This window comes from Diadema setosum, chromosome 9 (assembly GCF_964275005.1).
Source record: "Diadema setosum chromosome 9, eeDiaSeto1, whole genome shotgun sequence".
NCBI lineage: Eukaryota > Metazoa > Echinodermata > Echinoidea > Diadematoida > Diadematidae > Diadema > Diadema setosum.
Window position 1 is genome coordinate 12,625,316 of NC_092693.1, and position 144,179 is coordinate 12,769,494.

Here is a 144,179-nt window from a genome sequence, read left to right on the forward strand (position 1 = left end):
CATCCCAACCCTCCGATCAGGGCTTCAAGATCGACTACGATGGGCTGCGCTCCCTGGCCGACGAGGGCATCGATATATCATTCCTGAATGACATGGGTATGTAGATGGCCTAAGCATCACTCAACCCAAAATAGCTAAGGTTAAAGATCTGGTAGCGTTGGGGAATCATGGGTGGTTCGATTGAATTGACCTTCATTTGCTGCCCACCAGGGTACATTTGAAAGCCATAACTAGTGCTCGTCAGTGAATAAGTGCATTAAAGTGTACGCTCATTGCTAAGGGTCAACTCCAGTAGAGATTTGTGGGCTGTATGTGTACTTTTATAGAGGTCAGTGATAAAGCTGTACATAATTTATAATAAGCATTCTCGAATATACAATGTATCTGAGCCGGGGCCAACCTTCACACTAAATGGCATCCCCACGCTACCAGGTCTTTAAGCAGATGGTGCATGATTGAACTATCTAAAGGACGAATTAAGTTGATATCTGGCAGGAGTACATTTGGCTTTGATTTTCCTGAATATTTTTGAATAGAAAGACTTTTTTGTCACCTTTCTCACCCAGCTATTATTTCAATTTCAGCAAATGATTTTATGCGCTTGTGTATTTTCTTGTTGGGTGTTTGAAATAAATTCATGAGCACAAAGTCACATCGGATTCCACTATTGTCAGGAATATGCTCGCTCATTTATTAACTCTTTTGGGTTAATTTAGATAGTCCATGACATTGAAGAGGAGCTAGAAATGATCTTTGAAATAATTGTGTGATATACTGTCTTTCATGAATTTGTGTAAAGAGAGAATAAAGTAGTACCATGCAGCCTTGTAATGTCAAGTTAATCCTTTACTAGCTATGTAAATGGCTTAACGCAGAGAGTAGTGGTAATTCACAGCACCCACTTATGTTTGTTTGTTCTGTTTTTATATGTCTTCATTTTCATTGTGTTTTTTTTTTTTATTACTCTGCAGTGTGTCTATGAGTGGCATATGTGATGTCTCTGTACCAGTTTGATGAGAAATGGAGCAGCATAATTCCCTGATGCCTTGATTAGTAAAGCATTCACAGCAATCTATACCAGTCTGAAGAAAAATGGGGTTGTTATTCTTTAAAGCAGCAATTACAAAGTTCATAGGATCTTGGGAACATGGAATCCTCCTCTGATCTTCGTGATCTCCTCCCTCCTAACCCCCGCTTCATCCCTCCATCTTCCTACCCTCCTTTCTCCTCTCTTCCAGAGAAGGAACTGACCAGCCAGGAGAAAATCCATAGCGAGACCAAGAAGGAGGTGGACAAGAAGCTGGGCAAGACGGCCGAGCTGATTTATGAGCTGGAGCGCACCCAGAACGAGCGGCTGGGCCGCAAGCCGCCCCCGCACCTCCAGTACGTCTCGGGTCCCTCGGAGCAGGAGTTTGCCATCGCTGAACAGCTGACCCAGCACCTCAAGGAGCTCACAGCCAAGGTGAGTTTGGTTGTTTCTCGGGTCTCTCATGGGTCGTCTTCTTTCTAAATTGATGTTCACTCTGAAGCAGAGGAATAGATAATTGTAATGTACCATATGTCCCCAAAAAAAATTACAACGGAACCCTCCGCAATGATATCTTTAAAAACATTGAATCAATCTAAATACAAATTCAGGGTGTGAAACTATAACCCATTGCCCACATCTTACAGAAAACCCCATTCCATTTGCTTCAGTGGTCAAAGAGAAATGAGGAATTTTGTAGAGGATGTTGGGAATCTCTTCCCTCCAAGTTCTATTGTATTCACACACAAGATCATCAAAGTGCTAAACTTGGAAGAATCAGACTCATGACATGCTTTACAACAGTACACATTTCTCTGTGACCACTTAACCAAATTGAATGGGGTTTTCTGCAAAATAGGGCAAAAATGTTACATTTTAAGACCCTGAAGTAGCATTTAGACAATTTAATCACATTGGGCATTATCAATGCGAAAATCTGATTGTATTTTTTTCTGGGACATACTGTATTGTTCTTTGCACTTATCAATGTACAGAAACTTGAATATAGGGATGTGCTATGTTCTAAAATTGCATATGATTTTGGAGGAAAAACAACAAATCTTGAAGCAGCTCAGTTATGAAATCGTAGGCCTACTAGATTACTTAAAGTACACTTATGAAATGTAATAAAGTGAGAAGCCTTTCTTATTTTTGTACAATCAAAATTCCAAATACATTCCAAATGTAGCTTTCATGACAGTCCAATGTCCAAATACAAATTTAAGATTTTCTGTTTAATATCAAGGAGTCCTGTCTATTATATCTTTTTAATTTAATTTGTACGTGTACTGGTGATTTCTGTAGACAAGAAAATGCATATATTTCAGGGAAAATTAGTATAGCAAGGGGACAGTGGTCTTGGTCAAATCAAATGCTGATGAATGCAAATAATATTTCCATGCGTTTTGCTTTTCATCACTTTTAATGAAATTCTTATCTTTCCAGACAATGCCGGCGAACCTCACTACTGCGGAGTCCGTGCGGCGTGCCATGGGAGTCACCATGGAGCCCGTCCTCGACTCACCATCATCCCCCTCCGTAACCTCACACCCAGCTCCCAGCGAGACGACGGAGAGCAGCGCGATGCCAGACGACAACGCCCTCCCTGACGACATCGCCAAGGAGCTGGAGGCGGAGGATGACGTGGGGACCGCAGGCGAGTTGGACGGCAAGGGGGACGACGATGACGTAGTGGACGACGACGTCGGGGAGGAGCTACTGGAGTTGTTGAGGGATAAAGGAGATGGCGATGCTGTGGTGGATACAGCATAGATGGACACTGGTTTTGGAGAAATACCAGCAAAGGATGCACAGATGTTAACAGTTGCTTTTTATGCCTCCGCAACGAAGTGGCCGGAGGCATTATGTTTTCGGGTCGTCCGTCCGTCCGTACGTCCGTACGTCCGTCCGTCCCGTTTTGTTTTTGTCGATATCTCAAGAGCCGTGTGGTGGTTTTACATCAAACTTGGTATGAGGGTATATCCTTGGGGGATAATACTTTGTGTGGATTTTAGGGTCACAGGGTCAAAGGTCAAAGGTCACAGGTTATTTTGTGAAAAAAACATTGAAATTTCATGTTTTTCTCCATATCTTGCAAATGGTTCAAGGTATTCTCATGGAACTTAGTATATATGCTTGTACCGATGGGCAGTGATTATCTAGGGAAGTTGGGGGTCATGGGTCAAAGGTCAGGGGGTCAAAGGTCAAGGTCAACTCAAAATATCACTACTTTCCTTAAAATGCAATATGCCTGAAGGTTTTATGTTTTTGTTTTTTAACTTGATGTATGGCATGTATTACCCAATATATATTTTTGGGGAAGTTTCTTGCCAAAAGGTCAAAGGTCAAAAGGTAAAAGGTCAAGTGAAAGTGCTAAATTGCACTTTTTCCTCCATATCTCGAAAGTAACTCAAGGTATCATCATGAAACTTACATATTTATGCATGTTTAACTTAACAGTGATTCTCTTTGGAACTGTGAGGTCAAAGGTCAAAGGCCAGGTTTAGATAATGCTATTTTCCCATTTGATACTGAAATTATACTTTTTCTCAATACCTTGAAAATTACTCAATGCATAAACTTATAAAAGGGTCAATAGTCAAGTAAAAATCATCAGTTCCCCAAAAATCTGCACTCTGACATTTTAATCATTCATCCAATTGAACCTAGTTCTAGGAAAGTGAACATTCAGCACATTTGTGTCAAACCTGTCATTTTAATATTTTGCCAATTATGTGAAACTGTCATTACACATTGTCAAGACATTGTACTATAGACCTATTAGGAGAACCATGCATTATGGCGGAGGCATATCAGTAGCCGTAGCGATATATCTAGTCTTAAAAGTAATTTTTGCTGGGTTTTTTTGCCCAAAAATACTGCAGGTTTTATGGAAAATATTTTTTTTTTTCCAAATTGTATCATCCACTCTGGACGTCTATTGCAGAAAAGGTACAAATATGTTTCTTCCACCCAAAATATGCCATATCAGCCCTGAGGATACTGCAGTGCTGTTTACAAAGTTAGCATCCCTTCTGCGAGTTCTCGCTTCACAGCAGTTCTCTGAAATGTGGAGGAAAGTTTGTATGAAGCCCCAATGAAGATGGAAAATTGGATCTCTGCGTGTACCCATTGCAATGGAATAGGTTGCTCCCTTTCCAAGAAATGACCATGGTTTCGTGTATGCAGCATGGACTGAAACTATTAACCCTTTGAGGACCGGCTGATTTGGTACAACACGCATTTCCCATGGACCCTTGCTCGTGTATGCTCGGGACTTGTCCTCAACGGGTTAAGTAGTGATTTTAGTAACTGGACCACTAGATTGTCATTTACTTGCTGGGACAGTGCTGCTTTTGACAAAAAGTGATACAGGTGCTATGTAGTACTTGGGGTGTTTCTTGCCTTGCAGATTTAACATCACAGGATGATATGGTATATTATGTATTTATTTTCCACGTGAGGGTTGGAATCCCGTTCAGCAGATGCTGATTATTCAAGGGATCCAATACTTATTATAAATATACAATTCATTTACATAATACAAATACAGAATTAAACAGATCACAGTCATTTACAAAGCCAGTTATGTTGCATTAATGCAAATGAACCAAGTACTATGTTGTCCTTTTTAGTGGAGAGTCACTTAAGTGCATCTTAGAATGAAATTTTAGATAAATCTTGAAACATGCCATGAAATAATTCTATAGCAGTTTGGTAGCAGTGTCTCATATAGACCCTCAGAGTTAGTCGATGATGTTCTCTTGATGGTAACGATGGTAACGCATATTATTCCTCTTCCACCATGCTGTTCGATAAGGACGCAGTACTTTGCAACACTTTACCTCATGGCGCCGCTACCACTCTAATGAGGCTGAATCTCTTTGGAGTTTGTGTTTAAAGATAATAAAAAGTTTTGTTACCTCAAAAATTTCCTTGTCTTAGTTTGTGTTTCAGGTTAAAGTACCTTTCATATAACTAACACTGTGAGACTTACTCGCCCCAAAGTGCTCTCATGTCTTAGTAATCATGCAATTAACTGCGACCAGCAGCCCCATACGCATAGCGACCAGCAGTCCCATACGCATAGCGTAATCGGGCTTCGCATTGTAGCATTCAGGATCATGACAGATTTAGTATCGCGGGATAAATGTTAACTTAAAATCCCAAAAATTCTTCACTTTGAAGACTTACCAATTACGGTGAAGTGTTGAAAACAGGCTTCGGGCAACGTTTGGTTCTGCCTATAGTCCCTTTCTGTTCGAATTGATGACTGAATGTGACTCGGCCGAGAGGACCTTGGGAGAGCTACATACACCATGTACACTGAATACTACAGCCAGTGCATGCGAACACATCACATGTGCACAAATTTCAAATCCCATATCAACGGATAAGATGTTTGTGTGCGCATGCGCTGGCCGTAGTAGTCAGTGTATGCATCGGTCCATGGTGTATGTAGCTCTCCCAAGGTCCTCTCGACCGAGTCACATTCAGTCATCAATTCGAAAAGAAAGGGACTATTGGCAGAACCAAACGTTGTTCGAAGCCTGTTTTCAATACTTCAACTTAATTGGTAAGTCTTCAAATCGAAGAAATTTTGGGATTTTAAATTGACATTTACCCGCGATACTAATTCTGTCATGATCCTGAATGTTACAATGCGCAGCCCCATTACGCTATGCGTATGGGGCTGCACAATGGGCTGCACGCTGCTGGTCGCAGTCAGTGGTTTCGTACAATATTTATCGACGCTGTACGGCGACGGCTCTGGTACGAAACCATTATTGCATGATTACTAAGACATGAGAGCACTTTGGGGCGAGTAATTCTCACAGACAACGTACTTTAACGTGAAACACAAACCAAGACAAGGAAATTCAGGGAAACTTTTGAGGTACCAAAACGTTTTATTATCTTTAAGCCAGAAGAGGGGGAGGGAAAGTGAGATGTGGGGTGTTAGCAGTGGAGATAAAACCTGTAAAAGCCTTAACATAATTTCAGACCCTACAAGGCTCATCACCATTCCTTTTTAGAAATACTTTTTCATTTCCAAACATGACAGAATCAATCTCTGCTGCGTTTGTAATGACTTGCCCGCATTTTCATCATCGCCAGCTAGGGGTGGGACTGTTTGGGCTGAAAGTGCAAGTGAGGAATTTGATTAGTGGAACAAAAAGGAAAAGGTATATGCCAAGGCACAGTAGAAGGTGGGCCATATATATCCTTTCAACATCAGAGAAGTACATTTTCACCCTTTTCATCATTATCAATACAGACCAAGTTCTACATGGAGCACTTACAGCTCTTTGAAATGGCTTGCATGTATAGTAGCTGCCAGTCTATCTGCCTTGAATGTGAAAGTAAGGGTCCGTGTAGAAACCTGTGACGCATGTCTATTTGTGAATATATTTATGGCGTCGTTTGAGTGCTGCAACAGTGTTGAAGCAGAGGCAAAACAAAGTAAATGCAGTTATGCGTGGGTCAGTTTTCATTACGCTACAAGGATTAGAAAGCTAATTATGTCCTCATTTTCCGAGAACATGTGCAAACAATACTGTACCTTGGCAGCAGCTTGGCAGCAGCATTGTGATAGACTTGCTGTGGATAGTTGGAAATTCAACCCAACTCTGAATACTGTCATGTAGCAGTTTACCCTTGTTAATATACAGACCTGGCAGTCATGCTTTAATGTCAAGACCACAATACTGCTTTTACTCCCAGAAGTTCCTCATGTCAGAAGTCCTCTGAAAAGCTGCTACATACATTGCTAGGAAAAGTGTCAGATGTAAGCTACGTACCCCTTTCCATTTCACATATGACCCAACTTTGGCATAAATGTCTTGAGTTTGTTGAATCCTTGACGATGGTGTTCACGTATGTGTGGATACCCTTATGTGATGAATGGCATCATTCATACACATGTGTGCATTTGGGTAATACTTTTTTTGTAATGTATTGTAGCTGGGGTTTTTTTTTTCCCATTCTTGACCTTATTATGTATTGTGTCTCATCTTTCTTGCAGGAGATGATGGGTTCAGTATTGAGCTTGATGGGCCAAATCTGTTCTTGTGAATCAAAAAAACAAGAAATGTGTCTAATTGTTTGTATGAAAATGTTACCTTCATTTGTCAGTCAGTGGCATACAAAGGGCTGGGTGTTAGTGAAATAAATTGTCTTGATTATTTTGTGCAAATGTGTTAGATGCTATCTTTTGATCTGGTGTGATGTTCTTAGTGTGCGAACTCAAGAGAGACGTCCATTCTGTTGCATTAACCACCATGGCAGTGTTGTGTTTTGAATGTCTGATGTCATGATGTAATGGATGTAACATGGATATCTCACTTCATGATGCAACATGTAACTTGGGCAATACACTCAACCACTTACACACACACACACACACACACACACACACACGAAGAAATGATTGTTTTATCCAAGTTTACTCGTGTAAAATGAGATATACATACAGCCTAACATGTCCATCAAACAGTCATGTACATGTACCAAAAAATGAATATGTGTGTGTGTGTGCATGTGTATGTCTATATTGTATATAAGCACATATGGACAGATTTATGTATACATATTTTATATGTGTACGTATGAATGCATGTGTGTGTGTGTGTATAGACATATATATACATATATATATATATATATATATATATATATATATATATATATATATATATATATATATATATATATATACACGTATGTATGTATGTATGTATATATGTACGTACATATAGATGTATGTTTGTCAGTTTTCCGTGCTCCATTGGTCACACACTGGCCAAAATATTGCTCATCCCAGAAAAGGTCAGACACTGCTCAGTAGTAGGTCATAATCCTTGTGGGAGCAATCAATATTATGTTTTACATAGGTGTCTTGCGACACATTTTTTTTTTTTTATGTGTTCACATTCCTGAAACACAAATGCAGATCTTTGTCATCCACCCCACCCCACCCCCTCACCTTATACCAGACAGGGCAACTGAACCTCATGGGCAAATTGACTATACTTGTTATAAATGTTATGAAATGAAGATTTAAATAAATCTGTAAGGGTCACTATATTTGAATAGACGGAACTTCTTTTCCTGATACTATTGCTTGTTTTTCTACAAACACGCCATATAAATAATCTCTGGCGGCTTCATTGATATCGAGGGATGTTACCTGATACAAAAATCACGTAATTCGACGAAGCGTTCAAACTACCCTATGCTAAACCTATTTCCTTTTTTTTGTGGAGAGCTGTACCGCTGTGTAGACATGAAACTTGCTTTAAGGCGCGTATGTATAAATATTCCACATAGCGGATACATGATGATATAGTTCATAGTTACTGTGAAATTACTGATAGTAGTCACTTTTTTTTTCTTTTTTTTTTCTTTTTTTTTTGACGAGACTTACCATTTCACTGTGGTGTAGAGGTTGGATGATTTCGTGTGTTTGCTTTCACGAAGTAGCGTAGGTGTTGGCCACGGCTGTGTGACTGCACTCTTTATAACCTCGCTGAGTTTGAACGGCGGAGAAGATGCAACGGCAAAAACTTGTCATCACTATGGAATGTTGCAGCACGGCCGCTCGGCGACTTTGCAAACAACCAGTATAACATGACACATGCATACTTAGTTATCATGTTTGAATTCACTGAGATTGACAATGATTACATAATACTATTGAATCAGTCGTCAGTCGTGACGTGAGGTTGTCGCCGATGACAATATCAAACATACTCAAACTCGTCAAAAAGAAGAGGGCGAAATGACTGCTTGGACAAGACGCACGTCACATACATAATGTACAATGCACTTCCTATAAATGAAACGATTCATTTCATTCATAGAACACATTATATGACTGAAATGTAAAATACTGTAGGATTCTACGAAAATATTATGTCACTTAATACAGATTAAACATGTAGTACCTGCATCATGTTTGATTTTTTTTTAAGTGAAATTGTAACCATTTAGAGGGAATGGGCCAATAAACTAACTACGTTTGCCCCGATACAGAAAAAGTAGCCTGCTCACCACCCAGCTGTTTTTGCCGGATCACTAATGGAGCTTAGATATGCATATGCGCATGGCAAACATATTTTATATCAAAAGAGCTCTTGTTTCCACTCTACCGAGACAACGAGCGCGGGGGGCTCTGCATCACTGTCCCTGCTTTGTGTTCGAATGTATGGACGGAGGGTGATGCTGAAACGTATGAATAAACGACAATTAAGGTTTAATGGCAACATGCAAATGACGGCTTGCAGATATATACACGTATCATCATCTTCATGCAGCTATGTAAGCTATGTTTTCCACAATATTGCTCGCCTATCATCTTCTCTCTTTCAGGTGTCTTGTCTCCTCTAATCTGGTCTTCTCTTCTCTTACCTTTCAATCTCATTTTCTCTCTTCTTTTCATTTATTATTTTTGCCCATCTCTCTCTTTATTTTCTTGTTTCTCATTATTTCTTCCTCCCCTTTTCAAAGTCATTTCCTTCCTAAAGTTACTTGGTGTGCTTATTTTCTTTGTCTAACATTGGTATGTGAGATAGGCCTGTGGGATTTTTATGGTCAACCAACTCCCCAAGAATGTGGACACTGCGACTGGCTGATGGGATGAGGTTGGGCTGTCGCCCCAAGTTGTCACCGTATTCGATTTGCCCGACGAGTTAAGGAGCTAGTCTCCAGTCTTGATTACGTTATATAGTCAATAAAGGAGGTCGAATGAGCTAATGTACAGTGGACTCCCGCTATAACGAAGTCATCAGGACCTGAAGATTTCTCTCGTTATACCGAGCGTTCGTTATAACCGAACATATGAACAACAGAAAAAAAAAAGAAAAAAACATAGAGCGGATAATGTTGCGGCCTGAATTTTTACTTCGTTGTAACCGTAATTTCGTTAAGACCGTGTTCGTCATAACGGGAGTGCATTGTATGCGCTGACAGTCAATGAAACGTCTTGCCTTGAAAAGATTTCTTAGTTGGCGTTGACATTCATGAAATAGGGTGTCTTTCTCTAAGTCTTGATGCACTTTCTCAATTTTTTCCAAAGTGGATCAGTCAACAACTTTGACTGATTCCATATATCTTGTCATGTTGGTATACCAAACGTAATTTGTAGAAATAAGGCAGACATGACAAATTCCAGAAAGATTTAAATTAAATGATTGCATTTTATGGTTAATCTTGAGTGACTTGACAAACTCTTTCCCTATCAATTCTTCTTCATTACTCCTCTTCTCATAATTTGTATTGCGTGGATAGCACTCAACAATACGCACTATACGCTTGCTGTGGGAATCACGGTTCCAACAACTGAGAATATTATCAACATACTGCCGTGATTTTCCTGGACGTCACCAATGTTTTCGGTACTGTCAATCATTACATCCTCTTTGATAATCATCCCACGCGTTATGAGACTGAAAACCTTGACTTAGATCAGGAATTGTTTTGTTGTTTGTTATGGGTGCGTGAAACCAGCACAACAAGGCAAATATACCACACTTACCGTTGCTATATGACCATTTTCATTCATCTTGTGTATATTCAAATGAGCTAAACTCTAAAAGGCTCATCAAATCCTCAATACAGTTATACTGATATCGAAAGGCAATAATATAATTTTCAAACATGTTTTCAAGCATCTAACCTATGTTATAATTTCAGGGAACAAACGTTAAACCTGTGTGATACAAATAATTATATTCCAGTAGGTCTTATAAATAAACAAGATAGTAATAATGACATAAAATATATTTCTAAGTGGTCTTTGATTCCATAGAAAAATATGAACAGGGAGATGAACCATCTTCCTGGTATGAGGGTATGTTCTGCAGGGTTCCATGAAGTGAGTCAGAATCTTGGAATGTTTAAGTCTTGCACCCCTCTCCTACCCCTCCATCCTAACTCTTACTATCCTTCACTCTATATTTTTACCCTTTTTTAAGGCTCTGAGTTCTTGTACGTGTAGTGATATTATCTTCTACTAAAACATTTTCCAATAGAATTAATAACTATGCATTCTGGAAAAGTAATTGAAATCTCTTGTTTACAAGATCTAGTTGTCATTATATATTAACTTTATGGAGAGTTATGATATCTTGGAAGCAAGCGTGGGTAAGATTATATATTTTTGTTACACGCCAGGAGTTATCTTTATTATTATGTAAAGTGTTGAGCGTTTTTTTTTTCACTTCACTGTTTGTCAATCAGACTTTCAGTTAAATCCATTTCACTCTACTTCTGAAATCAAGCTTGCGCTGCCTTTACTCTACGACTACGAATTAAGCTGACGCATACCTAGGGGCATTAACCCAGCAGAAAGACAGCACATTCTCGGCAAACATGCGTACAACGGGTGACCTCAGATTGCAAGCCGCAAAAGTGGAAATATTTTAATCCTTCTTCGCAACAATTCAACAACACTTATGCATTTCCTGACACGTTTAGGGGCATTTCTTCAAAATCCTCAAATTACCGTTCTATGTTTAAGTGGACTTAATCGGAACGTAATCTGACGAACACTAAGCGGTTTCATTGCAAACGGACTTTGCGTTTACTTTAATTGTTGCCTGATTAATATGCATGCATTGATGACTTTATCCTCAACATCAATACATTACATATCTATATCTATATATATATATATATATATATATATATATATATGTGTGTGTGTGTGTGTGTGTGTGTGTGTGTGTGTGTGTGTGTGTGTGTGTGTGTGTGTGTGTGTAGGCCTATATATATATATATATATATATATATATATATATATATATATATATATATATATATATAATATACATAATATTATGTCATTATATTATACATATTAAGCTGTCTGTTTGGACACATGTGTGTATGTATATCGTGTGTGTCTTGTATAACTCACCCCCATTTTGATCGACCTTACTTATTATCTCGGAAGAGAGGTGATTGGTCATACCCACGAGCCTTTAGATTACTCTAACGCCTTCCCCCTCATTCACACCCCTCACTCGTTCTCCAAAAACAGTCGATCATCAATCACCAATCATAATAGGGTATAAGGATCTGTATGCATGTGGCTTGCGTATAAAATCCGTCGTTACACGCGGTATAGTCGCGAAGCCGTGGCTAACTTTAACCCATTGTGCCCCGTGAAAAGGAGTGGTCGATTGAGGGCCGTGTATAGTAACCACCTTTTCCCATCGGCAGTCGATGATCTGTCAGTCAGGTCGGCTCGGCGTAATTACTTCTAACGACTCGGAGGAGAGCAGCTGCCAATAGTCCTGCTGTTAAATACACGTCGCGTCTTCCCAGTGTCTTACATTGTGAGTCATCTGTCATCAATTCGAGCTCCCAAACAACCTTAAACAGCACACACGGCTCTCTCTCTCTATCTCTATTTCATTGCTTATTCTATGCTCCAACTGTAATCATGCAGATATGTAAGGAGATGGCACTTATAGTACTGCTTATATTACCATGTTGACAATACATCACTCAAAAAAACTTCGCATTTCGAAATATTAATATCCCAAGCAGTAATAATTTAACAGGCAGAAGTACTGCAAAAAGGCAGTAGCGAAATAAATTGACTATAGAATATACAGTCTTTGTCTCTAATGAGTAGGCCTCAATGGATAATCCATTATTCATCGTAATGACAAATCGCAATGGTGATTTCAGATATTGCTCAATTTTCCTGTCAACATGCTTCAGTTATTACTGAATTGATAAAATTGGTGTGATAAACCTCATGTAGAATGAAATTTTCTGATCTAAAACATTTATAAGAGCTAAATATCATTATATCATCTTATAATGATAAAGCAGTTATGAATTTGAATTGTTCTCTAAGAATTGATAACATATAGGTAAGAAAAATGTTAAAAGATCGTCAACCAATTAAGGATCTTATCGATGTCATCACAATGATCAAAGGAACGACGAGGAAGTTACCAAAGGAGATGCCAAATTTAAGAAAGCATTAGTCCTGACATGATAATGCAAATATATGTACACACACACACACACACACACACACACACATAAATTCGGATATTGTGCCAGAAAGTTTAGTTAAAGACGTTGAAATTTGTCAGAACCTCGAAAATTGTGTATGTTTGAATATACCCTATATCCCTAAAAAAAAAAAAAAAACAAACAAACAAACGGGAACGGGAACCTTCGCAACGATTACTTTAAAAATAGTACATCAATCTAAATACAATTTCAGGGTATGAAACTATAACTTATTACCCACATCTTACTGAAAATCCCATCCGATTTGCTTCAGTGGTCAAAGAGAAATGAGGATTTTTGTGGAGCATGTCAGGAATCCCTTCCCTCCAAACTGTCCATTGTGTTCACACATTAATATGCAGTTCCAAGAGCATGCAAGTGCTAAACTTGGAAGAATCAGACCCTGTCATGCTTTACAATGATCCACATTTCTCTGTGACCACTTGACCGAATTGAATGGGGTTTTCTGCAAAATATAGCTAAGATGTTATATTCTAAGACCCTGAAATAGCATTCAGACAGTTTAATTATATTGGAAGTTATCAATGCGAAAATCCGATTGTATTTTTTTTTTTTTGGGGGGGGGGATGATGTGATTATTAATGAATACTGTGCTCATCAATGAAGTCAATTCGAAGACGGAGTGATATAGTACATGTTTCTCTCACTGGCGAAGTGTGTCGTTAATGATTTTCCAGATTTCATCATGCCATAACACCTGCCAGGCTCATGCTCAAATTGACTGATGTTATTATCGAGTAATTAGAACAATGAATGTTTTATTCAATTAACAGAACAAGAAAGTTGCGGAACAGTTATCGCGGTTTGAATTATAATCTTTTGAAAAGTCGATAGGATTATCACCTTATGCTATTTTCCCATTGGTTTTGGCACAAAAACATAAGAATCAATTACGTTTTGGTCAATAAATTGACATCCATATCCCATCTTCCTTAAAGGTCAATGTATCTCTTATCAACGACGCTTCAATGAATTTGACAGAACTGATAAAATTCTTTGTTCTTTTTGTAAAAGGAAAATCTAATAATGGCTTGTGACGTCATCAAAATGCATGAGTGATTTTGCCCAACATCAGTGTCATAATATGAATGGATGAGAAATACTATTTGTAATATTCCACAACTTTCTCTTCCATTTTTTAATTACATGAAAGCTGGATACATCGACCTAAACATCACATGGCTGTGTACTTTAAAGAGTGAAAGTTAAGGCGCAGAACTTATATCAAAGCTTTCACCAAAAACTTAAATTGCACACTGTCATAAGCACAATACGAATCGAAACATCCAATACTTATTGGAACATAACATAACATTTATTGACGATATCTCCCACTCATATAAAACTGACAATAGCTTGGAATGGAAGTGACCTTCTCTTTTATGTTTAGACATTGCAATGGAAATTAGATATTCCACATGTGACATGTCGCAAGGTTAACGGCTAAAAAAAATCGTGTAGTATTACCATATCAAAGATTTTTCGAGATATAAATTTGACTTTATAATTATGCCCCATATTCATCAAAATATTCAACTGCCATTTACTATATGAACCATTGCTCAAATGTTTGTCCTAGAATAACATCTATGCATAAAAATGAAGAAACTATAAAGTTATGCATTGTGTGTCACTGGTAAATATGTCGGATTTTTTTTTTTCGGTCATTTGCAATTAGTTTGTAGACAGTACACTGCAAACACTGAGCTCTAGATGAAGGAATCACTGACAAAATTACGCTTCCACGCGATAAGCACGCAATGATGAAACAGGTACATTGCAGCAACGGATTCAAACGTGACTTGTAATGGCACAGTAGGCTATGTATATTATTCTCTTTGAGGCATGACAAAAACTTTCTTTGAGCAAATCGTTGAGTTAGTATTTGTAAATGACACTACCGGTAACCTTACTTTATGGTTATCAATTATAGATGTCCTGGTATTCTATTTTTGTTTTATGCTATGCTACGAACAACTATAATAGACCTACTATAATACTGCCCTCCTCTTCATTCATTCAGATCACATTGAATCATATCAAAGTTTGATAGCACTTGATAATAATTATGTTTTGTCTCATTCGGCTAAAACATCACAAGAAAGAAATTGTCTGAATTTATTGACTCTCTCCATTTTCACCCCACTTTAGAATTTCACTTGATGGAATGTCAATCAATATTATGACATACCACCCAAAGCAATGATTAGGGAGCTTTAGATTTTCGGACGCGGACGGTCAGAGGAAAAGAAAAAGTTCCCCGCATGCGAAAATTTGCTTATAAAAATCGACCTCGCGTCGTCTGAATCTACCTTGCAACACGACGCACGGAGAGATGAGAACGGCCAGCGTCGTCGAGAACGTCGTCGTCTCAAACGTCCGCATCGTAAATCTAAAACTCCCTAATATATAACCAATAGTTTTCACATTCATGTACAGTCCTCGAAGGAAACAGAAACGTATCTCAGAGTGGGGATGCATCATTGATTCATCAAACTGTTTCACCGCATTCTTCGCAAATGAAGTTTGTGAAAATGCGGTTTGAGTAATGTCTTTCGATTACCATTGTATAGCAGACCTTTAGTAGAAATGACATTTACACACGCGGAGCCACAAAATGAAATAACAGATACAACGAAAGATCGAAATACTACGAAGTAGAGTAAAATTTGATAACTTAAGATAGGAAAAGCATGATAACACTGGGTGAGAGAGAAAGATAGAAAAAGAGAAATAGAGAGAGGTATATAAGGAGAGAGAAAGATATAACACACGCTACCTATTTCGTGACACTAACACGTTACACTCTACACTTTAATCCCTCTTCCCAGTCCCGTAATTAGCTCCTCCTGCTTTGACCACTTCTTCCTTGATCTTGTCGAAAGATAAGTCGTCCTTGTCGTCGATGAGCTTTTCTACGGCAAAGTCCTGGGATGCAGATGAAAGAAGGGAAGAAAAAAAAAAGGGAATCAACAGACCAAAACTATAAGGGTATGCTGCAGATCTTTTGTTTTGTTTTGTCTCTTGTGTGTTTGTTTGTTTGTTTTTGTTTATGATTGACTCAGTGGATAAGAAAGCGGATTTTCTTATTGTAACATACCTGGTTCGAGTTCCCTGGCAGGATCGGTTGTGTACACGTTCTTGCACGAAAATCGCGTTGGGCACATTCAAATTCATAAAGTAATATAAGCCGACGATAATTTGTAAATTTAGACAACTTTGTTCGTTATAACGGTGTATACGCATCTTCCGGTTCCAGTTATTCACTTGTTATCTTTTTGTTTGTTCCAAAGTTAAAGCTTTCATGAAAAAAAAAAAAAATATGATGTGGGGGCATTGATGTTAGAGTGGATGGTACTCTGATTTTGAAACGTAGGTCTTAAGTTCGAGTCCTACCAAGTACTTATACGTCCTTGGACATGATTTTTTTACCCACGATATTCCTCTCGAGTCATGTAGCTATAAATGGGTACCTGGCAAAGCTTGGGTAATAAAAATTTCAGAGCTCTCTTGAAGAACAGTGCTTATACCGAAGAGGCTACTTACCCTGGGTAAATAAGACAATATTATTATCATTCAAATTTCTGGTGTTACATCGGGCTTTTGTCTTTGTAGTACAGGATGAAAAGAGATGTACCATTTTGTGCCTCTGTATCGGTTTTTATCATAAAGACGCAATCATTTTTTTTTTTAAATCCTGTGATGTTGGACAAGAAGTTTTTGATGCCATGCACGAGCTGAGAATTATCAGCATTAAACATAGCCTAAGGCTACAACCGTTATGTTCATAAAAGGACTTCGCTGTCAGCTCTTTCTGTCATTAATTTGTTTAAAATAAAATGGTAACATTTCTGGCAACCTCGCCCAATCTATATCATGACCAGTATACACATAAAGCACTAAATTCTCGCATGTACATCAAGATTGATGAAGTTACAGGGTGAAGTAAATAATTAACCCCCCCGCCATCCCCCTTTCCAAGTGCCCACATCACTTTCTTATATTCGTGTGTGTGTGAGTCGCATGACTCCCCTCCCCCATTGTATTCAGCATCATAATAGGAAGCTTTATATGATATTTTATTAGACGCTGTATAGCTCAGTATTCAGTTGTATAGTACACGCATCATTTCAAGGCCACGACCGTCGCGGACAGATAACAAGCAGCGTTTGATACTCAGCTCAGGGTATGAATCGTGGTAACTTTGGAGACGAGGAAGTACTCATAGATGGTACTTCTCATACTGGCGGGCGGTCAGTATACGGTGTTCAAGTTGTGAAGAACATTTACACAGTGATGGGACATCCATAGTGAAAGGTTATAATGTTAGCAAAACTACCCCTCCCCCCCCCCCAAAAAAAAAAGGGATCAATACACTGTAGTATTCTAGCTTTTACATGAATTTAAGGTATAAAATCAAACCTTTTCGCTTCTCACTGGTGATGGAACATTACCTCACAAGAATTTTCTCTTCAGACCCTCAATTTTCAACAGCCTACTATAGTTACACATTGTTTGATATACAACGTTAATTGATTCCGTACGACTTAGATTCAGTTTTGATCTCTTTCAGATGTAAATGTTTGAACTATTTTGTATTCATATAATAACGCTGTGTGTATCATGATTGTATTTTTTTACAAGAATGACTGAAATGAAATGAATTAAATGATACTGAAAAAAACAGTTTCACTTCATTGATGGTCTATCCATAATCTAGACCTAGAGTGCATGGCAGTCTGTCATATTAATATACTAAGTTATCAACATGGAGCTTGCATAATAGTTTTTGTAAATCAGACATCACCACTACCAACAATAACAACTACAAAAAAGTCAACCAAACCAGCTGGGAGTGGTTAGTAATGACGATGGAATATTGTAATAATATACATACGATACCAAATAAATCACCACTGATTTTTTTTTCGCATGCACGTTAAAATCGCATTGATGCTTCAGTTAAATCTTAGGTCTAATGATGTAGAGAACTAGAAATTGAAGTGCTTTTGGCAAGAGAATGCGTCTCCCCGGCCGGTGTTCTTCGCGTTGCAGTGAGTGGACGAACTGAGACCAGTAAAATGTTCTATTCATGCCGGGGGGCAAAGCACCCTGCAAGTACCCGAGGAGCGTGAATCGTTATGCGCTCGAACTAAATTGACACCTCTTATACCTCATAATCCTATCTACACGGTGGTCGTCGGTGGAGCTCGCAGCGTAGTAAGGCGATGAAATCGCACCTCGGTTCTTGGGCTCACCTAACACATTTTCACTCCACTTGAAAGTGTATGGAGAATATGAAAATAATATGCACGAACCCCGATCAAAGCAAATCCACTTATTCTGCTTCGACGTAGGACCTAAGTACCAAATCTGAGTCGCTAGCGTGCGTATACGACCCTCGAAGGTTGCGTTTCAGCGTTCAGTAACTCCACTATAAAGAATTTGAAATTGCGTTTCCCATTCATCCTTATGACAGAGGGTAATGTAATCGGTAAGAAAATTATACATTCCTCTATTCTCATACTCGCATACACTTTTGATTCGGTTGATTTGGGAAGCATCTGCACATGAAAGTGTTCTGATACTTTGATGAAAATAGCATTATACCATGTTCGATTACCTGCAATGAGTATACAGGAATTGCCATTCTTTTTCCCCCATACATTTTACTACCCTCCCTTCCAAAAATGGCACATTTATTTGTTTGAGTGATGAAAATGGTTTTGAAAATGACTGAGATATTCTAAATCAAAGCAAAACAAAGTGATCTTAATAAAAGGTGAGTCCTACCTTTTATGGTAGGATCACTTTGCTTTTGGATATCTCAGCCATTTCATCACATTTCCATCAAATAAATTTAAAATTCATCGTAGAATGTATAAGCTCTTTAATATTTCAAATAAAATGTGTCTAATTATCTCACAAACAGCTAAAACCTGAATCCCCTTCTAACCCAAACTATACCATCCATTTAATACAGGGAGGCAGGTTATAGTGCAATCATAGTTATGATGTTGTCGCCTTTCAAGAAAGAAGATAGAGTACTCACTCTCTTGGTAATTACAACCGACTCATCACGCACGTCTAGAAAAACGGGGCGAACACCTAGAAAAGACTTCGTGTATCTATGGGCAATATGATACACCCAATTCATCTTATCCAAGGGGTATGCATATGCCATTGATGAGGGGTGATATAGGCCTATTTATCTGGGGCCTATTAAGTTATCCTTGCAGGTGTTAAAATGGTGATGGTATAGGATGGACCATTGATCTTTCTGCCACTTTGTGATTATATGGATTAATCAAGTGACAGGGAATTTTGAATACCTGGCTCAGATTTATTATTTCTCTATAATGTGTTTCATTGTAATTATGTCCACGTGTGTTTACAGATACCCGTGTACGTATTAAGTTTCTTCGATTGTAGATAACGAAGATAGCTTTAAAAAAAAAACAATCTTTTTGTGAGACGATGTTAACTGGGATTGATTGTTAAGAAAAAATAAAGGAAGAAATCAGAGAATTTACTACATAATTTTGTGTTCTGCTATTCTGCATACTACGATTTGCCTCCAGTACTGTGGTGAAATCTTCCTGCATAATTTTTATAGTGTGATCATAAACGTGGGCCTCGTTGTTATTCGAAGGATTGTGTCTAAACAGGTATCGGTTTTCGGATCTACGTTATACTTCTTTTCATTTCATTAACTTAACGTGCATCAAAGCATATACGCATGATCATTTTTAGGACGTGTACGAGTGTGATAGGTCCGGCGGAACAAAGGTTCCCTTCATGACGGGGGGAGGGGGGAGGGGGGGAGGGGGGAGAGGGGGGGAGGGGGGGAGGGGGGAGAGGGGGGGGGGGGAGGGGGGAGAGGGGAGGGGGAGGGGTGAAATAAAGAACATATCCTGCTAGAGAAGAGGGCATCAGCTTTCGTACAACCGGTCGCAGGTGACAGGGGTGTGAAGTTGATAATATGCAGATAATTAACGTCACACTACTGCCCAAGCCGGGACCATCAGTTGCCTAATAATGATTGCAGAATTCACTGCAGTAAGCCGTGTAATACTTTTCCTGTAATGTAGGGACAATTCGCGGAGCAAGATGAAACACATGCGCAATATGCTTTTAGATGAAACCATTTTCCTAATTTTGATAGATCGCGCGATTCATTGACCACACTACAACAATAAAACAATATCTCACTTATCAGCCTACTTCCCTGCTACCCCCCACAAGGTGGAATAATACTAGTATATATGTGTTGTTGTTGTTGTTGTTGTTGTTTTTTTTTGCGGAACAAATAGCTTTTTACGTTTTTCTTAACGGTTACGCTGTTTAGATCATGCTGCCATATACATGTAGCGTTTTGAATATTCTGTGCAGAGCTCGTATGCATTGTCAAATCTTCCGCAAGCTGGGCTGTATCAATCAATTCATTTACTTCATCTATTTTTTTTTTCATATCCAATAGAAACATGTGAATATTTTAGAGAAATTGAGTGCATAAATTACATCTAAACCTCACAAAGCAAACAATAGACTTTATAAGATATAAATATTTTACAGACAGTGAATACATGAATTAGGCCTACATCTTAAACTCATAATGCAAAGCCTACATTCATATAAAAAATAATAGATTTTTGTCTTGATGGTTGACCCTGTCCCTGAAAAAAAAAAAAATCAAAAAAAAAAAATCAACCCGTCAATGTATTACCCTTCATCATTTCTAAAGGAAAGAAGATAAGAAATATGAAGCGAATACGATGTCGATTACAACTAAGTTACGTCACAGTGTTATATTCTCGAATAGATGCAAATGACAGGAGCTATATTGATATTCCTGCAAATCTTTAATTAGAGTGGCTAATGGTGTCTAATCTAAAGTTGTGTACTCGACGAAGAACGACATTACAAAGCATCATGAAAATGCGATTTAATGGTCCTTGAAGCATGCTGCCACCCTTTTCGTTATTATCTCCTCATGATGACAAGACGGGCAATTAATCACCGTTTTAGGTGAAGGAGTGACACTATCAAGGTCTGTCAATCAGAATTTAAGAAAATTTAATGAAGAATAGACTCAGATGAACAGTAAAGCCCTTGTCTGGTCTGGTTTTCATTATTATACATGTAAGTCTAGAAGCAAAAGAAAAAAAAAATAACGATTTTCTTTTTCCTGACTTGGCATCATCTTCGTTACCATTATCACTACTTGGTTAGCATCTGGAAAATTTTTTAATCAATTTATACTACATCAAAATACATTAATGGGCAATCATGGACTTGTACAGTCACGTGAGTCGCGCCTTTCTCCGTCACGGTAATACTTACACTTAAAAGTCGCTTGACGGATCCTTTGTCTGTACTGACTTTGGCCTTCTTCATGGCTGAGACGTTGGCGCCGATCCACGTGATGAGGATGAACTTTGCTCGTTTGCTCATCTCGTCACCAGTCTCCACGCGCACGTATCCGTAAGCCCGGTCGTCATCTATGCAAATCAAGAAGAGAGACATTGATCACCTGACCTTTTAGAAAAGACGCGGGTTAATTTGAAAATACCCTGAGTAATTCATGCGGGTATATTTTCCAATCTGCTTCAGGAGATGGTCAGTGCATGTAAGAAGCAGTGAATAGGTAATAATTCATCTTGTGCTTGGACAAATGAGGCCAAAACAAGTCAACCGTCTTCCGAGCTGTATCTCGCTGATAATCATGTTGTTCATTCAGATTTACTGGAATAACTAATATTCCCTGAGAATATTCCATCATTAAATGATTATATTCTATAATCATCCAGTGAACTCCCAAGATGTTCATCATGTGCAACGTGGATGGCGTGCTTTACGTGAATGTATCATTTTGTAGAGCATTCTCTAAAATCCATGGGCCATGTTCCTGTTCCAAGGTTAACTTGAGTTCTTTTCTAAAGTACTGTCTCATGATAAGTCTGAATGATTATTCAATCTGAAGGAAGTGTGACAAAGATAAAAAAAAACACCAACTGGCAATGAACAACTGAATATCCGCAAGTGATTTAACACGCATGGTGTTCAGTAAGCATCTGTGAAATATCAGCGCAGTCACGTAATAAGGAAGTTGTTTCCGTAATAGATAATACTAGTAATATCTGATTTGCTGCTGCTTGTCGCGAGTTTCACGTTATAGGGATAGTACAGTATTGGTGGAGATGAGAATTGGGCTTTTAAATTTTTGCGAGATACCAAGAAAACACTTATAATATAGTACAGAGCGTACAATTAAAGAGGAATTCAAAGTAATTATTTGATGAAAATCGGGTTTGGAATGACTGAAACATCCAAAAACAAAGTAAAACAAAACGATCATAACAAAGTGTAGGTCCCACACTTTATTAGAATTGCTCTTTATTGGATATCTCAGCCATTTCAAAACCAATTTTCATCAAGTAAACGTTGAATTCCTTATAGAATTACATGCTCTTTCATATTTCATAAAAGGTTTCTCATTATCTCACCAAAAAAAAAATGTTAGAAACCTGAAATTAGGTCTCAACCAAAACTATATGATGCCTTTAAGCTCTAAAGACATGGACAAACCTACACGACTATGCTCATGACATGTCAATAGCAAAGTATTGTAGTACATACATAATCACGCTCCCAGGAGAGAGAAAGTTGAGACGTTTTAACAAGGCTCGAAATAAGTGCAGACTGTTAAAATTCATGGTTATAAGAATGTGTTCTTTATGTACAGTGGCGGATCCAGGCGGGGGCGCACCGGGCGCGCCCCATTCCCCTTTACTTTTTTTTTTTAAACAAGAGAAATAAAAAGAGAAAAGAGGGGGTGGGGGCGTGCGACCCCCTTTACTTTTGCAAAGGCGCCCACTTTTAGCGGAATTTCTGGATCCGCCCCTGTCGGGGTATGTGTGTTCGTACGTGTATGTGTTTGTGCGTGTGTGTATGTGCGTATACTGATTTCACAATTCATTTTATTCGACCATGGTAGGTGTTTTGAGATACCTAGTTTGTCACATTAAATGTCACTATAAAATCTACTGAGATTCACATGATAAATAATTTGTAATATAGTGTAAACCTTTGTTTTTTTCTTTCTTGTCTTTCTCATACATTGTATGGTTAATACAATGTAATGCCGACATCCTATACGGACATAATTTTTGTTTTCATACATACACATGCATTTTGCAAAGACATCGAAAGAAAGAGTAATCTGCATATCATATTATTTCAAAAATTGACACGTGTAATATAACATGACATTAAATATGGCAGAAACACTCATGCGCCGCGCGCCGTCTCGTGTGGAGTGAAACAATAATCCAGTTTCAGGGAATGGCGGGTTGCTGGGTCGATAATGGTCTCGAAAGTGCCGCCATCATGATCGGTAAAGTTTCGGTGCAATAAACGTCTTCACCTAGAACGGAATAATGGCGATAAATTTCAACGACAGACATATACCTGACAAAAGTGTATGAGAGGTTTCCCACCTAATATTCAGGTATACAAAACCACTCACCCTTATAAAGTGTTTCCGTGTGGATAGGATATCATTTTTCACGGAAAGATTTAAAGCGAAGCGCTTGGCTGAAAGCTATAGCATATCCTCCAAAGCCATCTGCACCCAACACGCGATAAAGATTTTTTTTAAAGGAAGTGGTCGCATAACCTTGTGAAATTCGTTAAGTGTTTGTGCAACGTAGATTAAGCGAAAAGATACAGGTTAATGATCCTGTAAATCTTCGTATAAACGCATAATGGGAAATCGCCGCATAAGCCGGGCGTAAGTAAACGTTTTCCTTCCTGTCCTACAGTTGTCTGCCTGTAAAGGGCACTGTCTACTTCCGGGTCATGGGATAAGGTAGCCCTTCCCAGGGTTGGAAGAGGAAGAAGCGGGGATAGCAGTTTGATAATCACGCAGAAAACACGCGACTTATCACTGTGGACTTACTTGCTGTAGGCCGCCGTTTTCCGCGATACTGAGATGTGAGATAGTTTGAGAAGCCCCTTTAATGTAAACAGAAGGTACTCAGGTAACTTTCGAGTATATAACTTCAAGTGTTGTTTCGCTGGACATGTTTTGCGGGAAGGGTTTCATTCTAAGATCTTATATATATATATGAATAGAACGTATGTGCCAAGAAGTAACCAAGGGATGGTATATACATGTATAATAGTATTGCAAGATATTAACTTAAGAAACCACCATGAAATAGTACAGGGCATACCAATCAAAGAGGAATCAGTGAAAGGAAGCAGATTTTAGCTGTGTGTATGGGGGGGGGGGGATGTAAGGAATATGTGCAATATGTGTCATGATTTATGGATTATGATGTTGGGGTTGTCTGTATAAAGTAAGATGTTTACGAATTTGTGGTTATATATACTTTTTGCAGCATATTGACTCTTCCATAGTTTTCTGTGCATGTACACAAATTTCCACGCCATGTTTTTATACATAATTTGGACAATAAAGAAATGAAAAGAAAAGAAAAGAAATGAAATGAAAAGAATTCAAAGTTTATTTGACGAAAATTGGTTTTGGAATGGCCGAGACATCCAAAAACAAAGTAAAAGAAAGCGATCGTAACTAAGTGGGCCCCACCTTTTATTTGGATTGCTCTGTTTTGGAAATCTCAGCCATTTCAAAACAACTTTTCATCAAATAAACGTTGGATTCCTCTTGGAATTGCTTGCTCTTTCATATTTCATGAAAAGTTTCTTATTATTTCTTCAAAAATGTTGAAAACCTGAAGTCAGGTCTCAACCAAAACTACATGATCCCTTTAATGAGTTGCAACCGACCCTTTGGCGTCCATTTAAAGTTGGTAGTTGGAAATATTAATTCAGATGTACACAATATCATCACGAAAGGCTTTGAACATTAACTAGGTGATGAAAGTCAAGTGTATGCATCATTATGAAACAGCTTGAGACAGCACATTAAAAATGTAGGTAAGCCGGGGAAAAAAGAAGATTGGTGGCGGTTTGCATGGCTAAGCCACCGATCACGGACAGTCTTTTTATACAACGAAACTGAAAATGGTAAGCACTTATGAGCAAGTTAATTGAGGATTTCCATTGTCTATGGTTCCTAAAACATTCTATAGAACACCTATGACATTGGTAGGAGAAAACTCGTGCTTTCAGTTACTATAAGACAAAGCATGTGTATAGTCAATATGAAACACACAAAATATTGCAACCGATGGTCAAATTGCATTGACGTGACAAAAAAAAAAAAAAAAAAACAACCAACAACAACAACAACCAATTCGACGCAAGAATTCGTTAAAGGAGACCCAAACCCAAAGAGAAATGTGGATTGAGTGAAAGCAGCAACATTTTAACACATCAGTGAAAGTTTGAGGAAAATCGGCAATTGATGCAAAAGTTATGAGTTTTGAAAGTTTTGGTGTTGGAACCGCTGGATGAGGAGACTACTACAGTTCATGACGTCACGTGTGGGCAACAATATAAGGAAAGTATAAAGAGAATTCCACAAAAATTCATTTTTCACGAAAATTACATACAATTGTATTCCATCAACTTGATACTGACATACGTTAAGGGTAGCAATTATTCCCCCTGATTTCTGAAAGCGGTTAGTCAAGTGCTCTTTCAATATGCAAGAATTTCTTAATTTGAATAAATACATGGATATCGTAGAACTTTAATTACTTTAAATCTATTCATATTCTTTTTTTTTTTTTTTAGTTTTGCTTTTTTATGTCCGCATTACGGCGCATTTAGTTCGGGCAAAAAAACAAACAAACAAAATGGTCTGCATGGAATCGGTAGGTCGTGAACTTTAGGGACTCATGGCGCATTGCTTCACAGAGTTAAAGAGATATCGCCATTTCATGCCAACTCATTTCCTAGCGAAACCCGAGCGTATGAAAGACAACAGCTGCATGGATAGTCCATATTTAGCGATGGCAACAAGACGTCGCTGGTCTTCCGTGTGGTTCAGAACGTCAAGCTTACAAATACAATGATATAAAATACATAGATAGAACGAACAACCACATAGGCCCTATTACAATACTTGGTAGATGCAAGAAAAGAGGTGTATGCATAGGAAAAGAAGCAAGTGAAAAAGAAGGAGGAAAATGTAATAACCCATAGCTTATATAGGCCTTTTGCCTGTTACAATTAAAGTACAATAATATCTTATTGACAAAAAAAAAACTTCGTATCAGCGGGCAGTAACCTTACAAGTACAAGTATACCTATTTTAGATTTGAGTATATCAGTAGTAAGGGAAGTCTGAAGAGATTTCAAAGTATCTATAGAGAACGAGTTAGCATGCATATAGCAGCAACTTTGGCGCATAACAGCACTTACTGCTCTGAACTCCAACGGCACTATATTGCTGGAGGTGACATGTCCCTCGCCTTCATTTCGGGACGTTTATAGCATCTCTGTCAAACTCCGAGGTCGTAACATTCTGTATATTAGCCAGTCATCATCTGTATTATAATAGGCCAAGGTTAGTTAACTATGCTAACCAATATTACATCTCGCTGCTTCCTGATACATCACTTTACCGCACGCGACGCAAAATATCACGGAATACGAGACTCAACTCTGTCCACTGCGTTAAAATCATCATCATTCATCGATTGGTAATGTTTGCGACTTGATTGCGCGAAAAAAAATACTTTACCTTTGGCGAACATCCCATATTATGTTCTGCCCATTAAAGAGCAGCACGTTAATGATGATTGCACCATCACTTAACCGGTATTTGGTTCACATAATAAATTGGCGTGACAAAAAGATTTTTTTTTTTCTCCATTGCACTGTTGTGATTTTATCACGTTACATACGGCACAAAGGCGACTACGTCTAAAGTCCTGCCTTGTTTGTATGGGGCCGAAAATCAGATGCCGTTGCTAGATTCCTCAGCCATACTCTGATACTACACTGTAGTACCTTCAATACAATTAAGGAGCCTGTGTTTGAAGCTCCCGATTGATACAATCTATACTGGTAGGGCCTACAATTCTGCACGCTTGAAAACTCACCGAAGCCTATGAGAAGTACCGCATAGGGCAACATTTTGTAGCAACCTTTTAGAATTAATTAAAATCCCATGATTTGCCCAATTCCAATTAAAGAGATTGTATAGTTTTGGTTGAGACCTAATTTCACGTTTCTAAAATTTTTTGGTGAGATAATGAGAAACCTCTTATGAAATATGATAGAGCATGTAATTCTATGAGGAATTCAACATTTATTTGATGAAAATTGGTTTTGAAATGGCTGAGATATCCAAAATAGCGATTCTAATAAAGTGTGGGACCCACACTTTATTACGATCGCTTTGTTTTACTTTGTTTTTGGATGTTTCAGTCATTCCAAACCTGATTTTCATCAAATCAACTTTGAATTCCTCTTAAAATGGTATGCTCTGTGCTATATCATAAGTGTTTTCTTGGTATCTCGCAAAAAGTTTAGAGCCCAATTCTCATCTCCACCAATACTGTACTATCCCTTTAGACTTTCAATGTTCTTTTTGAGTACTGAGCTTACAACACGGTCCTCATCATGTTTCTTTTTCCTTTTTCATAGATTTATGAGTAAAGATTTTTGTGCAAAGAACATAAGCATTTCTTCAGAGGGACCTCAAGTTGGGAGATGTCCATAATGTCAAAAATTGTCATCTGTTTAGAAATGAAATTCTTGAAAAGCACATAGTGATATTAGTTACGCAACCTTGTTTGGATAGCGCAGTAAGAAACATTTTCTTTATAACAAGTCTTTACAACTCGAACATTCCTAATGCAGACCAATACGAACCTCCACAAAATTTTGAAATGACATGATGTTTGAAAGTTTGATGGCAGTATGGCACAACCACAAAATGTGTTTAGTGGTTATGTGTACATTCCTTGAACCAAGATTCGTTTGACCTATGACCCTTGACCTTTGACCCACGGCTCACATTTTCCCCAAATAATCTCTATCTGATAACATAGGGCCTATATAATGTACGTCGTTTCCATGACAATACTTTGAGCTATTTTGAATAGATTAAAAATGATAAGTTTAAGTATGTCATTTCTAAGTTTCAGCATCAAATAGTATAATTCTAGCATTTAAGCCTGACCTTTTATCCTTGATCTTTGACCCAAAACTTCCCAGAGAATCATATTGTGAGGCAATGTCTCTGTCGGAAGTTAGAAATCTTTCCTTACGAGCTTGTTTTCTTGTAGGACCATATAGGCTGTGGCACCCAAATAATGTTTCAAGTGGAAGAAAAACGAAATTTTACTCCCCGCCCGCAGACACACTCAGGTAAACTTGTAGAACTCACCCCCAAGTTTAGCTAGAAATTCATCATACAACAGACCAGTTCCGGTTAGCGTCACCTTGGTTCCTTCATATTTGAGCAGCATCCTGGAAGAAAGAAGAATAAAAGAACTCCAGAAATTAGAGATCCACAATTAGAAGAGTGTTCTGGATGAAAAGAAAAAAAAAAGAAGAAGAAGAGACCCAAACCAGGTGCGCCGGATCAGAATAAACATAAAACTAACGCAATTTAAGTAGCATCCTGAGGAAAAGATGTAAGCCACACATGCACGAGTGATCACAATAGAAAAACAGCAGCAGGAACAACAACAACAATCTTATCAACATCCTGAGGAAGAGAAGAGAGGTTAGTCGGAAACGAGAAATCAAAGTAAAATTAAAAGGAAACAAACAAACAAACAAATAGAGATTGAAAGCGAAGAATACATTTCACATTGAATGACATGTAGTAGCGAAGATAATTGAACTGAGTGGGCGAGAACATCAGACGGAGAGATGGTTATCGTTTCATCAAAATTGCACTTGAATCAAGAAATTTATGGTACTGTTACTGTTTTATAGACTTTACCGAATACAGTTATTTTGGACGCAACCACTATGAATATTAGCTGAGGTGACGATATCATGATTCATAATTCTCTCATTTCTTTTGCACAAAACATAATTATTACTACTACTATCTAATACTACAACAACAACAACTACTACTACTAATAATAACAATGATAATAATAATAATGATAATAATAATAATAATAATAATAATAATAATAATAATAATAATAATAATAACAATAATAATATTTAGAATTATAATAACTTGGTTTGGGCCAATGATTCGCAGCTGCAACCTTTCCCCTGGAATTTGTAATTGCTTGCGAAATACAGCACAACAAAAATTAATGTAAGGGATTTATTGGGTATTCTTTTATTGGTTTCATGCAAAAATAAGGGAGTTTGGTGAATTTTGAAGGTACTGTTTAATGATAGAATCTATGAAAGTATGATATTAACACATGATATGATTAATAGTTTGTTCTTAGTTCTTATTAATATAACCGTTTCCTGAAAACGTTTTAAGCTTGAAAATAAAATTAATTTCTTCTGTCAATATACTTTTGATGAAACCTGGTCCATTCTGTTTGTTTAATTTTCAAAGTTTGTTCAAGCTGATTTCACTTGGTGGGGCATTGCATTGATTGCATGAATACTTGCAGTTATGTTGTCTTGTTGGTATAACGCTGCATACAAGGACTATACTCTGCAGGTCATTTCGAGTTTAAATCAGTGTTAAAAAAAAAAATCCCAGGCATTGTATTTTGGATTGAATGAAACGCAACAATAAGATTTTGTCATAAACATTTAAAAATATCCGGTCAGTTAGAGCAACTTGATAAGGAATGTGTTGTGATCCCCTGGTAGGCCCCGAATTGAATATAAGGAATTTCACCTTTTTTAATAAGTATTGTGAATGGGTTTTCTCTCAAAATTGCAGGGATAATGTAGAGCTTTTCATTATCTGATTAAATCTGATCTGTAAGACGACAAAAGCTATCAACATAACATTTTACAATATCTCATAAAAACTGTCATTCAACTTGGCAAAGTAATAAGCTAATCAAACATGCTCTTCATGTCTTACTTTGTATCACTGAATCCTAAACGGATTCTGTATTAATGGTTTTACTAAGTAATCTTTTAGGTATCAACTTGATAATGAAGATACTTGCTATGATTTTATCGGTGACATTACATTGTACAACTCATTTCCGCAGACTTATACGTCTTGTGAAAATACAACACTACTTCAAGTTCAAGTCGACTGTGACAGATAGTGCAAAACAACAACAACAAACAAACAAACAAACAACAACAACAACAGACGGACGGATGATCGAAGTTTTTTTCAATTCAATTCAATTCAATTCATTTATTTTCATTCTTCTTCTTTTTTCTTTTTCATCTAAATTTTCATTCTTCTTCTTTTTTCTTTTTCATCTAAATAGAAAAGGTATTGAGGTTTAATACTAAAATTAACATGCTTTTATCACTGGTCGTTCATTTCTCCTTGCATAAGTCAATATTCCTCCGACCACATCCTTTCAAACCTTGTTCTCTTCCCACCTCCCTGCTCCACCCCATCTATCACCCTCTCACGGACTCGCACCCCTATCCCTACCCCGGCCACTCGAAAAGCCACGAACACCCTTTAATTCTTCCATGCAGAGTGCATTTCCTGAACCTTTAATCTACTAACCTGTTGACCGAAGCGTGCGGCGCCGCTTCTAGGTTTAGTTGCAATGCTTGTTGTGGATATAAAAGTGTGTAAAAAAACATTGTTACGTCACCCAGTCATCTAAGTGCAGCAAATGCACTGTCTTTCTACATTTCGTACGGACTGTATACCGATAAAGGTATGTGGCTCGCCATTAAAGTTATCACAGTCCAGCTATTTTAGGCAGACAAATAATCCAAGGTCTCGCTACGAGAGCGTGTGAAATTCGTCGAGTCTGATAGTCACTGATTCGTCAATATAGCTGGTGCCATCTTATAACTCCCTCTGAATTCACCCGTTTTCGTCGATTTAACACTTAATGATGGCGTCAAAGAATAAAAACAAAGCAGACACCATGCACTGTCATAACATTTCGCTGAAAAATAGACAGTAAAGTCGAATTTTGAACACAAGCGGTTTCAGGGGAGCCGAGTGTTCATTATTGAATGATGAAGAAGAATATCGGTGAGGGAAGCTAGAAGCAGGCAAGGTTAGAGTTTCCCCGTGGATTCTGCATCTATTACACACTCGCACAGATTTGAAATGATGGGAGACGTAGAAAAGCGTAGCTTTGAACTTATTTAAGCCACTTGTTGCTAAGGGCAAAAAAACAAACAAACAAAGTGTGGGCATAGTATGTAGGATAGAACTCGTGGCATACATTGCTAAAAAAAACACAAAACAAAACAAAACAAAACAAAACAAAACATCCAGTCCATTCACTGGAATCGAAGTCATGAATTAGCTAATCTCTCGGGAAAGCAGACTTAGAAATGATCAGTTGAATAATACAGATAACGTGACAAGACCTCGTATCTGAAATTTTGGTGAAAATGACTTTTTTTAAATGAATGGTCAGATAATCGGTTAAGTGATGTCCTGTCCAAATCCTAACCGTCTTACCAAAAAAAAAATGAATCCACCACGGCATGTCAAAAGAAAGGCTATCCTATTTGATACAGTGCTTTGGCTGCCATGTTTGTTTGTTTTTTTCTCCTGAACATTTGACAGTTTGTAGATACGAGGTCTTGTCGCCCCAGAGTTAATGACATGCTTACCCATCCTAAGTAAAAAACAAAATAACATTACAACAATTTCGACATCCAGGACTGGATTGATGGATTAACAATACATGACATGACTGTTAACTGTGATGCCTTCATTATTTTGGAAGTGACGACTGATGACTCATGATGACGTCAACAAAAAAGTCATTATTACGAAAATATGAAATAGGGTTCATGTCTCGGCAGAAATGCTTGTTAGACATGCTTTTTAAAGACCTTTTAAGGAACAATATTCCCATGGAACCGAGAGTCCCATTGAGATGTTTCATTATGAATCAGTCGGCTCGTCTGAAAACAGCCAAAATTGTGAATGAAGACCGAGCCGCCACGCTCAACGAAGTCTAAGAAATTCTTTGAAAAACCAGAGGACCGTGTCTTAGCTCCCCCCCCCCCCCATCCCACGGGGCACAGACTCCTCTCATCGACAATGGACATCGATGACCTCGAACAGTCGTGCAACGACCAGGAAGGCGACAGCACATACCTCCTCGAGTGGCATTCGGATATTTTGTTTCATCGTGTCCGATCGATAAGTGTGTTTTGATATGTTTGTATGTATGTAAGCGTGCCATGCAGGGAATGAGATGTTACGAGAGAATGGCGTTTATTAGCTGTTTAGGGAGTGTGCGTGTGTGTGAGAGGGGATGGGGGTCCTGATTTGTTGACGATGTACAGTCATTCATTGGCACATAGCTCGGTTTTTGCGGGGTGAGAGAGATCGTGAGTGACTAAGACATGGTAGAAAGCCCCCCTCGAGCATGAGTCACGCCACGACTATGAGTACACACATGCAGACATCCACAGCATGATGTCATAATGGCAGACGTCACGTGTTGTTAATGAGTGGAGACACCCCGGTGAAAATACACTCGGGGGAGCATGAAATACAGCAACACCAACATTATTTTCATGTCCCTAATTAAACGACACACGACGAAGATAATTAGATAACACTCACAAAGCTCCTAAAATTTACGTCATGGCTCGATAAAATTGAAATCAAAATCGAAAACCAAAACGCAAACAAAGGGTAGTCGACCTTTATTTGCGGGTCATGTTGTGTATTATTATTGTACGAAGGATGATAGGTCTTGTTCCTGAGTACAGCTACAGCACAAAAAAAAAAAAAAAAGAGAAGAAGAAGAAGAAGAAGAAGAAGAGAATGAGGAAACACACACTACACTCAAGTGTCAAGCGCATGCACTTAATATTAATCATTATTATGAGTGGCAAGGGGAATGACCGTGTTCATATATTATCATCATCCACATAATTTAGGAATGTTCTTGCGGCTGAACCCGTGTGAGATAATTCACTAGCATTCAAACGACCATAAGTTACTAAATGCAGGACTCGACACTAACGGTGGCCCGGTGGCCCGGGGCCACCAAAAATGAAAGTCGCGCCACCAAATTTCAAAAAAAAAGTTCAAAATTTTTTGAAATGTAGGGGGCTATGTCAATAAATTCGTAACTTTTTTTGTGCCGGAAATGCATAAATGCATGCAGTGAGTGTGTGACTCATTAAAAAAAAACAAAAAAAAAACAGGACTTTTAATTTTTTTTTCGGGCCACCAAAAATTTGAAATTGATGATTTTGGTGGCCCCATCGGGCCACCAAAAAAAAAGTTAGTGTGGAGCCCTGCTAAATGTATCATTTAGGTTGATTTAACTCATATCAGGTCATCCTATGAACTGCTATTCGTATTCATCCAATTTCATTCAAAACAATTTCAAGGAAAAGTGTCTGTTCCTCTGAATCAATCCCATTCTATTGTTACTTGAATAGACAAATTAGAACAACTATATTTGATTTGATTTGATTTATTTTCTGCATGGCGTGCGTTACAATTACGTCAATTTTCAGCAATTTCAGAACATTGTATAAACATTAATATTGCATTATACAGTAATGTGTATGGTTATTTATATATAACAATTTTTGTTTTATGTAAACACCTGCAATAATGATCACATACGGTACATTTTAATTTCCATATAAAATGATTGTCAAAAATAAGCACAAAGCTTGACTGCCTGGCAACCTGTAGTGTGGAGGACATTAATACAAAAAGAAAGAAAAAAAAAGGTCCGACATAATTTATATCATTTATGATAAATGACTTATATCAACATTTATGGCAGATTATTACCATGGACTCGGTCATTCCTTCTGAGCTGATGCTGAAAAAGTGAAATTTTCCATTGACCAATTTGTTAGCCGTATATAATATACCGTTCAAGTGCTACAAGTGGGCCTCGCACAAGCGTCCGTTTCCTGCAACGCGCTGAGCACTTCATTTACCCTCTGAGTCTTAGTGCTATCGACAATTGGTTTGTGTACAACACCAATGACACTGTAGGGTGGTGGTTCTGTGAGGGTTAATCCCTTGTGTGCCTTGAGTACCAATTGATACAGAAAACCCCGTAGCATTGCACGTAATGTCAAAAAGTCCCTGGCATAAAAAGGATTAAATCACCTTCAGCTTGCTGGTATGTAGCTGTCCCCATTTTAATTTGGAAGGCGGCGAATGACCTGTTGGAAAACAGTCAAGGAGATTTGGAACCACAGATCCAAGTGAATGAGGGGCAACGAAAGAAGATAGGTTTGTTTACACGCTGATTAAGAGGAAGTATACGCTTTCTCATAGAGGCTATTGATGAAATCAGCCAGTTGATAAGAGGTAAGAATTCCTATCGGACCAGGATTTATGAACACATTTTGTCATCATCATTTAATCCCTTGACATCCATTAAAAAAAAAGATTCACAGTTTATCACTCAGCTTTGCAAAAGTTGTTTGATTTGCTTTACCGTGTCTCACTCGATATTTCCTACCTATGGCAACATAACATTTCATCAATTTACACACACACACACTTATATATATATATATATATATATATATATATATATATATATATATACTTATTACATCAATACATCATTTTATATTATATATCATATACATATGATAGAATTATATCAAACATTACGGAATAATTAAAAAATAAAAACATGTCATTGATATAATTCATTGACTATGTAACGTGTTTCTTTGTGTGTGTGGATGAGGATGACTTTTTTTTTTGAACATACATAGATCAATGCTCTCTTTCTTAAAGTACTGCACTGTTTCACTTTATCGTTTTGCCGTTTTGTCCGTACTCAGAGAATGGGAGAGAAAAAGAGATGGAAAGAGAGAATGAGACAAAGAAGGTAAACTGAAAGACGCGTATTAATAAAGACAATAGGGAGCTTTAGATTTTAGACGCGCGGACGTTCAAAGAGAAAAAAACATGATCTGAGTGTGCGCAGTAACTTGATCCGAGCTACTGCGCACGCTCAGATCGTGTTTTTTTCTCTTTGAACGTCCGCGCGTCTAAAATCTAAAGCTCCCTAATAATTCTAGTAGAAAACGCTCAACTCTCTCATAGATCGTTCAAGCGTAACAGGCTGTGCAAAGAATTTTGCCCGCACACACCAGCGCCTACCTATGACACCAACATGTACATACACACACACGCACACACAGAGATGTTCGTATACATCTAACGTATATGCGTAATGTATATATATATATATATATATATGTATATATATGTGTCTGTGTGTGTGTGTGTGTGTGCGTGTGTTTGTGTATGTGTGTGTTTGTGTGGTTGTATTGATGTGTGCTCTAAGAGTGGGGAACCTTTTCCTTCTGTTTACAAAAAAAAAGTTATAAAAAACATATCAGGTCTCATAAAAAGGTTCATGTTTCAAAGGTTATGCCTATCGTGCGCTATACAGTGATAATAGTTGCGAAATTGATGATAAAATAATACCAGTGTCTATTTACTCATAATATATATAAAAAAAAAAAAAAACAGCAGAACAAACATACACACACACATAGGCCTACATACATACACAGAGAGGCTTAGTGCATTTGGCAAGCCTCAGGCTTTCTTGCTATAGACATAAAGTTGTACAAATTGTGAAAACCTTCTTAAATTTAATCAACTTTTCAAGGAGCCAATACTGTAAGGCAGCAGGCTGCAGTCGTCCAGATGGTTCGGTTGCTGATTTTCAAAATTGTGAGACGAAAATATAAGAAGTAACATTCAATTATTGGAAGACATCTTCAATTATCTTACCACGTTTCATCGTTCTCGTCGCTTCTCACACGTGTGTATGCATCGATCACGTCGTTTTCGTTCTCGAACACCTTTTCATTCATGTTGATATTGGCTGTATAGTGATGATCCCCGTCGGAGAAGTGGTTAAGCCAATTAAAAGATCCGCCTCAGACGTCGTCAGCTACGGGGAGACGGCACAGCAGCGGGCAAGTTATGTCCCAAGCGTCCGAGAGCAGAACCTCAGAAGGCCGGTTTTGCGGCAGTAATAGAGTACTAGTCGAATGCGGCAGAACGCTATTTTAAACGCCGGCAATAAAGTCGTAAAATCACGTCACAATCCCCGAACAAAAGATTGACTGATTAGACATCCGATCGATACACTTAATATGCACTAAGGTCCCTTACACGCGCTATTCTTATACGGAAGAACACAAATTTTTGATATCGCCGAGTTTATACTTGCGCACGACATGCGAAAAGGGGCGTCAACTTGCGGATTCGGTTTTTTTAACATGTGCGAGTTGTCTTGCCCGGCAGTGTGTCGAATGCGTGTGTATGATAAGGGACATGAGTCCATATGCGGAAGTCCGTGCATGGACAACCTAAAAGACCGGAATCACTGCTTGGTATATACCATAATGGGAACGGGACGCTATCTTCCGTGATCTGAGTGTTCGAACTCAAAAGTACGTATAGGTCTTTAAACGGCTATCATCTCCATGCGTCTTCTCTTTCATTCGATGGACAATGCTCATTAAATGCTCTGCTGATCCTGAAATAATACACAATATAGCAGCATATGCAATATATTTTCTGTGTAAATGTTGTGATTATTCATGACCGTTTGAGTACGATAACGGTGTGTAGCGAGTGTTGCAAGGTTGTGTAAGATGGCGCCCTATATTGAGCGGAACTACTCTCTTTGAGTAGAAGTTTTGCTATAGCGCAGTGATAATAGGCTGCAGTTTGTTCTCAAGCCGACTTATAAAATCATAAGAAGTGCAATGTTAAACATTGATAAGTTCAGTGTATATGTTTACATGTATATACATATATAATTATAATATATAAAATATATACATGTACATATGAACACACACACAAACACACACGCACTTATACATATAACATTCGCTCACAAAACACTATAAATCATCTCGTATAAAATGCTGTATCATATCTCCCTTATTGGTTTCTAAATGGAGTTATAAAAATAATCTTTCTCAATTACTGGTAACTTACCATTTGATAATCATTACAGCGAATCACTACTCCATAATAGTTTGTTGAGAAGCGTATAATTTCTTCTTCGTATTTCTTATACATAGAAGGAAATCAGGTAATGATAATAACAGTATTTTGTTTGCACTGAGGACATGACACCATCAACTCACCATAAATGCCACTGTTCAAATTTTCATATTCAAATTAGAATTCATTTCTTTCACATTATTCTGATTAAAACAAAGACACAAAAACTGATACAAAAGGTACGACTAACAGGATACAAAGATGTAAACGTACTTGAAACAAAGAGTAACAGAGAAATTATATCAAATGTAGGGGGCAAACAATGGCCAAATCCTTCAAATGGCAAATCTAAAAAAGAATTACAAATTATGCTATTTTCACTAAGCAATTGAAAGTAACATGAAAGACAACTCATAGAAGGACAAATTCGCAAACAGGTGACTAAAGAGCTTTGTGCAACTGAATTGATTTTGCATCTAAAATTCTACTAAAGTACTATCATAGAGCGAGGTATGTTTTTAATACAAACCCAAAACCATTCCACAATTTTGGACCATAACATTGGATTGTAGTCATTCAAAAATGAAATTTGGAGTACAAATATAATCGAACTGCGTGCATGGTAAAAGGTAAAGTATGCAAGTATATCATATTTTATGAGAGCATTACATTTGTAATTAGTGTTTGGGTTGAGTCTAAAGTGGTTAACTCTTTGTATTTTGGGCTCAGTATGTGACAGTGAGATCAATAAAATTGTTTTTGAAATACACATTAGACGTTGAAATGTCACAACTTGGGTAATGAATTGCTCTTGTCAGATACTATTGAAACGTTCACTATTCTGTTTGTTATACTCTTTTTGTTGTAATTTGATTTCTTTCATTGTCACACATCAAATGAGGCGCATTATGCAAGTGACGCCATCATCACGTGACTACATTTTTTTTTTTCGCGACACCCTACTGTGTTACGTTATAGCAGAAAAATAAACGGTCATAGCAGGGATAGCAGGTGCAGTTGCACCCTCCCTAAGAAATTTTCAGAGTATATGCGTTGCTTACGACAGAAATGCAATATTTAGAGATAATAGAGATGTGAAAAAAAAAAAAAAAACCACGTTACCTTATACATATCATAATTCAAATAACAAATATGGAATCGCCAAATCTAGGGCATTTGTAGCATAGGTCTTATTTTCCTCTACAAAAATTCCTCCAGATACAGCTGTGCGGATCTTGTGAAACTTTTTTTTTTTGTGTGTGTGTGTTTTTCAAACATTTTGATTCGACCAAACTTATAATATGTGCTGATTTTTATTTAACAGTCATAATTTAGTTTCTGTTATCGTTTAACGTCAAATAGATTTCAAGCAAATATACAATTTCAATAGGTTAGCAATGATGTTGAATTGATCATAAGCTGTCAAACCATGCACTTGTTTACTGACACGAATTTGAAAAATAATCACTTTCATATTTTTCATTTTTGTTTTTCAATGGCAGAAATCAGTCTTCTGCAATGTAGATGTTCGTAAACAAATCCGTGTACAGAATTTTAAATATGTCAATGGCGTGTCGCATTTTGTAGCTTTGTTTTCCCAGTTTCACTATTTGATTTTTAAGAATTTGTGTACGATTAATTTGTCGATACTTATCAAACTATTTCCTAGTTGTCAAAGTTTGTCAATCTTCAAAAGAGAAATTTCACTTGCGAATCATTATCTAGAGGTGTCCATAGGTACAACTTTCGCTTTTGAGCGAACGGCCGTAATTGGTAAGTCTAATCTTATGATGCAAATCACAGAGCTGATGATATTTCGGCAGTGACTGGATGCTAAAAAACGACTGCTCGTTAGAAGAGTTCGCTGCTGTCGGATTTGCCGTCGCTGGCGTGTTTGAACATATCTCTGACGGCCGCGCGAAATTTCGTGCTCCGTAATGTGTAAATAATGGGATTTACGCAGGAGTTGTAAAAGCCAAGGGTAGTCAAACCCTCATAGATGGGTGTGTTGACGACATCAGTCAACTGTATCTTCTGAAATCCGGTCAGTACGAAATATATGTAGAGCGGACTCCAGCAGAGAACGAAAAAACCCATGACTACAAGCATCATTCTTACAAGACGCGTCTTTGCAACGTGATGGAACGAGGGCAGCGTAGTGCTGGTGCTCGCGATCGTCTTGAAGCGCCGCGACTGCCGGTGGAGGATGTTCACAATGGCCAACTGTGTTGTCACCAGGATCGCGACTGGGATGAAGACACGTGTGGCGCCGAGGAACAAGGGAATAAAGATGACCAATGTCGAGTTCGAGTACGATAAAATACACTCATTCGTCTGTTCGCCGACCATGAAGACGAACCTCGATGGAATTGGAACCAAGAATCCGATGAGCCAGGCAACGCAGACGACCCCGTTGACGCGCCGCTTGGTCACCATGCTGTGGAAGTGTATTGGATGTGCGATGGCAATGTATCTTTCAATGGATATGGCGACGAGGGTGTAGATGGAGGCAGTCACGCAGACCCACATGAAATACATGCTGAAGATCAGCCGACAGTACACCCAACCCCACGGCCCATTTGTAGGCACCGTTCTCGCCAGGGGCACTGGCAGGATGAACAGGGACGTGAGGAAGTCCGCCACAGCGAGAGCATTGATGAGGAGGTCGGTCGAGCGTTTTTTGTGCCGCCGCTTGTGAATGACTACAATGACGAGCAGGTTGCCAACTATTCCCACCACAGCGGACACGGTTTCAACGACGTTCCACACGCTCCATGGAATAGGCGCCCAAGAGAACTTGTTGTCCCCAAAGGTTTCACCCGTCGAAGACACTGAGAATGAAATATATGGCGTTGATGGTTATTAACTCTGGCTACACATATTATGCGCCGAATATAATCTACACTACACGTAGTCAAAATAACCTTTAAATAATTATAGTACCTTTATACGATTTTTTTTATTATGTAACCAATCTCCGTTATGAAAGTCATGTCGTAACTTTGAAGCTTGAACATGCATCACTTTCAGAAGAATTTCATAACTTCAGATTTTTTTCTTCTCTTTTCCATCAAACCGTAATGATGAGGAGGATAATTCCACAAAGCATTCGAGGTCTCTTGCTTTGGCTGGCTGCGTTCAAACTAATAGTACATGACTAGGGTTTCGACTGCAATCGAGGAAATACAAAGCCCCATGGCACCCTGTAACCTTAAAAGATTAGGGGGCACTGGGTCGAAAGCGTCAAAGGTTTAGAGAAAGTTCATTTAATCACTTAAAAACCGAAAAGTACAGTGGTTGTCCAGTTTGGTCGTTCATATTTGAAGATGCATTTTGCACTGGTTATACAAGATATACTCATAATACGAATATATATTCTTGAGAGTGCAAAAACGTTCTAAAGCAATCCTCATAAAAAAAGTCCTAAATGTCAATTTGCTTCTGTTTCCTACCAGTGAAATGAAAAAACAAAATAAGAACTAGTCGCGTTTTGGATGAGTAAATGAAGAGTGGTGCTATGATGTCTAGAAGTATGGAAATCGTTAAAAACAGGAAGGAAACGGCATACTTTGTCAAATTTTGATTTGAAAATGTTCCGAGGCGAAAACAAAAAGAGGAAGAAACAATGATTAATACACAATTTGGATGAAAAAAAAATATCGACCATAGGTATTCAGTGCAGTGGCCTCATAAAGGTCAAGGGTGAGGAGCATTTTTAAGCACGGGGGGGGGGGGGGGGAGGGGGATTAGGGACCGGCACAAGGGGGAGGGATGAGTCTTTCCCTGGCGGGGTCCAACAAGAGTCTAGGGGAAGGGGGGGGGAGTGGTAAACTCCGGAAATCTTTGCTTTGTAAGATCATGGACCACATCGTAATAACAATGATAATATTAATAAGTCTTATTTATCCAGGTAGCCTCTTCAGTGTTGCCGCTGCTCTACCAGAGGACCCTGCCATTATTATTGCCCTATAACGTTGCAAGGTACCCATTTACTGGTTCGAGAAGTGGACATGGTGGGTAAAAACATCTTGTCCAAGGACGTGTGCACTGAGCGGAATTCGAACTCGGGTCATCCGATTGGGAGTCGGGAGTCTTATCCACTATGCCACAGCGCACCCGTATAGGATATAGCGCGTAGGTTCCATGGTAAGATGCAAGTGTTTTATGGGGTTTTATTCGTCTGCGCTTTCTTCTGAATCGGAAAAAAAAAAGAGTGGACGACTGTTCAATGATCACATGTCAGTAAGGAAGCAGGTGAACGTGAACGTGATTTCAGGATATGACGTCATTAAGTCTCCGTCCACAAAGTCCACTAAATATACAATTCTAGGAGGGTGCCCGATTAGCATTTGAGCCAGGAATTAAGTGATGCAGTGAATTTGATATGTTTGGGAATTATTCATATTTCAATTTAATTCCCTGACATAATTCAAATTTCGACGGGTTAATGGCGATAACTGTGAGAGTATTTTAGGTCCCTAATAAAATGTTATCACTACAAAGGTGGCTTTTGTATCACCTCTTCACAAACAGTATTATAAGATCAAGAACAAAGTTCAATAGACAAGCCCTTTGGAGCACAAAGGCCTTACACCGATCATCAGAATTACACTTTCTAATATAACAGGAGGAGAGAAGACTTTACTTCAGTATGTCATCGTAATTTGAAACATTGCAATTAGCATTTTTATTATTTTCATACACGTTATTAGTATTATCATCATCATCTCTCATAGACATTCCTTCATGTTCTGCTTACTGATACCTGATGCTATATGTACTCACTATAAAACAGGATAGATGGATTTTTAGAATTATTTCAAATATAATTTTGACAACACAGTAGCGAGGAGGTGTGACCTATTAACCCTGGTCTTCTTAGCACTGTTGTTGTAATTTTGATTGATGACTTTGCAAACACGTCGTAAAAAAAGGCTAATGCGGTATTCATCGTGCAGGAGAGTGAGGTGAAAGTGCATCGAAGACTCGGAAGAAATATATAAATTGTCTAAATATAGCGGCACTAGACGAAAGTTAATATAAGCTTTCACAATCATCGGCAGGAAGAAAAGGGGCAGTGAAATGCGATAATACAGTGCTAATACATCATAAAACAAGGCAAATGTTTTCACTGGTTGTTATGGACCTCAAACATGACATGCTCTACTGGTAGAGTAAGGGGAAAGAAATTGTCCTCGTCACACACACACAAAAAAAAAAAATATCAGCTCAAAGTTAATTCTGCATGCTATACATGTTTGTAAGGATAACCATGTGTGTGTGTGTGTGTGTGTTTTGTCTCGAGAATTCATCGACGTGTATAAATATATATATATATATATATATATGTATATGTATATATATATATATATATAAAGTGTATGATCACGGTTTTTGCCTGAATATCTAATTTCATCTGAATAACTGACAATGCGTTTGAATCCTCACATACTTTTAGTGATTTGGTGCAATACTTAGTAGATAGAAGAAGACGCGGCTATTATAGAAAACGTTGTAAAGACGACGATAATTGCCGTATCTATTTTGTCGGATATCGGATTCTCGTGTAAAGATGACAATTTGTTTTTTTCTATCATTATTCTATGATGATCTCTAAACTCCTTTATATCGAAAGCTCTTATATCATTTAGATAGTTTGGTCAAAACTAATTGTGAAACATCAACATTGGAAATTGTTGCAGAATTTATGTACGCGTTTTCGAACAAAATGGAATATGAACATAAGTATGTAGATGAAGAGTTTAAATGCAAAACCGATATATACGTTTTATCAACTCGAAGAATTTGAGATTGAAGCAGCTGAAAAAACAAAGAAAATAATCAAAATCATAGTTGTGAAATGAATGCAATATCGAAAATATCTAATTTCACACTTTTAGTCCCTTTATATAGGTATAAACGTTCAGTGATGCACTCAACGCTTCGTATATTTCAGCTATATTGCGTGAGAAAAGCAACACTTGTGAAATGCGTTTCGCATGTAATAATGTTTTCCATATAATGAAGACATTCTATGAAAAAAAATGTTGAAGACAATACAATATGTGTGAAAAAGTGAAGAATAGTTGAAACATATTTGACATCTTACCTATTTTGACTGCGATTAGATGTAAAAAGTGAAATACATGTACATGTTGCACCAATGACGTTTTTCATCTCTTGTATTCGTTATTATGACTTTACGTTTCAACATTTATTATTGTGTGCAACAGTTTCATGCAATATCACTACATTATACGATCATTGTATTCCGTACACTGAGTTTGAATTGAATGTATATGCAGAACTCTCTTCAAGATTAGGTGCTGCTTGATATTTCAGTATCACTTGAGAAAAGTTCTGGAATGTGGATGATCAGGACATTATGTTAGGTGAGGAATATCAAACTGAAGTCCGAAACGTCTAATGCAGGGGCGGATCCAGGAATTCCGTAAAGAGGGGCGCATTTACAAAAATTAAAGGGGGGGGGCGCACGCGCCCCTCCCCATTTTTGTTCTTTTTATTTCTTTTGCTTTGACCAAAAAAATAAATAAATAAATAAATAAGGGGAGGGGGGGGGGGTGCGCCCGGTGCGGCCCCGCCTGGATCCGCCACTGTAATGGATTTTTGCTTCATTGACTACAGTGGATAAGTAAGTAGGTGACTGCACATTACTTTAATGTACTATATACTAGTAGTATAATGCATAAGCACGAGTGAAACTTTGTCGCCCGACTACAGTTGCGCAGTGATATGTAGCAATTCAATTCAACGTGCTTAATTCATCCAACTTGCAGACGGAGATTATATATGACAACACCGCACTCATAATGGCTGGATACGGTGCTCTCGCATCCGGTAATAACAGGCAAAATGGCACGTTTATAAAATGTGACAAAGAACAGACATAATATTCATAACGCATGGCAAATATCATAGTTCGACGTTGAAAAGACACCGATCACGTCTGTACTTCGTTGTACAATGAAAACATGCTTCACGTCTGTACTTCGTCGTAATAAAAAGACGTCACTCCATTTCTGTACTAATTATAGGAGAGCATACGAAAAGAGCCAGTTAATGGATAACACACACACACACACACACACACACACACAATGTTGACAATACAGATAAAAACGCAATAATGTCGTGTAATGAGTTATTAGAAGGGAAAAAAATGACAATGAGAAGACACTTTGGTCAATGATGAACAAAGGACACAGAATGCGACGAAGGCCAACACTATTACTCAAAATAATATTATATGACTTAAATCACGGTTCATAAAAAAAAAAAAAGATGAGATGAAGTTGAATCAGCATCTTGAGTGTGCTGATTTCTAACACAATAACTAAATTGCATGAATTGTATTATATTACATTGTTGGCCCCCTGGAAGAACAGGGATTGTAGCCATTGGTAGCGAAGAAGATACACAGAATAATACTGCACATTGTTGAAAAAGTCGTTAAAGCAGTTTTGATTCCTCCAGCAGCCATGTTCAGAAGACTGTTGAACAATTAAAAAGACTGCTGAATATATATATATATATATATATGCTTGGCTCACAACTTTTAATTGCCTAAGAAATATTTACCTGGAGGGAACAGACTCGTGGAGCTCAACACATCGCTTTCATTGGACGTAAACTGAGTAAGAGTGGACAGGAGAAACGAGCTCTGATTTTCACTCTGGAACACAGTTTGCGACATTACGACTTGGTGATTGGCCGTAGTGGTATCAGTGATGGTAACTACCGTCCTCCCAAAGTCTTCTTCATCAGCGGTGGATGTTGTTGCCCCAACGATGTTTCCAGGAAAACGCCGTGAGTTCACAAGGACCAGCGTCACTAGAGCTCTGGTGAGGAGTCGCACCGACAGACGGTTTACTTCTGTACGCATGATTCGTTGCTAAACTACAACAAAATACAGTAAGTATTATGAGTTATCTGCATATTGGAGGAGAAAAAAACCCCACCCCACCCTCCACACAATGCTTTCAGTCTACACACTCTGTATTGAAAGTTGAGATCAATGCCGCTTATTATGATAAGAGTTGGACCTACTATGATGGGCATGATGTTGACGCAGTATTAGGCAAACCTCTCTCTGAGACATATTTTTTGAAGGAAATTGCATGCAAAGTGATGCAGGATTTACATTGCATGATCGCTCCTGAAAAAGATTGGGAAATTTAAAATCTAAGTTTCAGCGATATACTTGAAGGACCACTTCATGCATTTTTTACAATCCACAATTGCGTTCAATTGCATCTCGAAACGACTGCCTTTATCCAATGGACATGACGTTCCTCCACAATTCTACACTTATTACATTATGCGCGAAATGTTCGTAATTCCACATTCTCATGTGGGAAGAACGTCTTTCGCTACTGTTATTTCAAACCTACCTTATGCCCGCGGAATGATCTTTTCGCAAATGTAAGAAGAACGTCTTTCGCTAATGTTATTTCAAACCTACCTTATGCCCGGGGAATGATCTTTTCGCAAAGTTAGAAAAACCTGCAGGATCTGAGTGTAAACAAAATACTACGGCTGAGATTTTCACATTCACCTAAGATGATTATGATATAATGATATGATATCAATTTATTTTCTCTTTGTCGGTTTGACGCCCTGTCAGTTATAGACGCTGATTTTCAAAGGGTTCAATACATTTATCAAAGACACGTATGCAATTTATCTACGTTATTACATAAGAACATTATTCATTATGAATACAAAGGAAGAAAGTAAGAAACTGGAAAATCCAACTCTATTTTCTGTTAAAATCAAGCAATCACTGCATGCCGAGCGGCTCCTTTTTTTTATCCTTTATCTTCACACCGCGTAATCAGTTTCTTTCTTTCTTTCTTTCTTTCTTTCACACACACACACACACACACGCACACACACACACACACACACACACACATTTTCCTTTCTCTTCCTGCATGACAGCGACTTAGTGTAGGGATTTGTCCAGGGTCTTTGTTTCGACTAAGTTAGGTTCAGTTTCTTTAGTATTTCTGCTTTTTATGTATCATAGTATATCAATCATAAGTTGTACATTCAATTACGCGTAGGGAACTGTACCCTATATGCATTGCTTTTTAGCATTCCTCCCCATTTCCAGCATTTCTGTATACTTGAAATATTCTGTAAACCTATCCTCTATAGGCATCGTGATGAAATTTATATATTCAATTTCTGTAAAATGTTTACATGTTTCTGTTGGAAATGGAAAAATGAATGAATGAATGAAATCACCGATTAAATCAAATCAAACGCAATCGCAATCATTGTTAAAGCCAAACGAAAACGGGAAAAAGAAATCAGTGTAATTTGTGATCCTATTACCTGTCGTCCCTATTATCACAAAAAGACGTAAAGCGTCATGATCTAACTGTCAGACTTTGCAGGATTCACGCAAGTTCAAACAAACAGACATCAGGGCATGGAATTTTTCGTGGTGACATAAAAACACTCATTATAGAAACGCATATAGATGGATAACACAAATTATTCAATACAGACAGTACATACATAAGCACTCACACATACATTCAAACAGTAGTATATATTTACCAAGACGCACAAACAATAATGGAAAACTTAACATTACAACTTACGACCATTTCGTCATCGCAACATCTACATTTCCACAGGTTTGAAAGACTATATCAAAAGATGCATTGTTGAAGTGTATACATACCCGAGACGTCGCCTAAATTTCTCCCAGCCTCCTGCTATTGAAGGATCAAAGACTCTGTCAGAAAGAGCTTAAAATATCTACTGCTTCTTACAACAGACTCCGACGAGAGGTGAAAATGATGTTCTGACCATGACGAGTAGTAAAGAATGCTTTCTACATCCCACCATCACGACGTTAACCGAAGTGTCCTCCATAATTTATATGTTTACTTACTGTCTGTCTTTGCGCGCGCACAGGCTATATGAGGGGAAAGGGGGAAAAGCGTGCTCTTTTGCAAAGAATATCTTATATCTAACAGTGACGTCATCTTTGACAGCCTGTCGGTGAAAAAGATGAAAATATTACAAATATGGACACAGGAAAACACTTTAACCTGTACAAAAGAAAAAACATTAATAAAGATAATTTCTTTGTAATATTTTTCGTCTCTATTTTTCTGTGTTTTTTGTCATTTTTGCCAGCCACGCCCCTCCTATCTTCTCCAATTTGATTTGGTACTGTATGTGGCAGCGACTAGGAAATCTGGTTGCCGATTCATTTCTGCATCTCGAACATCAATATAGTCTTTCTGATCAGAGTGAGACTTAGCGATATATAATGACATAATAGTAATGATGATGATGATGATGATGATGATGATAATATTAATATTAATAATAATAATAATAATAATAATAATAATAATAATAATAATAATAATAATAATAATAATAATAATAATAATAATAATAATAATAATAATAATAATAATAATAATAATAATAATGTGGAATATGAGAACGAAGGTGATCCCTATTGTCGTTGGAGCACTCGGAACAACGCCAAAGCAGCTGCGACGGCACTTGGACGATGTTGGTGTGCCAGATCGAGTGCAAACGCTCCAAAAAGCAGCATTGCTGGGGACGGCACGAATCCTGAGGAAAGTACTGGAAGTCTAAGGTTCCAGGATGGAACTTGACGTGATATTAATCTCCAAGAGATATCTTGTGAAGATAGAGATACCAATAATAATAATAATAATGATAATAATAATAACAATAACAATAATAATAATAATAATAATAATAATAATAATAATAATAATAATAATAATAATAATGATGATAATAAGGGTGTTATTTACCCAGGGTAGCCTCTTCAGTGTTGCCACTGCTCTACCAGAGGGCCCTGCTATTATTATTACCCTAGCATTGCCAGGTACCCATTTATACACCTGGGTCGAGAGGGACATAGTGGGTAAAAATATTTTGTCCAAGGACGTAAGCATTGGGCGGGATTCGAACTCGGGTCCTCCGATCGGGAGTCGGGAGTCTTATCCACTAGGCCACAGAATATATACATTCATTTATTCATAATTCAACAAAGTGCAATTTGTACCCAAAACCCCCCCAAAATATTTCAATAAGTATTGTAAAATGTGGCAAACTGTTCTGACATCCTATTATCAATAAAGACAGGATTGCACAGCATTTATTGTTTAGGAAAGAGAGAGGGGACAACAGTCATGGCCATTAGTTTTGAGAGTAATTAGATTCCGGAAGAACGATTCTCTGAAATCACTAAAACACGTGTTGCTAGGGTAAAAAGGAATCTTGGTATGCGCATTACACGTGGCTATCTCCGTATAGATTATGATGTAATAATATTCTCGTTATATGTTATATTTTTCTTATTTCATTTCTTTCTACCTTCTTGTTCTCGTTTCCCCTATACGTCCCGCTCCTTCCTTCCAACGTCCTCATAGCTGTATGTTATTTGTTTCACAAGACTTTAACGTTCTCATTTAGGGACCTATACGATACAAGCTTTGATTTTTAAAAGGTTCCTCACATTGCATGATTCTAATTATTGTCTTATTTCTTGGGTAGGGCGTTATATCCTGTACTACCCATCGACTGTATGGTTATATTTGGGTTATATGTATGTGTGATATTATGTAGAACAACTTAATCAAATCAAATAATTAAAAAAAAAAGGTCTAAAAAAGGGGTGCATAATTGACTTGAAAATGAAATGCGAGTATAATTTGCGTGTGTGAACAACTCCATCTCCTGACCCATAATAATTTTGCTTTCTTCATCTCACCCCCTTTCTCTAACGAAAGATAACAAGGGGTGTATAGTCTTCCTGGAATACATATTGTGAGTTTATAACAGGCGTGTGAACGACTCCATCTCCTCGTTCATTATTATTTCACTTTCTCCATCTCCCCTACTTTATTTTTCTCCGTCTCTGTCTTTCTCTTTATTAAATTGTTATCTGACTCGTACCTTGTATGGATACTTTCCATTAAAAAAAGATCAACCCGAGATGAATATCACGCCAACCAATATGATTTTAGTATGTAGGCTAATACTGCCCGCGATGATGGTATCAAACAGATAAGGAAGAGGTAGCAATTACATACCTCAGAAAATGCGTGCAATAAATCAAAATAATCAATGAATAAAAATTAGAATAAGTTGGATAACTTGGATAAACCACTACAAGGCTTTTCAATGTACGATGTATGTCGTAATGGAATAATTTCGAGAGAAGTATATCGTGGTTAATCACCCCGAAAATCCCGGAAGATGCCCATGGTATGTAAAAATGTATCGAGTCTCAACAAAGGTAAGTAGCGCACACGTTGTGTTGGGATATTCTCTAAAGCCAAATAGGAAATCTAAACAAATACGTTACTAATTCTAACAAATTTCAGTTTGGGCTATAATATTTTTTTCAAAAATAATTCATTGTAGAAATCGCAATTGAGAAGGATATGAGGTCTGTATTCATTGGGCATTATTCTTCTCCCCTCCTTGTGAATTCATGTTATTTCACACAAGACTCGTTGTAGGCTATAAATGAATAATCCCGAGATCCACTATTTGGAAATTGTATTCGTTTTTAAATCAGGTAATTATCATTTTCATCAACTTTTTTCTTCTTTCGTTGAATTTTTGCGATAAATATTATGCATAGTTTTGGATTTAGGTATGTCTAAAAAAATGGGCAATTTAAACAATTCACTTTTATAGATGGAGGGATTCGTGCGGTAGATTTCATATTTCAATCAAGTAAAAGAAATCATTAAAATTTAAGCCATACCAGCGGGTGTTGCACTACACACATTAGTTCATCGTTTTTATGAAATGTCACAAGTATTGTTGTACGTGCATTCTTATTGTTTTTCCAAGTGCCCGAATGCTAGATTCAACATTGTAGTTATCTGATTCACATACGTAATTTAGTAATTAAGAAAGCACGTTTTTGTAAGACACATACTTTTTTCTTTTTTTTTTTCAGTGGGGTTGCATCTGTACTCATAAAACATGTTAATTCTTCTTGTTATTCGATCGTAAAAGATACTGCCCAGTATTTGGTTATCCATGAAAGTGTTGGAATTTGTTTATATCCATGTTTTGTTTTTTTTGTTTTGTTTTTAATTGCACAATGAATTATGATCGGGCACGTGGGAATGCAGGCCTACAGACCTGGAAGAAGGAAAGGAAGTGAATAAAATGCACATAAACATGAAACACACACACACATAGACAAAATAAAAGTCTTATAAAATTTATCTCAATCAAAGTTGTTTTATTGGTACAGAAATCTCCAAAACTTTCTATTTCTGTAGACCATCACACTGATGCTTCACAATATTCTACAGCAAATATATAAATATATATTCTCTTTTTATCCTCTAGTGAAAGGAACCAATATCCCATAGTTTCATCCATGTGTACAAACTTTATAGCTATGCAGAGCAACTCGGTAAAATGATGGACCTAAAACAAAGCAAATCCATAGCAATCAAGCGAGCTTTACACAAATAAGACAAGAAAACACGTACAATGTCATATTCCATTCGATCAGAATACATTATGGAACATGAAGCAGAGAGCTCTTCAAGAATAAACAGCATCTCGACAAACTCCTCATTCATTCATTCAGAGTTGTGCAAATAACATAAAATCGTACAATGTCAAGAAAATGCCAGTGGCACCTGCATGGTATATATCTTGTGGAAATTAGAATTCTCGTTTGATAGTCATTATAATAGTGCTCTCAATCTCTAGTTCTGCTGTACAAATATCCTGGACTTGTGCCCTATGTATATCACTTCAATAGAGAATAAACACATTTTTTAGCAGGGTAATCTTTATGTGTCTGTGTGTAAAACTCTGTAGGACCTACATTCTAGTACATCACATTCAACTACATTGCTATCTTTTTTTTAAATCTTTCTGCTTTTTCAATGAGGTCACCACCATCATTACATAACCATGGAAATGGATTCAAGAAGAAAGTTGGCCATGAAACGACGTCAGAAGTGTGTCGAAGTTCAGTTCGCCCAATATTTGATATGCAGAAAAGCCCCAGCACCCAACCACTACCAATGGAAACCTGGATTAAGTGGTGATTTAAAAAAAAAAAAAAATGTTAGCATCCAAAACAGTTAGGCAGATTTTGATTACTGAATAACGCTGAGACATGGATTTTAAACAATTATGAATACATGCTATGCTCTCAACTATGCAGCATGATACTGCTGTTTAATCACATATTCAAAATGTCGTACACAAATCTCTATTGCCAACATAATCAATTCTGTGTTAAAAAAAAAAAAAAGAATAAAAAGAACAAAAAGTTTAGCAAAGGCTGCGTCCAAGGGTTGAACAATCTACCAAGGGCAAGAAACACTGCTGAAGACTGAAACATAAGAGTCAAGGAATCCACTGCTCAGTCTCCCTAACACTGACCTGGAAACTTGTTTCAGGTGAATGATTCCATCGAGAAAGTGTCAATGTGTGCATTTGATGTACAGTAGGTTGTGTATATCTTACCCATGAAATGCATACTTGTTCCCAAAGCAATGTTAGTGATGAGCCAATCTCATCATGTGCTCTCACTCATGAATGTTTACCCCAATACCAGGGAATAATATGTCAAATTCTTTGGGAAAAATTGCCACTCTGTAAGGATGGGGTAGACTTGCATAGATCGTAAGTAAGTCACGCAAGCCTCAGAAAGAAACATGAATGAGAGTACAAAGTACAAGCAAGTGTTTCTTCACCTTCATTGTACTCAAACCAAGTGGGCAATTCCACAACTTTACTTTAAAAAATGAGAATGTCAACATCTGAAAATCTGAAAGAAGGATTAAAAAGAATCCATGTTACATGATAATTTAATGAAGAAAAGTAGGTATGTTTTTGATGAGACCAATTCCACATTTGATTCATTAAGAAAACACAATTTTTTTTTGTATTTGTATGTTTTATTGATTTTCTTGATTACAAACAATACAAGGAACACAATTGTGACTTGTATGTCTTGTATATCATAAATGAATAATTACGCTTCAAGCAAAGCCAAAGCCTGTTGGATTAAAAAAAAAAAGAAAACAAAAAGAAAATGCCTGAGCATGGAACCACTTTACACCAAGACATTTTATTCTAAATTAAGTACTGCCAAAGAAATTTGGAGAATGAAAATCACTTTTCTTCTTCTCTGGACAGAATGTATAAAAATAATATGTCATTTCTACCTTTGCCATGAATTGCAAGTATTTTGAAATCACCACCCCACTTACTATTACTGTGTTTATCAATCAATTCTGTGTAAGGAAATACTGTACAAAAAAAAAAAAAGACATTGAAATCTGGCACATGTCAAGACTTCTACTTAATAATCAACCCACTTCACACTCTGATGGCTAGTAGATATTGGGGAGAATTCAGAGGAAAAAATGAGGACATTTTTGAGAGGTAGGATATATTCAGATATATATTATGCTTTGTAATAGAAGTGCATAAAAAAGCAATATCAATACTGAATTTGGGGGAAATAAAAGAAATGGGGAGAAGATGTACTGACATTTGCATGGCCTCCTTGGCATCTGCTGAGTACTTTGACTAGAGTGTTCATAACTCCTATATTCTATCAAAGATAATGACACAAGTGAACAGAACAATATAAATCCATTTCCCCCCTATCATCTGCACAATATGAAATCAGCTATGTACACTATACATGCAAATATATAATAGAATTATGGATGGCTAGTACTGTTGATCACATATGGCTGGGACGTAGCGCGGAGGCCTCTCCATTGGACCTCAAGTATGAAAGTAAACTTCCATGTTTCTTATCACCAGCACCACTTTGGGCACTTTGACACCAAGCAGACAGGAATATTTGTTGTTAAATCCGGACTTCCAATCAATGACCAGGGGTCCCTTTCATGAAGTCATCACGTAAAAGTCTTTACATAAATCTCAGAATGGCCAAGGTTGCTCATATGTAGCTATGAGAGACTTTCAAAGAGAAGTAAAGTCCATCTAATGAAGTCTCTCATATTAGTGTGTCTTATGAACGAAAAGTCTCTCATAAGACTTTCATGAAACAAACCCCAGGATTAGTTTAACATACTCCATGCAAGTTGTCTCCGTGACAAAAATAACACTGCCACATCATGACATTTGCATTAGGAGGATATCAAAAACAAAGTGGTCACCACAAGTTAGGTTCAAGCCAGAAATAGAAAAAGAGGAATCCTATAGATCAGGATGTTGTGTATGCAATTACATCGATGATTAGAGTAAATATACAATGTATGATGTATAGGCAATGTAAACAAAATCTGTAATTTAAGATAGAGGAATCTAATAGGTCACAGCATCACACTTGTAACTGAGAAGATGTACGCGTAATATGAATTATGACTTGAGTACACTTTCTTAGGAGAAGAAGCATGTAAATAAAATTTGAATTTTTATCGGGGGGGGGGATGAAGTGGGGTAATAATATACAATGTGAGCTCTGGTTAGACAGTGTAAAAAGTGTTGTGTTTTTTTCAGTATACGTAACAAGTCATGTTCAATAGTTTAAAAACATATAATATGTAACATAAATTTTGAAAGTGAAGATGACTGTCAAAACCAACATTGCATACTCCTTACAACACTTTTTGCATCAGCTTTTAGACATTAGAAAGGTCGCTGCCAAATGCTTTACAACCTTGAAATGTACAATGAGTGTTCACTGGTGTGTTTTAATCTGAGGCAGCTTTAGTAACACTGCCTAGGACATTGTTCAACAAAAAAGTTAGATGAAAGGACACCTGGGCCCTGTTTCACTATTAATATGGGAACTATACCAAGCCAAGCAATGAACCAAAAGTTGTGATAGATTCGGATCAGATCTAGTTGAGAAGGATACATAGACATTTACGATGTATTCTAGAATGAGGCAAGGTGGGCACAAATAATTGTTCCCAAATGGATTAGTGAAACGGTTCCTAACTTCTGAGGACTGACTGATCCCAAATTTGTCCACAAGATCAGTTGAATTGAACTTAGGATTGATTGTAGGGCTTAGTGAAAGAGCCCCCAGCTGATCCTCTAAGCTCCTCATCCTGTCCTTATCATCACTAGGAAATGCATTCTAGAGGTTGTGGAAGTCACACATATGTTGCAAGAGTACAGTGTTTGAAAATGTGAGTTCTCTTCGATGTTGGAAACATTCCTCCATCATAAAAGCACGATGACCAACACCCCAACCACCCTCCAATAAAAAAATCCTCACGATGTTTCTATACAACTGTAATTCGAGTGCAATCTTTAACACTGCACAAAGCTGTGGAGATACTACATGTAGTGCTGTGTGAGAGAGTCTTAACACTTTTTCCTCCACTAACAAAACAGATAGCCAAGCAATCTGTGTCATCATTTTGTCATATTGACCCCCACCCTTTCCCTCCATTAACATCCCCTCATAGGAAAAATGTAGAAAAAAGGCTTATAATATCAATAAAGCAAAATTCCCTCAAGGCAACATCTCTCACTACTTTATTGCTTAAGAATTCATTGATTGCATTGACATTGACATTGACATCCCCCCTTCTCATTGTACAGTAATAGTACGGAGTCTTAATTCACTCTTCACATATGGAAAGTATCACAATCATTGGCAGAACATGTCTGTAAAAGTGTAACAAACACAATCTACCACTTTTTGTTTCCTTGGAATTCTTCATATAAACGCCCCCTGCAACCCCTCTGCCAGTTGGAAAAGGCACTTTGCAAGCTCTAATCACAACATACCACAACTGCACTGCGCCTCAGGTTGCAGTGTGCACATTCTACCAAAACATACACATGGGGGGGGGGGGGGAAACATTCCCTTAATCCTTGGGGACACTTAGGGTGCCTTCAAGCACTCTAAAGCAAACCAAATCGAACTGAACCAAAGCGTACTGAACTGTTCCAGATTTGGAGTGTTCGAGCACTCTGTTGAGAAAGTGTACCACACGAGTTATTTTTAGGGGTCACGCAATTTGTAACAAGAAGGTTGTTCACCTGGCGTGCTTTAATAAGCTACTTACAGATGTCCCGAACAAAGAGAATGAACTCTTTGCATTATGACTTATGTGCATGTTACGTGCATTCTTCACATGCGAAGTTTTGGTACGCTTTTGGTACCATTTTGGAGCACATCAGAAGTGGTCCATTTATGGCTCAGTTCAGGACAGTACAGTATACTTTAGAAGCGTTCAAGAGCTCCTCTGACTTGGGTACAGTACGGTACAGTTCGCTTTAGGAAAATGCTCAAACGCACCCTTAGAGTTGATGGGTGACAGCGCCTGAGGAATCCACTCTGCACAGCACAGCACAGCCACTGCCGACATCTTACTGATCCACATAAACAGTAAAGATGTACAATCTAAGATCACAGTGCTTCTATCAATCAAGGTGGCAGGAAGGGGGGGGGGGGGGGGGGGAGGCACCTGAGTAACTTTGCTTCACTTTCATGGCTGCCTGACACTTTACTCTGACATCTCTACCTTGCATGATATATCAAGCTCTCTTTACTTCACAGAAGTCATTGCTATACACTGATGACTTCTATGCAAGGCTAAACAAACCAAAGTGATGACAGCAAGTCTACACTCGTTTGTTAAAAAATCATGGATTTATATGTGGGTGTCTTGTTTTCACACTGACAATGCATAAGTACTTCTGGTATGAACTAGATATAAAACAGATCTTATGACAACACTCTCACACGTTTCAAAGTGAGGATTCTGGGTTATGCTTATATTAGAGAGAAATAACAAGTTTGGGACAGCACCTGCAAAAGATTTTACTCCATCATCATAAAGAGCACCAATGCATTCAAAATCCACTGACTTTGATGCTGATTCCACAAAATTTGCTGCTCGGCACTGTTCTCTGGAAGGGTGTTCCATGTTTATTAGTTATGAAAGTCTATGTGAAAGTGCTTGACTTTAAAAGCAGCTGTGGGACATATCACCCTACATAAATACAAAAATTACTTCTGGGTAGAATTAAGATATTACATGTTAAAATATTTGCTGGAAAGTTTCAGACACAAGTGTTGGCAGAAAGTTTCTGCCAGCTGTAAATGATCAACATGGCAATATAATAAGCAAATGGTAGAGTCCCACAGTTTCACTTTGCCATTTTTCCATCGGCTACTTCGATAATGCGCTGCATTTTCTCTGAAGTTTGAGCGAGACATTGCCGCACGATTCCAAGAGGGGACTCGACCACTTTTTTAGTGGCCAGGATACATCAGAGAATACAGCAAGATAAAAATCTCTCTACTGCATAAGAAGGCAACCAGTGGATATGAACCCACCCCACTTGTACAAGCATATAATATAACATTATGACAGTGTCAAATGATTTAACAAACAGATTGATTGTTTTACACCACATATTATGAAGCATTACGCGCTTTCTTGGGCAAAAGAAACAATAATATATATATGGACAGCTTTAGAACACATTCCTCATATCCAAAATGGTACCAAACATACACACATACATAATTTGAAAAGTTTTCTAGTACTCAAGTTAAAATGATATCCTGCTGAAAATGCATACTATGCCGTCATTTAAACTTTATCACAAATAATAATCAGTGTTTTATCCAAAGATATACATAAAAATTTCTCTCACACCAGTGACTCATTGCAGTAAGGCATGTATGCCTCCACTTATGCAAAGGTTTTAAAAAAGACAGATACGTCTAGCTGTGCTGTAAAAATGAACATATCAAAGACATCTCTCCATGTACTCTGTGGTCATCACTCCTTGCCTTTATGGCCTTTTCATTCTTAGGACGAATCATAAATACTCTGCATAGCGAAATGTAGCCTTAGTTCATGTGAGTTTTTACACTTTCTATCTTTCTCTTCTTTTCTTTTTTTTTTTTTTTTTTTTTTGGGGGGGGGGGGGGAGGGGGATGGATGCCTTCTTTTCAAAATCAGCAGAAAACAGACCAAGGAAGACTGGCCACCTTGTGACTTCCCTTAGCATGATGAACGCATGAGAAAGGAAGGAGGGAGATTGGAGATAGGAAAGGGGAGAGATATTGGCTACTAATATATGAAATCTTCCTATATTGCTCATTCTTGGTTGCCGCTAATCTAAACATCACCCCCTCCCCCTCCCCCCCCCCCCCCAAAAAAAAAAAAAGAAGAAGCAGGGGTGGGGTCAGATGTGTATGACAAAACACGTTAGCCTGGAATAACACCAACAAACATCGAAAGCTTTTGACATACATATGTAAGCCTGCCCTATGAACACACTGTTCCACAGTGAGAAAGCACAGAGCCATGCACTTTGACAAAATGACTCCCAATTTTTTTTCAAGACTCTTATTTTCACCAAGGAGTGTGGACAACATGCTTTTCTGGAGTCAATTCCTCTTTGACAAACAGGTCTTCAACTGTTACAGGATGTCTGCACATGTAGAACATGTCCATATGAGTTTCTCTCTGAAGGCTAATCACAAGGCAAAGTTTGGACTATCCGCATGCGTGTAGAAGACAACAAAACAGCAGGATTTGTAAAAAGATGCAGTGAGTATGCTCAGAATGTATGCTGTGAGCGATCCACAAAATTGTGAGTGAAAAAAGATCCAAGTATCAGCAAACTTAATTGACGGGTGGAAAGAAATGCAGAAGAATGTGGACTTATACACATGTTGGATACACACATAATCAATTTGTGAAACTTTTCATGATCCACGTACACTCCTTCCACACTATGAATTATTCTGTACTTGAAAGCACTAGTATATATCTGAAACTATTTGCAAAATGGTTCAATCTTTATGAAAGAATTGTCTCTGTCCTGTATGAAAATAAGTTTGAGATTCATCTCCTTCCCAATTTCACACGACACATTATCCGTGTTCTATGATAGCAGAGCCGCATCATCATCCTCAAAGAGGCCAGAGCCACTATATTCAATGGAGTCTGAGTCTGACAGATTTAGTGGTGCATCGTCCTCACTGCTTGCTCTCGCACGGGTAGCCTGCTCCTCGGACGTGTGGATCATGGCAGCCTCCTCAGCTGCCTGCTCCTCATTGCTACCCAGGACTTGCTGGCTATCGCCACCGCTGCTGCTCACTGGCTCGGTGACCTCACTTGGGGATGGTGATGAAAACACCGCATCTTCGGAGTACTCACGCCCCTCGTTCTCCTCCAGTGAACCCTCGAGTGGCTCATCGTTCTCCTGGTTTGCGACCTCCTGACTGGTGCTGGCATTTGCCTCTGAGGTTGTCTCAGGCTCACCATCCCCTCTGGTCTGGTTCTCTCTGCCACGATTTATCCTCTCCATGATGTTCTGCAAGCCACTACTGGATCGCCTCCTGGTCTCACCCTCCCCATTCCGCTGACTCGCATCCCCCCTCTGCTGCTCCGTTACCCTATCCACAAGGTTCTGCATCCCGCCCGCCAGCCGGATGCGGCGTATATTTGTCGCTGCCCGGATGATGTCCAAGTCCCGCTGCTCCAGCTCTGCCTCAGCATTGGTGTCCGAGTCCGTGTCAGTGGTGCAGCTGCTGGCGGTGTCGCCGACTGGATTTGGCTGGCGCAGCTCCGCGATCTCTGTGTACGGAGATGAGTTGTCTTCACTCTCAGGAGCCACCTGTGTCTCCTGCTGCAAGTCTCTGCCTTGCCCTTGACTGGCCACTGCACTACTATCAGCAGATACCGTGTCTTGTGTGGCATTTCCTTGATTGGCACAGCTTTCATGAGGCTGTGCCTGGCTTTCTGGCAAATGCTGAGTGACATTACTCGAAGGCTGACCTGGAGGATGAGGGTTTGTCCTCCTGGCATCCCTCGCCTGCCTCGCCTGGGCGGCTGCTTGCAAACTCTCTATGAAAGCCCTCTGGGCCTCGTCGAAGTGAGGTGACGACATTGTGGCAGTGTAGGAAGGCGGGGCCTCCCGCCTCATCAGCTCGTCCTCGATCTCCCGCAGGGGCGAGGTGTGGGTCGGAGGATGGGGGTCGCTGTGATAGAGCTGGTAGAGCTTACAGGTGCAGCTCAGGGCAGCCACCAGGAGCAACCCACATACTATGGAACCAACAACGGCTGCAGTGATGACTTTGGTCGACATAGCTACAGAAAGACAAACAAACAAAACAGATATCAGTACAAAGCAATCACACAGAGATCAGATGCACTGTGTATCTCACATACACTGCACTTTGCCCACATGACATGTTACTATGAAAGCCTCTTTGACATGCGGGGTATCACATCCCTGAATGAGATTATGTCATCCATGAATGTACATTATAGTCAAGTATACGACCTACTGCAAGTCAGGACTTACACACAATTGTTGCATTGTTCCTTTATCCATAGTCTAAATCATGGAGGATGGGCTGAATTCAGACATTCCAGGTTTACAAACCTAAAAGTTTTTCCCCAAAGTGAGTTATTGTGAACAGAACTACATCTTAAATTGTGCACGATTCAACCTCTGGCTCACTTAATTTGCATGTGTTGTTGCTACCTGCATCACTATGACATGAAAACACATGCATCTTTGACATTCCACAACTGCCTCATTTCAGGTCCAATATTACTGGAACTCGCACCATTCTGCCACTTCAATTAAACTCTATCTGTAAAGGTATGCTTGAACACGGTGTCGAGTTGCTCTCTTTATTAGTACTTTCAAGACAGGACAGATTCACTACTCACGGCAGCCCTGTTCGTCAGAGCCATCCTCACAGTCAACATTCGTGTCGCAAATCCAGCTCTCATGAATACATCTGCCTCTGCGGCAGAGGAAGAGCCCAACGTGGGAGTTGCACAGAGTCGCTGAGCAGTTCATCTCGTCATAGTTTTCTGCATAGCAATGGGAAAACATGCAGAAAGTGCTGTCAATCAACAAACTTTCTTTCCTTAACCATACACACACAGTGTGTGGTCATTCTCACATTTTAAGGTTACATCTGGCAAGTATTCTTTGATGCGATTAAAATCTTAAATACACACGATCATAATCCCCGGGTAGGCTACGGTTTTTATAAAAGTTGATAAAATGATTATCAAACAGTTTAGACCTTTGTTGCTAGTCAAATTTATATCATATGATTACTAAAAACGTAACTTGAGTTTTACACCATGTTTTACAAGTTTTGATCTTTATAATTTCATGCAGTAAACTAACCTACAATTTGCAATTAAATCACTGGTACTCCTTTAAAAGAAAATCTACTGAAGCATAAGTCAGTGATCATCAACAAGGTGGACTAAATAGAACATTCGCATTTGTTTCAAAGTGTTCATGCACATATGAATGCATATATGTGTGTTATATTAAAAGGCTAACTATTTACCACTGCACTGAGACTGCCCGTTGCACCGGTCATGTTTGGAGTAACACTTGATGACCTGGTCGTGTGGGTTGCACGGTATCTTGTCGGCAGGGCAGTTACCTTGTGAGGAATGTGGCACAGAGGCGATAACCCAATCATGAGAGGTAAACATTGACAGGTGAGAAATAGCAGACTGAGACTAGATACCATGAACGAAGTTACACACTGCACTATGCCTAACTAGAAATCTTAAGACACCTCCTTTAGATCTAATCAAAACCACTGTGGAAGGCCTTCACAAAGAAAGTATTGAATATTTAGCTGTAAGAATACTCGACTTCCTTACACTATGTTGCATGATATCTGACGAGCACACTCACCCACACGAGAGCTATATAATTCATCTGCAATCACTTATTCACAGCATGAGAATTGTTTCTCTTAGCATAAAAAAACAAACTTACTGAACCTTCGCAAGCATTAAGAAAAAACTCTACAAATTACTGAATGAATGAAAAATGAATGATCTCTCTTGTCTACGAGCAAGATTCACAAGAGCTACAAGGCAGATGAAAGAATCAGACATTACTCAGATAACCTCAAAGAAACATTCATACATTAATCCTTTGTTGCTTCAGTATTTCTTCATGCATCATAACATCCTAATACAACTCAGTTGGCAGAGTTTTGACAAGTTCAAGACATAAGTCATGTCAAATTTAAACAGCATCTTTAAGTTGTTACATGAAAACTGAATTCACAAGAAATTGCAAGCACTGTCTTCCAAGCTGATACTTTGACTTAAAAGAGACCTTCAGATTGATTTTAGACTTTTACATTTGAACATCTATAAATTGGTATAAATAAATAAATACTGGGTACAAGAATTTAAGAACTTATAGTGATTGGGATGAGGAATATGAATGTTTTCAAAATTTATAACAAATCACAATGAACAAGGACGATGACATAGCAGCTTCACATAAGAATGCATAAATGGATGCTCAAGGAAACAAACCAAAGCATGTATAAATTCCACACAGGTGAACATAAGCAAGCAGTGCTAGTTACATTAAGACAGTGATCCTTAACCTCGAGGATAGCTATCTTTGAGGGTAAGCTCGTAGTTAAGCACCATGTAGACGCATCTGTTGATAGCTAACTTGGAAGTTAACTCGAAGATAGCTATCAAAAAGATCTCTCAGGGGATTAGTGCTCTGTCAACGAGCCGCGGGGGGTTCCCTCTCATAGTTAAGCATCGTGTGGACAGAACTTGTTGATAAGAAGTTGGACTCACTCAGAGTTGCAGGGAGCAGTGAGCCTATCCTCCAGGGCCCCATTTCATAAAATATGTTAGGATAGCAACTCTTGCTGGAATGGCAACTTCCCATAGCAACAGCCAATCAGGAAGCTGGACTCTTGTCATTACCATGACAACTGCCATTCCAGCTAGAGTTGCTTTCATATCAACTTTTTATGAAATGTAGCCCAGGATAGCTACCTTTTAAGATAAGCTTCGTCACTGTACTCACATGATCATGCGTCGTATTTAGGGGGCCAGAGCTTATCTTCAAAGATAGCTTTCCTTGAGGTTAAGGATCACTGTCTGAATGTAACTATTGTAACGGAATTACACTGCTGCATTTCTGGAATATGTGAGCCTCCTACGTCATTATACTTGTTCAGTGTATAATGTCGTGGGGGTTTCAGAGTACTGGCTTATCTGCTCAAGGACCACAATAAATTTCACCACTCTACACATGGCATTATTGACTTATGTGTACTTCATGATGGGAAATATATAAATTGCCTGGAATGTCCCTTTAAAATTCACAAGGAATTGTGGTTATAGTTGAGTGACCCGCACCCCGTCATAGTTAATGTTTATGCATGTTTAAATCACATTTTATCACTGAAATTCTATGAAATCCCACTTACACACAGGAAAAATGCTGAAAATTCTAGTAGAATCACAAGTTCACTGATTGATGCTGGAAATTTGCAGCTATCATCGTCAAACACGAACGATGCAGTTGTGCACTAAGGAAGGGGCCCACAACCCGTCACCCCGCTCTCCCATAGACAAAGCACGTAAAAGATGTGTGGGGGTGACCGTGATGCTCCCATAGACAAAGCATGTAAAAGAAGCGTGCACGTGCCCGTGAAGATACTTATAACACATTTTCGTAATATAAACTAAGATTTTCATGAAAAATTGTTCGGTTTTCAACTCAGTTTGCTTGGTTGTGGTAACACAGCAAAGTTTTGAGCGTGCTGAACACAGTCCTGGGTGTACATTTTTGTTTGGTGCGCTTATTGCAATTATACGCAGGGTGATGGTATCAGGGCCCCTGACGAGGTGCAGGCACCTCACTATACTCACTGCAGCCCATCTCATCCTCCCCTCGCAAACAGGTCAGAATGCCATCACAGTGCTGGTCAGGAGCATAGCAGTTCAGATCATCCTCTGCACAGAGCCGCTGCTCGCCGATGCAGTGACCTATCGCAAGTCAACAAAACACAACATATTGAGGATGGGAAGAGGCCCAAGGATTCAACTGGCCAAAACCTCTGTTAATGCGGAAGTTTGTAAATTTTCACGCATTTCACTCATACACTGTATGAAGCTAGCGTGAAAATAAAAGCACACAAATATTTTGCTTGTTAGATATGTAATACTATCACACTTTTTGATCCTACGGAATTAAAAAACAGCTGACCAAGCATAAAAAATAATTCATTCCCTATCCACCAACTTACATCATCACAAGACATCCCTAGCCAACAAAATGGCTGGAAATGACAGGTTTCTTGGCAAGAGTACAGTGACCCCTGACCTTATCATTTCCCCATTACCATTTTACAGAAGCGAATGCCTATTCATTTCTACCTTAAATGCCAAATTATACTACCACTGGACATTTCTACATGAAGTGGAAGCTGAAATGCCAATTTAGCCAAAGTTTGTGACCTTTGACCTCTGACCATGAGGGAATTTGCCCTACAAATCAGCCCATCTACATTTCATGTATCTTACAATACCTGGGTGGAGAACTGAGAAAATTTACAACAGTGGTTTCTCCACAATCACAATGATGGGTTGTAAGATGGACAGATGAACAACCTAAAAACATAATGCCTCCTGCATCAGGTAGAGATCTAAAGAAATGACGTGCAGAATTGGAAAGACACAAATACAAAAACCACAGAAGGAAGCAGGGGAACAAAACAAGACATCAACAACTACACTTTTTGTGCATTATAGCATATCTCTCACATTCACTATGTATCTCACCTTTGGTCTGGTAAGTTGCATTAAAGCCTGTGTTTGGGGCAGAACCATCGGTGATGAAGACAACGTGAAGGCGGTTGCGTGTGCCCTCTATGACAGAAGGGGGGTAGTGTGTGCTGGTGCTGTCGGTGCTGGACTTGTAACCGTAGTACGTGCCAATGAGGTCCTGCGGTATCAAAGAGAAGGGACAGTTAGATACTGAGTACTTACGTGTACATTGCAGGGCAGGGATCTCACACACACCCACACATGAATTGAACTGAAATTAATATATGATTTGTGTAACATGGCTACTGAGGAAAAAATGAATGCTTATTTTAAAGCAAGAAACCACATAACCGTGATAGTTGTAGGTCTCTTCCACAGGACTACGCAATGAAGAGAAAGGCCTTGCCTATGGACACAGCCACAGGACTCCAACTAGGAACTTTATGATTGATAACATAAATTTCTGTGAATATGACACTTGTGTACAAGGTTCACCCCAAATTTGAGAGTTCAAACAAACAAACAAAAAGTCACAAACATTTCAGCCAAAATCCTACGTGTTTGCACACAAGAGGTACATGTAAGTATGCCAACTGCATTCATCCCATACAGCACACATTTTTCTAATATTTCCCCTTTCTGTTTATACTTTCATTTTCATTGGTGAGAAGTGGTTACTTTCAAAGTAACCACTTCCGACTGCAACCATGCTCCTACAAATCCTATTTTCCATGATGACAAAGTGTGCCATGATAAATGCAGAAGTTTATATTCATCACGTCTGAATGTCATGAACAGAACAAACTCCATCTTTTCTTTTCTTTTTCAGGGGGGGGGGGTATGTTCAGAAGTGTACTATTTGTAAGGAATTCATATGCCAACAATCTAAAATAGCATTCTTAAAGTGGCCAAAAATCACAAAAATGACAAGTACTGGTATATTTACAGATTTGTAAAGTGTACACATCTGCCTAAGAGTATCTATCACTCGTGATGTACGATAATAGAAACAACCAAAAGATTTACAAGGTGCAAACTGACAAACTGACAGGAATACTACAGTACAGCTTTACAAGTAATGAATAAATTGACCACAATAAATCTAAACAGGATTGAGCAATTCATAAAGTCTTCACAATCCCATAAAAAATGTGCATGATTTTCATATGGTGTATTACAAGGCATGATTTTAAATTGTGAAGAGTTAGACACTCCCATAGCATGTTGTGCAGCTGCCCGATAGGACCTGTCGACATGTGACTGCCTGGGAAGCTACACACCTAATACTGCACATCATTTGAGTGGTCATACACACCCACACACACATACACACACACACACACACTACATAGATGGATGTGCTGGCAGTATGAGAGGAGTCACATTACCAACTTGGAACGATGATAAAATTGAGCGGCAGCTCATATTCTTGAACTGACAAGCCAGCAGTGTGTCGTAAAAATGACCCCCCTAAAAGCTCAGATAGGAACAGTTTTTGCATAATCGGCTATACATCAGAGGAATCAAACTCCTGTCTGCTAAAATGATTTCCTGAAAAATCAAGACACGTAATCAGTCAATCAGGAAACAAAATTTCACATTTTCCACTCACTGCATTGTCGGAGCTGCCATCGTACACCGAGACATAGTCGGTGTGGTAACCCTGCTCCAGGTCAAACCTGACGAAGCGCAGCTGAACGATGTTGCCTTCGGAGACCACGATGGTCCACCTGCACTCCAGGTCGTTGGGATAGGAGTCCGGGAAATTCGGGGAGGTGAAGAAGCCGATGTCGTTGATGAGCTGGTGATCGCACACGGTCTCACAGTCGTGCTCGTCCTTGCCGCTCAGGCAGTCCTGGCTGCCGTCGCACTTCTTGTCCTCGGGCAGGCACAGGGGATGATGAGTTCGGTCAAGGCAGTACATGGTATGTGATGGACAATGAGGCACCGTCGTGGAGCCTGTAGCTGGACTCTGTGACGGCTCTAAAGATTGGAATTAGAAAAAGAAAAAGGAACATCAGCATCTAAAGCTCTCTCAAGGGCACAATATAACATCTACCGGTAGGCATAGAGTGTGTACTTTGATATCCCTTACAAAGTGTTCTACTTCCTAATTACCAATCTAAATATGTGTTAACCAAACATATTCAGTCGTTCTCAATATACATGTACAACTGTTTGTTGTTGTTTTTTCCTCAAAGGCAAAGGGAAGGCAGGGGAACAATCATGCTTTCAAAACATTGTAAAATTTCATCATTTCATGTTGTGTTGCATTAAAAAGAAAAAATAGCAAGTGCTTCTATCTAATAAAGAGCTTTCCTTGGCTCTGGTGAGGTAAGAAATTGCTGCTGCTATGGCAACACAGTTGACACAAAGAAAAAGAGTGTCTTGCATAATTACACATTACATTGATCACATGTGCCCAATTTCAACTAAATTGCATCAAAACTGAGAGAGCCATATAATGCGCACCATATTGGTTAGATTTTGATGAAATTAGCTCTGTTATATAAATCATGGCAATGCATTACTCGAAACCTGACGATAAATGCCCTACCTTGAGGACACACCATGACGGATTCGTCACTTCGATCGCCACATTCATCTTGACCGTTGCACAGCCACTTGCGGGGGATACATTTCTTATTTTGACAGAAGAACTGCGTTTCGGCGTCACAGGATTCCGCAGGAAAGACACCTGTGGAATTACATAGTAGCAGGAAGAAAACAACATAACAGACTTTTACAATGTATGCCTCTATGTACATTGAAAAGAAAGTTTTTTGGTGGTTTTTTTTTTTTTCGACGGGCCTTTGATTTCCACCACTTCATGACACTCATGTGTTCTGAACAATACATCCAAGACTGTAAGTCTACTGCCCTCAATCCACGCATTCAAGCAACGCTGCCATTTTATGGCAAATTCCCAGGCATGCGAAGGCCAACCAAAATACAGTTTGAAATTCCTCCTGATTACACAGAGGTTGCAAGAATGGAAAGACAGTGTGTCCAGGTGCCATAATGGTCATCACAACATCTTTTAATTTGCTTTGTGCCATGCAACACACTGAAAATATACATAAAGAATAGAGAATAAAATGTGTACTATATGTACCTACACGTACAATGTTGAGTTTTGTATCACATACATTGTAACATCTTGTACGAACACATGATTTGCAAACATCAACGGCAGAACATCAATGGTACTGGTACTATGCTAGAGAAAGGTGAAATCGGGGGTTTCCCCTTTCTTTTTTTACATATCACAAACTGCACAAAAGTGAGCACACAAGATTTTTTTTTCTCTTCCTGCTTCCCTGATCTATGCACAGGACTGCAGATTCAATACACATGGGGTAGTTGCCACAGCTTATTGAACTCCTCATTCATAGCACAAGATTTCCAGAATGTGCAATGAAGATACAAATAAGCAGCAATAAAACAATTAAGCACATTCATGAATGAATAGTATAAGCACAAGCACACAAAGATAAAAACATACAATCTGGTATTTCATACATACTTAACATTATACAACATTTTGTAATGTCTATCTCTCCACCGTTCTATTAAAGGACAAGTCCACCTTCATATACATGTGGATTGAGTGAATGCAGCGATATTAGTAGAACAAATTAGTGAGAGTTTGAGGAAAATCGGACAATCCGTTAAAAAGTTATGAATTTTTGAAGTGTCTGCTCAGTCACTGCTGGATGAGAAGACTACTACAGCTGATGATGTCACATGCGTACAACAGTATTAGGAAAATATAAGGAGAATTCCACAAAATGTTACTTAATTTGAAAAAAGTGCACATTTCCTTGACTTGTCACTGACATAGATATGTTAAGGGTAATATTACTCCCCCTGCCTTCTGAAAGGGGGAAGTCAAGCATTCTCTTATTATGTGAGAAAAGTATATCGTTGTACACATGTGACATCATCAGCTGTAGTAGTCTTCTCAGCCAGCAGTGACTGAGCAGAAACTTCAAAAATTCATAACTTTTCAACGGATTGTCCAATTTTCTTCAAACTCTCACTGACGTGTTCTACTCATATTGCTGCATTCACTCAAATCCACATGTCTATGAAGGTGAAATTGTTCTTTAAAGGAGACCTCCACATAATAACTTTTGAATTAAAAAATTAGGGACAAAATTTCAGAACTGATTTGTAAACTTTGTAGAATTTTATTGACTCTTTTGTCTGACCCTTCTTGGGGTTGAGAGTACGAACGGACATGGAATATAAATACAACAACCTTGTGAATACAATTCTTGTAAATCATACATAATGACACCGAGATTTAAAAGATGACATACAAATTGTAGTGTATCAAAGTACAAATATGTGCAAAGTTAAAAAAGAGAATGTTTTCAAAATTCATTACAAATCACAATGATGCTGAAATAGCAGTTCCACATACAAATGCATGATTGGGTGCTCAAGAAAGCAGCACAAAATAAACAAGCATGCATAACTTCTACATGAACTTGTTGAGCAAATTGTATTGTAATGGAATAACATTACTGTAATACTGGAAGGTGCAACCTCCTATGTCATCATCCTCGTTCAGTATTATGTTTTGGTTTTTCAGAGTACAGGTGATTTTTTTTTTTTTTTTTCCTGCACAGGAACCACAATGAATTCCACAAATCTGTACATGGTGCTATTGATTTATTTTTACCTGATGCGAAATATATATTATCAAGAATGCAACTTTAAACAAATGCGCTGTAGTTGTTGCCTGCTCTAACGACTCTCCTTTCATTCAAAACAAGCATTTTCTTCTGATCAAGCCCACCATAAAACAAGAAACCACACTCTCACCTTTGAAGTATGTTAGCTGGAAGCCTTTGCGTGTGTTTGAACTGTCCGACTCGAAACTGATGCGGAGACGCTTGTTCTCTGACAGAGATGAAATGTAGGGGGTGGGCAGAGAACTGCCACAGTACGCCTGGGAGTGCTTGTCCGTTATCGTTAAAACATCGGCCGTGCATCCTGCACCATCTTGCCCTTCAATGTCGAATGACGTGAAGCTGGACAAAACAAAGCAGATACAGATCCTGATGAATCAAGTTATTTTATTCTTTCCATCATATTCATAGATTTAAGAATTTGACAATTTTGACCAATTATGGATCCAATGATGTACACAGTGAGCACTTTGTCATACATGTACATCACAGATTCCTGTGGGATATAGACACAAACGTAAGACAAATTGTGGTACTGTACTTGGCACTCGACAAAAGGGTTTGAAATTTAAAAAAAAAAATGATGAATTTCTTGTGATATCAACATTAGGAGATGTATCACAAACATGTTTTGGGCAGAGTAATATACTGTAAATCTTGCATCAATAGATAATGCAAAATTACCAGGTAATTGCTTGCATGCATGAGAATAAAAAAACTGGATACATTTGCATGTGATATCTCAAGCAATTTGATTTCTTAATCAGTAGGGCAAAGCAGGGCAGAGATTTGCTGGGGGTACTTTCCCTCAGAAGTACGAATGCTGCATTTATACATGCACCACACCACCCAAAATTGCAAGTGTACAGATCATGCCCATGGCAAGATTTTTGTTGCACTGCATAGTACAAGGCTTTGCAGGGAACTACATGTACAATGTATCCTTCAGTGGATTTATTCCACATTCAGTTTTGATGATCCATTTATAGAATATGTTTATTTCTATTGAGGTACATGTATATCCGTAAGCACTGAAGTGTGGTAGAGAGTTGTTAAAAAAAAACATAAAAGCAAAATAAAAAAGAAAAACAAAAAAAGAAACTGGTGGGCGTGAGTTCACATTGAATTAGGAGATCATGTGACTCGTGTGTGATGATAGAGCAGGGTTTGCGATTCATATTTCCCCACATCTACATTGTACATACAAGTTTACTCTTTGCATGCCTAAACATAATGAATAACAAAGCACCAACAGCCCTCTTGTAATTCTGAAACGATACCCTACATGAAGCACTGGGTCATAATTGAGCTCTAATTGCTATGCTACAAATTAGATTCCTGTCTAATAATTCAACTGAGGTATTTGAGACTGGTATATGAGTAGATATAATGTGACATGTTTTGCATTGAACATTGAATTACAAATTCTCTGTAATACTGTTACCGCGCTGGCATCTTTACATACACTCCGTTTTAACAGAGCCTTATTACCGCAACAGGGCAATTCCACGGTATGTAGGACACAGATGCCGAAAATTCAAAATGATATTTGTTTCAAACACCAAATATTTTCAGACAATACATGAGTTGAGCTTTTAAGAATCATTGGCCCGAATTCACGGAGGTGGTACAAATGAAACCATGGTTTAAACCATGGACAAAAAACATGGAGCGCCAAGTGCCGCGCGGAATATTTCGTTACGAAATTGGTCATTTCGTCCACAAAATGACCGTTTAGTTAACGAAATCATCATTTCGTGGACAAAATATTCATTTAGTTACAAAATGTTGTCATTTCGTTACAAAATAATCATTTCATCGACGAAATGACTGATTTCGTAACAAAATATTCCATGCGACACTTGGCGCTCAATGGTTTTTGTCCATAGTTTAAACCATGGTTTCATTTGTACCACCTTCATGAATTCGGGCCATTATGTTTTTCACTAAAATCGGCCATTTTGATTTTCAAAATGGTTGCCAAAATATGCCTATAACTCAATGGTAAAAAAGAGTCTATTGTCACATAACTCAACACAAGTTAAAGGTTAAATCATCTGGAAGTTTAGGTTTACCACATGCAATATATGCACTCAAGTTACTATACAGTACATTCAAAGTCCTATGAGATGATAAAGCTACCAAAGTTTGTAGGCCTAATCAATGATGTGGTTGCATGGTAACCACCTCTTTGTATCAAAAAGCTTGTGTACAGTTGTATACCAACATTTTTATCATCTTTACTAATGATTGCTTTGGCTACATTGTAGCATTTTTCTCTTTTTCTGGAAGCTTCTTAAAGTGAAGTTTCCACCTGAAGGCAAATGCACAGACAGATATATTTCTTCGCTTGCACTTAAAGGGATGGTACAGTATCGGTGGGGATGAGAATTGGGCTTTTAGCTTTTTGCGAGATACCAAGAAAATACTTATGAAAAAGTACAGAGCATACCATTTTAAGAGGAATTCAAAGTTTATTTGATGAAAATCGGGTTTGGCATGACTGAAACATCCAAAAACAAAGTAAAACAAAGCAATCGTAAAAAAGTGTGGGTCCCACACTTTTTAGAATCGCTCTATTTTGGATACCTCAGCCATTTAAAAACCAATTTTCATCAAATAAACGTTGAATTCCTCATAGAATTACATGTTCTTTCATATTTCATAAGAGGTTTCTCATTATCTCACCGAAAAATGTTAGAAATCTGAAATTAGGTCTCAACCAAAACTATACGATCCCTTTAAATGTATGGTTTAGTTAATATGGCACATCTTTTATTGTGGTACATAAGGCATGTACTGTCATTACTGTTTGAAACTGAACACTGATGTTGCTCAAAGTGATAGGTGATTCTAGGGTAAAAAAATTGTTCAGATTTGTTGATTACTTTATCTCATTCATGCTGGGACATTTAGTAATACATGATAATTATGAACAGGAATATTCATTTATATTGATCTTAGAATTCTTTCATTCCAAAGTCCTATTTCTTGGTATCTTGGATGTTTGCAAGCCTTGATATACCAGTGAAAAGGAAAAGAAATATTATATTACTTCAAGCAAGGAATAAACCAATAATGTCCTTTTGACCCCCCCCCCCCCCAAAAAAAAGCATGTTTCTTCTTCACAGAAAAAATATTAGAAGTGTAACACTATTCATTTAAATCAATTGATGGAGATCATTTCTTCTTTTTTTTTTTGTGGCCCTAACAATGCCTTGAAGGAGAAGGAGTAAAATAAAGAAAAGAAGAAGAAATATACCACAGTAGATTTCATACATATTTATGCATATTTATGAGTTGATATTTATATGTGTTTTTTCCCCATGACCTGAAAGACATTTTTTTTTTTCACACACGCAAATATTTGTGTTTTGTGTAGTACTGCAGGGTATTATGGGTGGGGCACTCTAGATGGAAACTTTCCTGTTCATTAAAAAAAAAAAAAAAAAAACCTTAGTTATGTCAATATTTATACTTGCAACTGCTAAATCTAAATGGCTGTGTGTAATCATAACTGTTGAATAAGCATTCAAAGGTAGGGAATCCCATTTGCATGCCTTAAATGAAGAGTTGTGTAAACACAGTGGTATGTTGAAGAGAGTATCATTTTAGAAACTCCCATAAAGTATTGAAAGTGGAAGGTAACATTTAGTACATTTTTATTGACCGTTAGATTTTGAATTTAAAGATAATAAAAAGTTTTGGTACCTCAAAAGTGTCCTTGAATTTCCTTGTCTTAGTTTGTGTTTCAGGTTAAAGTACCTTTCATATAACTAACACTGTGAGACTTACTCGCCCCAAAGTGCTCTCATGTCTTAGTAATCATGCAATTAACTGCGATCAGCAGCCCCATACGCATAGCGAACAGCAGTCCCATACGCATAGCGTAATCGGGCTTCGCATTGTAGCATTCAGGATCATGACAGATTTAGTATCGCAGGGTAAATGTTGACTTAAAATCCCATAAATTCTTCAATTTGAAGACTTACCAATTAAGTTGAAGTATTAAAAACAGGCTTCGGGCAACGTTTGGTTCTGCCTATAGTCCCTTTCTGTTCGAATTGATGACTGAATGTGACTCGGTCGACAGGACCTTAGGAGAGCTACATACAGTACACTGAATACTACAGCCAGTGCATGCGAACACATCACATGCACAGGAATTTCAAATCCATGAACGGATAAGATGTTTGTGTGCGCATGCGCTGGCCATGGTATCCAGTGTATGTAGCTCTCCCAAGGTCCTCTCGACCGAGTCACATTCAGTCATCAATTCGAACAGAAAGGGACTATTGGCAGAACCAAACGTTGTTCGAAGCCTGTTTTCAATACTTCAACTTAATTGGTAAGTCTTCAAATCGAAGAAATTTTTGGATTTTAAGTTGACATTTACCCGCGATACTAATTCTGTCATGATCCTGAATGCTACAATGCGAAGCCCCATTACGCTATGCGTATGGGGCTGCTGGTCGCAGTTAGCTATGCGTACAATGGGCTGCATGCTGCTGGTCGCAGTCAGTGGTTTCGTACAATATTTATCGACGCTGTACAGCGTCGGCTCTGGTACGAAACCATTATTGCATGATTACTAAGACATGAGAGCACTTTGGGGCGAGTAATTCTCACAGACAACGTACTTTAACCTGAAACACAAACCAAGACAAGGAAATTCAGGGAAGCTTTTGAGGTACCAAAACTTTTTATTATCTTTAATTTTTTGGGGGGCTCACCGTAAATTCCAGTACATTACTAGGCTACCTTTGCAGACCCATGCACTGCATGTGTGTCCATCATGTATATTTTGTGAATAAAGTTCATCAAAACTTACAAACATTTCTATATACATTCTTGCCACACACTCTATATGTTATTACATCAGCTCTTATATACTTTAAGATTGGTGTTTATAGATAAAAAATACAGAAGACTGCAACAAAAAGGCTTAAGTGTGGCTGACACACAGAACTACTGAGTAGTTGAGTTTTGTGCATTATTCAAATTGTAGATAACTGTTGACTTCCAAATTTCTAAGCAGTGGCCTAAACAAGTCCCCTGAGGTTCATATTTAATGTTTTGAAATATCCTCTGGTGCATTTACATTATTTTTGCTCAACTGTGCTATGGCATGGGGGGGGGGGGAGCTTGCCCCCTAAGGGCCCCACCCCATTTGTGTCTTTAGATTTTGTTTTAATTTGTTGCTAAGTAAATGCCTGGGATTGTTACTGGATTGTTACTGCAAAGTTGAACATTGCTCGGACATTGTCACGGTAACTTTTGCAAAATTGTCTATTAAAATGGTACCTCTGTGCGCTCTCCTGCACTTTTACTGCCAGAGGCAAAGATACTTGTTCTCTGAACGTTGTCAGGGTAAGGTCTATCAAAACAGAGCATAAGACACTCATGCAGCATCTAATACTTGGCTGCATTTTGCCTTGTCTAGGAGCTGTGGTGCATGTGTAGAAATTAACATCTTTTTAAGATGGCTACTCCTCAGAGTCTCTAATACAGGAAATATTTCAGTTCAAATATAAATCAAATATTTCAGCCAGTTTCTAAGAAGAGCAATTTGAACTCTACAAAAAAAAAAAAAAAAAAAAAAAAAAAAACCTAACCAAATTACTCCATTGTTCATGAAGAAGCAGGCTTATTCAATGTCACTTTCTTAGTCCTGTTCTTCACACATTGTAATTTATGTGAAGCAATCACATTAACAGCAGGAAACTTATGAAATTTTGATGTGTTCTCCTTAAATTCTTGTGTAAATACTGTAACACACAAAAATGATATTATATTTACATAACATCCTCATCTGTCTAATTACTTGTGATGTTTTACAGTACACTAGTCCAAAAAAAAAAATTGGAATGATTGTTGAATAAATATGAAAAATATTAAATCAATGAATAAACATACATAAATGAATAAATAGATACAATCAAACTGAAAAGGGATTTGTGAACTTCCATTTCAGCTATCTCTTCTCTCTTACTCCTATCTCTGACTTATCATGACCTGTAAGTTATGTAATCTTATTCCAATAGTATACAGTACATGTAACCTCTCTGTGTACATGTGCACATGTATTTGGGGTTACAGCTCGTTATTCCGAAGGTCCGTTATTCCGAAGGCTATTCAGTCTGAAGATTCGTTATTCCGAAGGTTCGTTAATCCAAATTTCATTTTCGGATTAACAAATCTTCGGAGTAACGAACCTTCGGAATAACGCCACAAATGTTCGGATTAACGAACCCTTTTTCATTTTCGGATTAACGAACCTCTAGGTATAGGGAATTTGTGTTTTTCGGATTAACAAACCTTCGGAATAACGAACCTTCGGAATAGCGAACCTTCGGAATAATGAACAGCACCTGTATTTGGATATGTCTAGTGTCAAAACTGCAATCTGTTGCATATCCCTGCTCAGTGCTCTTTGTTTATGGGCCTTATCAAAAGCTTTAAAGTGCATCGTAGAAGTCCAGGTCATTCATGTAATGATTCTCATACCTATTCCCAGTTTCTTCTGTATTTTGTTTTGATTTGGTTTCAATTACCTGTCATGTTAACAAATAGACTTAATCACCACTGGGCCTCCTTCGTGCTTAATGCTAATGTTTGTCAAAACTTGGCTCTAGAGATAAGTGAGATCACAAGCCCATACCAATCATATTAAAAGATGCATTTCCACACATCCACAACCCCATTCACATAGAAATGTGCACACACAGACATCATGTGTTTCTTTAAGAAAAAAAAAAATGTGCATGAAACTGACCACTTTTCCAAGTCTAACATTGTCAGATTTATTCTTCTTCCCTATGTAGCTTGTGCAGCATCAACCACACAGAACTGCACGGGCTGTCCATCTGGCCCTCGCCCAGCCGGTCAACGTTCTCTGCCTCTCCAATGAGAGAAAACTGGACCTGCTGGAGCTTTTGGTCCAACATAATATATCAACAATTTGGTATTCTACCAACAGTGTATAGCTGAAACTTCTACACTGTATGGCATCCCTGTGACTATAAACTATGAAACTATGAACTTGAAAATGTGAGAAAACCTTCCAAAATGTACAGCTCAATACAATCTCACGGACTGTATTAGAATAAAATGCACATGAAAAAAGTATATATTTATTTTTGTAGCCTTTGGTCCATGGAAAGGACAGGATTTAACACTATGTACAAAGGATATACAGCACTAAAAGACTACTTTAGTAACTAATACTTAATTTCCCTTAGAGCAACTAGTATACTATACACAAGTAGTCAATCTTTGAAAAGACTGACAAAGAAAAAAAAAACAGTCTGAATGGTATGACATATTCCATTTTTTTACGCCAATCAACTAAGCATGACACAGCCTTTTTTTTTTTTTTCGTTTGTGACAGAGCTTTCAATAGTCTTCATGTTTCATTTGTGTTTTACCAATGCTGGCATGGCACTGGACTTTGATCCATACAGCCCACATACCCGGTAACCTTTACAAATGAAGTTGAATCTGCGGTGTGGCACAACAATGAAATTGCTGGAGTGTTACTTCCCTGACCTGTGAGTCAAGCTTACAAAATCCTGTATTACAATAATACAAAGAATCTATTTCTGGATGAGCAGCCATAAAATGCGAGAAACTGAGAAATAAATTGATAAGACAGCATAATGGACAGGCAGATATGGGGGGGGGGGATGAGGGTTTCCTATTCATGTTCTTTCCTCTGATGGTAGACTGTAAAAAACATTGTACACAAACAGAGTGCATGAATTTGTGCATTCCTGTGCGTGGGGCATTGCCTAATTGTTCACAGAGAAATGGTCCCAAACCAAGCCATTTTGGGCAAGTTCTCTCCAATAGCACCGCACATTATAACAACCACTTGCACACGACACGGGGACAAAATGGCTGCCACCATCTACGTGTACAGCACAAAGTTTTGTGGGGAAGTACCCTGACAAATATACAGTATACTGTTTATGATAGAATAAAACTTCAACTGTTCTACAAACTGAGTACAATTTGTATGGGATCTGCACGGAAGTACATGTATATGGCCCGTTTCACGGTTAGGCGCCACTTTTCATTTTTTTCAGTTTTCAGTCTACTACACAGAATAAGAGTAGATTCATGAAATGTTTTGGTATGCATATGTTAGACCCCCATGGGGTCTACCTCCCATAGCATAACGAAAATGCAACTCCAAAGCATTTGCTCACAGTGAGGCAAGATGTGCCCAAATCAGACCCACTGTGTGTCAACCTGGCAAACATCCCTTTTTTGCAAACTTTGCCATTCTGTATCATATCTAGCTATGAGTTAAGTAAACATATCTATGTTAAGTGTATGAGTAGCCATAATGAATCATATCAGAGTTAAAAAGTTTGAACTCCTTTTTGTTACATTTTTTCCACCCCAAAATTCTCTTGGTGGATGTGACATTGTCCGTTCACATTTAATCATCTGCTTATATGGGTTGTGTAAGTAAGAAAACAAAGGCAAGTCTCAGGAAAATAATGTAAAAGTAAAGTATAGCTTTGTATGAGTAACTGTAGAAAGTTTGTTTGTGCTTCAGTTCCATCTGATGAAATGACAGTAATTTGAAAACAAAATTTAAATGTCCGTTCACATTTTTGTCACATCCACCAAGATTTTATAAATCTATAACTTTTTAATGGTTTAGATTATTTCTAAAATTTTTGCATAAATCAATGATACACAGTTGGGTGGCTATCCCTCTGAAACAATTTAGGATTTGAAATTCAAATGCTTTTTTTATTTCACAAAACATGGTGTCCGTTCACACATGTCACATCCACCAGCCTTTCTTGTCAGAAACACATTTTGGTGTGCATCTCAGTAAATACTGGTCCAATTAACTTTAAATCTCAACACATTTTAGACTCTTTAGTAACCTTATAAATGCCACTGATTTTGAGATTACTATGAAACTAAAAATTTGAAAAACTTAAAAAATATGTGAAATGCCCTGGTGGATGTGACATTTTAAGATGTGAACGGACATTTCCGTGAATATCAAGTAAAATCTAGGGACAGCTTATTTTTTGGGGGACAAAATATGTTTAGATTTAAAAAACATGTCTTTCCCAAGATATCTAGATATCAGACACCCACTTTTATACAACATTCACTATAATTTTACATTAGAATACTTGTTCACAGTGAGGATGAAGTATGATTTTGTCACTGTGACTGTGAAAACTGATGTTCTACATATTCTAATCAATTTTCCAGATAATTAATCTCAAAAAGGCAAAAGAATATAAATGTTATTTAATTACATTGATTAGACCTCTCCTGTATACTGTATTTGATAAGTTTAAAAATGATTGAATATGTGGTGGATGTGACATTTTGGGGTGTGAACGGACACACAGTATATCTCCCCAACGCACAGCATTTTTCAGCGTTAGTTCCCCATGCTTCACGCAGCATCAAAACTTGAACACAGTGTGAAATGATCCACAACCTTTGGAATGGTTAACTTAGATTGAGGGGTGAAAAAAAAAAGTTAAATTGATTTATATATCACTTTACTGCAACTGATTGAAAATTGCCCTTCAACATAAGTAAGCACCGGTTATGTAGTTTTCTAGTATTAGCCATGACAAAAAATAATGGGCATTCAACTTGGGTCAGATTTAAACCAACAGTATCTCCTGATGTTTAGTTTCCAGTGAAGGTACAGTGAAGGTGATTCACAGAGATAATGGTATGGGTCCATGTCACTGAAGGGGTCCGTTTAACCCCACTTTCCAATGCATTTTTAGAAAGAAAGGAATTCTTGCATCAGCGTAGTTATTCAGTGTTTTAGGAGTATAACCAAATGTGTGATGAAAAAATCATGGCCATATGATACTCAAGCTGGATTTAAATCGACCATCTCCTGATTACCAGACTGGCGTCATATCCACTAGACTACCAAGCTTCCGCTACAGAGCCCGTGCTAGTTCTACAATGTACATTATGTGATCCTGTGCAGTAGATACTGTGTATTTACCTGGTATTCAAATAAATGGATTCTTGCATCAAGTTGTTTTTAAGTGGAGCTGATTGACAAATTGCCCCTTGTCGATGTACAATAAGCACCAATTATTCAGTGTTTATAGTTGTAGTCCTAATAAAAAATCATGGGCATACAACTCTGGAACCAACAAGCTCCTGATTATTAGGCAGGCATTGTAATTCATATCCGCTAAACTGCCTCAACCCCAACAGCCAACCAGTGCTCCTTCCAATTCTTTTTAGCAGAGGGTAAGTCAATATTTATGCAAATAAATAAACCCTTGTATCAAGTTGTTTTTGTTGCAACTGACTGACAAATTGCCCGTTGTTGACAAAAATTAGCATTATTCAGTATTTGCCATGATTTAAAAAAAAAAATACACTTGCTGTATGTGCTTCACAAGATTATATGTTATAGCCAGCTATCAAAAGCTCATTAGGGTTGTTCATTATTTCCAATCCAATGTTTGTTATTCTGAAACACACAAATTCCCTTAACTTGCAGGTTCGTTCAGCGAAAAAAATCAGAGAGGGTTTAGTTTTCTGAGGCTTTGTAAATCCAAGAATTAGGTAAAGGTCATTATTCCAAAGGTTCATAAATCCAAATATGAAATAAGGCATGTTATTTTGAAGGTTTGTTCATCTGAAGGTGTAACAAGTTTTGTTAACCCTAAATTATTATTTTTTAATCTGATTACATAATGATACTCATAAAGCAAAAAGGGAAATAAAGTTTGTTATTTCCACCAAAAAAAAAAAAAAAAAATGAAAAATGAATGGTCTTCAATTGACAAAGAATGGCTTATCCTGGTGATGATGTAGGAGAGGTGGAAGGGTGGTATATGGATGAGGAGGAGAAAAATGCTTCTTTTTACAGAACACAAAGTATACAAATAAAGATTTCATTTTGTCAATATGTAGGGCCTATGTATACCCTTTGCATTAACATACTAACAGTGGTGCTTCAATATCAACAAACTATGGCAAATTAGAAATGTGATTTTTAACTGACATGATAAAGTTTATGGGTGGAATCCTGTAGGTGACATATATGCGAGAGTTATTGTAGCTTTTGCCTGTGCTGTAGATTTACAATGACCACATAATCTATATTTTTTGTTATCATTGAGGATTGGTCTTTATACCAGGTTTTCACTTTTAAAGTTTGTCATAGGCAGAAACTATATAGGTAGGACGAAAGGGAAGATTAAGACTCACATTACTTGTACCTTTTCTTTTCGATACCCTGGGAAAACACTTACAGTAACTGCACATTGGGGATTTTGATCACAATAAAAATGTCACATTCACCATGTTGGATATAATTTACTGTGAGAAAAATTGAGTGCATAATTGCTCTATCAGAAACATTATGTATGACTTCATTGGTTAAAGAGTAAGGATGTCATTACTATGTTGATGAATTTATTGTGTTTTTTTTTTTTTATGCAGTTCACATAAATTGAAGGTAAAAAAAAGTTTGTTCACATTTGATTTTGTCACATCTGCACCAAGGAGTTTCAGGCATTCATACATTGAAACTTGAGAATACAACTGTATGTGGACCCTTGTGAGCAGTGATTTGCATTCTAAAATGTGGTTTTTCTATGTGGTTCTTCCAAGTAGGATTACTGTTGCCAGTTTATGATAAAGAAAGATTAAAATTTGGTATTCTGTTCACAATTTTGGCATCACATCCCCTGCGTTGGATCCAATTTACTCTAAGAGAATTAAGTTAACTCTACAATTAACAGTGTACATGTATGTCTGCAAAAAGACCTAGAAAATACTTAAATGGTCATTCATTGCATGTGAGCCAATAGAAATGTTAGTAATGATTTCAACTATTACTATAAGTATAAATTGAAGAAGAGTAAAAATGTCCGTTCACATCTCCAATCCGTCACATCCACCACTTATAAGGAATTTCAAGCATTCATAACTTTTACAGGACATGGAACCTTGTCAGCAGTGACTTGTACTTTGAATACAGCATTCTTGATGGTACTGCATGCATTATAATCATTGGTTGCAATGCAAGGTGTGCAGGAAAACAAAATAAGGATATTGGTGTTCCGTTCACATGTCACATCCACCCTGTTGGATATTACTGATATAATTTATGCTGACAAAAAAAAAAGCTTTCTTGTGAAACATAATTTGTTTCTTACTGTAAACTGACTTGTGCTGACTGTTCATTGGGTAATCACTTGGCTTATTTCTTTTGTTTATTGCTCAAGGTGTAAAATGTCCGTTCACATCTGTTTTTGTCACATCCACCACATCCTCCAGCTGAAATTTTAAATGTAAAAGTTGGACACTCACAATGTTAATATTAGGTGTGTGTATGTTCCCCAACATAAGCATTATCTCCATGAAATATTACACATCCTGAATGAGGAAGTGTAAAACAAGAGAAACTTTTTGAAGTCATTTACTCTATTTCACACCATATTTTTCCTTCAAAGAGGTACAATTTTCCAATAAATCCAAATAAGAACACAAAATCTGGCACGAAGTTTGCTTAAATATCACTTAATCATATTACAGTATCAAATTACTTGTTGGACACATAGTTTGTCAGCTCTGTCCATGGTATCATAGTGTTATCTTTCAGCAAAATTACCTTCATCTCCTATAGAACCATTCATAGTATCAGATATTGTAATAATAATTAAGCTCTGGCATTACATTTTCCATTAAATTCACATTCTTGGGAATAAAAAATCAAGACATTCCATCTCTTAAAGAGAACTTGAAATTTTGACCCCTAGGTTGACAAAAAGTGGCGCCTAACCGTGAAACGGGCCATATCACATATAATACACCTACCGGTAACTTTTCATGGTGTGCAATACAGGCTCATAAAATTGAACACTTAAAAGAAACAAAAGAAGGAGATGATCTGTCACAGGACAATAGGGAGCTTTAGATTTTGACGCGCGGACGTTTGAGCCGACGCTTGCGCTGGAAGTTCTCCTCTCCCTGCGTCGTGTGGAAAAGTAGCTTTAGATTACGCTGGGACGCAACGTATAAAAAATAAAATCACGCCCCCATATGATCAGTGCATGAAGAAGCTCTCTATGTCGCAAACTGTGCGGACGTGAAAATAGCCCAGTACGCGTAGTAAACAACTCAGGCGATGCAAGCTAAAAATAGATTGACTTTATGCATGCTACTGCGCACGCTCAGAACATGTTTTTTTCCTTTGAACGTCTGCGCGTCTAAAATCTAAAGCTCCCTAATATCAAAAGTGTGTATCTGCTGTAGCTGTGTATCATATCTAGACTGATGACAGACAATAGACGCGTGCGCTGTGGCTCTATGTTGACATATCTCTGTCCCATACTCATAACCAATCCTGATCCACTCTGTCATAACACCAACTGCGTATACCGACTACTGATGTCCCTTTATTCAAACGCAGCTTTGATACTGTAATGTCATTTGAGTAGCCTAGGATAGGGGGCGTGAGTCTCGTATCAACTCCAGTGCCACCCAGTGCATAGATGTTTTAAACTGATACTGTTGTCAAAGGACTTGTAAATAAAGTCAACTTCTGGACCCTCTTTCCACCTCATGTGTTTGTTTAGCTCTGATCTGTCAGTCTTAAAATAGCCAAATACTGCTTCCTGCACTATTTACCTTGTTGACTGTTTTAATATCTGAACAACCCACTTAATTTTGTTTGAACAAAAATACTATGAATACATGTTCATTGATACACACTATTTGTAAAGACAAAACAAGACAAAGCAAAACAACAACTACTGAAGACCTACAATGTATGCAAAACAAAAGTAAGATATACACACTCTTAAAACACAACTTAAATGATGGGAAATCTAAAACTATGCAAAACGAAGAGATCCTCAGGTTTAGCATTCACCAGAGCAGTGCACTTTGCCTTCTTGACACTCCATCTACATACAAATGTATTATGTAAGGCAAAGTAATTGCAAAAAATTTAGAGATTTGGAAATTGCTGCATGCCCCTTGAACAACAACTTCTTAACTTCAGACATTTGGGCCCTCACTGCCATTGATACAAAAAAAAAAAAAAACACCAAAAAAAAAAAAAAAACAAAAAAAAAACAACAAATAAACAAACAAAACAAAAACTAACAAACAAAACAAAAAACAAAACAAAACAAAAACAAAAAAACAAAACAAAAACAAAAAACAAAACAAAACAAAAACAAAAAAACAAAACTATAATTCCCTCCTCCCTATTGAAGATCCAGATAAGCTTGGTCAATATCAACCAATTTCTAAGAAGAAGAAATTGTGTAAAAAAAAAAGAAAAAAAAAAAGAAAATTAACTAATTTTGGGTATTTGGGCAAAGCCTTTTGTACAAACTATAATCCCCTTCCCCCATTGATGATTTCTGTCAAAGTTGGTCAAACTCCAGCCACTTTTTTTTTTCCAAGATGAAAATGTTAAAAATCATGAACAAAATTTGATAATTTGGGGTATTTGGTCCGTACCCATGATAATTCCAACCAATCTTAGTCAAAAGCCAGATGTCACTTTTCCAGAGAACGATGAAAGTGAAACATATGTGTAATGCACACAGGAAACGATAAACAATTGCAACAGGTCACCTGAGCCACTTCAGGCTCAGCGAAACAGTGCAATTAACTCTGCAATAAGATGCAAAAGCTTTCAGATTCATAATGGTCATCAGAGCACTGTGCGAAGCAAAGGACAAAACATCTCAACAGTTCACCCCTGCGTATCTCCCTTATTTTACCACCAAATCCCTTGAAACTTTACACATAACCAATATGGATATTTCATCCTCCATATGAATTTTTGGCTAAAATGTTGATGTATCTGCTAGTCAGTATAGCCCAGAATCATGACCTGCGAAGTTTTGTGTTTGCACAATTAGTAGATACGTCATAATCAGAACAGACAGACAACCAAGTTTACTGGATATGCACCACTAGATTTTCCATCTGTACATGCATTCTCTGTTGGTTAGCCCATGCTCAGCCAATCAGTGGTGTCAGGTACAGTGACAGGGTTCTGTCAGGGGGGTGAGAAGAATCCTGCAATGTGCTAACTGTTGCATGCAGCACAGAAATCCACACATCGGACTGCATAACATTTACGCTCTGGATTTTATGTGTGCATGTGCATTCGATAGGTCAAGAATGACCATAATCACAATTTTTTTCCTGACATAACTGTGCAACATAAATTACAGAAAAGATATTTGGAACAGAGAATGCACATACTACAACAAGTGATATACTGAAATTTCATTTTAGGGCAAAGAAGAAAAATGTGAGAAAATAATGCTTCTCTTACCAACCAAATATGTCTTTTTTGTAAGCTAATTTTCAATGTTATTTTCAGATTCATTCCACATAAGATCCAAAATAACTAACATTGCAAGTTAATGAATTGTTTCTCCTTCAATTTGCTGTACAGATTTATCATTTGATGGTTTCTGAGGTGAGATATTGTGATTACCCTGCAACACTTCTTAATTGCAGTTTTGCCTAAACAAGTTGTTTACTCTATTCAAATTAGGCAGTAAAGGCGAAAAGCTTTTGGCGAGTTAATTGCACCGTATCACTGAGCTTGACTTGGCTATTGTGAGCTAAATAACTACTGTAACCTGTAAGTTGCATTGACAAAATCCAAGATCACATGTCCACAAGTTTTGTGCACTGTCCTAAACAATATGAATGTATTCATCCCCCTTTTCTTCTTGCAAAGGTGAGAAACTAATAAACAAAAGACAAACTTTAAAATAAGTAGCATTAAAAGCCTTCCCAGACTACAACAAAGGACTGACATACCATTACTGGAAACATTACCAACCACTGTTTATTTTGTGTGTGATTTTGGTATGTAATATAAGCAACAACTAAATAAACACTAAAAAGAATAAACCAACAAAAACAAAACCAAACCACAAATAGCTTCCGTGTTACACTTACAATGTATGGTGAGTCATGGTGAAATAAACGCATCAGACAGATTTGCGGATAAATTTTACTGGTTTCAAGAGGACAATCACATCAAATAAACTTTTCAGCAGGATGCAAGAAAAGCTGTGAAATTTAGTCTTGAGTCCCAAGTAAAGTTTTTATTGCACATTTCTCAAATTCAACAGTGTTGGATGCAAAGCATCATCAGTTCTGAAATATGAGGGATAGAAATTTGATGACCTTATGGCAAAGTGTTAATTCTGTGCCACAGTATATGTGTGATAAATACTGCAACAAATACTGTAAAACACGATATATTCGCGGCATGAAAATTTTGCGAATTAGAGCCGACAGCTATTCTCGCAGCATGAAATTTTCGCGAATTGCCACTGGCATCCAATGCATATTGGGTACACCGTAGGCAAGAACTTTCACATGCAATTTAATTTCGCGAATGTTGGCGCTCGCAAAATTTGCGAAATTAAAATGCGCGCGAACATTCGTTTTACAGTATACAGGTACAAGTATGCTGGAACAGCAATTAGAAATAGGTGTCATTACAAGTACTGTACATGCTGTTATTTTCGTGTACGGATATTTTCGCGAATGAGGAGGTCACAGACACTTTCGTGAGATGTAGTTTTCGTGAACTGATGCCGACGCTAATGTAAATGCACTATTACCCTTAGAGCATAAAGACATTTTTGTGTGTTGTTAAATTCGCGAAATTCATGAAAATAAAACCCTCGCGAAAATAGCAGCTTATACAGTATGAGGGACCGGCAAAATTCAGTTTGTGATTTTCATATGGTTATTTTTCAGTTCACGCAAACCTTGATTACTCATGAGATACTCAAGTTTCTTCTTTATTTCTTAATTTATGACTCAATATAAAAGTGAAGCGCTGTGTTTGTCTTATTTGTTTGTTTGTTTGTTTATGCACCTCTTAAAGTCAAAGCTGTACTTTTCAGCTGATGGCACTATGGCCAGGAAATGTGAGAGTGGTACAATACCTTATGGTTATTATCTCATTTGACTCATGATAGATATGCCATTTGCAGTTGATATCATTCGGGTAGAAGTCAGGGAAGTTCGGACTGCTGATTTGACCCTCCTCATTGTAGCGGTGATCAGTGGAACACTGGGTTTCAATTGAAGGCTGGCCAGGCACTGAAAAAACAATTAAACAATACAAACAGGTCAGGTGTACAGTGCAAACATCAAGTTATGAACACGATAGATGACCTTCCATTGATCAAGACACACATACTGTAGCCGACTCATGGCAAAATCAACAATACAGTGCACTCCCGTTACAACGAACATGGTTATAACGAAATTTCGTTATAACGAAGTAAAACTTCTGGTCCCAAAATTAACACCATTAAAGTCTACGGTACAAAATTCGCTTATAACGAACACGGTTATAGCGAAATTTTCGTTACAATGAAGTCTTTCCTGAGCGCCAATGACAAAGAAAAACAAAAGAAATGTGCTCCGTTATAACGAAATGCGAATTGCTTTCGAAAATAAGCATTTATAGCGTCTCTGCACGGGCGAACGCTTCACATCACTGTGTGTTCGCTCCTTGTGTCCAGCACAGTTTCTGAGGGGAACTTGCGTTTAATATGGTAATTAATCCAATCCCATTTCACATAGCTTTCAGTGTATGATCAGTATTTAGCAAACAGAATATGATACGTATGTGCGTGGTTTCTTGTTTTTCGTTATATTATTGTATTTGTTCGGTTATAACGAAATTTCGTTATAACGAAAGAAAACTGCCGGTCCCGAGCATTTCGTTGTAACGGGAGTGCACTGTAGTAATAATATTATCAGTATCAACAACAAAAACAATAACAATAATAAAAATAATGATAATAATAATAATAATAACAACAACAATAATAATGATTTCATTAATAGGATGATATGAATCTAAGCAGTAAAACAGACATCTGTCAGCATCAGATACAACATACAATCAAATGTACATCTATTGTTGTGAGAAGGGGGGAAAAAGTGAGAGAGGGAAAAAAAAAAAGACATCACCTACACTGTACACAAGATCTGAACATTGTCAACTTTGTTAATTTCTATTCCCAGGACTACTAGGTTTCCTTTGTGGTCAAAACAATACAAGCACGTGACCGAATGGTGTGCACACTGAAACTTGAACTGATAATCTAGAGAAGGTCAAACTCACCCGACAGGCAGAGAATTGATGTAATAAGGAGCTGGCACACAATCATCTGATACAGTCCTGTTGATATAAGCACAACAATAAAGTTAATCCTGTACATGAATCGAGCATTCTATTTTTCAAGAATGACTAAAAGACAAAGAGTTGTATTGTATTATGCTTGAAACTCACTTCATTGTCTGGTATACCCATCGGTGTCTCAAATGCTAGAAATGCTTCTGATCAACAATTTGCTGCAGTACAATTGTCTAGATGAAAGTATTTATTAAATTAATCAAGGTTCAGGGAGACTCAAGATGCCATAGATGCAGACTGGCTTGCCTTCCTAGGGGACAGAAATAGAATCAAAAGGCAAGCTGGTACAATTGTACGTATGATGGAATCGGCTATTACTAGCAATGGAGCCTGCTTTGGTTCAAGGATTTCATCCCTCTATCCCTCACAAAATTAAGTTCTGGTAACTTGAAAATATTTTCGAGACACTTTCAAATGCCTTTTTTTTTTTTCTTTTTTTTTAATGGAGACATTCATGTAAATATACTGTACATGTATGTATGAAATTTGAAAATTAAGCCAAGGGTAGTTGGTACTGGAGTATTACTAGCAAGAAATAACACTCAAGATTTGCTGGATCAGGAATTCTAGAAAGAAGTTTACATTAAGTACAAGTATAATCTTGTCAGAAGCCACAAGCTCTAAACCTGCAAACATCAATGTTTATACATGGGACAATGCAAAAAGTACAAGTGCAGAATATAATACCGAGTCGTGTGTGTGATTACACTTAATCACACACACCATAAAGTGGAGGTCTGTGATGGCTATGTATTGTAACATCTGTGTTAGTCCACAGCTTACAAAGTATAGATTTTACATCAAAATGATTATGTTTATTCTTGTGGTGGGGTAATTGTTCCATGTACTGTACTTCTTTTTTTCTTCTTCTGTTACTGTACAGTCTCTTATCGCTGTACATGAATTGGCGGGGCCAGAACCACAAGAACAGTCATGACATTGCACTGGGTGCAGTATAGAACAAACTACAGTGCAAGTAAAAAGCATCGCAACTGGAGAGCTAACGAAGGATGAGTGGTACTAGGCAGCTCCAGAAACAGTCAATGGACGGAGCCAAAACCACTACTGCGGGTAGAGAATTCCACTCACAGGCAGATGGTGCTGGGAGAAAATGCTGTAAATAAAATATTTCAATTTTCTCTCTTTTTTAGACTCGACTCAACTATTAGACTCTACTAAACACTATTACTTACGTGTACAACACTGGCCACAACCTCTGACGGAGATGGGTAATCGAAAGCTGTCCATGAAAATGGCCATCATTCTGGAGGGCTTGAGAAGTTAGTACACTGTAGTAACCGTTTGCTGGAAATACAGATAAACTATGACAATGGTGGCACTGCTATCACACCTCTTGGAAGTTCTTGAAGGTATCTATCACTGCAATGTTGTCGCGGGGCAGTGACCTGTAACACTTTGCTTGCAGAAAACCTTTCGTAAGCACTGTACTGAAGCCTCTTCAATTCAGCCAATTCTAATTCTAGTTAATGCCAGTTGATATTCACAAGTGAAACTGCCAATTGTGCATGCAATCCTCACCACCAATGGAGAGCAGTATTGCAGTAGGCCTACCAGTAAAGTAGTTAGAACAGGACATCGACCCACACTTGAGCCGCATGTTCAGAACAGAACTTGACAGAGTCCGTACACCACAGCTATTTCAAACAAGGTCATATCATCATGATCATGCAATCAATTGCCCAATCAACTCCACTCCAGTTCATCTAAAACTAAAGTAAAACCATAATTTAATGCTTTGTTTCTTTTGTGTTTTTACCACCGAAACATTTAATTTGTTGTCTCCTTAATAATTACATGCCTGTAACTAAGTGTAAGGCTTGTGCTAGACTGAGTAGACAAAATTTACTAAATTTACATAAATTTCTCTCCCTAACGTCGTTAGACCAGACAGCAGCTTGTCAAATTATTAACCTGCAATTTTAAGTCAAACTCAAAGAACAACTAAGTTTGCGTTGTTGTGAAGTAATAATTATAATTGAAAGTACGGGATCTGATCAAATGAAGAAGTTCCAACATTCAACAAATGTTATGGTCCCAGTCCGTCATTTGGCTGTTAAAGCTGTTCGCTCGAGGAGATGGGTAGTAAAACGGTCCTTCTTCTTGCTCCTGCGACGCGACGGCGGTAGGTTGCCCGCGACGACATGGATAGTGCATGACTGACGTAGATAATCAAGGGGAGGATGTCCGGATTCTGGTGAAAGACATCAAACTCCGGTAAAAATGTCAGTAATCGCCGAAGAGTAGCTTATGGTAGTTTGCATGAGAAGAAAATTATACTGTTTTTCCTTGTACACAAAAGTTTAGTGAAAAATCAGAACCACACAAACACAAATACAGGCAAAGACGGCTCTTTTCCACACAAATACACGTATCATACTATTTCGCTTGTGTCAGTTGTAACCTATGTGCTTACGCTCGCCGAAAATACACATCGGTAAGTTGTGCATTGTATAACACGTAGGTTACGCTACGCGCTGATGGTAGTGTGATCGTCCTGTATCCACCACACACACACACCACCATATTTCTCCATCAGCCGAACCTTGCCAATATCGTCATTACATAAATGTGACGTCATCCAATTCTTTTCGACTCGGAACACAAGCGCAACCTGCTTCAGCGAGCATCCAACCACGAACTCCTCGGTTCTTTTTGTGAAACACCACTGGAGGAGTTTACATGTATTCCCAAAACTTGGTTCTATCGAAATTTTGAGATCAAAATCAAACTCTTTCTTCTATCTAGGAGAATTTGTTTCAAAGGGCTTTTTTTGTGAAACCCGATGGCGATCCAGGAATTTTGTAAAGGGGAGGCGCCAGGGGAGGGGGGCGCACGAGCCCCCATTTTTTCTCTTGTTCTTGTTCTTCTTGTTTTAACACAAATAACAAAGGGATGCAGGCCCGTAGCCAGGGGGGGGGGGGGGGGGTGCGTCGGGTGCGTACGCACCCCCCCCCCCCTAAAATTCTGAAAGGTCCACTTTTTCATAATAACTGTTTTTAGCAATTCTCAAGATAACAATCCAAATAAATATAAAGACACATTATATGCTACGTAAATGTGGAAGAACACGTTTAACAATGTTAAAAATAATTGTACGAAACCCTTTTGTTGTATGAACCATCGGATCGTCCCCATGCACACAAACACAAATGTTATGTATCAATTTGTGCGAGCTATTATTATATTGGCACTGCATGCCATGGCCCTTGGCGCGTGTGACCGGTGTTTTTTTTTTTCCACTGGCCGCCCGAGTACGTGCGATTCGTGGATGACATTGAGGTTGACACTTGCATTTTTTCACAGGAACAGAGGTAAGTGGATGAAAATCTAATAGCCTCAAGTTTACATATTTGATAAAAATTAAAGAAATTTCCTCGAAATTACTATAATCGAAAACCTGAGACATTTTATATCTACGTCTCACAAAGATATAGTACATGTATATATAAGTACATGTTGGCATGATAATGCCTGGGGATAGATTATTATGTCAACTATTTTCCATCATGAATGCATGCTCCAATCAAATTGTGAAAAGGTGGTCATGAATTAGCATTTCTTACGAACGATCAGGAGAGACAAAACAAAATGAAAGACCTGTCTTACTCCAGTTCTCTTGTAACACTCATTGGGCCATTATGCATGCCTAACGAATTATAATAGCTGCTTTTTCTAGCCCTTTTGCTAGTACCAATATTCGAGAAAAGATCATCTATTAAGTAACTGTACGATCACCGTGCATAATCTAATGCTTTTAAACACACTTGCCTACTCGCCTTCAGTTGGCATTTGCTTACGGTTCCAACAAATTATTAGTTATACATTTTCTCATGTTGTGACAGTTCGATTGGTTCTCATTTTGAAGTGAGCCAAAACCTAAGAACATTCTCACTTATAATTTCCAAAGAGTATTATGCAGGCACGCAAACTAGATTTAGTTGTATTTCATCTAAATGTAATGGGTAAGAGGGTATGAGAGAGAATGCTGAGCTATGAAGTAAAATGGTTAAGTAAAAAGTTTGTCAGATAGTATTACAAAAGCCTGAATATTGCAAGAGCTCCGGAGTAAAAACAGTCAGTGAAAAACCCTATGTATGATAGCATTGTGAGAGCGTTAGACTGCATTCTGACGCGTCGTTATTTAATTTACATTCTTTATTCATATTTTTCATTAAAAAAACACAGGTAATGAGCCGGATTGGGTTAAAATTCTCACTTACAGCTTTGTAGAAGTCTGAGTCAACAGTATCACACAGTACTTCAAGACGTATTAGTACAAACGATTTCTTGAGTCTGCACCGTTTCAGGCTCTGTTCTGGATACGGCGGTAGAAACTCATTCTTTTTTGTTATTTATTTTATCATTATTTACTAATCTCTTTTCTAACTTACAGGTAGCGGATTTCTTTGCAGGCCAAATTCGGAAATGTAGTGTTGATTATTACTTATACATTTTCTCATGTTGTGACAGCTCTATTGGTTCTCATTTTAAAGTGAGCCAAAACCTAAGAACATTTTCACTTATAATTTCCAAAGAGTATTATGCAGGCACGCAAACTCATTTTAGTTGTATTTCATTTAAATGTAATGGGTAAGAGGGTATGAGAGAGAATGGAAAGTGCTGAGCTATGAAGTAAAATGGTAAAGTAAAAAGTTTGTCAGATAGTATTACAAAAGCCTGAATATTGCAAGAGCTCCGGAGTAAAAACAGTCGGTGAAAAACCCTTATATGTATGATAGCATTGTGAGAGCGTTAGACTGCATTGTGACGCATCGTTATTTAATTTACATTCTTTATTGATATATTTTCATAAATATCTCAGGTGGGACCATGAGTCGGATTGGATTACAATTCTCACTTACAGCTTTGTAGAAGTCTGAGTCAACAGTATCACACAGTACTTCAAGACGTATAGTACAAACGATTTCTTGAGCCTGCACCGTTTCAGGCTCTGTTCTGGATACGGCGGTAGAAACTCATTCTTTTTTGTTGTTTATTTTATCATTATTTACTAATCTCTTTTCTAACTTACAGGTAGCGGATTTCTTTGCAGGCCAAATTCGGAAATGTAGTGCTGATTATTACTTATACATTTTCTCATGTTGTGACAGTTCTATTGGTTCTCATTTTAAAGTGAGCCAAAACCTAAGAACATTTTCACTTATAATTTCCAAAGAGTATTATGCAGGCACGCAAGCTCATTTTAGTTGTATTTCATTTAAATGTAATAGGTAAGAGGGTACGAGAGAGAATGGAAAGTGCTGAGCTATGAAGTAAAATGGTAAAGTAAAAAGTTTGTCAGATAGTATTACAAAAGAAACTCATTCTTTTTTGTTTGTTTATTTTATCATTATTTACTTATCTCTCTTCTAACTTAAAGGTAGTGGATCTCTTTGCAGCCCAAATTCGAAAATGCCTAGAGACAGCTAGTAACCAAATATGCAACTATAATTTAATAAATAAGAAATAACCATTCCAGTATGTATCTTGGTGTGCACAGTAAGACAGATCAAATCAAATAGGAAAACATCTGAGCATTAAGCCTGAGGTCTGAATTTGCACTCAACTTCTTCCAATGGCTAACGGATGTTTAATTTTTGAATTTCACTGACCTCCAAATTTCACAAAGAAAACCTTCTTAGCATGATGGTTAATATGACATTTGACTGTTATTGGAGATGTTTGCGAATCGGATCTACTACCTTTAATATTATTAAATCTAAAATGATTATTTGAAAGTTCGGAAATGCTGGAAATATCCTACCACAAGGAGGCAAAATATAAATGGTTCACATTTACAATTCATTTTGTTTTGAGAATTTTCTTATTTATTTTCGTTTTTGACAAACTCGCATACCAGGCTTCAGGCCTGCTAACGCGGGTATACAATAGAAAAAATAAAAGTTAAAACAACACCAGGAAAATCACTATTCTCAATTTTGCGGCGCGCTACGCGCGCAGAGTCTCGAACACAATTAAACTTTGCAACTTCCTGGCAAAATGAGTTTTTACTATTTCCTAGATGAAATTGCATGCAACAGACAAAAATATAAATTTTCTCGAGACTTTAAAACGTCATTAAAACAGTCAAAATTCACAATTTGCGGCGCGCTTCGCGCGCAAATTCTTATACAACTTTTGTAGTTCGGTCGTCCAAAGATATATATATATATATATATATATATAATTGTGTGTGTGTGTGTGTGTGTGTGTGTCATCATTGGTATTGGTACCGAAGGTCCGTTTTTTTTTTAGTGACCGCACCCCCCCCCCCCCCTTGAAAAATCCTGGCTACGGGCCTGGGGATGGGGGCACAGAACTTGAATTTTCAAGTTCAGTTGGGGGGGGGGGGGGGAGCGCGCACGGTTCGCCCGCCTTGAATCCGCCACTAAAATACACTAGAAGGAAACATAACTTTCTTATGAAAAATATTCCTCGCCTATGGCTGGAAGGCTTTATAGTTAAATTATGCGTAACAGTATTGCCTCGGATATCATATACGGGAATATGTTCTGTTGTTTTGGATATAAAGTCTTTCACATTACATTTAGTATTGCTTTATATAATCCTGGTAATGCCTTGTCTCTTTTTGTTCAATAAAAAAAAAATGAAAATCTTCAATTCGGTGCATCCCACAGTGCATGCATCCACTGAACCACTGCAGTAATTGCAGGCTATACCTAATAACTATGTAACCCCATAAATAATTGCAAGGACCAGTAAAAAACAAACCAACAAACAATCAAACAAACAAAAAGAACAGACAAATTGAATAAGTTTGTCATTACAATCAGGCCTTCTGGGGGTGTTTCATCAACGTTTGTCAGCGCTGACAATTTCAGCAAAATCCTTGGTTTTGATCGGCTGAGATGCTCTGGTCACTGACTGTTACTACGGTGATTCAAGTTGTCAGCGCTGACAAACGTTGATGAAACAACCCCTAGATCAGAGGTTTCTAACTCTCCATGAAAGGAAATCCCAATTATATTACTTGCACTGAATGAATGCAGAAATATTAGTAGAATAAGTGAAGTCAAGTTGAGGAATATCGGACTCTCCGTTCTAAAGTTATGAATCTTTGCAGTTTTGGTACCATCATCGCTGGATAAGAAGTCGTCTGTAGGCAAATCGTGATATCACAGTAGGACAATGTTATGCCTATAGAGAAAACTTAAAATCAATCCAACATAATTAGCATATGAAAGAGCACTTACGGGGTCTATATAGGGCAATTACCCCCTGGGCAATTACCCCGCACCCTTCCCCTGGCCCTAATCCTAATCCTAATCCTGAACCTAACCCTAACCCTAACCCAAACTCCTAACCCTAAACCTAACCCTAACCCTAATCTTTACTCTTACCTTACCACTAACCAGTATTTGGCCGGGGGGTAATTGCCCTCCGGGGGTAATTGCCCGGATACGCTTGCTCCCTCTTTCAGAAGACAAGGGGGAAGTCATTATCATTATGTCAGTAACGGGTGAAAGGAATGTTTACTTTTATATGAAAATTAACATCATATGGGAATTATCCACTTTGAATCGTGTTGTCCAACTGTGACATTACATACAAGTTTACTGTTGTAGACTTCTTCTCTGCGGCGGCTGTACACCGAAACTTTGAAAATTCATAACTTTTGAACGGAATTCAATGTTCTATTTTTCTCAAACTTCACTGATAAGTAACTATTTTACTAAGATTATGCAGTCACTCAATCTTAACATGAATTCGGATTTAATTCTCCTTAAAAAAAAAAAACCCAAACAAACAAACACCTTTGATCATAATTATAGTACTTCTTTTTTTTTCTGACTCCACGCGCAGCACGACACCATACTCAACTTAAAATAAATTACCACTGCTATATAGCGAAGAAAAACCTCTGATCCCAAGGCCTCTGATGCAGTATGGTTTTACTTCTGAATGCAGAGCACATCAAATAACTTGGCTCGAACTAAGAAAAGCGTCTGATCGCAAGTTTATCTCTGCACACGCACAACTATAGGCCTATTTTTCTCTGTTCGTATACCAACTCATACAAACCATGTCTTGAATGTGAAGACAGGAAATGGATAATGTGTTATTATTGTCGCCTGATGTGTGGGACTGAGTGACTAGTTATCGACAAATGTGGGCTGATGTGGTTCATGTTGAAGGTTATGGACCATAACAGGTTAGAAGAAATCCTAAACACAAACATGCAGTCGTGCAGGCTGGCCTGTTGATTTGACCACTTTCATCACGTTCATTGACAGATCTCATCTGAAGTCAGTGAGACATTGCTCCTTAACGATAACACTCAAACTTGGAAAAAGTGCAATTTGTCATTGTTGTTTTTAAAGTTCAGGTGCTCAGTCATGCATGACATTTGTCAACATAATTAGGTATCAATGAAAAGACGAAGAGTTTCCCTTTCCTCACAACCAACTTGCGTTCTCCATATACCTGACAACAGCAGTAGCCCTCCAAAGTTGGATTACCTTTTTTTTTTTTAATAATTCGCACTGTATAAACCGCCAAAACCCACTCCGTGTAAAAAGAAAGAAAAAAAAAAAGCCACACGTTATTTGGGCAGCCAAATTCCTTGCAAACAGACGATGCCTGTTATGATGTATAACAGTCTTTATGTGGACGCAGTCTTCAGGCATTTTCTTTTTCGAAACTGCAATAGATCGTGTGTTTTCTCCATTCCAGTGTGACCCCCAGCTTTCTCTTTGTCTTTTCTTGCTGAAATAAAGCGTTATGATGAAACCACCGATTTGAGCTTTGGTGTGCAAGCAGATGAAAGATCAAACATAAAAGATGTCATCTTCATGATAGTTACCGGGGCAAAACAGAATTTGTTCTTCTTCTTTTTTTTTTCTTTTTTTTTTATCGCTAGAAACATGCAGGCCCTACCGTATACGTGGTAGAAGAATACTCGAATCGGAGACCAAATATCTACTGAGCCACGACATGCATGCCTTCGAAATGAGACAGTGGATGAAAATCTTAATTTCCATAACTTTTCAGAAAAGAGAGGAAGAGAGAGAGAAGTTACTTCCCTCCCCCCCCCCCACTCTCTCTCTCTCTCTCTCTCTCTAAAGTGAAAATCTAGCTTTCCTCCCAGAAGCAAACTGGTACTTGCATAATATTGCAGAAGCAAACTGGTACTTGCATAATATTGAAAGACCTAGTCTAATGTGATTGTGCAACATCGCAGCTCTTATTGATGATGTTGTCCCCAGGCTCCCACTAGTAATTTTGGTATATGTTTTAATGGATCATTTTCCCATTCAAGCCTTCGGCAACGTTACGCAAGTTGAATGCTTTGGATATTATATATAAAAAAAAAAAAATAGGTGAAATTGATCTAATCAGTTGCACGTGACAGTCGCCACCTTTCACGCATGGTTATACGATGACTTTATCTCCTCGCAAGTTCTATTCACCCAAGTCTTCACTAAATTTGATACTTCTTGACATCAAATTTAAACAAATTCTACGTAGAATATGTCAAAGATAGGTCATTACAAATCGCTCAGGGAACATTAATTTGCTTTTATTTGTTGTTGTTGATTTAAAGAAAGAAAGGAGAGAGAGAGAGAGAGAGAGAGAGAGAGAGATAAATGGGGCCCTATACAAATAATTTGCCCCAGACAACACTTAACATAAAACAGACATTATAAATCTTATAGAAATATAAACAAGAATATCAAATATAATTATTTTCTATTCATCAATCTGTTTGATAATATATATAAATTGTACACATGTGGATATTACAGTAGGCCTATGTCGAGTTGAGATAACTCGCAGGTTGTAGATGTTTTTTCAATAAATTATTCATCAACCAAAACATCTGAAAAACGATTATTGTTTTTGTGGAAACCATTGGAAAAGATATGATCATCGTCTGCACGTTCTGCAATAAATTGTTGCTATCTTTAATATATTGATCACTGTTCCTTAAATTGAATATGAACGTTTGTAACCACTTTTGCAGCTTTCTTATTTCCATTCTGACTCTGCAATTCTGTTTGATTAGAATTTATCAACTCAGATAGAACATGGAGTGCCATTTCATATCGAATATTTCCACAAGTTCAAAAGTTTGAACGTAGAAAACTATTACACAGATTTATCTGTAAAACATGTTTGTCTTAATGTAGATCAATTCAATGGCCAATGGCCACCTCAAGATGGGGTTCAAGATCATGTGAAGGTCTACATGCATAAAATATCTTCTTTCTACAAAAGTTGCCTGTATATAGGCCTATAGGTCTGGTGGTTTATTATAGGTTACTTCGTAAATCTTCTTACAGCGCAGTTGCAAACTTCGGACTGAAGGTCACCCGTGCATTCAATGATGATGATGATGTCTGCAGCTCCCTAGCTAGCTACAAGAGCGCCAACTGGTGTACTACCTAGTATCGGTTGTGTAGATCTACACCGTGATCTACACTCGCTATCAAGATATCATCTGCACTGCACTGTGGAGAAAAAAAAGACAACTTCCGCGTTTCGTCGGACGGGTAAGTCAGTCAGTATATCACTGATTTGATGACAGAACATTGAGGAATCCGTAATCTCCTATGGCAAATTGTAATGTTAGACTCTACTGATGACATTCTCACCGGACTATAGAATCTAAGTGTTATGTTTTCGTATGTGTCCACTGAGTTGAAACTGTCAGCGAAGATACACACCTAGCTTGGTGCAGTCCCACACGTGTGTATTGATGTTAGTGATGCTCTTTTCGATATGGCCTTCGAGAAAACATTGCAACACCAACAATAAGAAGCCTGCCAAACTTTCGTCAATTTGATACAAATAAAAGCAGATGAAGAATGTTAGTCCGAGATTTCTAGGCGCAAATTTTTGCCAGTTATTATGTCACATTCTATTCGTTTAGATAGCATGCATGATGTTGATGATGTGATGTAAATTTTACTTTTTATTTATTTATTTTTTTTAATTTAAGCTATTGTAAAAGATTCTAGTCGAAAAGGCTATTATTGTTTAGTGCAGTGAGACTTGCCAAAAAATTGAATTGATGATGGGAGGTCTTAAAAGTAAAGTTTAATGCAATTTCGTATCCAAGCATTTAAGCATGTATTTCACAGGGCTCGAGTGAAGCTGGACAAAACTGCATCAACAAAATGACACTAAAAATCTTTTTCAATATGTGTCGGATATCGATAATTAAAGCACATGAATTTGCTGGTAAGTTTTGAATCAAACCGTTGTCATAAGTAGAGTGGGAAGTATTCTTGATTTCTGCTTTGATGTAGGATTGGGGCACCATTGGCTTGCTGAGTATTAATTTCATGTATTTAAAAAAAAATTCACGAATTACGAATAGCACCCAACATCATGAAATATTCGGCGTACATTGTATTTAGTATCTGACAACCACTACTATTAGTACTATCCACTGTCCTAAATTAGCATTATAATGGGCCTCTGCTTATTTTTCCAAGTTAGAAATGTGATGCTTTGCTTAATTGTTGGTTATTTGTTTTATTTTTGACGTACAAGGGGAAACTTGGTATATTACTAGACATGCCAATTCTCATAAGTTTTTCTGTTGTTCTTGTTTTGTGTGACATTATTCATTTGTTTGATCGTTGCAGCTTTGTCCACAGGAGAGGAAATTAGTGTTTAGAAAGACAGAGACGATAGCACAAGAAAATGACCATGCAGGCGCAGCCGGTGACCCTGACTCTGATTGACCCCAACCAGAGGGCCGATCCAAACATCATACGTCTGGCCATTGTCATGGATGGGAAGAGTGGCACGCTGTATTGTTTAGATCAGGTGAGACCATGATGTTAGTTGATCTATAGTGTAGCTGCCCATTGAAGCCAGATAATCACAACTTTCCAGTGTTACCAGAATTCCACTTGATGGTTGCCTACATTACAATGTACTTCTGCACTCCATTACTCCATCCCCTCCCCCCCCCCCCCCCAAAAAAAGAGAAGAATGTAAATGATGAAATACAAATAGATAATGAATAAACTCAGCATGCAGAAATGCATTTCAACATGTAAAGCCTGTAGCTGTTTTGCATGGCAGCAAGAGTGAAGTGTGTACATGAACGCTGCAATGAAATTTCTAAATTTCTCATGCATTTCACTAATTGTATGTTATGTTGATGTAGAAATGATTGGACGAATAGGCCGTTTTCATGATGTATTCAAATTCATGGATGTTTCGTTTCTGGGAACATAGAGACGAATTATTCCATTGACCTGCTCTTCTTATATTAAGAATTAAATGAATTGGAATTTTTAGTGAGGGACTGAAATTTTATTATCATCCCTTTTTGGATCCCACTTTTTATTATGATATACAGTGCTTTTGTGGTACAGGGGGCAAAATTTTTGCTTGTTGTCTATTTCATAAACATGAGCTGACTTGAAAAATATGCAAAATATGCATAAAAATCACCAAATAACAAAACAAAAGAAAACAAAACAAAAAGCATTGGAAAAACACAGAGCATATATGTGTACTGTATACGCCATATATTTTGCGAGTCTGACGATTTCGCGAGTGGTTAAATTCGCAATCATGGAGTCTGTACCGCAGGGAGAGATGTACACATGTACATCACATCCATATCGAGATCAGAGTCAATATTTTTGCGTGTCTCTAATTTCGCGAATAGCACCTGACTCACGAAATTCGCGAAAATAAAAACCTCACAAAACATTTGGCATATACAGTATCTGTTTATACACATATCTATCTCTCTGGCCTTTCAGACCATCAATATGTTGCTGTTCCTCCCTATCCGTCTATCTCCCCTGTGTTGATATTTCACAGTATGTCATCTCATCCTTAGTCATTTATCTGTATCCACCATTTTGTGTTGTGATTTCTACCAGAGCAAGCCCCTAAAGGAGATTATTGAAGAGGTGTGCTCCACGTATAACATCAGCACCGCCATCTCAGACTACGCGCTCCAGGGCGAGGGCGAGAAATACATCACAGAGACGAACCGCAAGGACCTTCAAAATGGAGAAATGCTCAAACTCACAGACTCACCGGTGAGAATATTCTTTTCCTGTCTGTCTTTTCATGCAAATGTTTCCTTGTAATGTCAAGGGCATAGACATGTGCTGTGTTTGTGTTTGATTTGCGTGAAACTACACTTCACTGATGCCCCAGTTGTTTGTGGAATGTCTTGTTGCTGTTTTTTTTTAAATTTCTTATTTAAAAACATTGAACTAAAAAACAGATTTACAAGTAAAAAAAAAAGGCGTACAGGAAACACTAACAACAATGAAACAATGAAGCAATGGAGTAACACAGTCAAACCTGTCTTTAACAACCACCTAAGAGAGATGAAAAAAGAAGTGACTGTTGTAGACAGGTGGCTGCTATAGCTGCTATAGCATATCTATAACATGCCTTTTCTCTGGGGAAGTGTTCATTTAGTGGCTGTATATGGCAGGTAGCCACTGTAGACAGATAGCCACTAAGGCAGATTCGACTGTGCATGATCAGTGCATAGTCCCAGACAAGACGACACAACACAAAACCCAGTACAACAAGATGTTACAACACAATACTTACACACGGTGCCTCCTTGTAATTGCAGTCTTAAGTTTTTGCCTTCAGTAGCACTGTCAGTTAAGCCTTATTTGCTGTTATGAACCATCACCACATAATACCACTGTACCAATGTGTTCAAACTTATGAACACTTTTTGTAGTGAGTGTTGTTCTTGATGGAGAGAAAGCATGCTGGAGGCTTCCTGGACAACGTGCAAAATTGTTCGCCTTTGCAGCAGGCAGATAAAGTCATCAGTAAAAAATTGTTTCAAGTGCATATCACATTGACATATGTCTGAAAAGATACCACTGTACATTAAACGTGTACTGTAAAACCTGTCTATAGCGGCCACCCGAGGGAGAGGAAAAGAGTGGCTGTTATAGATAGGTGGCTGCTATAGACAGGTTATCCAACTTTGTGTGCATTGCCTACGTGTACATGTATCATCATATACGTCTATAAGTATTTACATGTAGTACATTTACAGTATGTGTATACGTATGCACACATGTCTTTCATGCATTGAACAATGCTGGTGTTTATAAAATTGTTGCACAGTAGTATGTGTACAGTCGTGAAGAAAGCTTAACATTAGTGCATTATTATGACTGAATGAGTGACGAATGCAGCGGTGGCAATCACTGAACGTTGCCCATGAATGACAGGCACGGCTACAAAGCAGAAAAACATGCTGAATTACCGGTTCAGCGAAGGCTCCATCGGGTCTGTGGCCGCTATAGACAGGTTAAAATCTAATGTGGGAAACAAAATTTGTGGCCGCTGGCCGCGTTAGACAGGTGGCTGCTATACACAGGGTCTATAGCAGGGCTTTTCTCTCGGGGGGAGGGGGGGATTTTTCAGTGGCTGCTATAGACAGGTAGCCGCTAAGGCAGGTTTGACGTACTACTGGTACATGTATGTGCATACTCTAATGACCAACACTCTGCCCTTTTGGGCAGGTCACGAAGTGTGTCTCACTGTTACCACTTTCTTCTATGTTGTTGTGCTCATATAGAACAAGGCGGCACTCGATATCTACAACAAGCTGCAGTCCAACACCCCAGAGGACATCAAGCCTGCCCTCGTCCGGCTGTCAACAGCCTCCACCGACCTGACGTTCGCCATTGAGTTCATCCAGAATCACGGCATCGACCTCCTGGTCAAGATGGTGGAGGAAGGCTCCCAGTAAGTTTTGTTCGTACGTCGTCTACCTTGGTGAAATTGCTCAATTTGTCACTTCCAACCAACCTTTAAGGGGAACCCCACACTTTGACTGAGTTTTCTTTAACAAGGAAATATAATGTCAAAGAAACAACAGGAAAGGCCTCATAAAAATCAGACCACTATTTTGGAAATTAAGTATAGGAAAATTCATTCAGTTTATCAGCGATTCAGCAAGTATTGCCTCCTTTCCCTTTGAGAAGCCATAATTGTCCATACATTGAAACAATTAATGTGAGGGATGTAATTTGGTGGAAAAGACATAGACAATTTTGTAAGTTACCTAATTCCGATTTTGATCAAACATTTGCAGTTCTGTCTGCCTGCTCGTACTCTATCGATACTAGTCATACATGTGCACTGTGTGGAATAGCACTTCAAAATTTTCTGACTCTGGTGTCAATGTGAGGGTCTTACCTCTAGAATCTCCACACAGATGCCTGAGCACATCGCCAGAGCACATCGCTAGTGATAATGCCCTCTCTTGTCAGAAGCTAATGTAGGAATCTAACTTATTTTCTATTGATGACAACAGGAGCGGGGATCAGCTAGCCCTGACACTCCAGTCATTCATTGAGCTGATGGACCACAACGTCATTTCGTGGGATACACTCTCCCCTAACTTTGTGAAGAAGGTAAGTACCAGCTGTTGTATGAGGTATCTTTAATACAGTGTGCTTGTGATGCTTACAGCAGTTTAAGGTTCTTTTTAAGGCATCATAGCACATTATGTTGTCATGAGCATTTCAATGAAACCTTACAACTGTGATTATTTTTTTCCATCTAATCTTTATTGTAATCATCAATACCAGGTAAATCCAGAACATTAAAATGAATTGTGTTCTTTCTCTTGTATCTTTTCCTACCCCTTGGAAAGAAAAAATACTTGTTTACTAGTTATTGATTAATGTGTTTGTTCACTTTATAAGAATCTTGTCCCTTACCCTGGAAAAGAAAAATACTTGTTTACCAGCTATTGATTAATGTGTTTGTACAGTATATAAGAATGCAAAATATTAATGAGCTATCATATTGTTTAATGAACTGTTATGGTACAGGGATATTTTCTTGCATGCAGTATATGGTATCAGTTCTAAAAGCATTTTATGTGTATTATGGAGTGTACCTAGATGACCTAAATAGTGCAAAGAAACAAATGTACAGACATTCAAGGATAGAGTTTCAGTATCGAGTTTTCATTGTTTGCCTCCTTATGATGCTTCACAATCAGAAAAAACCCCCCACAAAGGCCTGAAAAAACAATACTCAATGATGTGCTTCGTACCTAAATAGTGCAAAGAACCAAATCTACAAACATTCAAGGATAGAGTTTCAGTGTCAAGTTTTCATTGTTCCTCTCCTTAACCCTAACAGGGCCAGGGGGTGGGCAGAATCCGCCCCCTCGATGTTTCGCGCTATAATTCTGTAACACGAGAAGTCCCCGTAGAGAGGCTTCTTGACTTTCTTTGTTCAAGTCTAGCGCAACTTTTGAGACCAAATTTGCAACGTCTGCATGTACTTTTTCGAAGCCACGCCCATTTTTGTAATGGCATGTCACCCCAATATGGGCACAATTTTGTGATTGAATCCGCCCCCCCCCCCCCCCCCCCTCTAGCCCGGCCTGATTAGGGTTAAGATTCTTCACAATCAGAAAAAAAAACCCAAACAAACCTGAAGTAACAATCCTCCATAGTGTGCTTCGTACTTAAAATGTTTCTAATTCAAAACCAAACGAACCCATATATGTTGGACTCTCTCTGTAGAACGCAAATTGACTGTGAATAATTTTGTGTGCTTTCTTGTTCGCCTAGATCGCTTCATTTATGAATAAATCAGGTAGTGCTGATGCTCAGGTGACACAGAGGGCACTAAACATCTTGGAGAGCAGCGTCCTCAACAGGTATGTTATATGACAGAAAGGAGGAATGGCTTGTGGAACACACACACACACACACACAACTTTATGAAGCCATCACAATGAAGTAAATCCCTTCATAATTACTTCATGTGTGTATTTATGCAAATGGCCTTTTTCTTTTTATCAGTTAATTAGCCCTTCACTCTTTTTCAAGGTGACATACTGTATAAGCTGTTATTTTCTTGTGGGTTGGTGAATTTCACGAATCACTGTGGGACTGCGAATTCAACAGCACAAGAAATGTCGCCATACGCTAGGCAAGTAATGCACTTATGATAGCCTCTATGTCAAATCGCGAAGACAACATCTCGCGAAAATGTATGTGACCTCCTCATTCGTTAAAATATCTGTACGCGAAAATAATGGCTTATGCAGTAGTGCATAAGCTTACCTAACAGAACATCCGATAGAACACTAGATAGGCATAAAATGCATCAACAAACTTTTTACAATGTATATTAATATTGCCAAATACTAGGCTTTTGTGAACACTTTTTTGCTGTGAGGCGGATTTCTGGCAAACACCATTCATTCGGATTATATGAATTATCTTAACAGCACAGATGACTTACTTCAGTGAATTTAAAAATCAACATGCCTGTTTAATAAAGTGCAAATGACCTTTTTTTTTTTTGCTTGTGTGCGAAGTGAAACTACAAACTCACATATTAAACTTGGTGTTAACATTGCTGAACAGGAGGTGTATAATAGGTTTGTGTCAATGATATTCAAAGTGAAAAAAAAAAGGGTGTGCGATTTCATCAGAAAACAATGCAGCTATTACTATTGGATGGAATGCAAGGTGTTGGGGGACATTTACAATATGTGCTGAATCATATTATTTGGCAGGAACAACAACTTACTGATCAATTACATTCGAGCAATGTTAGCTCAACCAGCCAGATTGAATTACTATGTCTGCATGGTCTACCTCAATAGTTGTGAGATTTACTGTGAAAACACTTCTTCTTCTTCCCTTACAGTGTAAAGCTCTACAATGTGATTGCCAACGAGATTACATTCCACAACATGGCTCCACACCTAGAAAACAGGTTTGGCCCTTTTTGTTATCATGATTTATCTATCCTTCTTATCTTTTATGATGGTGATGATGGTGATGATGACAGTGGTGGTGGAAATGGTGATGGAAATTACCAGACATAATGATGGTGGATATGTTAGCACCATGATTGATAATAGTAGTAGTAGTAATAGTGGTGGTAGTTCCAGCAATGACGTTCATTGTAGTTTTGAGAGTAATAGAAGTAGTGATGGCAGCCATATTACGGGAGTAATAGTAGAAGAAGTAGTACCTCTAGTAGTAGTAGTAATCATTGTAAAAGTGGCAGTAGTAGAGAAGGTTTTTTTTATTTTTTTTTGTTTTTTTTTTGTTTTTAAAGACAGGAGAAACATATACAAAAGAGAAAAATATGATATGTAGATATGATAGATAAAATATGATAGTGGTGGCAGCAGTCATTGTAGTTTAGAATATTGGAGTAATTGGAGTATCAGTAGTAGTAGTAGTAGTACCTGTAGAAGAGGTAATCATTGTAATAGTAATAGTGGCAGTAGTAGAAGTATTTGAGAGACATATAGAGAAGAGAAAAAATTTTATGGGAGTATGTAGACAGTTTTGAAAGAATGTTTCATGTTTTACTTTAGAAATACATATTGGTGTACATGTGTAAATATCTAAAAAGAGTGACCTTTTTGTCCTGTCTTTCTTCTTTGTTATAGCCAAAACCAGGGAATTCAGCAGAATTGCCTGGCTCTTATGAATGCCCTATGTCTCAAAGCACCAGAGGACAAGAAGAAGGTAACCATGGCAACAAAAGAATGTGTCTTTTCACAAGTTTATGCCTGCAAGAAAAGCTCAACACCAACTTTTCATGTGAAATTGTGCAGGACATGCAGTGGGGTCATTTCACCTGTTTCTTGTTGTAATTGCAAGGGATTTTGGTTATTGTAAATTATATATTTGTTCCCTGACCATCTAATTGCAATCAAAGTTGTATCAAGAAGAGACCTTTGGATCTTACCTGAGCTCAAGACTGCAATGAGCCATGTAAATATGTCACTGTCCAAAGCTCTTTCAATATCATACACAATTATTTCTTCCATATTGTTTTTAAATCATTTTAGAAGACCCCAGTGTAGACATCTTCGTGATTTGGTGGGAAATTAGATCTCAGGTTGCTTTTGTGTGAAATTAAAGTGTGTGTGATTCTTTGATAATTTGCTGCTGTGACTGAAAGGAAGGAATCCTGCAGTAATACACCCTTGTTGACAGCCGATTCCCTTGCTCAGTCATTATGTACTTAGACTCAATCTATGTGCATAGAGTGCAGTGAATCGAAGATGTGGAAATTCCTTTGCAGTTACACAATATTTCAATCTATGAATCGGTGTTTTGATAGGGAAAAATGAACATACATATAGTAAATATGTACTGGTCCACTTTTTGAAGCAGTAACTTTTTTCTTTTCTTTTTTTTTTTCACGCCTGTATCTCTGATGAACAGCACTACTTACATATATGTGGTTCTTGCATCCATGTTTAGCCCCAAAGAAATGTATACCATTGGCCATTAACTTCAGAGACTCCTGGGAGTACATGTGTGTGAGAGATTTTTTTTTTTTTTTTTTCTGTGAATATATGTGTGTGTGTCTCCATGTAAATAATTTTTGTTATCACATTTGCTCTCTCACTGTCCCCCTTTCTCTCTTATAGCTATTTTGTCCCTCTGCCTGCCAAATTACATTTTAAATATTGCATGTAGTTCTCGTTGCTGACACTTGAATTTTTTCTTCTCTGCAGCGCTTTGAGGAAGCTTTGTCAGCCAAGAACATCAGGGTTGTGATCATGGAGGTAAAATATCATCTCAAATAATGAAATCTCTAAGTTATTTTGCATAATGTGACTTTTAATCTGTGACAGATATTTAAAATCGTCTGCAATTACTAAATGATGTATTTCATGATCATATTAATTTCATGTTGTCACTTATGTAATGTTAGTAGAGCAAAGGCAAGCTGTGATTCAACAACAGAACTATCTCTCCCTTCATTCTATTTCTTAAGTTGTGAAAATCTTAAATCAAACTATATGAAAGTATTATGAACTGCTTCGTATGTATTTTGAAGTGCAATGTTATGCTGTTATTATGGCTATTACAGTAAATGTTTTATTCTTAATCTTTTTGTTTGTTTGTGTGTGTCTGCTTTTTGACGTACTAGAAAATAATTCGATCACAGAACATCGGTACCGAGATGACCCATCAGCTCTACGTCTTCCAGCAGCTGACCTTTAACCTTTTGGAGAAGCGACGTATGACACAGATTGACCCCGGCAGTGCAGTAAGTTGAGACATTGTGAAATGTAATAGATGAAAAGGGTTACTGTAAAACTGGAAATTTTTGTGTACATGTTAATTTTGCACATTTGGCAGAACTAAGATTCATAAAATTAGAATGCACATGAAAGTTCTTGTCTACACTACAATGTGTTGAATGGCAGCAGCAATTTGCAAAAATTACCTGCTGCGAAAAGTTCATCGACTCCAAATCACAAAGACTTCATGCTGCTAAAAATAATTCTTGCTTTAATACAGTATGTCATGTAGTTGTAAGATTTGCGGCATTTCTTACCAGCATTTCACATACATCAGTGACTCCGCTGAAATGATATTAGTGGTTCCATTGATAAGAGTGCGTAGATTGCTAAAAGAGTTGTGTTAATTGAAGCCCACAGATGCCATCAATATTTGATCAAAGTTGGAAATAAGTTATTTACAGTTTGATACAATTTTAATGTCTGTTAGTCATTTGATAATCTGTGACTTTTATGAAATTAGCTTTCGTACTGGACTATATATTCACCTGCTTGCAATCAACTTTCTTATTGTTTTCACAAAGAAACAACAACCAAAGTATACCTTTGTTTTGAAGGTTGGGGAAGAAATTGGTGACTTTTGTGTTGCAGGATGTCTGAGGATAAGATAAAAAAGGACACAAGTATTTTATAACTTTGTAGATTCTGTTTAGAAATGTCCAGGCTCTGAGTACCTGTCGACCAAGGCGTACCTGATCTGTATTTAGAAGAGTCATAGACAGTCCTTTTCTTCAGCTGAAGCATTAAAGCCTGTGTGAGCGCAGAAATACCGATGTGCAGAGTCATATCTCACGGATTAGTGGGGTGTAACTTATACAGGTCATTCATTCTGTGGAATATGTCGTGTTTTGCATCGGCATTGCACATGCACCTTAGGCATTTTTTATTCTTTGACACAAAATTATAATTCTCCATCAAATGTCAGAACCCTTCATTGTTTTGTTGTTGTTGTTTTTTTCTTCCTTTTTCCCATCCGTAGAAACACAAGGACTGCATTGAGGATTTGAGGTCCCATGCCTTTGGTCATGATGCAGACATTACAAGGGGCCCATCCAACGATTTCAAACGCCTTGGCTTTGTGGTAAGCTACAATGTGTAGATAAACATAGATACTAGTGTCTCTTTGTATGGCAGTTAACCTAGCTACTTCCAGAAAAGTCCTGCAAAGCACACACATTTGCAGAAACTTTTTTCTTTGGAAAATTAGGTTGAATGTTGTGTCTGATTTCTTGTAGAAATTTTCCCTAGGTGTTCCCGTATCATTATACTATTTTATCTCATATTCTATTTCATCCGAAAACTGTAAACATTTCTATGGATGTATTATTAGTGGTGAAAATTGTACAGGAAATGCATGGCTCATGTTGATTCTAATTAAGTGACTGTGCTAGTGATGTGGTGCCAGGAGTAGTACATTTGCAGGTTTTCTGTCCATTTCTGTGTACATATTATATAATATGTGTGTGTACATGATGACCTGAAATTGAGAATTAGCTGTCGACATCAGGAAATGGTTTAAGGTCAATGGATGAATTCCACATCTTTACTAGAACACCTTTGTTTCGTTGGAAGGGAGAAAAAACTAGGGCTGAATGTTGAGTGTGTGAGAGCCAGAACAGAAGTAATGAAAGTAGTCTGTTGACCTTAGACTGTACATGATGTACCAGTTTATGACATTATTGTCTTTCTTGTCTCCCCTGCCACATGCTGCCTCAAACCAGAACTACCAAAACCCCATCAAGGACTTCCTGGATGTACCGCCTGGTCTCCTTGCTCTGGAGTGCATGACTCACTTTGCCAACTTCCAGAATGAGAACTACACTAGGGTAAGAGACTCACTGAATGACATGCATGAAATTTAAAATTGAAATGAAAATAACAAACAACTTTCACAATGTGTCAAAGGTATAGAGGTCAGTAGTGCCATGTGTACATCTCAGTGCGTCTGACTCAAGAAGATGACTAGATGTCACCTGTTTATGTTTAACGATGTTGTTAATGATGGTAACTGATGATATGCCCCATGGTCGTTAAATCTGGAGAGCTGCCATTAGCATTTATTCAAGGCTAGTTTACATTACCCATTGATGTCTGGTGATTTCCATGTGACCTGCCAAGAATAGAGTTGGTGCTTGTCAACGCCATGATTAAAAGCTCAGTGATACATCCATGATAATACCAGAAGAAAGTGCAAGGTTGGGGTCATTGCATCTGTGGTGTTTTGTGTGGCCAGCAGTGGTATATTGTGGAGTTCACTTGCTGTAGAATCATCAGATTCTGGGTGAATACCAAGTGTACTTTTGGTGTGATATGATACAGATATCTTCACATTACATATGTAAAGTGGTGTTCAGATAGAGGTGACAGAGATGTATGTCTCAACACTTTACATTTTTAAGAAACATTGTCCTCGACAAATTTTGATAGAACAATAATTCAGTTTTGTGTTAGCATCAGATGGCTGTTTTGGTTTGTCAAAGTATTCAACATGTCGATGGACATAGTGCAAAAATGAAAATCTTTTTTTGGAAATGGGATAGATGTGTTTGACATGAACCTAGGCATGGTCTCTTTGTCTTCCTTAATCCTCTTGAAACCACATCCTTAAAATGTCAATGATAATCCTCACAGATATTTTGACATTGGTAATTGCAGGGTTAATTAAAGATGAAGAGCAATAAGTTGAAGGGCCAACAAATGTCCTGAGGATGCAAAACCATTCGAACTTTGTTTGTTTCATTGTTTTTTATTTTTCCCACATCCCAGTTTGTGCTGGAAAACTGTTCTAGGGCCGATGAACACGAGTGTCCATTTGCAAAATCCAGCATTGCTCTCACCAAGATGCTCTGTGAGATTCTCCGGGTCGGTGAAGCACGTAAGTGGATGGTGATTGGAAGCAAGGGGGATGTGGGGTGTACTTTGAGTTATTGTAAACACAGAAGTATTTGTGGCACATTAGTTTTAATAGTAAATCAATATTATGCATGGAATTGTCAAATCAAATTTTAATACCAACATATGAGTAAGGAAATGCACAACATGAGTTCAAGAACCTGCAAATATGTCTTCGAGCTGGTCAGTGCAAAAATTTTTACTGGGTAATCGCGCAAAAATATTGCAATGCAGTAATTATAGCGCTGTTAGGCAAGCCATTACCAAGGCTTTTAGTTGTGGATTTGTGTTGCTACTTTGTGTACGTCTGGCATGCATATAGAGGGAAAGATTATGTGTTGTCTCATTTTGTCTTATTTCAGGGGATCAAGGAGCTCAGTTCTTGCCGAAATATGCAAAATTCATCTCTGACAGCACATGTTTGCATTTAAGGCAAAATTTGCATGTTTTGGCAAAAACTGAGCTCGCTTGAAATAAGTAAACTTTTTTTGACAGCATTCTTCAGTCCATGCCAGTAACTAATACTAAACACCCTCTCATTCAGTGATATCCATAAACCATGTCACATCTTGAGCAATTGAATTGCAGTTTGAAACTTATTTAGCGTCATATAACTTACGGGGGGGGGGGGGGGGGATGGTGGATGTTCTTGATATCAATATGTTTTCACACAAACTGATGTTGACACGCCAGGTGAATATGTGGATGAAAAGTTCAACAGGATGTATTTTGTTGAAAGTAACAATTGTCAGTGTTGGAAAAGAAGTTGAAATTGTTGAATGAATGTGGCAATGTAGATAGGCAAGGCGAGGCACCCATACAAAAACATATGAATAAGCTCATAAACCTGTTACTGCTTCTCTTCCTGGTCTGTGTGGTTGGCTTTCTTATCCAGCGACTGAGACAGGAGCAGAGTACTACCCAATGTTCTTCTCATGCGACAACGCCTTTGAGGAGTTCTTCTGCCAGTGCATCAAGCTCTTCAACAAGACGTGGCGGGAAATGAGGGCATCGCTGGAGGACTTCCCTAAGGTAGGAGGAGGAGGAAGAGCTGGTCTCCGTCGCTGAGGGAATAGCACCTTTTTATAAAATGATGATTTGGATCCTAATCAAATGATTGGCTAAAAACAATCACGTGACCAGTCTTTCATTTTGCCTAACATGCTCAGTGGTTTTTACCTTTTTTTTTAAAACCAGTTTTTACCAAGTTTTTACCATTGACTGCGTACTACACCCACAGGATGTTTGCACTCCAAACACGTACACTTGTTTATGTATGTGTACGTATATGTATAATTATATGCACTTGTAGTTGTATGTACTACTGTGCTAAGCATTTATCACACTTAACTACATTGTATATAATGTCATGGAAACCAAATAAGTATTCCCGACAAAAATTTGTTGTATAGTCTACTTTGTACACAGTTCATATTTTAAAGAAAATGTGTCAATTACTTTGTCATTGATCTTTTTATCAAAACACTGCTGCTTAATTTTTCATCAGGCAAAGAACAACAATTAACAAAACAAAACAAGAAATAAACTTAAGTAAGTCAAGTAATGATACTTGATTTTGTTTTTATGGTGTTATGTTTACTGGTTTGTTTGTGTTTTTAGTTGGCAGCTGTCACTTATAGAACACTAGATATTTCACACCAATTATGTCTTGACACAAATCACAGGTGATGAATGTCGTCCAGGACCAGATCGAGCGCTCGTTGAAGGTGAAGCAGAGCAGCATGGAGCAGATGAAAGAGGGCCTGAAGACGCCCTCGGTGGAGCACTACAAGCCCACTACCATGGAGAACTTCTGGACCAAGCTCCAGCACTTCAACTACAATGAGATCCTCAAGCTGCGACACCAGGAGCGCTATGACAAGGAGGAGTGGAACTCGCACGCCACGCCTGTAGTGTGAGTATTGGGGGTCCATGCCTTGTTGTAGTTAAATATGGGATAGTGAAAAGGGTCCCAAGTTGACGTTAATGAATTGGGTAAATTTGTTGACATGAACACTGTAGAAGTTGTATATATGTATATGTGAATATATTAAGAAAAAAAATATATATACATATATATATTTCTTTTTTTTTTCTATCACAATTACTATGTACTGATGTTGTGTTAGATGGCAGCTGAATGGTTGTATTACTGGCATACTAAAAGTGTTCGGATAATGCACACATCTACCAAAACCAGAGGGTTGCATATATTGTAGAACTGCACGCATCCTTTAAAAAAACACACACAAAAGAAAATATAAAACAAAACAGAAATCCTTTGTCCAAATTACAATATGGATTACCACCAAGAACTGATTGACTGTTCCTTTTATCACAGCAGACCTATTCTGAAATGTTTTCATGTAGTATTGTTAAAGTAAAACTAGACCTCCTTGGGGAGTAAATGAGTCAGTACAATTAATACTGGAAGTACCAGAGGCTGCATTACATGGCAATACTGTATGAGCTGAAATTTTCGCGTACAGATATTTTCGCGATTTGCTGCTTGGAGGACATTTTCGCGTGTTGTTAATTTCGCGGTTGCGACGGTCTAACTGAACTTAGTTATTCGCGCATTGTTATTTTCGCATGTTGTTATTTTTGCGGTTCCAAGGCGATTCGCGAAATTTGCGAAAATAAAACCACCGCGAAAATTTCAGCTCGTACAGTATATGGGGTTATGTCAGTAGATGTCTAGATGCCAAGTGTGACCAGTAAACTTGTAACAAAAAACAAACAAACAAACAGAAAGCATGTTAAATGAAAGCAAGATATTATTCAGAGGGGTGAAGGTTCAGGTGTGAGACGAATTGAAGAAACTCACAACTGAAAAAGCATGTTTTCATGTTTGTGACAGTGAGCTGCGGAACCAGATCAAGCCAGACATCATGGAGCTGATCAGACAACAGAGGTTGGTGTACCTCGTGGAGGGAACCATGTTTAACCGCTACAACCAGAGGGGTCGCGCCCAAGGTAAGTCTTATTTGCTTGTACCCATTTTAAACATACAGAAGTCCATATCAAGTTCATGTCAACTCTGTATGAAGCCAGCATAATAGGCCTGCTGTGAAAAATGTCTTTTGTTACCAGCATTGCATGTGGGTTAAAAAAAAGAAAGAAGGAGCTGAATTGATGCAGAAGAAAAAGTGAAGTTGGAAAGTGTAGACAATTGTTTGAAGACTGTGAGGGAAAATTCAAGATAAGATATCAGTGTTGTGCTGTTTGTATTCAGGACTGTGCCCTTTTCTGTAATCCACTAGATCATATGTGTATGATGTTTTTTTTTCTGTATTTTTTTTTTCAACGAGAATAGCATTAGATCAATCTCACCTCAGTCATGCTTGTGGACCATCTTTTGTAAATTACTTTATTGCAGTTCTTATTTCAATATAAATGACATTGCCACTGCACTGGCCTGTCACTGATACACAGTTGTGACCATTGTCATGGTAACAAACTGGAATAGGCCAGTTCTTTATTTTTTATGCCTCCGCCAACGAAGTGGCCGGAGGCATTATGTTTTCGGGTCGTCCGTCCGTCCGTCCGTTCGTACGTCCGTCCGTCCCGTTTTGTTTTTGTCGATATCTCAAGAACCGTGTGGTGGTTTTGCATCAAACTTGGTATGAGGGTATATCCTTGGGGGATGATACTTTGTGTGGATTTTAGGGTCACAGGGTCAAAGGTCAAAGGTCACAGGTTATTTTGTGAAAAAAAAAATTTGAAATTTCATGTTTTTCTCCATATCTCGCAAATGGTTCAAGGTATCTTCATGGAACTTAGTATATATGCTTGTACCGATGGGCAGTGATTATCTAGGGAAGTTGGGGGTCATGGGTCAAAGGTCATGGGTCAAAGGTCAAGGTCACTCCTCAAAATATAACTACTTTCCTTATATTTATGCAATGCCTGAAGGATTTTTTGAAAACTTGATGTATGCATGTATAACCCAATATATATTCTGTGGGAAGTTTCTTGCCAAAAGGTCAAAGGTCAAAAGGTCAAAGGTCAAGTGAAAGTGCTAAATTGCACTTTTTCCTCCATATCTCAAAAATAACTCAATTTATTGTCATGAAACTTACATATTTATGCATGTTCTACCTAGCAGTGATTCTCTTTGGAACTGTGGGGTCAAAGGTCAAAGGCCAGGTTTCGATAATACTATTTTACCATTTGATACTGAAATTATACTTTTTCTCAATACCTTGAAAATTACTCAATGCATAAACTTGTAAAAGGGTCAAAAGTCAAGTGAAAATCATCAGTTCCCCCAAATACCTGCACTCTGACGTTTTAATCATTTATCCAATTGAACCTAGTTCTAGGAAAGTGAACATTCAGCACATTTGTGGCAAACCTGTCGTTTTAATATTTTGCCAATTGTGTGAAACTGTCATCACACATTGTCAAGACATTGTACTATAGACCTATTAGGAGAACCATGCATTATGGCGGAGGCATACACCAGTCGCCGTAGCGACATTTCTAGTTCCTTGTAGAAACTAGTGGAAAGTTAGTCCATCTGTTTGTACACAATTGCATTTCAATACTTGGAATGCACTTTGCGTGTACTAGTTGTAGCTTTATCAGGCAAACCCCAAGTGAACTTTCAGTGGTAGTTAGAAAGAGTCTGTGTTGTGAAGGTATACATTGAATTTTGAATATTTTGTTAAGCTGGTCTGTTCATAACAGAGCACACTTTGCATATTTATGTGAGTTTCCAAGCGTAGTACATTTGTGAATTGACGTACTAAAACAAGTGCTTGCAAATGTAATTGTCAAGGTGTAATAAGCCTATTTATGTTTTGGTCAGTGACATGACATTTTCTCTTGCGACAATTGCTGCAGTGTAATTTTCTCCAAGGACTTAGGGTTAGGGTTAGGGTTGAGATAGGGTTTTAGGTTTAGTTTGATGTGAGGATTAGGATTTGAGTTAGGGTTATGTTTATGGGTAGAGTACATGTTTGGCTTATAGCGTGCAGATACTTCATGGGAGCAATTGTCACAGTTGAGCAAATGTGATGGACCCTTTTGGGTCATCCTACAGCGCTATGAGGATATATAAGCAACAATACCTGAAGGGACATACAGTACATCTTGTCTGTTCTTGTGACTTTAGATCGGTACTGGTACTGTCGTCTTTCACCCAACCACAAGATGATCCATCATGGAGAGTCAGAGAATCCTCAGAGCCAACCAACATACGAGTCACTGACGAACAAGAGTGAGTTCTCTTCGGTACTGCTGCCTGATGCGTCTTTTTTTTTTTGGGGGGGGGGATGGAGTCCACGTCCGGCGTTGCTTATATTGTGGAATCTCATTATAACAAATTGCTCGGGACAACTGAAATTTTCCCATTATGTAGGGTGTCTTGTTATACCAGGAATAAAAACCAAGAATATAAAAAGGATATGACCTGCATAATTACCTTCTTACATTGAGGTTTCACTGTGCAGTCAAATTTGCAGAAATCTGCATTTTTGTTGACAGAGCATAATGTAATGATGCAACTCTCAGTCAACAACAGAGAAAAATGGTCCTAGACAGTGTGTACAATAGAGTGTAAAATCCTTGATTTGTGAGTTCATTGTTTCTTGATGTCCACTTTTCATAAGTTAAAAATCATAGCGCTGAGAAGCATAGCACAGTGGACTTTCATTATAACAACATCGGATAAAACAATATTCCTGATATAACAGTTATTATAACACATATATTGTGAGGTGGGTTGAACAAGGTCATTTATTTTTGCCATATATGTAGCCCCCTTTTATCCCAGGAAGTCCTTCTTTTTTGTGTCCATACCTCCTGGTTCCACTGTGCAGTCATGGTAGTTTAGGTTACAATGTTTGGCTCATATGTACACATATGATATTCATGTGTAGAATGGGACTTTTATAATGGAATCTTGTACCTCATATTCTTTTTGTTAGCTGACAAAATAAAGGAGTTGCTATAGGTACAGACACATTGGACAAATGCATTTGAAGCAGCATATTTGTTGACATGATGGGTGTTCTATTGATATGATAATTGCTATCAACCTACCTTTCATGTAAGTTTGAGAACTTCAGCAGTTTTGAACCACACCAATTAATGCTTTTGGTGGTTGTTGGGGTGTTTGGTTTCTTTTCCCGCCACAGTTCCTGTTGCTGACATCCAGGGAATACAAACAGGGAAGGAGTGCCAACATGTCAGGAATATTAGAGTGAGTCAATCTCTCCTCTCTCTATTCCACAGTGCCTCAAATTCATGTGCAGGTGACTCCTGTTTAACGAAGTCCTCGGGACCGGCAGTTCTCTTTTGTCATATATCAAAATGTTCCTATAGCCAAACAATAAAGTATATTAAAGAATATATGGATGGTAATTTTGGAACCTGAATTTTTACTTTGTTCCAAGATTTCACTATAACCATGTTTGTTATTCAAAACAAAATGAAATAAAAAAACAAGATAAAAATGACATAAGTTTACATAAGTTTACATAATCCCTGATCCCTCTTCACGACCTCTGCTTCCATTATGAAAGGAGAAAGGTAGTGATGATAATGATGTTGATAGTAATGATAACATTGATGATATAAAGTACAACATGATAATCTGCTAACTGTGAATGCTAGCTGTGAAAAAGGAAGTAGAATGCATGAGTATTGCAAATACATGTACCGGTACAACAACAGATTTAAAGAAGGCTAAAATTGCTTTCAGTAGGCATTCTGATGTGTAAAGATGTACATTTGGTTTTTCCTGGACAACATTTCAGAAGATGAATATTTTCCTTATAATCCGACAGTTTTGCCAGATTTTTTGGACCTACAGTGAGAATGTGAAAACACTGCATTTTGTTTTTGTAAATTTGAATGGCTATCGCAATGTAAAAATACAGAAATACAGGAGAAAACATGGCAGTTATGACTGCAACAGATTTGTTGTCATGTCATTCAGTTGGTTAATCTTGTCATGTGACATAGCTCATTCAGTCTTGATTCCGTGCAAGACAGTATGTATGGAAAACCTTTTTTTTTTTTTTAAACCAAACACACTCAACCTTAAACTAAAATCCAAAATTGTAACCCCTGAGGTAAATACCAACCCTCATGAAGCACTGGTTTAATAAAACTCCTATTTGAGCTGAAAACATTAACATCTTGGCAGTTCTCCTGGGCGTAATGTGAAAAAGATCGAGAGGGAAAAAGCACTTTACTCTTCAGTTATTGTTAAATGTCCATATGAATCTACGCAGCAAGTTGAAAACATTTCATTGTTTCACGACGTAAAATATTGAAATTGAAATTGAAATACCTTAATCTTGATACTTGGAGTGTCTGTAGTCTGATATATGTTTGATGGACATCTTGGCATTGTTCTATCTCAGGGTGAAGGAAACCTGGCATTCTCCATCCTGTACCATCCAGACCATCGCCTGGATTTCATCGCCCGCAACCAGGAAATTGTGAGTTGGCAGCAGTAGCTAAAATCATCCTTGTCAAAACTCGTAGCTAGATGAGGTAGAGGATGTCGTCTTTGATGCAAGGGGGATTCCTGACACTCTGCTGTCATTTTCTTATCCATAAACATGCCCTCTTAAGAACTTATGATAAATCTATTTTTGTTTATGTGTTGGTCATTTTTTTGTTGTTGTAAATTTGCCTTAAAAGAAATGTTGATGACACCTATATGGATGTAAATATTCACAGACGAATGACACGCACCCCAAAAAGCAAATAACAACAAGCAACTTTAAAACATCTTTGGATATTTTATTTGTTGCTGTAATTTTACTTGGAGGCTTATTTTGAAAGAGAGCACTCAACACAACGCAATACAGAGTATTGCTGTGTAGACTGTACAATTTAGAAAAATCCTTTAAATAAGAATCATATTTTTGTTCAGAATTGTAAAATTATGCATACTAAGTATGTTGAATGAAGTAAAACAAAAACCCAACTATTTTGATTCAAAAAATAAAAAATAAAAAACAGAAAACATGCTGGTTGACGTACTCAGAGAGAAACCTAAGTGGAGGAGCCACTGTACCCCTTTCTCAGCTTGGCTGTCAGATTACCTAAGTAATCTCCTTAAAATGATAGAAGGTGTCTTTTTAAAAGAGACAGCAATCCATCGTTTTTCCCAAGAGGTCTTTGATGTTGTAGAATCTTACCCTATCATTGTATTGTCATCATGTATTGCATCATTGGATGTTATGGCAAGTTGTTTTTTGTTTGTTTGTTTATTTGTTTGTTTGTTGTTGTTGTTGTTGTTGGTTTTTTTGTGGGGGGTGTTAATTATCTTTACATCAAGTCAAGTTAACACAGGTAATGTTGAATATTGTGGACCTTGCTCTTATTTTGGTTCATCCGGATCAGTTTGACATGTGGACGGACGGTCTCAACGTCCTGCAGGGCAAGCCGATGGGCAGCAACCAGATGGGATCCGACTTGGAGGCCCTTCTCAGCATGGAGATGAAGATCCGCCTCCTGGATACAGCCAACATCCCCATCCCCACAGAGCCACCGGTCATCCCCCCACCCCCAACGGACTACAACTTTTGCGACTCCCAGTGAATGAGGAAGGGGGGGGGGGGGGGACGATGCAACTCATAATTGCCAATACCCCCATGCACCCATGCACAGGACTGTGGTTATGTAAAACACGGACTCAACAAACATTCTGCACAGGACCAAACATGCATTCTTGTGGTCTTTTTCTTTTGTATTTGCAATTGTGGCATTATACAAATGTAACACAACTTTATAGTAAACTTTTTCGGAGTCACAAACACCCTGAATCACTGTATACTCTTCATGGCTCAGAAGCCAACCCTTTGTAGCTACCACTGTGAGTAAATGTTGCTATTTGGCTCTTTTTATTTTGTTTTTCTGCTCTATAGCCACAAATTCACATTTTGATACCCTCAATTTTGCTTTGAGTAGCACTTGTATGGGAGAGAAGGAAATGACTGGATGGTATAAAGCCATAATTCAAGGGGTGGTGGTCAGTTTGAGTGGCTAATGTATGACCACACACAGGGCTTCATTCCTGGTAAGTTTTATGTGAAATCAAGCAAAGGCATTGCTGCACTGTTTTCCAAATGCAAGCTAACCTGCACTGTTACATGGATTGTATTTATTTCTTTGTACACATGGTTTTATCCATAAGGAGAGGGGTTATAAAAAGTTGGAGGCATTTAAGTAGGTATTTACTCTAAAAGTCAATGCCGACCTAGTTACCATGTCTCTTACTAGACAAATCACTGAAGGCTAACGGTACTTCATTTGATGGTCACTGAGTGGTCAAGAGTGGGCAGTGTAGACCATAATGTCGTCCATAAGATATTCCTAATTCACAAGGACTTTGACTGCAAAAAAAACCCCAAAACAAAACAAAAGAAAAAGAACGACCAATATGCCGGTCTATGACGCTGAGAGCGTGGGATTTAAAGGGTCACCTGTTTATGAGGTTCACACTCCCAACCTTACTCGAGATGTTGTCACTGGCAAATGCTTGTGAGAATTAGACATAGATGAGATTTCAATTTGTATGATATTGATGACAGTAGGTCAAAAAAAAGGAAGGTATTTGCCTACCTTGTGTCTTTTTATTTTAATACTAATGTGTAGCTTATTGCATAGATATATTTACAGGTATATATTTATTTGAACAAGAGTGAAGAACGAGTATACACTTTATCTATCTATCAAAGGTCTCGTTGCATTTTAATCAAGGGCACTATGTAGCCGGTCTACACGTAGGTTTTTCAAAGGTCTTGGCGTGGAAGAAAGCATTTTGCAAAATGACTCCAATAACCGAGCATTGTTGGGTCTTTTCTATCAATAAGAATATTGTTGTACATAATGGTCTGTTATTTATTCTGACCAAAGTGAGTGACTGATGAGTAGTAGAAGACACCCTGGATTACAACCATTTTTATTTCCATAGCTAATGTCTGAATATAAATGCCATGATGATTCCCTCCTCATTTTTGTCGTGTTTTGAAATACACATAGTGGCGAGTGCAAGGTTTAGTAATCAGTCGCCAGTACCCTAGTATTTTTGTTTGTATCTATCTAAGGTTCATGGTTGACTACTTGATATCTTCTGTCTACAGTCAAACCTGTCTACAGCGGCCATTCAAGGGAGACAAAATAAGTGGCCATTATAGACAGATGGCCACTATAGACGGGTTCTTTTACATGCTTTTTCTCCCAGAGGGATTCGTTGGTAGTCATATACGGCAGGTGGCCACTATAGACAGGTGGTCGCTGAGACAGGTTTGACTGTACTAATTTTTGTCAACCTGATTCATGCTTAAAGCTCTGCCACCATCCCATCAAAATCTACGAAGTGTTAGAGTGAGTGTAAATTCTCAAGGAATGTTGTAGATTCTGTGTGAAATGGGACTTCTTTGGTCTTCCTTGACTCTGGGTAGCAGTATTATAGAAGATGCGAAGTCAAAATTTCAAAGTACTGATCTGTTAAAAATGTGTGCATGTCAATAGCACAATCAAGATGCTGCAAGAAACTGGTAGTTGATTTTCCCCAACACCCCAAATATTACAGAAAGATCCAACACTTATTTTGTAAAGAAACCTTGGGGGTAATCACATCTTCAGCTAGCTCTGTTCTGCCATGATTGCTCTCTATCCAAATTTTGCCCTCTGATATAAGTTCTGTCAAAGTCTTGCCCAAGTTGTGTTTCAAAGTGCTTATATTTAGCAGAACTTGTACCTTTTTGCTAATTAGGCAAGCAAACAGAGGGATTTCCTGTAAATTCTCTTGTATTATTTTGTCAATGGCACTTTTGACATTCTGTGTGACATGTTGGATATTCTGTGCTGCAGAGAAGAATTCTGGGCACCATTTTATGAAAAAAGTTAGGATGGCAACTCTTGCTGGACTAGCAATTGTCAAGGTAATGACAAAAACCCAGCTTCCTGATTGGATGTTGCTATGGGAAATTGCCATTCCAGCAAGAGTTGCTATCCTAACATCTGTCATGAAATGGTGTCCTGGTGATGACATAAATTTCTTCATCATGGAGGTGATTGAAAAGCTTATGAAATGGCATGGCTGAAAACACGGACATGAATTTGAACGTGGCTGTAGGAATGTTTAGAATAATCCTGTATTGACTAATTCTTCTACATCAGTTGCCTTTGGGTGATTATGATTACGGTGATTCACAGCATTTGTATGGGACCATTATATATCTGTTAGCATGCATCAATGTTTAATCATGACTTACGCAAGAAATTTGGGCGAGGCCTTGTGCAAGACCTGTCAATATAGTTTGTATGAATCTTTCGAAGACTGGTCTTGCAGATCTTACAAACTACTGTCAGATCTTTTCTTGAGGGACATGTTTCAGCATTTTACTCCAGGGCTCTACAAGTTTCCCTTTTCCATGTTTAGTTTGTTGATGTCCTTTGAGGATTCATCCCTATGTTGTCTTGTCTTTCCTTTTTCCCCCCTTTTTTAAAGGAAGTGATAGGAGGTGTTAGTTGAGATGATATTGTTTTCTCCTTTGCATCCGAGCATAGTTGAATACTGAGATTTTTCACAGTGGATTATAACTACCCTGGGTACACCTCTTGTGAATAACTGTACCCTGACATATAAATACACACATGCACACACACACAAAAACAAAACAAACAAAACAAAACCCCAACAACATCACCAACAAAACAAACCGCAACCACACCGGCATCACATGGATTGAAATACATGTATAATTATCTTTGTGTGTTGAGTCATGTAATATGTATAATCATATGAATATATGTATGTCATCACAGGTGAAACCAACTTTTAGCACTTCATCTCCCTTGTGTATACATGCCAAAGTGTCTGTTTTTGGGCGGGGTTATTTTCATATGTTGCCCATTGAATGAATTTTTACAGACACCTGACCTCAAAGAGTATGCTTTGTTTCAAAATCATGGCACTCTTTGTCTCAATGCACCTTCTGATAATGATGTAGAGCAAAACCAAGTAGAATGGAACAGCTTATGAGTATTTCAGAAGCTGTTAATATTTGAGCACAGAGGAACACTGAAAAAAAAGCTCACACTTGCTTTGAAAGTCTAGCTATCAATTCAGTTAGAATATAATGTACAATGCAGGGATTAGGGGTTGCCTGCTAGCACTGTCTGTCTTTAAAGTTGATTTAATCTGATATTGCATATAATATGCACACAATGTTTCAATGTTTTCTTTTTGTCAAAATGTTTTCTATGTTTGTACTGAAAAAAAAAATGAAACTCCAATTTTATTTTGTGACATGACAAAGATTAAATGATACATGTTACTCAAGGTATTGTATGTTGATTTTAATGTTCAGTCTTTTGTGTCCTCTGTAGCATGCTAATATGGTACAGGTACATACATGTATGCAGTGTTATGTATGCAATGATTTAACCCATAAACATACACACACACACACACACACACACTCACACACACACACACACACACACACTCAGCATGATTGACTGAGCTCAGACAAACTTGTCACAGCAGATCTACCCCAACATAATTCCTCGCACTGAAACTTCACAAATCAGAATTTCTCTCCGATACAGGAAAACCCTTTTATGAGCTTGCTTAATTAATACAAGTTACAGCTTTAAATGAGATTGTCTATACTGTAACTGTTTGTAACTGGTCTTTTATTCATTTATTTGTTGTTGTTGTTGTTGTTGTTGATTTTTTATTTTTATTCTTTTTTAGTTCATTTGTAGTGAAGTACTGGTTAAGTTGAGGTAAAATTGGTGGTCCAGGCAACATTGTTGTAACAGGTTTCCCTGTACAGTGAAACATTTCACAAACAACTTGTTACAGTATATTTAAACTGTATTAAAAACCCAAATACATTGTTTTGTTTTTCTTTTTTTAGTACTGAATTTCCCACTACCTCAAAAAACGTAATTCCAGAGTCATAATAACGGGAAATGTTTCTGAAAGGCTTTTTTATCAACCAATGAAGTATTAGAAACCACATAGATGTACAATTGCACCTACACCCGTAGTTTGGTGCTGCATCTGTTTATGACATATTCACTATGCATTGGTGTTTTTAGAAGGTATAGAAAATACTTTCTTTTACTCTATTTGTTGCTAGATATTTTGCTGTTGTTATGGCTGCAGAAAAAGAAACTTTAGAATTTCCTGTTACTCTCCCAAATTGGCAAATGTTTGTGAATCTCTTTCTGATTTTAATGAATTTAAGCTAATTCCATCCAATATTTCACAATACAAGATATCGTACCAGTGAAATTCAGGTGCCAATTTAACGAGATAATGACTTCTACAGAAAAAACAAAACAAAACAAAAAACTACCTTACCCAGGACTTGATGGGTATAACTGCTCAAACTCACAATATGAGGATGTTGTGATTGTGACTACTGTTTAAAGTCTTCCATTCAAATGGCATGTAACAGGTCTGTTGGCTATTTGTAATTGTAGTCTTCTTGCAATTTACATCACTTACTTTTTTTTTCGTCATAAAATTATGTGTACATACAATGAATAATAATTTTTTTTGTTGCCCACTCAGACATGGATACAGGGTTTTCACAAGTGCAAACACATTTAGATGAATAAAGGCATAATCATACATCTTTTCACACATCAACATATCAGGTACACAAATATAAAGTGTAACAAAAAGTTGTATATAAAGCCATGTTGATGTGAAGTTCATTGGTTTGCTTTATTTCACATTTCTCATTTCAGCCTCAAGTCAGTGTCATGACAACTCTTACAATGATTTCAATCCAGAAAAGGAATGTTACACTGATTACAAAGATACAGAAAAAAAGAAAAATCTGACCCACATCAAGTCGGCAGTAGATGAGGGCTTTCACAGTCACAAAAAAACTCAAAATTACATTTCTAGTACGACACACATTTCTTAATGTCTTCAGAATTAGTCAATAGTATTCATGCATCTCCTCACTATAGCCTACCCGCGGCTACCTGTAACCAACATTGCATAATACTGTAACTACTGTGTAACAAACACCAAGGTCCATCAATACAAAATGCAACTCTCTGAATACTCTTTCATCTGACAGTGGGTACAAATTACACATTTTCTTGCAAATTAATATGTCTACAACATGATTTACATGCATACAGTGCACTCCCGTTAAAATTAACATGGTTATAAAGAAATTCTGGTTACAACGAAATAAAAATTCAGGCCGTAACATCATTGGCTCTATGTTTTTTCTTGTTTAATTGTTTGCTTATGATGAAATTTCAATATAACGAAAGAAAACTGCCCATCCCGAGGACTTAGTTATAACGGGAGTCCACTGTACAACATGAATATATGTATGCTACGTGTATGTTGCAGACATGAATACAAGGTTATAGCTTAATAGGCTCCACCACAATTATAGGGTCAAACTCCACTGTTAATATATCTAAATACTCTATATTTTCTTGCTGTTTACATAATGTTAACTCACACTTAATGTAAAACTACTTTAATCTCTCACAATTTACTTTCACATAATGATTTCAAGAACACCAGCATTTGCTACTTGTTAGTGGAAAAGACACAGCTAGTCGAAGAACCCTTTGACAGCTCAAATCAACTATGGACAAACACCCGAGTTAATGGAGCTTTTTTTCCCTATCAAAATAAATATGTATTTTTTTCTTTTCAATGAAGCGCTTTTTTTTTTTCCATAGCAACCCCACGTCCAAAAAAAAATAAATAAATAAAAAACCAACTTTTTTGTACTCATTCCCCGGCTTCAGTTGAAAGGACCAGCCTTCGGTAACAGGCCCTTTGCTAATTACATAAGTGATGAAAAGATACCACTCGCATACTGAGGTTAGCCTCTCTTACCATAACCCATGCAATATATTTACAGTGTACTTTTTTTTTTTTTTTTTTTAAGGGTTAAAGGTCATATTTTGGTGGATGTCTTATGGGCGCTCTCTAAGCCACATTTCTGGACAGGTCTGTATCAATTTTTCTTCATCATGCCCATGGAAAGGCAACAAGTTCACTCAAGTGCATATCCCCAGAGAGAATGTGGACGTAATGCTAGGAATGTTCAATAAGATGCGTATTAAGTACGATGTGTGTCCACGGATGAAAAGACTGAGGAATTTATTTCTTTTATACACCAAAGTTGTGTGCTTTGAAGTAAAAATTGTACATGCAAATTAAGCTGTAAAGCTACATTACATGAGTTGTGGGCTGGTACTGCCCATTGCCACACTCTTGAAAGCTGCCAAAGGAGACAGTTGTATGTCATGGACAAGGCAAGAACCCGCCTGTATAGTTTGGTGTTCCAGTTTGGAGCCCATGTTCCAACTGGATGTCTAGAGGTACACATGTACCAGGGCCAGCCACTGCAGCCTGAGAGAAATGGTTAGGGTGCTTGGACCCTGCTACCAATGCTTCCAGAGCTGGAGTTTGCGGTAGCAGCTCTGAATTTGAAATTTTGTGGCACCATCGGTGAGTTAACCTTGCCTGTGAATGGAGGAGATATTGTCCTAGAAAGAAATTGAAGTTTTGGATAGTGAAATAGAAAGCTAAAATGAAGATCTGTATTAAATTACAAATGTTTTTATGCTGGTTTATTAACCAGTAACAAAACCTATAACAGAATGTAAAAGAAAAATAACATTTTTTTTTTTTTCTCCCAGAGACGTAAACCAAGCCTCTGGCAACAAAGGTTCAGAAGTTTTCTCAGACTGTGGGGGCTTCCACTACCAAATAGCTTCAGTCTCAGACTGTGGAATCTTCTGCTACAGAGGAATTTTGTGGATACCAGATTGATCAGGGGATTGATGCTGTTGTTTGTGACACAGACAGGATTGACAAGCAATGGTATCTTATCAGTCAGATGAAGAATAACAGTGGCTCTCCCAAGTACAGACACTAGACAAAAGTTTACATTTTATGCTTGGAATACTCATGATTCTACACAGCAATGCTGGTTGTGAAAGAATCTTCTCCTTGGTTAGGAAAAACATTTTATTTTCTTTCATTTTCTGCCTCTCTTTTATAGATGGCTGAAGGTTCACGTCTATGGTGATTCAATGGTACGGAATCTGGAACTGGACAATTATTGATGCACAAGTATTTTGTTACCCTGGAGCAGAAATCTCCTCTACAGTGGAAAAGAGTAAACTTTGTGATGACACTAGTGAAGTTGATGCAGTACTTTTAAATGTATGTGTAGTCTGTACAAAAAAAAAAAACCTTGGTCAAATTTGTGGAACACTGAAAGACATTCTTATTAGTGGTGGGCTATAAATGGGTGATGTTTCAAAATCCTTAGGGTCCCTGCTTATTTGAAGCAGCTTATCATACTGAGCATTTTGACACCTTTCATTAAGAAATCGGTTGAAAAATGAGATGGAGTCAGCCAAAAAACTGATTTGGGGGGGGGGGGCAAAATTACTGTCGCGCGTCGGTCAAAATATAGTGAAAAATAATAAATTCACTATCCAAAGGAGTATGAAGGTGATTTAAGTGTCCAGATATATGTTTTTGAGGTCGAGGAATTGATTGCAAATGTCAGAAACCCTTAATATACTAGAGAAAGCAGTCAAATTCTCAAATTTTGCTTTTTTTTTGGGGGGGGGGGGGGGGTGTAGGGCTGAGTTTCAGCCCATCTCCGGTCTTCCAGTCACCTATTAAACGTTAACTTTGTCATCTTCCAATTGTTGTCACAGGGTTGATGAGAATGAAGATATAAACAACAGTAGAATTGAGGTCAAGAAACTGATTGCAAATTTGTTTTGAAGCCGTAATTTGCTGTAGAAAGCATTCACTTTTTTTTGGGGGGGGGGGGGCGGGGTAAGTGGTGGGGTAGAAGTTTCATTGTGATATTTTCTGTCCATAAATGACCCATCTCAAATGTGTAGACTGCAGATTATGATCACAAGTTGCAAAGAAAATAATTCAACATTACTTTCCCTGATAATATCAAAGGGAAAGTGTTGTTAACTTCAGCAGAGTTTCAGCAGTGGACTATCTTTCCGTCTTCATCCTCTATCACATGCCAACATGAAAATAGGCAGAACATCACAAGGTTATATGTTCAACAACTACACAGGCTTTCAGAAGCTGATAACAGATTCTGTTTCAAAGAATCTCCACACTGAAGAATCTGTTGCAGTAACTGAATTCTGTGGACTTGGTTTCCCTAAATATGCCACTGTTTCTTAGCATGGAGAAGGCAACTCAAGTAGAACCTGTTCAAATTCTTCCACAACTTCACAGAGATCTAGCAGCTCAGAAAGTGAATATTCTCACAGAGTTTCATGTGACCTAGTTATTTCAACCAGAAGAACCAAGATGTTGAGAAACATCTCCTACATTTAATACTGCACTGTACCGTACAAATGCTGTGGCTGTGTTGCATTGCAACAAGGTCGTTTGATCTTACACTGCATGTAACATCTCTCGATACTCTAAATGATGAGGAGCTTGAAGGTCTACCAGACTAACAATTTGGATTGCGAGAGAGATCTTGCAAAGTTTGACAAGCTGGCAGCAAGATCCACATCCTGCTCATGTATTCAAACTGTCATACAGAAGGCACACTTTTCAATAAAGGGGATTTCCAAGCATGATCTCACTTCTACAAACTTAAACTAGATTTCAGTAACAGACCTGAAAATCGTCTGACTCTCATTCCTACAATACTTCAGAGTCAGCGACAATCCGTGCATTGCCGGACATGCCCATGGAAGAGGATATGCAACTGATTCTGAACATCACTGAGGTTCAACAAGCACCTTCAAAGTTGAAGTTGCAAGTGACGCTGCTGAACCAGATATTGCGGTCAATGAATTGAACCTTGTGCCGTTATTTGGGATGTTAATAATGTCAGACAGTGGTACCTCAGCATATAATGCAAAAATGACAATGGAAAGGGCACATATATGTACAATACACATGTATAGTAGTAGAACATCTTAAAGTGTTGTGATCCTGATAATGGGTTACGTTGGAGATACCCAAAGTGACATGACACACAGACTGTAAATGTCCTGCAAATTATACCTGTTTCATGGGACCATGGGACCTTGAAAGTGTACAAAGATATTTGTAGTTCACAATTACCACACAATAACTTTGTTGATGCCCTGTTCCAATCATTCTATTGAGTAGAGAGGAGAATAATCACATCATTATGGCAAGCAGAGATATGCAAGTTTGTTAATGAATGGAACTAAATGCAGTATTTTTTTTATACCAGTATGTGGTGTCTTAGTGTAACTGTTGCAGTTGTGAAAGCAGTGTTTTAAAAGATTTTTTTCATTTTTCAAAATTTAGATTGCTGAAAGAGCATAACGTACCCTTCCTATATTTACTAGTGTTTCTATCATAATTTTCATCACATAAGCCTGTGACTACGAAATTTTGGAAGATGGCAAAGTGCGTACGTTGAGTGACTGGAATACCAGAAATGGGCCGAAATTTAGCCCTATGCCCCCCCCCCAAAAAAAAAAGCAAAATTTGAGAATTTGAATGCTTTCTATAGTATATTAAGGGTTTTTGGCATTTGCAATCAATTCCTTGACCTCAAAAACATATATCTGGACACTTAAATCATCTTCATACTCCTTTGGATAGTGAATTTATTATTTTTTCACTATATTTTGACCGAAGCGCGACAGTAATTTTGCCCCCCCCCCCCCAAATCAGTTTTTTGGCCGACTCCATCTCATTTTTCAACCGATTTCTTAATGAAAGGTGTCAAAATGCTCAGTATGATAAGCTGCTTCAAATAAGCAGGGACCCTAAGGATTTTGAAACATGACCCTTTTTTACCCCCTGTATAGCCCACCACTATTCTTATCAGAAGTTATATTACTCGGCATGTGAAAAAACAAAAACAAACCACAACTGCAAAGATCCTATTTAGAGGAATTCTTCCCAGGTGGGACTGTGATTATTTGCATGCTAAATGTATATATGACATTCATCTTCACATCGTTACAACCAACTCATCAACTGCTCTTTCATCAACTTGTGTAATTACTTTGTTCATACCAACAAATACTATGGCTGGGTGATCAGGCAGGTTGTTATTCTCCTGAGCAGCAATATATACGTCAAATGGGCGCTTTAGATATGTTGAACACCGTGGGAGAAGATGACCAACAGTCGCACGTCAACCCCCTGAAAATACACGAAGAAACACCAAAACGCTCCTTCTCAAATAACAGTGCAAATGGAGTGGAAACAACCGTCGAAAGAAAGACCGGTAACGAGAGTGTAACCAACGAGAATGGAGTGAATATCTGCAAATACACCATCAGTACGAAGTCCTAAGAATAAACGTGCCAAATACGTCGCCGTAAGAAAGTTCAGAAATCAGATTTACGTCGACATTCGGGAGTATTTTGAGAGCAATGGGAATTTCTACCCGACGAAGAAAGGTGCCTTCCTAACAGCGGCCGAGTACAGAATACTTACAACCCTCTCCAAGAAACTGGACACTGCAATCTACCAGGGTCTTAAGATGAACCAGTAAAACAGTGTACGAACTCTTTGTAAAATACATGATGTGAAAATAAAATAGACCCCCATCTCCACAGTAGGTTGCTGTAATAAACACACGAGCTTGTGTTACCTCTTGAATACAATTGCACCAATGAGAATAAAGGATGTTCCGTTAAATAAAGTGTATTCGTGATGTAAGTCCATATCTTGTATATGATTCGTTCTTTAATGTCACGCGTCATGAGGGTGATGGTGAAAACCTTTTATGATTGGATGTTGATGAGCGTGTACAGTTGTGCCTGTGAAGGCAGTAGAACGTATGATTGGTGCTTTTATGATTGACGTCATGATAAGTTGGTTGCGCTGCCGTAGATGATTGGATGCTGATAAGAGTGGGTGTATGTTCAAAGTCTTCGTCTTTTTAAATACAGAAAAACACAGTGTGCGAGGGAATTTACATGAGGTATAGGTAGGGTGCCACGGATACGTGAGAACTTACCATGTGTTTACATATTGGAATAGAAACACGGTTACCAAACAGGCTTTAGAATTCTTCTATGAAAGTCAAAGTAGGATTAACAGTAACTGTCTACATGAATGGACACTGGTGACAATAATATAAAGTTGAAAGCAACTTACATCCGTCTATATAGCCCTCGGCCGAAGGCCAGGTTGGGGTATTCCCACGATCCGTTATTACTTCTACAAATTCACATACATTGTAAGAGACTGAAAAAACAGCCACGAATCATTACAGAAGCCTATTGCGAACTTGAAATACAACTTTAATCCGATTAGATTAGCGAGCGAACGAGGTCCAGCCGGTCGGTACAGCCACGAATCATTACAGAAGCCTATTGCGAACTTGAAATACAACTTTAATCTGGTTAGATTAGCGAGCGAACGAGGCCTAGCCCTGTGGTTTATCCTCGATTCTTTGTAGAAGCCGACTACGAACTTGAAAAACAACTTATATCAAATTAGCCCTCGTTCAAAGGACAGCCAGGGGTATTCCCACAATCCGTTGAAATACAACTTTAATCTGATGAGATTAGAGAGTGAACGAGGTCTAGCCTGGTGGTTTATTCACAATACAGTCATAGAAGTCTACTAAGAACTTGAAAAACAACTCGAATCCGATTATTGTATGAACAATGACCGCCCCAATGATATTTAGGCGCCCCATTATAGAAGCCTACTACCATGCATCAACTGCAGCTGGATTGAGGGTTATTCTGGTGCGTGGAAGAAAAAATGAAGAGAAGCACAGAAACAATGACACTGGGAAAGAATCATGTGAAAGATGAAAGATATAGGGAGCCAAGCTTCAATCTCTTGGTTAATTCTCCTATATTACGCCGTTGACAACACATACCAGTACCTAAAATAGCTACTCCAAGCAAGCTTTACAACGCAGTGGAAACCAACCAATCCACCGTGGTATCCGAGGGATCTCCTTCTATACATCAGTAGAAAAAGCACTTCCTTCTCTTGCAGCTGAGATGGTAAGTTGAAATGAACATTACATAAAGTTACATATATGCATTCTGTGTACGTAATATTGCATAATATGTATAGCACAGTATATCTGATTGAGTGATTTGTAGAGGAAGGACTAAAACGAAAGAAATACAAGTGCAAATGGCACGTTTATCAAGCTGTTTTACCGTAATGCAAAAGGTGATATGATCTTGGTACTGAATTTTTCGGAAGTCTTTTAAAGAAATCACGGCCACAGTTACCAATGCTTCTGGTATTGATCCTTTTCTACACAGTTTAACACTGTCCAGTGCGTGTAATCTCTTGTTCCTACATTGTTAGAACTGAAACAAAGAGTATTTCCCCTATTTTTTTAATAAGATAAACAAATAAAACAATGAAGGAAATAATTCTTGAGAACTACATGCAATTATTCAGAGGCTCCTATATTCGACATTCTTACTTTCTCACTGGTAAATACAAAACATGGCTCCTTCTTCAACTTTACATAGTACGCAACTATACGTATGGTACAAGAATATAAAGTAAAAAAAAGGTGGGTGAATTGTGTGAGAGGGGTAGGTTTGAAGCGTTCTAAAAGAAACAACAGAAGAATAACTGAAGGTAATGTGGAATTATTTTACACTTGATTTCTTCACTATGCATTATCACCGAATGCTTTACAACATGATGCTCACACTGAAGTGAAAACTAAAAATCATCAACGAGAAAGATCAAAGTTGCCGTTCCCTGCCTGGGTAATTGAGCTGGAGAAGGAATTGATGGAGCTTTTTGAAAAGAGGAAGCAAGCACGATGCTTTAGATGTGGAAAGATGGGACAATGGAAGAGAGAGTGCCCTGTTAGACAAAAACACGCAGGTAAGAAATTTGGTGAACAATGTCTTTGTCAGACCCATTAGCTCGCACAAAATTCGTGTTCAACAAGAGAATCATAACGCACGATTTCAAAACTATGCTGTGCACATGGTTATTGCCAAACGAAGAAATCATTCGAGTTTTTTTGCACTACTTTTTTAGATTACATACTGTCGGTGAATTTCAGTTTGCATATTGCGATGATAAAGATTAATGTAGATTTCTTACAACAGGATTTTATATGGGACAGAAGTGTATATCGTATTAACCATTTTCTGTGAATATCGTTAGTTTTATCGTAATTACGTAGTTCCAGATCCTTGACATAATTTCGTTGTGACATCCTTTTGTCGATTTTCCAAACCTTATTTTAATAAAAACAATAAACGAAGAGAAATGCTGCATGCTTGTTATGTTACCCTCATGTATTCTATACAACTGTATAGTTTAACTCTGCATACCTCCATTTCAGTTCAAGAGTTACTGTAACGTTCTTTGGTACAACGCCTTTTTTTCCTTACCAATGTGATGTATTGGAAATGAATTGGACGAATTGCACATTAATCAATAGTTATGTGAAAGTTTTTGTGTAGATATTGAATCTGTGATTGTTTTAAACAGTATATTTTTGTTCAATATGACAACAATCAGTTGTAACGAAATTGACGCCAATAACAATCTGTTATCAACTTGTAATTTTCTGTCATATATATATATATATATATATATATATATGTTTTAAAGGGACGAAATGTCGATACATTTGTTAAAAGTTTATTTGGCAAAACTCAATACAGTGTAGTCTTATTTAGTGTGCTTAATTGTTTGTTTGTTTGTTTGTTTGATTTTCAATCTGACAAGATGGCTGAATAGCCCATATGGTCTTCTCTCTGGTTCTGGACGACGTGACGGAACGACTACAACACGGACCATAGTTGCACCAAAGATAGTGCGTGACTTTCAGAATTACAAGGTAGTATTTACCAAGAGAGTCCGCCTGGACGGTGAAAAGACTACCTTATGGTCATATTGACATACCTAGGGTATAAAAGACAGTGTTTTGTACAGACAGTTCACATTTGAACATTTTTCGAAGTTGCGTCAACTTCAAGATAACTACTTAGTCATGGACCAACTGACTATCGATCATTTATGTCGAGCTATATTTCAGAGAACTTATCATAGCAATTGGTTTGTCAATGCATGTATCATTGTGTCTTTCATATTTGCTCTAGTGTTGGGACTGTACTTGGAAAATTTACTGTTGCGAGGAGATTCAGGGAATCGCACCATGGATTATAATGATGCATATGAATACACATCCATTGATAGTTTAAATTCTTACCGTGATTGATCATGTATGTCAAAATTAGCGGACAATTTGTACGTTCGTTTTTTAGTATTGTAGTTGCTGTACCCACGGCTTGTATGTAAAACATCACGTTCACTTATCGATGTCTCTTTATACCTATTTGCTTAACTTGTTGAGTATTCAAAGTTTTTTTTTTATTTATTTTTGTCAGTTTCCGTGTATATGATTATCATCGTACATACAACATGGATGTCCGTTTGAAACACCCCATGAGTTTGTGCGTAGTAGGACCAAGCTTCAGTGGTAAAACTGAATTTGTCAAAAAAATATTGAAACATTCCAAAACGATGATATTTCCGCCTCCCCAGAAAGTCATTTGGTTCTATTCGGAATACCAAGATGGTTATTCCGATATGATGAAAAGTATTCCCAACATGGAATTTTATGAGAACTTACCCGAAGACTTTTATAAATTTACAGATTCTCAAAAGCCTGTTTTATTCGTGATTGACGATCTGATGACGGCTGCCGCGGACAGTAAAAAGGTGTCTGCACTTTTCACTAAGGGCTGTCATCACAGAAATGCCAGCATCATATTTATTTCACAAAACATATTTCACAAAGGTAAAGAAGCACGCACCATATCTCTTAATACACAATATTACAGCCTTTTTAAAACTTGTAGAGATAAACTGCAAATTAGCTGTCTAGGTAAACAAATGTACCCCGGGTGAGGTAAATTTTTTCAAGAGGCCTTTCATGATGCGACGAAGGAGAAATGGGGTTACCTGTTCGTCGATTTGAAACCAGATACACCGGAACAATTTCGGTTACGCACAAACATTTTCCCAGATGAGACTCAATATGTCTACGTCCCAAACGTATAAATTATAGCGAACATTTTCGTCAATCATTATTTTGCCACTATGTCCCGCCGCATACGGACACACGCTGCCCTTCTCGAAACTCTCGCACACTGTAAACCCCGACATCGTGAACAGCTGATAAATACGGGTGACAGAGAATTTATCGACGCCATATGTGAATGCTGCGTGAATCTTATCCGCGGTAACATTAAGATTACGGACGGACAGAAAAGACTTCTATCAAAGCATAAACCTAAACTTCGCAAATTATCGAACAGAAAAACGAGTTTAAAACAGCGAAAGAAACTTCTTTCTCAAAAAGGAGGATTCCTCCCCTTTTTACTTAAACTCGTTGGACCAGCTCTCGGTGCATTGACTGGAATATTTTCGCAGAGAAAGTGAATGTCATGGAACACGCTCAAAAACTTGTCCTGGTTCCACCCGATGTGCTTCATAATTTAAAATTGCAACAACAATCATCTCCCGCGAATAAACAATTAGAAGAACTGGATGATAGCATAAACACCATATTGCAGCGGACGGACGTGGACGCGTACAACAAGGCTTTACTGTACTCTCAGTATTTGCAACGTTTCTTAGCAGCCAATGACTCCTCTTAAAAGCCATTGTCCATAGAAGTTCGTGACACATCACTGATACCCACATCTCAAGACAATGCTCCTGTGCCACACGACTCATTGTCTTCATCCCGCGACAGTGCCGTAGAACGAGAGGTCTTGCAGCATGTGCCGTCACCTTATACCAAGCGAGCGAGACAACTATTGGATAAGCTGAGGGTCAACCCTGATGTGAATTGGACTTCCAACGGTGAATTGTCAATTGACGGTAATGTGATTCACGGTAGCAATATGTGTGATCTCATGTTTTACATTTTTCGCGAGAGACGTGGATTTACCCCAACAGGCAGCCGTGCTTTTATCAAATTACTGTCCGACATGAACATTCCAGAAACATACATCAGTAACCCCAAACGATGCCTGGTACTTTGTAAATATAAGGAAGGTGAAGTCGACGAAGAAAGCGAGAAAGCTACGGAACCTTCGCAGGTAACCCCCAACCCGCAGCCTGGAACGCGAAAGACCTCTAGAAAGAGTGTAATAAAACGTGATATTCATCAATCGCCGAATTGGTTTAGGTTTTAATGCGCTGCGTGCTACAGCCTCATGGTATACTCTCAATAGAATTCATATAATGAAACACTTTCTATAGTGTTACTGTTTTACTGTAATATATTTGAGTGTTCATTTCTCAACTCTAACATGTAGATTACAAAGCTATTTTTTTTCTCTCACCGGTAATTTGTTAACTGAAAAAATATAGACAGTGGGATTTTACATAATGTAACTTTACTTTGTAAATACTGTAAATAAGTTTGTGTGTCGTGTTTGTTTTCGCCAAATCACAGTCGAATTTTATTTTAGTTCTGGTACGATGTACAAATGATAATAATGACAAAACGATGAATTGGTCAACCCACCGATTGATCAAATGATGTTGACTTAATCACCTCTAGCATTGTCGTGATAAGTAAATAATACATCGATCAAACGATGAAATGATCAATCAATTGATTGATTCTTCCCTTTATTTGGTTGATGAAAAAAACAATTTTATCATTGTGTATTGTAATTTCATTTTATTTTTTAGTTCTGGTATGCTGTATACAGGTACACAAATGATAATAATGACAAAACGATGAATTGGTCAATCGACCTATTCATCAAATGATATTGACTTAATTACCTCTAGCATTGTCGTGATAAGTAAATAATACATCAATCAAACGATGAAATGATCGATCGATCGATTGATTCTTCCCTTTATTTGGTTGATGAAAAAAACGATTTTATCATTGTGTATTGTAATTTCATATTATTTTTTAGTTCTGGTACGCTGTATACACAAATGATAATAATGACAAAATGATGAATTGGTCAATCGACCTATTGATCAAATGATATTGACTTAATTACCTCTAGCATTGTCGTGATAAGTAAATAATACATCGATCAAACGATGAAATGATCAATCGATTGATTGATTCTACCCTTTACTTGGTTGATGAAAAATTATGATTTTATCATAGTGTATTGTAATTTCATTTATGAATTCTGTGCTTTTAATTCCCTGTAAAATTTGTATGATAAACAAATCGTTCTTCCTGTGTTCGACGACATATTGTACATGTGTATGTCTGCACGCACGAAAAAAAAAAGTCAATTTCTTTTTCTTCTTCTTCTTCTTTTAGATCGTAGAGCGTTCACGAAAATGTAACTTCACAAGCACTTTCCCGCGTTCAAATGGCACAACATCTCCTGTTTCAGTGGTTAATATAATCTCGATTGTCTCGAATGTGAACAGTTTCAGAGGAACGTAATGCGGGGAAATGTAGGTACGAATTATGTTACCTGATCTCTTAACAGGATTCACACCAACAGTTCTCAACAAAGGGACGGAGGCATCGCCTACGTATTGTGGCTGTACAATATCAGTGTAACAGTAAAAAGTGTGAAAATTCATATGTACGTCTATAGGCAGTGGACTGTCTAAAGAGGAGTCCACATGACAGGACCCTTCAAATCCTAACATCATAGCCAAGTTACACGGTGTGACAACACCTGCATTCTCTTGTACAGTTATGCGACATCTTCGTGTCACCTTAAGATAAGTAAAAACTACCCTCTCTCCTCCAGTAGATTCATAAATGGCATCATTAATTGACTCGATTAATTCTTCCGACGTATAATAGTAGCCGTTATGTATCCTAACAGTGTGCACCAATGGTATACCATCAGTTTCTTCATTATTGATGTAAATGGTGAGCGTGTTATTGTCTGTCCGTATATTGTACCAAGTACATTGAAACTGCATCTCTGCCAATGCGACCTCGTAGTCGGAAGATAATGTGATCGGACCACTTAATTTGGTTGTGTACTGACAGGCCTTGTTATTAGGAAAATATTTCATAGAACTATTGCTGGGTAGAGTGACATAAAACTGAGACCCCATTTTCAAACAGGTAAAGTTCCTAGCTGAGGCGATGGTAAAAATGACTATTGAACCTATGGGGAATACTATTTTAAAGTTTGCGAACAGCCTTAACCCAACTGTCAAACTCCCGTCTGTATCCTCTCCAACGAACTAGGTACTCCTTACCACCCTTTCTCTTCCGCGTGCGCAGAATTTTTTCCACTGCATATACATCGTCCTCCGTTTTAGACACACCTTGCAGTTCGTGTTCGTAAAATGTACCTATTAGTGGCTCGTCATTGTAATCTTTTAATTTATAGACTGCTGTGGGTCTATCTAACCTTGCAGTTAAATAAAATATTTCCTCTGACCAATTTGTTTCATACCCCTTTTCGAATCTTAATTTATTTTTGCTTATCCTAACTTGATCTCCAACTTTGAATTTAAACGCCTTTCTTTTTCGTCGCTTCACACGAACTTCGTTCCCATACAGAGCTCGCATCGCAATGTGCTGATTGTCGATAGAAACATCAGAGGGTTTCATTCCTGTACTAGAATGAATGGAATTGTGATAACCTTTTAATAAGGCATCTATGCTATCAACGTATCTGTATGAGTTTTTAGATGTGAGGTAACGCCACATTCTTTCTTTAAGTGTTCTGTTAAAACGTTCAAACACACTTGCTTTAGTTTCATTTTCAGTCGTCTAGAATTGGATCCCTCGTTCTTCAGATATCTTTGGAATTTAGCATTTAGAAATTCAGTTTCTTTATCAGTGTGCATCATTATCGGCGTCCTTCCATTCCGGAATATACTACAGAAAGCTGCGATCATATGTGTAGAAGATTTGCTTTTTAGCGGGACAACCCATGCATATTTTGACAAAATATCTATGCATGTCAGCAAGTACCTGTACCCTGTACCCCTCGAGCTCATCTTCTGTGCCGTATAGAAGTTTACAGTTTTACATAGCATTTCGACTGAGCAATTTCTAAAGTTTCGAGAGAAGATTACCGTGTGGAAACCTTGTCAGCTGGTTCTTGTATATAAAGTGTTTTCAGCTTTATGTTATCGTTCTAGATCTAATGATTTAATGAATGATAATGAATTGGAAAACCATGTTGTATTGGTCATGTGTTGGCCTAGCCATGTCTTTGGTGTTAATTTGTGTGGGCCGGAGTCAACCACTACCAGAACCAGATCCCTGTGATCGCTCAGACTCAGTCTCGGAGTCAAAGACAGAGCCAGACTGCGGGAATGGATATAAAGATGGACTGTCGCAGATTGTGCAGATTCTGGGTGATGATGATGACCTCAACAGTACTGACCCAATTTGGACAAAAGATTCTACTGTAAGTTTGATTTACTTTGATAGTTTTTGAAATTCTACCATTTGAAAATTCAATTTTCAAGGTAGTCTAGACCTAAAAAATGAGTAGACTAGTTATGACATGTATAATTGTAATAATAATAAGCGATAATAATCATTCTTCGCAATTCGCAATAAAGAAGTCAAGGTATTTCTATACTTAACATATTTTTTACGAGATGCATCTGAAGGATTACAACGGAATCTATAATAAAGTTTACTTTTCCGATTTATACACCAGAGCAGAGATTTCGTAACCCAGGGTGGCCGGGCTCGACACTTGTAATTTTTCTGCTTAATAATCATAGGGGGAATACACTCATTGAAAGTATTACATAATATGTCCATAAATTTATCATATATGCAACATCAATGTCATATTCCTGGAGCACATCATTCCAATCTGCCTCTGATAATTTCTCTTTCAATCTAGAGATTTTATCGTGCGTTAAGCTACGAAAGTATCTGGTTGTGCCAGTTTAGAATGACAATCAAACTACCATGAAGCTCATGCATAATAGAAACATGCAAACAACACATTATCCCAACTCCTGCAACCACCATCAACAACAACAATAAGACAAAAATGACGACAACTGCAAGAAGATAGTCATCTTTATGAGAATGAGATCAGCTATAGATCTATGCTATGTAGAGTTCTTATACATGTACCTAGAGAGAGTTGCGAAAACCACTGATTTGAACGCCACATTGTTTCCAAACTATAAAGGGACTCTAGATCTTGCCGAGCCGCCCTCTGTGTTCCCCCATCCGAATTGTACCTGATCTCATGCTCTGCCGATCACGCTCTTTGTTCTTATTTTTTTTTCTACCAGCTTAGGAGGCAATTGGCGGTTTTGCACCATTTCACACTTTTGCATCTTAACAGAGTTCCTTTATATTTAGGTGCTGTCCTAGATGTTCCCCGCAGGCTAGCGCGCCCGGCAGAACATAGGATTAAGTCTGCGAAGACTCTGCGAAGGCAGATGTCCTCACCTAAGTCATTCCCAATGATGACCAACGCAAAAAGAAGTAGACTGAAATGTGCCTCTTCAATAAGAGCAGTCTACGCAGCAAAGTAGCCTAACAAAGAGCAGGTGAGCACCTACAAGGAGGTACTGGAAAGTGCACATGGTCCAGAAAGCATAGGGATTCCATCCAGTGAAGGTAATGAGGTGGATAACAAGTTGATTAGGAAACTACGCAGCCGATTCTCCATGTGTAGCTCGACGTACGTCTCACTGCATGATATATTGTGGGTTCATTGGTTGTACACTACCCCAACACTATGTAGAGTGAGTGAAGTGAGAGCTGGAGAATGTGTATAATTCAATGCAAATCAAATCAAGAACCTCTGCAAACAATGCAGTGTTTCTCAATTTGAGCCTCACTATGCCACCATGATGGCGCATGTCACCAATGTCCATGGGCACCCTATGACACTGAAGGGCCAAAGATGCAGCTCTGAAAGCAAGAACAGGGTGGACATCAACAATCGCCATTACATAACAGCAAGCATCTCACACCATTGCAGAGAGACAGCTAGCTTTTGTTGTTCCAGACCTGGCATCTCAGAGGTACTTGAGAAGTGGTGCAAGAGTGGAAGTAAGGAGAGGGGAAAGAGAAGAGAAAAAGTTGGAAGACTGCGAGTATGGTGAGAAGAGGAAGCACAACCAAGGTCTAGGAGGAAGGGGAAGAAGTAGGACAGGGAAGACCCAGCACCTGATAACTCACCTGTCAAATCCACCAAAGACGAAAGATGGCACGAAATTCAGAACCACAAGGATGAGAGCGATGCTGATGACAATACTGACAGCCTCGTTTCTGAACCCGACTTAGGAGGTGGTGACCACATCCTTGTTGAGACAGAGTCTCAGGCCATGGATGTAACAGTGAGAGTGAAACATCCAGATAGCAGTGATCTCTAGCTGGTGAAGATTGTGGTTTTTACCAAACGATACACAACAATCCACATGAAGAGGCATCTGGTGGAGACCACCCCAACCCTGTCAAAACAAGTCAAAATATTCAAAAAAATGGCCAGTCCGCTTTTCAAAGCAAAAGAAAATGAAGTTATTGAGCATGGTCTATGTGTGGAGCCAAGTTTTTACACCGTTTCAAAACACACACCAACTGATAAATTACGTTTTATCATTTCAAATCTTAATGCACTCAAAATTTGGAGCATTGTCATCTTTCGTGGCCATCTCTTTGCATGCTTTTGTCAATTTAATAGATGAGATAGTGCTCTCACAAGCTAAGGGACTTTTGATGTTTTTTATGAGGAACGGAATCGAAAAACTTTTAGAAAAAATGGACATGGTGTGTAAGACTGTAAAAACTTGTGAAAAGTTACGGCAGGATAGGGAGGACAAGGACTAGTCTGATTTCGACTAGAAATTGGGCCTCTGCGATTCTCCTCTCCAAAGGACAAGATAGGCATCAAGATGATCGTGAGTTCGCGCTACAAGGGACAAATACTTATTCATATGCGATGTTACACACGATCAAATGACATTGAGATGGAGAGACCGACTGAACAGGATGTTTCCATGACGGCCGCTGAATGACGATCTCTTTGTGAAAGGAGAGAAAACATTGCGGAGATTCTCCGGACTCATCGCGAAGACGGTGAAGGTGCTCTTCTTCCCCTCTTAATGGAGCTGACCATGCAGCAGAGGGATGAGGGAAGAGGACGCCTTTAGTGCATTCACTTCAAGGGTCCGTGGCAACGGATTAAACTCATAGAAAAAGAGCTACGCGAGAACCCCGGCACCTATGTTTAAAGGTCCTCTTAATCGATCACCCGACATCATTTCTCTATTTAAACCGCATTTCACGCTTTTTATCGATTTAAGGTTGCACAACAAATAGATTTTCTTACCCCACCCCCATCCCTAGCGAGAAGCATATAAAACCCCTCCATACCACTCTTCAGCCGCTACATTTCCCACTGGGTTGAGGCTAGAAGCTGTAGCATGCAGTGCTAAGAACAGAGAATTATCAGGTTCACAGAACACATGGCGATTGAGGCGAAATTTGAGAGATTTTTTTAAAGCAATTTGTCTCGATGTGACATCATCGCAGTTATAAAAGGTTGTTGACAAGGCTGTAAGTAGTGTACATGAACTGGTAGGACAGGTGCCATCAGCAGCAGCTCATCGCAATGATGATCGTCAAGACATGGAGGTAAATGAACGCGATGTTGATTGTAAGGTGGGTACAGCTATAAATAATGTTGTAGAGAAGAGCAACAACAACCATGTGATCCCATCATGTACACCTTCTCATATAAAATCAAACTCAACGTCTAATGAAAATATGCTGGTATGCAGAAAAGTTACAGACATTCATGCGGTTCCTCCTAATATTAATTTTCAACTCTACTCAGAGGATGAGGATTTTCATAATGAAAATATTAATGACTCATTGTTTTTCTCCTTCACAACAAGGTAGTTGTGTGAAATTCAAAAGAACACTACAGGAAAATGAAAGTGTTCAAGACCCTAAAAAAATAAAGGAGGGAAGTGTAAGACTAAAACTAAGCATACCGAACCCATCTATACGGATGACTTGAAGAGACAAGTTTGGAAAACAGTCCTCCAGATAATATTTCATAAAAACATTGTTCCCAATCACCCCCTCATCGGACATTGTTAATGAATGGGTTTCAAAATGCTTTGGGACCCATGAAGTGTGGTGCGATTTTAAAAGTACCAACAAACCACTGAACTCCATGGTGGATGTAATCAAACACCTAGGTAGTGCCCTTGATGAGTTAAAAGATCTGTTATTAAGAAATGTTGCTTCCCGTGACTATATTTGACTTGTCTTTGCTTAGGAACAGTTGAATATACCCATTGCGTTTAACTGGGCCGTGAGAGACCATTTTGACATTTCTCTCATTTTGGAACGTATCGAACAAGTCTTAAACAGCGATGATAATTTTTACCTCAACCCTGGATTTTCCATTCGCTTTCATCGTGTGGGCACTCCCATAGGCGGGCATGTAAGAAAAATGGACGGTCTTTCAGACGAACCTGCCTCTTTGCGAAAATTTGATTATCACTATACCACCGACAGATGATGAGCTTTGCTTTGCTAAAAGCAGTAGTGATAGCTCGATATCACGCTCTTAAGGATTCCAGTTACCTTAAAGGGTCTAAGAATAACAGAAATTCTCCTGAGCAACTATTGAGGGAAGCACAACAGTTACATAGAGAGGCAGGTATACCCGAAGGGAGGGTAGATGAAAGCCAGTTTGAAGCTTTCCAAAGAGTGCTAGCACCTAATTATCGTCTCATAGTTTTTGCTGGTTGAGACAGTGAAGCTATGCCTGTCCACCGTCCAAATGTGTATAGTACTTAACATTTCAACTGATCTCTTCCATTGAAGGATTTCTGTGTCAGTCCAAATTTGTCTGCAATGCTGCAAGGCGTACAAAGACCCTCGATAACACAAATGTCGTAACATCTGTCGAGCTTGTCAAATGTCAAACTATGATGTCGACAAAGGTGATGTTCTAGGAAACAATTGATTCCATGCACTTGCACTTTAATGCAATGTACATTTTCTGTCTGACCTGTGTTGCACAGTTTCAACATATCGTGGTAAGTCTGTGTACCAAGGAAGATTTCGTTGCACAACTTGTGACCGCATATTTGAGGAGGAAACATATGTTGAAAAAGACAAACACAACTCATCTGATAGAATACTTTATTGTAAAATATATCAACAATACGTTGATGGGACAACACATAGGTGCTACATGTACATTATGCATCAAAGTCCACACTATTGTAAAAGCACAAAAGAAACAAAGAAAGAATGTGACAGTGGAAATCACCATGCATGCAATAATTCTAAACAAAAGGGTTCAAATGAGAAAGAGAACAAGCCCAAAAGATATGTATTTTTTTATTTTGCGTGTACACAGGAAATGGGTTTACATGTGCCAAATTACGTGCACGCCACGTGGGAATGTATATCATGCATGGATGGTAGTGAAGAGATGTGCACCCTCTAGCTATGGTCAAATCAGCGAAAGGCATATTTCCTTCCACAGGTAAAACACACTGTCCGATTTCACGAAGTGATTGTTTAGTGAACAAAATCACAATGCTATCGCCCTAGCACACAACACAAAAGCCTACGACTCATACTTTTTGTTAAATGAATTGATAAGAAAGGGGGTCATCCCTAAGGTCATTTTGAAAAGTAGAAAGATCCTCAGTTTCAAGACATCAGACCCTAATACTGAAGTAAAGGATATTCTGTGCGGGCGCCACTCCCTTCATGCACTGTGAGCAGTATCCGACAAAGTTTTCCTTCTAACGAGTACAAAGGATTCCAGGACCCACAAAGAGACTGACATTTACAGATTTTGTTAGCTTTTGGCTGGTGTTTTGTTGTTTGTTGTTGAGTTATTTTTCTTACCACAAGAATCTGCTAAATCATGTGGGACAGCATTGACATGCACTCCCGTAAACTCATGATTACAAGCGCATACCGACTCAAAGGATTGCATCCTTTTCATTTATTGGAGTATTTATATACACATTCATTAATACTGAGAACATTTTGTTACCAAGACAGGTCAGAATAGATAGTGGATTCAACGAATTGATATGAATGGCATTGGGAAAGGAGGAACCATCTACTGACACATATTTGCTCTTTGATTGCATTGTCCACTGGAAGCTGTAATGTAGTGCCATACGTTCATTTATGTGTTTGCTTTTTGCCCATAATTTGTGATCAGATTGGCAACGGCAGATACTTTAATCAACTGATCAGATCACTTATCAATGTTTGAAACAGGTTTTGCTTAAAACCATGGCCAATGCACTAGAATCACTACGACTCAAAGAAACAAAGAACACATGCTACTTTATCAGGATGATGGATGCTCTTTAACTGCCTGAATGTGTCCACTGTTTCTGATGGAAAAAGGGAAATGGAAGCCTTCCTTCGAACCGTCACCCTATCATCGCTTTCGCTGATGATCTCGTTCTAACTGCAGAAAGCAAAATGGGTCTCTCGTTCCTTCTTGACCATTGCATCAAGTTTTTCCATGCTCGTCAGATGCAAATCAATGCCAGCAAGTCAGCGTCTCTTG

At 38.0% G+C, this 144,179-nt stretch overlaps 5 protein-coding genes across 5 annotated transcripts in view; 2 read left to right on the forward strand and 3 right to left on the reverse strand.

Annotated features, from left to right (window-relative positions):
• Nucleotides 1–2,836, forward strand: part of LOC140233007 (bromodomain-containing protein 7-like) — a 25,001-nt gene extending 22,165 nt beyond the window's left edge. Inside the window, exons 13-15 of the mRNA XM_072313113.1 lie at nucleotides 1–96; nucleotides 1,239–1,462; nucleotides 2,474–2,836. The exon at nucleotides 1–96 is cut by the window's left edge and continues 16 nt beyond it. Coding sequence (XP_072169214.1) covers nucleotides 1–96; nucleotides 1,239–1,462; nucleotides 2,474–2,800 — 647 coding nt within the window. The 3' untranslated portion in view covers nucleotides 2,801–2,836. The remainder of the gene's footprint in view (nucleotides 97–1,238; nucleotides 1,463–2,473) is intronic.
• Nucleotides 2,837–14,442: 11,606 nt separating this feature from the next.
• LOC140232959 (coactosin-like protein) lies at nucleotides 14,443–36,296 on the reverse strand. The gene is made up of 4 exons (XM_072313069.1): nucleotides 35,886–36,296; nucleotides 28,413–28,495; nucleotides 21,425–21,582; nucleotides 14,443–16,009 (listed from the first exon to the last, which is right to left on the reverse strand). The coding sequence occupies exons 1-4, from the start codon at nucleotides 35,966–35,968 to the stop codon at nucleotides 15,896–15,898; spliced, it is 438 nt and encodes a 145-aa protein (XP_072169170.1). The 5' UTR covers nucleotides 35,969–36,296; the 3' UTR covers nucleotides 14,443–15,895.
• Nucleotides 36,297–38,969: 2,673 nt separating this feature from the next.
• LOC140232855 (adenosine receptor A2b-like) lies at nucleotides 38,970–45,021 on the reverse strand. The gene is made up of 2 exons (XM_072312968.1): nucleotides 44,718–45,021; nucleotides 38,970–39,949 (listed from the first exon to the last, which is right to left on the reverse strand). The coding sequence occupies exons 1-2, from the start codon at nucleotides 45,019–45,021 to the stop codon at nucleotides 38,970–38,972; spliced, it is 1,284 nt and encodes a 427-aa protein (XP_072169069.1).
• Nucleotides 45,022–57,670: 12,649 nt separating this feature from the next.
• Nucleotides 57,671–87,980, reverse strand: LOC140232641 (low-density lipoprotein receptor-related protein 12-like). Its single transcript, XM_072312741.1, has 11 exons — nucleotides 87,880–87,980; nucleotides 86,615–86,671; nucleotides 85,422–85,578; nucleotides 68,579–68,787; nucleotides 66,303–66,443; nucleotides 65,358–65,728; nucleotides 63,761–63,923; nucleotides 62,849–62,965; nucleotides 60,487–60,585; nucleotides 59,846–59,992; nucleotides 57,671–59,254 (listed from the first exon to the last, which is right to left on the reverse strand). The coding sequence occupies exons 1-11, from the start codon at nucleotides 87,947–87,949 to the stop codon at nucleotides 58,047–58,049; spliced, it is 2,739 nt and encodes a 912-aa protein (XP_072168842.1). The 5' UTR covers nucleotides 87,950–87,980; the 3' UTR covers nucleotides 57,671–58,046.
• A 10,364-nt stretch (nucleotides 87,981–98,344) lies between these two features.
• LOC140232913 (engulfment and cell motility protein 1-like) lies at nucleotides 98,345–118,241 on the forward strand. The gene is made up of 19 exons (XM_072313025.1): nucleotides 98,345–98,506; nucleotides 99,583–99,744; nucleotides 101,268–101,437; nucleotides 102,009–102,108; nucleotides 103,285–103,373; nucleotides 104,375–104,443; nucleotides 105,132–105,210; nucleotides 106,212–106,262; nucleotides 106,631–106,750; nucleotides 107,764–107,865; nucleotides 108,506–108,610; nucleotides 109,551–109,659; nucleotides 110,572–110,708; nucleotides 111,362–111,591; nucleotides 112,537–112,652; nucleotides 114,796–114,900; nucleotides 115,820–115,884; nucleotides 117,053–117,130; nucleotides 118,044–118,241. The coding sequence occupies exons 1-19, from the start codon at nucleotides 98,381–98,383 to the stop codon at nucleotides 118,239–118,241; spliced, it is 2,211 nt and encodes a 736-aa protein (XP_072169126.1). The 5' UTR covers nucleotides 98,345–98,380.
• Nucleotides 118,242–144,179: the final 25,938 nt, after the last annotated feature.

Bases quoted from the DNA above. Each gene is read 5' to 3' on its own strand.
- LOC140232959 (XM_072313069.1), bottom strand. From the start codon at position 35,968: ATGAATGAAAAGGTGTTCGAGAACGAAAACGACGTGATCGATGCATAC. The intron at 21,583-28,412 runs GTGAGTTCTACA...TGATTTGCATAG, and splicing joins ATTTCTAGCTAAACTTGGGG to ATGACGACCGGGCTTACGGA. The intron at 16,010-21,424 runs GTAAGTATTACC...TCTGCATCCCAG, and splicing joins CCGTCAAGCGACTTTTAAGT to GACTTTGCCGTAGAAAAGCT.
- LOC140232855 (XM_072312968.1), bottom strand. From the start codon at position 45,021: ATGCGTACAGAAGTAAACCGTCTGTCGGTGCGACTCCTCACCAGAGCT. The intron at 39,950-44,717 runs GTAAATATTTCT...TTTCATTCTCAG, and splicing joins CACGAGTCTGTTCCCTCCAG to TGTCTTCGACGGGTGAAACC.
- LOC140232641 (XM_072312741.1), bottom strand. From the start codon at position 87,949: ATGATGGCCATTTTCATGGACAGCTTTCGATTACCCATCTCCGTCAGA. The intron at 59,993-60,486 runs GTAAATAGTTAG...ATTGCTATGCAG, and splicing joins CGGGCAGTCTCAGTGCAGTG to AAAACTATGACGAGATGAAC. The intron at 59,255-59,845 runs GTGAGTAGTGAA...GTCTTTCTGTAG, and splicing joins CTCTGACGAACAGGGCTGCC to CTATGTCGACCAAAGTCATC.
- LOC140232913 (XM_072313025.1), top strand. From the start codon at position 98,381: ATGACCATGCAGGCGCAGCCGGTGACCCTGACTCTGATTGACCCCAAC. The intron at 106,751-107,763 runs GTAAGTTGAGAC...TCCCATCCGTAG, and splicing joins AGATTGACCCCGGCAGTGCA to AAACACAAGGACTGCATTGA. The intron at 108,611-109,550 runs GTAAGAGACTCA...CCCACATCCCAG, and splicing joins AGAATGAGAACTACACTAGG to TTTGTGCTGGAAAACTGTTC.